Below are 144,179 nucleotides of genomic sequence, written 5' to 3' on the forward strand. Positions count from 1 at the left end.
CATTTCACATTTCAAAATGAAGATGCTCTAGCAAATAATCCCTCTGACTGGGAAGGATGTTTTTTAGCATCTTTAGACGGTATCCAGTGATAATATTGCAGGAAATAATAAAGAATGAATTTACAAATAAATAATAGAGCAGGTAAAAAATACCTAACAGCAGAAAGCATATCCAAATAAAGAAAAGAAAATGTAATGATAGGAGCGGGTTTTAGGTTTAAAAAATAAATAAACAGATTTAGGTTAAAATTGGGATAGAGGGGAGAGAAACTAGGACAGTTTCGGAGTAGGAGATGTAGGTCCTCCCCCAAAATTAGGTATTTTTACCAATGTGCACTGTAAAAGGCATTTTGATATTTGTTCTTGCAATATTTTTTGCACTCTGTAATTGCACATCTCTGTTACTTCTGCAATCAAATCACAGTGAACCCTTTAGATTTGGCAGGAAGCGGCCTATTGATCTCCATACAATGGAACTATCAGAAATCCTGACGTTTTACAGTGGGGAATCTCCATTTCCAATAATGAACTTTTGCCTTTGGCCTTCAGTCAGTGCTAAGGATATTTACAAAGGTATTTGCCCCAGTGGTTGGTCTCATTCATGAACAATTCATTGTGGTGTTCCCTTACATGAAAGGCTGCATAAAGAGTGGCATTGGTCTACCTGCACCAAAGGTCAGTGAAATTGAGTATTCCTGACTAACAGATTCCTGATAAACTAGTAGAAATCCCAAATGATGCCATGTCAAGGCTTCATTTATCAGAGTGAGATTCTGCATGTACATTGGCATGATTTTCCGACATATTGCCAGATCGATACAGCTCCAGGAATCCCAGTACTCCATGCCACAACAAATAGAAGCATTGTCGAGATGATGCAGAGGGTACAAAAACACATTGGGTCTGGTTTAAAAAAAGATTTTCAATGGGGTTGCACCACTTTAAAATGCTTTTGTAAATCTGGCCCATGGCTTCTTGTGTCTTTACAGGCACATGGGCAAGACTTCCTCACAGGCCATTATGGGTACACCTGTATGTCACCTATATGACAATTGGATACCATCGTCAGAACATGCAAGAGCATGATTTCTGTGAACCCAGAGGCGATGAAGGTGCTTCAGTGATGGTTAGTAACAGTGAATTTATAGAAGGGTATGACCCTCTGCATGCCACACTCTGGGTGACACCAATTCCCCAGGTTGTGAAGTAATGCTTGTAAACACAGAGATTCATGACCGCTGTCTTAAGTGGCATTGCCCCTACAACATTGCTCCCACAACATTAACAAACAAGACATTCTTATTAAGTCAGACAAGCAGGGGACAGTGCCCCACATCGTTCACCAAGGAGAAACTGACTCAAGTGGAAAGGTAGATGGAGAACTGGGCAGTAGAACACCAGAAGAGTACCTTGGCATCCCATATTTGGGGACTGGACAATCAGAGAGCAGATCACCTCAGCATAGTGTTTCCCTCACCTGGGTCACTGACTCTCCCCAAGGTTCTGTTCCAGAAGATTTGTATACCCATTTCTGAACTTGTTCACCTTCATAGACAATACAGTGCTAGATAGGTTCTGTTCCAGCCTACCAGATCTCCGTGCTTGGCAAATGCATTCTCTATCATGAGGTAGCTAGAAAAGCTTCAGTATGCCTTCTCTCCCTTTAACCTGTACCGAAGGGTGGTAGGGAATTTGAAGGAGGAAGACACTCCATCATCATGCATGCTCCCTTTTGGCCCAGGTGATTCTGGTTTGATTTAGTAGTGCAGATGGCAGAAGCATCTCAACTGATTGTGTCCTCATCGCCATCCGAGGAACCTCTAGGGGTTCCAATAGATTACAATCAGTTACAGCTATGGATAGCAGTATGGAAATTGACAAAAATGTTCCGATTCCCCAGGGCCTGTCAAATCAGGTGGTGTAGTTAGTACAACAGTACAAAAGAAAAGACCTTCTATGTGTGTATTCCACACAAAGGGGATTGTTCAGGGTCTAGTGTATGTAAAATGACCCACTACCATTTTCCAGTCCAATCGCTATGGTTTTACAGTTTCTAGAGGACAGGTTTTGATTGCGGTTGCAGGTTCTACTATAAGGAGCCAATGGGCTGCCATAAAAGCATCCGTTGCCCTTTGAGTTGGAATGGTGGGCCTCCATTGTGGGTGTTCAGGTTGTTTAAAAAGGAAAATGTGTCCTGTACACATGTAGTAAGCCACTGCCCCTTTGGGATCTCACCCTAATTCTGTGAGCATTACAGTCACTCCCCTCTGATTCCATGGAAGACACTGATCAGAAATTCCCTCCTTCAAGAACCTTTTCCTAGTAAAAACCAAAGTGCTAGTCCTAAACCAGTCCCTGTCTTCCATATAAATGCTTCTTCAGCTTTCCATCTCTTCAAGGGTGTCTTACTGCCTACATTCCATCCTTCCATATCCTCTATTGAGAAACAGCACCTTCCGTTTTTGGGTGTAAGAAGGACAGTATGATTTATCTGCAATGAACATCGACCTTTTGTAAATCTGGTAGCCTGTTTGAGACGTTCGTCCCTTCCGGTCTCAGTAGAAAGATCACGCTTGCTTCACTAAGTAGATAGATCAGGGTTGCCATCTCATCTGCTTACTCTACTAGTGGCAGACCTCTTTGATCCCCTAAGACTATTGTAACATCCTCGGCATAATTTTAAGGGGTGCTCTTACCAGATGTTTTGCAGGGCAGCTGCATGGCCAGGTGCTCACATATTCACATCCCACTGCCATCTGGCTGTACTGGATAATAATGATACCAATTTGGCAGGAGTGTTCTTAACTCTGCAAACAAGTTCAATTGACGCATCCTTGTAATAAAACGCAGCTGTTGCATTGACTATGAGTGCTACCCAGTTTGTCTGAGAGTCAAAGCCTTTGTGGGTGTATTGGCTTCTTTATGTATGGTCATTTCCGGTACCCCTATTCCAGCTCCCGTTTATCACAGTCCTTACATCCCGCACGCACCACCCCCTTAGACCTCATTGGAGGGGGAGGAGTAAGCATCTTAATAGGACTCCTGTTCTGCTCAATAAGGGGAGGAGTTTGACCTTGAATCGCTTGTTTGGTTTTTAGAATGCTCCACTTTTCCACCTCTGCATTTCCTTTTGTATTGCCATCGCTCTAAAGCTGCTGTCAGCCCAGACGTGACTGGTACATATATATATGTTATGTTTTTTTTGTAAATGTAAAGACAAGAATTAAATAACACATGTTCAAATAATTTGAGTCTCTGTCATTTCATTGTATGCCCAAATTAGCCCCTTCTGTGACTCTACTGTGGTTTTCACCCAAGAATCAAAGCATGGTGAAAGGCGGTGGCTAAAAAGAGTCGGAGAGAGCAGCACGCATCTTTTATCTCCAGAGATTTCCAGAGCAAAGTCTCTGAACAAGTTGAAAAACACTTCTTTGCCAGTACAAGATTGATATTGTTAAAAAATGTTTAACAATCAAAGATAGCTTTCGTCCCGCCATTGGGACTTAGCAAAAACCCTCTATAAGCAAAATGTATGAACATTGTTTGATGATTTTTCTATAATGAACGTGACTATTATTGTCACTATTGTTTTGTAACTAGGATACTTGCATGCTTTATGGTGTTTGGAAATTAAAATGTACGATTCATGTACGAGTGCACAATGCATACTTTAGACAACAAACAGTTTGCATTTCATTTTTAGTTTTGGCTATTAAGTGACACTGAAAGCGCTACCTATAAAGTCGAAAATATTGTCATTAATATAAGAGCTTTAACATGAGAGCTTGGAACAGAGGCTTTGGATGCAGGTTTGTTATAATGCATTTTAATGCAGGTTGGCATATGATGATGGATAAATGGTAGTTTGACTATGTGTCCCACTCATTTAACACCCATTGTTAAGTGAAATGTATAGGAATTTCCTCCCATTCCCACCCATTTACTTCCAGCCACACCTCCTTTTGCACTCTTTGGCTCAATTTCTACTGTGTGGTGAATTTGTCAGCCATTTGTTTTTCCAAAATGGCGGCTGCCATGTTTTAATGTTATAAAAATGTTATTTGACTTGATTGATGATTTTAAAAATATTTACAGCATCTTTCAAGTCATGTGACACATTTTACATTATTTTTTATTAAAAATAAACCAGGTAGTGCAATAGTATGTTTTGGTTTAAAATGGTACTGACAATGTACATCTAGTGATTTGTGTGGTGCTGGTGTAGTGTTTTTGATGTAAGCAGCGTCTGATTGGCTGTTTAGTTGGTGATGTCATTAGGATGTGATTGGCTGTGCAGTGTCTGTTTATTTCTCCAATTAAGCCATTTAGTTTTAGTAAGCCAGCTGTGTGTTTTGAATGGTTAACATTTCATGAGAGAGGTAAAGCTGTGTTTTGCTGTTTAATTGATGTTTGGCCTGACATTACATTAGTTAAGCGCTTGTCCACACGCGCTCTGCTCCAGGAAGGCTTTGGCATATGGCCCCTCTGTCCATGGTCTGCCTGCACAGGCTGCGGTGGCTTGCAGCTTTCCCTTTGCTCCTTGAAAGAATGCCCACCCTCCCCTCCTTCAGGATGCCCAGGCATGCCCTTCACCTGTGTGGTCAAACCCCTTTCCATCCCATGACATTCTGAACAAAAAAGAGCTCCCCCTTCCTTGTGTTCAAGGATCCCCTCCGTTCAGTGTTACCAGGGCGGGGTCAGCATATTTGCCGGCGGCGGGTTAACAACATTAATCCGCCACTGGCATATTTCCAACGTTAGTGAAACTAATTTTGAGCCGGTGGCGGTTTTGCTTCTCTAATGCCACCGCCAGCTTGGAGTTTGTTTAACTAACGTTAGAAATATGTTGGCGGCAGATTCATGTTGTTAACCCAGCGCCGGCACATATTTTTAATGTTATTATAAGGCCTGTGTGTCTATTGCCATCCTTATGACATTGTCTAAAGGCTCTGCCCCATTGGGACCCCATCTCTGGGATAGTTTACCTGACCATAACAAGGGAGAGTGCTTGAATCTGCCTGCCCTGTAGAATCTGTGCATCTCATCCAGGGCCACTGTGCTTATCCCACTCCAGTGCAAAGCATTTAGGGGAAGCTTTTGCACGCGGTTGATCCAGATGAGAACCAACATTCATCAATATACAAGCGCAGGATGGTTTAAACATCGGAACCATGTGAAAGCTAGTCCTCTGCCAGACCGAGCTAAATTGCATTCCCCTTGCCCCCCTTCCATCGTTGCATTCTGCTTTTATGTTGGGTTGTGGAAGGATGTGTCCTACTAGGGCAGTTTGTAGGATAGGGAGCTGCTTAGCCAGGTGTAGTTTGCCTTGTCAGGCCCGGTGCATAGACTCGCCACTGTGTAGAAGCATTGTTTACTAGAGCTGCCCTTCATGTGTAGAGCGCTGGCTTTCTTTCCTATCACAGTTCTCCTCTGTGGGGCCTTCTTATTCTCCGCACACTGTCGCCCTCAGGCAAAATCACGCTGAATCCACCAAATGGAAACATTAGATTTTTCAGGAATACCAGTGATTTTTTTGCTTGTTGTTGCTCCATTTATTGATGTTCAGGAATGTAGCGTTGGCAAGAATCTGGAAACGCTTCATTTCCATACATTTTAAATGGCTATTGCTATAGATAGATACGGGCACACTATTGCGTGTGCCAACCCACTGCTGCCATATCCGCGTCTCAACAGCACAGCCGAGAAACTGCTGCTCGGTCTCGCTGTTGAATTTGAATGAGACAGGATAGTAGTTTGTTTTCTTTCCATGACGTCATGCACAAAGACGACTGCAAGACTATGCTGTTGAGGGTTTTCTTATGCCACCCTCCTCCCATTAGGGCATGGTCAGAGACAGTGCCACGCCCACCTCTCAATGGCAGTGGGTTTAGGGAGGCAGAGAGAACCAGGGTTGGGCTAAGTCATAAAATTGTCTCGGGCACCAATGAAAAGGTGGCCCACAGTTGCAAATGGCAATTCATTCGTTTTGTGACAGGCTGTTTTAATATGCGTAACTATGGCACTGGAGTACAGGTAGGGTGACATGGCATATGAGGGACACAAAGCTTGAAGGTGTTTGGTTATTTACCCACCCGCTGACTGCTCATGGCCATGCTAATCCCTATGGCTGTTCTCACCCACTTCCTGCTCCCTCCCCACCGAAACCCATCTTCCTTGGATCTTTTTGAGCTACCTTTTTCAAGGCTTACCATCAAACCTTTTGCTCAAAGTGCCTGCCAGTGTTTTTCTAAAGCAGTCTACTGAGAGTTAATGACTTAATTGGAGATGCAAATGAGCTATCAGTGTAATAAACTCTCTTCACCTGGTCTGCCTTCCGCCACTCCATTTATAAGCACAATGCTTGCACTTCACTGAAGTCTGGTTAAAAACAAACCTTGACAAAGCCAACAGTTTTGACTTGTGTATTAGTATTAAACATTTGCCAGGCACTGCTATTATATGCCAAGGTACTAGTACCATTTTGCAGCTAGTACTATTGATGGCGACTTAAAAGTAGCAAAAGTTTAATTGGCATTGCCTGGCAAATGCATTTCCTATGCCCATACAATAGCCAAAACTATTTGGCATTGCCAATGCTTGTTTATTTTTATTTTGTTGATTCTATGGCCACTGTACCTGCAAATGCAAAGGTTTTTGGGGACCTAGATCCTGTGCTTTTGATCTGCTGTCTCTGTTAAAAGAGGTTGATCTCTCTTTCAGCTTTTTGCTGCGGGTAAGGCATCTGGCCATGGTCCGTATGTCTGTGTTTATCATATTTTTCAATATGTATAAACTAAAATCACGTTCACATCTTCGCTACACTGGACCATGCCCTATAATTCTTCTGACCAAACTAGGTGATTGCATGATATGTTTTCCATTGCTTCAGATGTTTACCTACAGTCTTTGTTTTGGATGGCTGCCCACAGTCTTGCCTCCTGGCTTTCGTCTTTGTTCCTGGAAATCAAATTCCTAGAGTTAGCATTTGCTAAAGCCAGCATCCCCATGGGAGGCATGTAATAAACTGTTCTTGCGGGGGGTGCGGAAGCGAAAGTCCACACTGATTCCGTGCATCTAGATTTCTTTTTACGTCTGGCTGTCGAGAGAATGCTCGTTTTACACAGACTTAATGCTGTCGAGATGAATAAAAGAGCCTTGTTGAGAACATCAGTGACAGGAGCAAGCACAGTCATCAAAGATGGCTGCCAGACAATATTCCCATAACCTGGGTTCTTCCACACCTACGTGACTTTCGTGGTGCCACCCTCCTAACCTTTCCCTTTTCTTTCCACAATTCGCTGCCTGCGACCACACAAATGCCACCCAATCCACCTCATTCGGCTTCACCCGGGTTGAGTGCAAATGGCCTGCAGACCCAGGCTATGCAGGGGGGCTTGCCGCCAGTGGCATCGGGAATGTACAGTCCCACTCCATGTTTGTCCCAGTGCCTGTAATGAACTTTGTGTTGCCTGCTGAAGAGTTTGGGGAATTGCATGGTGAGAGAGCACTTCTTGCAGGAGCTGCACATCGGCAGTAGGAGCTCATCTCTTACCCTGATGAGACCCATCTCATGTGGAAGTGGTAAGCATCCATTTACTACATTAAGTAAGCAACCTTGTGTTTTTATCCCTAATTTTCCTTAGCATTTCCAGTGTTTTTTTGTAGAGCTGGATGAACGTGAGCCCCACCAAATCCCGTGAGTTGGACCAAACTTCAAATGCAGGGTTGGGTTGAGCAGTGAGTTCTCTCAAGATTAATTGGCACACCCAAACTGGACTCAAACTTGCATGCAAGCTCTGCGGGCCAGTGCGACTTGCTGAACCTCTGGGGGAGATTTGGATTCCTCTAGGGACGTTTGGCGGCCATTCAGAAGGCCCAGCTCCTTCCACTTTCCCTGTGGGTTGTTTGGCTGTTAGAGTCAGGAACAGGGCTTATCCACACTGGCGCAAAGCAGGACAGCTCGTGCTTTAGCTGTTTCCGACCAATTCCGTGCCTTTCAGACAATTCATTCCTTGTTTGTGACATTTTCGTTTTGTATTCTTCCAGTTTTTTTCAAGTCCCTTAATTGTTCACTCCCCTTTGTGAAGCCCTTTGATACCCACTTTCTCTTGGCCTTTCTCCCAACACAAAAAAAGTCAAAATAAAAAGAACATTTAAACCATTTTTGAAAACCTTGCTAAATGTTTTCCCTAAGTGCCACCTCCCCTTCAAAAGTAGCTTTTTCTCTTTTTTTATTGAATTATAATTGGTTATTTATAATGTGCTTAATACCCATTGGTTTCTTAGAGCAGACCCGGGGATCGAACCTGTGTTGCTCCTCATTGTCTTGCTTCCAAGGCGAGTGCGTTGCCCTGAGCTATCCTCCCACCCTCTTCAGCACTCCATTTCCTGCTCTTTTTAATGGAGTTTCTGTAGAAGGGAGTAAAACAGGCCGTAGGCTTTCTTTGGGAGCATTTCAACTTTGGACAAGGATGTGAATGTTGCAAAAGATATCATTAAGAGAGTAGGCACAGCTCATCAAGATCCAGATTGACACACCACCCGAGAATGTAGATGTGAGAGACTTTGGCACACGGGCCATGTATCTACGAACCAAAGATGCTACTCCGCGCACGTCAGAGAATACCACAGAGCCAATGCAAATTGGAGGCATACGATCACTGTTAACAAAAGCCGAAAGAGACAAGAGAAGGCAACAGCAGTTATGTTTGTACTGCGGACAATCGGCGCACTTCTTAAAACTCTGTCCAACAAAACCTCCCAAGCGAATTGTAGGAGCTACAGAAAAGGATGAGAGTAAGGAGTCGGAAAACTGCCTAACTCGACAAAAGTAGAGGTCAGTTTGTCGAGTGAGAAGAATGAGCCACCAACCTCATATTTTGCAATACCAGTAATCCTAATCAATCACCAACAACCTTCTAGGATGCATTCCGTTGAAGCTTACATAGACAGCGGGGCAGTTGGGAATTAAATTGATCAAGATCTGGCCACATGGATGGGGCTTCCCTTAAGTTTGAAGCCAAACACAAAAAAAGTGACCGCAGTAGATGGGACTCAAATTGCTTTTGGACCAGTAACCCGATGTACGGCAGGAATAATCCTGCTGTGGGGTAAGCAAATGTGATGAGCAAAAGGATTTCCTCAATTTTTCATGGGGGCTGTGGTATGTGAGGAAAGATACAACAGGAGAAAACGTACAAATACCACTAGCTACCCACCTCTAACACACCAAAGGAAGGCTACTTGTCAAAAATTAACCTCACAGTAGGAATTTCATAGGATTATATCTCCCACCATAGACAGAGTGATGTATTTAGCATATTTTAATCATTATATCAAACACAACATAATAAAATGACATAAAAAACCTATTTCCAGCGTTCGTCATTTGTGGAAACAAAAATGAGCGAGAAAAGCAAACACCAAGACATTTGCAGTATACAATTTGCCTGATGTTAGTAATGGTGTGTTCTGATCGCATTTCAATTATACAACAACATGGTATAATAGCGTCAACACTTAAATATGTTTCTGGGGAGAAGGACAACACTGTTGCAGTTTAAAGCTCATCAGTCAAGTCCCAAGCCCCGTCTTCAGGACGCGATAGGTTAAAGAAACAAGTTACACTGACAACATGGCGCCTATGTGTCAGTGTAAGGACCTAAAAAGATAAATGAAAATGTTTTACTCAAACTGATAAAAACTGTGATGATGGTGTGTATATGCATACCAAACAAGTAGCCAAGTTGCTAACCTTACAATAATTTCTTGTGGTGTGATGGGCAAAACGATTGAGTGAATCAATTTAATTGAGGCGGCAGACCAGTCCGTTTTAGGAATTCAGGCTGTAAATCAATACGTGAATTATTTAGGTTTCTGTTGAAACAAGTAACATATTGAGCCAACAATAGTCGCATTTAGATATATAAATGAATCATATTTATCATTTAATGTATAAGGCAAGGATTTTAGTTTCAAGTCTTGCAGAGGAATATCAATAGTGAACCGAGTTTCTATGATATTACGGACACTACATGTCCCATAATGCATCATGGAATCTACAAACAATGCAAAAAGCCTTTCAATTTCACGTGGTTTCACATGCTTTTCGTTTCTTTCAAGCATATAAATGGCAATGAGTAACACTTACTTGGCCATGATGATCCCAAAGGCTATCTTGTATTAGTATATATTGGATTAGTTATTTTGAACCACTCGCGTATGCCGCGTGTCAGTGAATAGCTCTGTGTGGGGGGCAGAGACACCAGAGAGTGCCATTAGACTCTCTGTTCGTTTTAAGACAGCAGCCGAATGTGGCATAAAGTACAAAACTGGCTTACCTGTCGTGTGCACGCTCGCCTTCACAGAATCGCTTTACACTGTGGTTTCAATAGTGAAATGCCGGTATCAGCGACTTGATTTTTGTTTCAAGTCCTGCAGAGGAATATCAGTAGTGAACCGAGTTTCTATGGTATTCCGGGCACTACATGTCCCATAATGCATCATGGAATCTAAAAACAATGCAAAAAAGCCTTTCAGTTTCACGTGGTTTCACATGGTTTTCGTTTCTTTCAGGCATATAAATGGCAGAGAGTAACACTTACTTGGTCATCATGATCCCAAAATCTGTCTTGTATTAATATATCTTGGGTTAGTTATTTTGAACCGCTCGTGTGTGCCGCGTGTCAGCGAATAGCTCTGTGTGGGGGGCAAAGACACCAGAGAGTGCAATTAGACTCTCTGTTCGTTTTTAGGCAGCAGCCAAATATGGCATGAAGTATAAAACAGGCTTAGCTATTGTGTGCACGCTCGCCTTCACAGAATCGCTTTCCACCGTGGTTTCAGTGGTGAAATACCGGTATAAGCAAAATGTCATTCATTGACATCAACAGAGGACTACCAAGTCCAATCCTTCAGTGTATGTAATAGAGGAAGGACTTTCCTCAATGTAAGATAAGGATCGGCCATGTTTGAGTGTGTAGAGGTCCTGAAAAAATATACTTAACACTAGAATAGAACATGATCTGATTGCTAGTTTTTAGTATGGAGGTATGTATTATATATCAAATGCATTTTTTCATCTAGAACGTATTTGTGCACATAATGGTTGTGCATTATATGGCAATTTTTCAGCAAAGCACCACCCTCCAACAGACATGATGGACAGATATGGCAAAGAAATCATATTTCATTAACCCCTCAATGGTTATCTGAGCCATTAGTGGATAAACAAATTCCACTCTACGGCAATATTAAGGCCGGACTGGACTGTATTAAGATTGTAGATCCATTTTTGCTCCATTTTTTTAAGGAACAGATCCCTGTTCCCTCCTCGTGGGTGAGCTTTAGATGTTTCAATAACAAACCAAAACATGTCTTCACATGTGTGTTTTGCTTCTATTTAATGGGCCACCAATGGTTTATCAGGAGTACCATTACGAATGGCTGAGCGATGTTCTACGATTCGTAATTTGACTGACCTAATAGTTTTACCTATGTAGAATAACCCACAAGGGCATTTTATCCCATAGATCACCCATTTGGTCAAGCAATTCGAGAAAGATCGGTATTTCCACAGCCTGTCATGCAGGTCAATCTGTTTTAAATTCTTGGTCAAATGGCAAACTGAACAATGTCCGCATGCATAGTGTCCACTGACTGGTGGCAGTACCCATAGTGTGGATTGAGTGGGTGTCTCAGTGTTGTTAATAGGGTAGGTGTGTACTAATTTGTCCCGCAGATTTGGCATCCGTTTGAAGGCAAATCTTGGACAATTAGGTTGAAAATCATCGGTGTGAATGATTTTCCAGTTTTTTAGTATCACCCTTCTTAGGTCATTACTCAAGGGCGAGAAAGATGAGACTCATGTAATTCTATCATCTTGTGGTTTTTTGTGTTTCTGAAGGATCACTTCGCGATTTGCGTTACGTGCTCTCTTCATAGATCTCTTGATTATTTTCCTAGGATATTATCTCTGTTTTAGTTTTTCACTCAAAAACTGGCTATTGGTTTTAAAGTCAGCCATTTCACTACAATTCCAGTCGGATTTCTAAGGAATTGTCCATAGGGCTAATTATCCCATAGACTGGTCGTGTGGAAGCTGCTGAAAAGTAAAAGCATATTCTTGTCTGTGGGTTTTTTGAATAGTGTGGTACCCAGTTGGTTTTCCTTTTTAAAGATTTTCAGATCAAGAAAGGCTATATTGTCAGTGCTTGATGACATGGTGAATTTGATGGTTGGAGTTTGGCTGTTAAGCCATATTAAAAAGAGATCTAGTTGGTCCTGGCTTCCGTGCCAGAGCATGAAGACATCGTCTATATAGCGATGCCATGAACTGATGTGTTCATGGAAAGGATTAGTCGCCGTGTAGATGAAGTTAGATTCGTAGTGATCATGTATAAATTTACTAAGTCCGGTGCAAATGTAGCACCCATTGACGTCCCTTGCCTTTGTTGGTAAAAGGTTTGATTACACAAGAAAAAGTTTTTTGTAAGTGCCAGCCTCACACATTCGATGATAAAGTTGGATGGCACTGTACGGTCAGCTCTTGTCTCTAGATATTGATGTAATACTTCAAAGCAGTGGTCCTGGGGGATGTTATTATATAACGATTCTACATCAAGGGTAACCAAGATCTCATCAGCCCCTAGGTGTCGACTGGCAATGATGTGTATCATAGCTGTAGTGTCTTGCACATATGATTTCATCTTAGCCACAAACGGTCTCAGGAAAGAGTCTGCATACATGGAAAAAGGCTCCAACAATGAGCCTATAGCTGAGACAATAGGGCGACCAGGTGGATGAATCGCATTCTTATGTATTTTGGGTAATAAGTAAAAAGCCGGGGTGGTCGGATTGGGTCTAGTCAGGAACATCAGCTCATCTTTACAGATCCACTTTTGATCGTGTGCATGTTTCATAAGGCTCAAGATTTCCTCAGTCAATCCCGTAGTAGGGTTGCCCACAAGTTTCCGATAACATAATTGGTTGCCCAACTGTTTTTTGATTTCCAGATTATATGCGTTCACATCCCACAGTACGATACCCCCCCCTTTGTCAGCGGGTTTCACTACAAAGGAGATGTTATTTTTGAGATTTTTTAAAGCTCTTCGCTCTGCTTGGGTTAGATTATCTTTTTGTTGGTTTTTGTTTTTAAATAGATAATTCAATTCTCTTATTATTTTGTTTTCGAAAGTGGGAATCTCTGGAGATATCATAGCTGGTGTTGGTGTAAAGGACGAAGGACATTTAAGTCCTGATATATTATCATCTGGAATGAGCCCCTCTTTTGGATTGCGGAAAGAATACTTGAGCCTTATCAATCTGAAGAAATGTCTCATCTGTGCCTCAGTAGTGAATTTATCTGCAACTTTAGTTGGAACAAAAGATAGTCCCTTACTTAAGACACTAGTTTCTGTCTCAGTGAGGCAGTGAGAACTAAGGTTAAAGATCGGGATTACCAGTTGCTCTGTGGCGGTTGCCACTGTCTGGTTGGCATTGTGCGATTGCCCCATTGTCTGTTCTTCCCACGTTTCCCTTGTCCCTGAAAAAACTGTGGAATCAGAGTCACTGCTGTTAGATGAGTTAGAGAAAGTGATACATTTGTTTCCACGATTTCTACTATTGGGTGGACCCCTCCCTCCCACTTGGTTGGCATTTTGTTGTTGAAAAAAAGTTGGGTTCAGATAGGGATAGGTGGACTCTTCCTTGTAGTTAAGTATATCTTTTTTTAGCTTCCAAATCTTTTTGTCCAAGGTAAATGTTTTACATTTTTTCATTTCGTCCTCTATGTTCTCCAATAATACTTTTATTTCTGGAATGGCAGTTTCATTGTTAATCTTTTTCTCTAAAGCCTCCAAGTCTTCTTTTTGTTTCTTTGACTCCTCCTCGGCTGTCTCAATGACTAATATCACAAAATCTCTGGAGCATTTATTTGCTACTCCACTAAAGGTGCCCATAAATTTCGGATGATCTAAAAAGATGCGAGGGATATTTTTGACTTGAAGACCCTCTGGAATCACTCCGGCCCTTAGGTATTCAACCATAAATTGGCCGTGTGATTCAGTGCGTATCAGCTTTTTTTTCTTTTGGGTCTGGAGATCAAGATCATTTGTGTTTTTTGGAGCTGTTACATCTGTTGTGGGTCCTGGGAGTGGACCTAAGATTGAAGGTAATTCCAAACATCTTTTGTATAAGTCATCGGAAAATGATATATAGTTAACTTTTTCCATGATATGAATTATGCTCAACAGACCAAAAGGGTCGTCCTGAAAGGGGTAAGCAAATGTGATGAGCAAAAGGATTTCCTCAATTTTTCATGGGGGCTGTGGTATGTGAGGAAAGATACAACAGGAGAAAACGTACATATACCACTAGCTACCCACCTCTAACACAGCGAAGGAAGGCAACTTGTCAAAAATTAACCTCACAGTAGGAATTTCATAGGATTATATCTCCCACCATAGACAGAGTGATGTATTTAGCATATTTTAATCATTATATCAAACACAACACAATAAAATGACATAAAAAACCTATGTCCAGCGTTCGTCATTTGTGGAAACAAAAATGTGCGAGAAAAGCAAACACCAAGACATTTGCAGTATACAATTTGCGTGATGTTAGTAATGGTGTGTTTTGATCACATTTCAATTATACAACAACATGGTATAATAGCGTCAACACTTAAATATGTTTCTGGGGAGAAGGACAACACTGTTGCAGTTTAAAGCTCATCAGTCAAGTCCCAAGCCCCGTCTTCAGGACGCGATAGGTTAAAGAAACAAGTTACACTGACAACATGGCGCCTATGTGTCAGTGTAAGGACCTAAAAAGATAAATGAAAATGTTTTACTCAAACTGATAAAAACTGTGATGATGGTGTGTATATGCATACCAACCAAGTAGCCAAGTTGCTAACCTTACAATAATTTCTTGTGGTGTGATGGGCAAAACGATTGCGTGAATCAATTTAATTGAGGCGGCAGACCAGTCCGTCTTAGGAATTCAGGCTGTAAATCACTACGTGAATTATTTAGGTTTCTGTTGAAACAAGTAACATATTGAGCCAACAATAGTCGCATTTAGATATATGAATGAATCATATTTATCATTTAATGTATAAGGCAAGGATTTTAGTTTCAAGTCCTGCAGAGGAATATCAATAGTGAACCGAGTTTCTATGATATTACAGACACTACATGTCCCATAATGCATCATGGAATCTACAAACAATGCAAAAAGCCTTTCAATTTCACGTGGTTTCACATGCTTTTCGTTTCTTTCAAGCATATAAATGAGTAACACTTTCTTGGCCATGATGATCCCAAAGGCTATCTTGTATTAGTATATATTGGATTAGTTATTTTGAACCACTCGCGTATGCCGCGTGTCAGTGAATAGCTCTGTGTGGGGGGCAGAGACACCAGAGAGTGCAATTAGACTCTCTGTTCGTTTTAATACAGCAGCCGAATGTGGCATAAAGTACAAAACAGGCTTACCTATCGTGTGCACGCTCGCCTTCACAGAATCGCTTTACACCGTGGTTTCAATAGTGAAATGCCGGTATCAGTATCTTGATTTTTGTTTCAAGTCCTGCAGAGGAATATCAGTAGTGAACCGAGTTTCTATGCTATTGCGGGCACTACATGTCCCATAATGCATCATGGAATCTACAAACAATGCAAAAAAGCCTTTCAGTTTCACGTGGTTTCACATGGTTTTCATTTCTTTCAGGCATATAAATGGCAGAGAGTAACACTTACTTGGTCATCATGATCCCAAAATCTGTCTTGTATTAATATATCTTGGGTTAGGTATTTTGAACCGCTTGCGTGTGCCGCGTGTCAGCGAATAGCTCTGTGTTGGGGGCAAAGACACCAGAGAGTGCAATTAGACTCTGTGTTCGTTTTTAGGCAGCAGCCAAATATGGCATGAAGTATAAAACAGGCTTACCTATCGTGTGCACGCTCGCCTTCACAGAATCGCTTTCCACCGTGGTTTCATTGGTGAAATACCAGTATAAGCAAAATGTCATTTATTGACAGCAACAGAGGACTACCAAGTCCAATCCTTCAGTGTATGTAATAGAGGAAGGACTTTCCTCAATGTAACATACGGATCGGCTATTTTTGAGTGTGTAGAGGTCCTGAAAAAATATACTTAACACTAGAATAGAACATGATCTGATTGCTAGTTCTTAGTATGGAGGTATGTATTATATATCAAATGCATTTTTTAATCTAGAACGTATTTGTGCACATAATGGTTGTGCATTATATGGCAATTTTTCAGCAAAGCACCACCTTCCAACAGACATGATGGACAGATATGGCAAAGAAATCATATTTCATTAACCCCTCAATGGTTATCTCAGCCATTAGTGGATAAACAAATTCCACTCTACGGCAGTATTATGGCCGGACTGGACTGTATTAAGATTGTAGATCCATTTTTGCTCCATTTTTTTAAGGAACAGATCCCTGTTCCCTCCCCGTGGGTGAGCTTTAGATGTTTCAATAACAAACCAAAACATGTCTTCACATGTGTGTTTTGCTTCTAGATAATGGGCCAACAATAGTTTATCAGGAGTACCATTACGAATGGCTGAGCGATGTTCTACGATTCGTAATTTGACTGACCTAATAGTTTTACCTATGCAGATTAACCCACAAGGGCATTTTATCCCATAGATCACCCATTTGGTCAAGCAATTCGAGAAAGATCGGTATTTCCACAGCCTGTCATACAGGTCAATCTGTTTTAAATTCTTGGTCAAATGGCAAACTGATTAATGTCCGCATGCATAGTGTCCACTGACTGGTGGCAGTCCCCATAGTGTGGATTGAGTGGGTGTCTCAGTGTTGTTAATAGGGTAGGTGTGTACTAATTTGTCCCGCAGATTTGGCATCCGTTTGAAGGCAAATCTTGGACAATTAGGTTGAAAATCATCGGTGTGAATGATTTTCCAGTTTTTTAGTATCACCCTTCTTAGGTCATTACTCAAGGGCGAGAAAGATGAGACGCATGTAATTCTATCATCTTGTGGTTTTTTGTGTTTCTGAAGGATCACTTCGCGATTTGCGTTACGTGCTCTCTTCATAGATCTCTTGATTATTTTCCTAGGATATTGTCTCTGTTTTAGTTTTTCACTCAAAAACTGGCTATTGGTTTTAAAGTCAGCCATTTCACTACAATTCCGTCGGATTCTAAGGAATTGTCCATAGGGCAAATTATCCCGTAGAGTGGACGGGTGGAAGCTGCTGAAAAGTAAATGCGTATTCTTGTCTGTGGGTTTTTTGAATAGTGTGGTACCCAGTTGGCTTTCCTTTTTAAATATTTTCAGATCAAGAAAGGCTATATTGTCAGTGCTTGATGACATGGTGAATTTGATGGTTGGAGTTTGGCTGCTAAGCCATATTAAAAAGAGATCTAGTTGGTCCTGGCTTCCGTGCCAGAGCATGAAGACATCGTCTATATAGCGATGCCATGAACTGATGTGTTCATGGAAAGGATTAGTCGCTGTGTAGATGAAGTTAGAGTCGTAGTGATCCATGTATAAATTTGCTAAGTCCTGTGCAAATGTAGCACCCATTGACGTCCCTTGCCTTTGTTGGTAAAAGGTTTGATTACACAAGAAAACGTTTTTTGTAAGTGCCAGCCTCACACATTCGATGATAAAGTTGGATGGCACTGTACGGTCAGCTCTTGTCTCTAGATATTGATGTAATACTTCAATGCAGTGGTCCTGGGGATGTTAGTATATAACGATTCTACATCAAGGGTAACCAAGATGTCATCGGCCCCTGGGTGTAGACTGGCAATGATGTGTATCATAGCTGTAGTGTCTTGCACATATGATTTCATCTTAGCCACAAATGGTCTCAGGAAAGAGTCTGCATAAATGGAAAGAGGCTTCAACAATGAGCCTATAGCTGAAACAATAGGGCGACCAGGTGGATGAATCGCATTCTTATGTATTTTGGGCAATAAGTAAAAAGCCGGGGTGGTCGGATTGGGTCTAGTCAGGAACATTAGCTCATCTTTACAGATCCACTTTTGATTGTGTGCATGTTTCATAAGGCTCAAGATTTCCTCAGTCAATCCCGTAGTAGGGTTGCCCACAAGTTTCGGATAACATAATTGGTTGCCCAACTGTTTTTTGATTTCCAGATTATATGCGTTCACATCCCACAGTACGATACCCCCCCTTTGTCAGCGGGTTTCACTACAAAGGAGGTGTTATTTTCGAGATTTTTTAAAGCTCTTCGCTCTGCTTGTGTTAGATTATCTTTTTGTTGGTTTTTGTTTTTAAAGAGATAATTCAATTCTCTTATTATTTTGTTTTCGAAAGTGAAAATCTCTGGAGAGATCATAGCTAGTGTTGGTGTAAAGGATGAAGGACATTTAAGTCCTGATATATTATCATCTGGAATGAGCCCCTCTTTTGGATTGCGGAAAAAATACTTGAGCCTTATCAATCTGAAGAAATTTCTCATCTGTGTCTCAGTAGTGAATTTATCTGCAACTTTAGTTGGAACAAAAGATAGTCCCTTACTTAAGACACTAGTTTCTGTCTCAGTGAGGCAGTGAGAACTAAGGTTAAAGATCGGGATTACCAGTTGCTCTGTGGCGGTTGCCACTGTCTGGTTGGCATCGTGCGATTGCCCCATTGTCTGTTCTTCCCACGTTTCCCTTGTGCCTGAAAAAACTGTGGTTGGGCACCTCTTTGCACCAGGCCCCCGCTGCTGGTGGAGGGTTGTGCTGTAGAGGAATCAGAGTCACTGCTGTTAGATGAGTTAGAGAAAGTGACAAATTTGTTTCCACGATTTCTATTATTGGGTGGACCCCTCCCTCCCACTTGGTTGGCATTTTGTTGTTGAAAAAAAGTTGGGTTCAGATAGGGATAGGTGGACTCTTCCTTGTAGTTAAGTATATCTTTTTTTAGCTTCCAAATCTGTTTGTCCAAGGTAAATGTTTTAAATTCTTTCATTTTGTCCTCTATTTTCTCCAATAATACTTTTATTTCTGGAATGGCAGATTCATCGTTAATCTTTTTCTCTAAAGCCTCCAAGTCTTCTTTTTGTTTCTTTGACTCCTCCTCGGCTGTCTCAATGACTAATATCACAAAATCTCTGGAGCATTTATTTGCTACCCCACTAAAGGTGCCCATAAATTTCGGATTATCTAAAAAGACGCAAGGGATGTTTTTGACTTGAAGACCCTCTGGAATCACTCCGGCCCTTAGGTATTCAACCATAAGTTGGCCGTGTGATTCAGTGCGTATCAGCTTTTTTTTCTTTTGGGTCTGGAGATCAAGATCATTTGTGTTTTTTGGAGCTGTTACTGCTGTTGTGGGTCCTAAGATTGAAGGTAATTCCAAACATCTTTTGTATAAGTCATCGGAAAATGATATATAATTAATACTACCTGGTCAGAGTCAAAAAGGGAGATGAATGGAAAACGGCCTTTCATACTAAATATGGGTTGTTTGAGTACCAGGTAATGCCTTTCGAGCTGTGCAATGTCCCGGCAGCGTTCCAATATTTTATGAGCGACGTCCTCAGGGAGCTGATCGATGTTTGCGCCCTGGTCTACATAGATGACATCCTAGTGTATTCAACCTCAGAACAAGACCATGTTAAGCATGTCCGTGCTGTCCTTGCTAAACTGCGCCAACATCGACTATACGCAAAACTTGAAAAATGTTCTTTCTATGTAACCGAAGTTGAATTTCTTCGTTTCGTTCTTAGTCCGAAGGGCATTCGAATGGATGTACACAAAGTGGATGCCATTCTAAAATGGCCCTCCACGACCTCAGTAAAAGGGATCCAGAGTATGCTGGGTTTTGCGAATTTCTACCATCGATTCATCCCAGACTTTTCTCAGATTGTGCATCCAATCACGTTACTTCTACGAAAAAACTATAAAAAATTCATATGGTCAGAAATGCTGAAAAGGTCTTCCAAAAACTAAAGGAAAAATTCACCTCAGCCCCGGTCCTACGACATCCTCGTCCAGATGTACCTTACATCATGGAAACAGATGCTTCCAGTATGGCGATGGGGGCGGTTCTTTCTCAAAAAGACCCTAAAACTGGCCAATTGCACCCTATGGCCTTCTGGTCACGAAAATGTACACCTCCTGAACTCAATTATGCCATTACCGATAAGGAACTGATTGCTATAAAATCTGCCTTCAAGGCATGGCAGCATTACCTCTTAGGGGCCAGGCATACGATCACTGTAATTACGGACCATCGGAACTTACAATATTTAAAAACAGCAATTACGATGGGCCCTTTTCTTCACCCAATATGATTATATAATCACTTATCGGCCAGGCGTAAGAAATGGGAAAGCTGACGCGCATGGGCATCGATGAAAGAGAATATGCAACTCCAGATCCAGATCCAGTGGCCATTATACCTGAGGACAAGCTTTTAGGCCTCACCACAGCTTTAATACAAACTGAACTTAGAAATGCGATCCAACAGGAAATAACCCCAAGTAAGTTACTGAAATGGCATACCAAAGGAAAACAATACGTTGTCAAAAATCAACTGCCATATTTTGGCAAATGCCTGTACGTGCCTAAGACCGAGCTACAACAAGAAATCATTTCAGAATATCATGACTCTTTGATGGAAGGTCATCCCGGAATTGCCAAAACCTTAGCCAAAGTAAAATGCAATTATTGGTGGCCCACTTGGCATCAAGACGTCATCCGATACATTCAGTCATGTGGAGTGTGTGCACAAAACAAGTCATTGAAGCAAAGACCAGCTGGCCTCCTGCAACCATTATAAATACCTCTGGCACCATGGCACACACTCTCTCTTGATTTCATTACTGATTTACCTCCCAGCCGAGGGTTCAATACCATTTTAGTTGTAGTGGACCTATTTTCTAAAATTGCACACTTTATCCCTTTTAAAGGCCTTCCAGATGCTTCCCAGCTAGCAAAGGTGTTTTTAGAAAACATTGTCAAACTACATGGATTCCCTTCAGTCCTGGGGTCTGATCGAGGGAGCCAATTTGTATCAAATTCTGGAAAAAGTGCTGCGCTATAGCTCACATCGACATATGGCTGTCCACCAGCCATCACCCCCAAACGGATGGTCAAACAGAGAGTACCAACCAGACTCTCGAACAATACCTGCGATGCATGCTGCATCAAGTTGAGGGAACCTGGAGAGATCTATTATGGATAGCCGAATATGCTTATAACAATTCTGTACATTCCAGTACTGGGCAAACACCCTTGTTCACCCTCTACGGCAGACATCCACATACTCCCGAACTTGACAGCCCTCCCAGCCTCGAAATACCAGCTGTAAAGACGCTTCATGCAAACATCACTCAGGCCTTTAAAAGGGCAACAGAACAATTAATCCAAGCCAAAAGTAAGCAAAAAAGGTTTGCAGACCAACATCAAAAAAAGGCTCCTGACTATCAGATAGGAGAAAAAGTTTGGCTAGCAACAAAATACATACCACTAAAGGGAACCCAAACTTTTCATCCTCACTATTTGGGGCCTTATCCTGTTCAAGCCATCATCAACCCGGCAGCAGTTAAACTAACATTGCCAGCTAATATGCAAATTCATCCAGTGTTCCACATCTCACTGCTAAAACCAGTACAACCCAGTACACGAGTTAAACCACCACCTGAACCCATCATGATCGATGGAGAACCCGAATATGAAGTGAAAGAAATCCTAGACTCCAAATATACCAGATCCAAACTATACTATCTAGTTGATTGGAAGGGTTATGGCCCTCAAGACAGATCATGGGAACCTAGTGAGAACATTCATGCACCACATCTAATTAGAACGTTTCATCTGAACTTTCCAGACAAGCCTGGACCAGGCAGGAGAATCACCTTAGGAGGGGCCTTGGGGGGGAGTGCTGTCACAGCCCGTGACCCAGAACCCCACTGGGATGGTCACATGCCAGGTAGGGTTACGGCTCGGGGTTCATTTGGGGCCCCAAGGGCCTTGCATTTTCACTGGGGACTCTCCTGGAGTCAGTCCTGGCGCCAGGCTCATATTTGGAATGGGACTTGAAGGGACTACTTTTTATGTGGAGGCCTGCAACCAACATGGAGGCCCCCACACAGTCTAGTCCCTAAGAACCAGACTGTGCGGTGCAGTGTTTTAGGGTGTGGTAGCCCGGACTACTTTACCTGGACTACTTTACAGGGTAGGCAATGTAAACTACACCCAAACTAAAGAACATGCTTCATGTTATTCTGCAGCCAGCAGCGTAACGCTCACCGTGTTCAGAGACCAGCACCCGGTGTGCCTGGAATCGCAGACCTGCAGAGGAGACAAAAGAACATCATTAGCAGTTCCAGCTTACCTGCAGTCTTCCTGTAACGCTCACCTGATTCCCGTAGAGGCGCCGGTCTTGACTGGGCGTATACCGTATCTTCAAAGGTGATGTGTAACACACGGCTGGCTCTTTGGGCTGGACCTCTGTGCACTGTATGTCTGGCTCGAAGGGTAGGATGTCTGCAGATAGAAAATGTGGGATTAATGAACTGGGTTATTGAATGTCTCTCTCTTCTTCCCTTTCTCTTCTCCTGTAGAACCCCAAAGGTTAACGCTCTCACCTTAGGTAAGTGAACGCCGTGCTCTCCATCTGCCTCGAGGCAGGGTGCTGTAACCAGTTTCTTCACTGGATAAGGGGAGCAGGCCTCTTGACTTCAGAGGACTGCTGTCCGTCGTTTACTGCACGAACGGTAAGTTTCGAGTAATTCTAATGTCTTTAAAGTCTTTAGTAAAGATGTCTCTTGTTTTGCAGGGTTCCGGCGATGGCGGATGGTGGGCTGAAGTGAGTTGAAGATGGAGCCCGTGTGATGAATAGAAGCGCCTGGAAGCACGTAAGTAAGCGCTTGTTGCCTGCTTCACGATGCGCTGTAACTGTCTTTTTATTTTGCAGGTACAAGTTCGGGGCGGCTGCAGGGTGCCGGAATACCCACTAGGTTAGATGTGGAAAGGAGTAATGGCACGTGAGTATTAAAGTTCCCCAATGTCTTTAAACGCACCTTGTTTTGTCTTTCAGATGCGGGATGCAGCGCCGAAGGCCTCCGGAGCGTGCGAAGAGTTGGTAAGCTTTTGTCTTTCAGATGCCGGAATGCAGTGTGAAGACCTCCGGAGCGCACGAAGAGTAGGTAAGCCTTTGTCTTTCAGATGCCGGAATGCAGCGCGAGGCGTTGGTGACAGCCGATGGACCAGGCAAGTGAAGAGCTGTCACTGAAGACCGTAATGCTAACCTGTTCTTTCTTGTCTTTATAGGTGTTGCTGAAGACTGGATTCAGAATGGTAAGCCTTTTTCCTTAGGCCCAGGATCAGATGCATAAGACACGATGAGCGTTCTGCTGCTGAGGATGCAGAATAACGCAAAGCAAGATTCATCCATCGGGTGTGGTTTAAATAGCCTCCTGTAGTGCTTAGGTGTCTCCTTCCACAGCCACGCCTAGGTAAGAAAAGAGTTCCTGCTTTCCAGAAGAGTTCCAGTGTTCTGAATCTAGGGAGTGGCTCCTGCCCCACCCAACAGGAAAAGTAGTTCCAAACAGAAGAGGATCAGAGACTCAACTGGCAGGCAAGTAAGCAGCATGGTCTGCTGCAGGTAAGTCCACCCAAGCATTATGAGCCCGGCGCTTCCAGCGCTGGGACTGGGCATATTTATGAGCCTGGTGCCACTGGCGCCAGGACTGGGTCCAAAAGGTCCCAATTGGGACTGGTTGGCACTCGGAACCTGGTTTATGGATCTGCTTCCAAGGGAGTTGGGAAAACCCTGACCTTTTGGAAGCAGAGATCATGACACTTCCATCCTTCGATCCAGCTGCTCGCTGTCTTCCATCCTGTTGGCAGCATCTTCAGGACATTGCGCTCGCACCGGAACGAAGCACCTGGGGAGGAGAGAGGAAGGGACAACGTTAAACAGGTTACTCACGGCAATCTCAGCAGCAACCAAAATCTCCTCACCTGGCTGGGCATATCTTGGCCGGTTCCGCTCCGGAAATCACTGCACGCCCAGAAAGACCATCGTAACCTGAAAAGGAATAAAGAATACAGGTTAGCCCAAAAAGACATTAGCGCGCCGCACTTCGCGCTGAACCTACCTTTCTTCATACGCTCCGCGTCCATAAATCCCAGCAGGAGCCAAACCCAAGCAGCACACCCAGCGAACCTCTGCATACTTAAGGGGGAAATAATCAGGGAAAGACATTAATAGCCCGAAAGAAAGCAAAGGCCCTCAAAGACTACTATACTCGAATTTACCTCTTTAAAGACACTTGAATGGGTTGGCATCAGTGAAGTTAACTTGGTCGCTTCAACACGCAGAAACTTTGCGCCCCTGCGCAGAAAGCAGGACAGAGAGCACGCCAGACATCATAACAAGTTGAGGAGGGGGGCCTTCAGGTCGAGTCCAAGGTTCTGGTTGGAGGAAACGAAATCTGAACCTAAGCCCAGTCCTCCTGTGTTTTCGGGCCCACGTGCCATAGAAGACATCATCCCGAATTGAGTACATCTGGGGGGAAATCCGGCAACCAGGGCATACAGGCATCCCCATGGATATCAGGTGAGCGTAACACTTATGCAGCTGACTGTGAAATAATATTTACAACATTACTGCTCACATGGACCCCTCTTGAGATAAGCCTGGCTGCTCATCCACACTACCAACCTGTGTTGTTCAGACTTATACCAAAAGCTAGGTTCCGATTGCCAGGAGGTCAAGGTATCTGTAGTGCACTCAAAGGATACTGCATACATCTTACCTAACACAGTGCGAGCTGCTGTTGGCTCCCTTCCGGTGAAGAAAAAGAATAGGGAACTGCCATATCAATTCAGCATGGCCGTTCTTCACTCTCTGCCTGTAAGATTGACGCGGGAAAGGTATGCACAGTCTGCTAAATGAATGTGAGGCATGGCAAGAACAGGGAACATTATGCTTTGAACATGACTGCAATGTGTAAACACATACAGCATTGTCATGAAGCAACCAATCAGACCCTCGTGGCATCCACCTCCACCTCTGCTGCTCTTCAGTGGTATAGAGAACGCACCTAGTAGCACATTTCAGGATGCTGATTATTTCACATCATGTTGTCAGGCGTGTTGGCCGCAGCCAGAATCTGCAGATAAGTCTGCAGAGACATCAGCTGCACCTATCAGGCTTGCGATGGCCCCCTATGCCCTGTGGTGGAAAGGGTGGCTATGCCTTCATTTGCAGGCAACTAGAGAGATCTCCTTTTCCAGCATGGATGCAAACTGTGCATACTTTAGTGGCCGTGGTCAGCTGGGGACAGTTCGAGGACAGTGCAGTTCAAGATACTGTAGAGGTTAATCTTTGTGCTCGTTACACCAACGTCCCCCAGTAAAGTAAGCAATGGAGGGAAAGGGTGAAAGCTGAAAAGGGGAACGGAATCAGCTGTCATATATAGGGAAAACCCAGGGAGATATTTGCGATTTCAGCTGTTCTGTAGCAGGGAGACACAGAGAAATGTTTGGCTTTGCAGTCTTTGAACAGCATGGAGACCCAGAGGAAGGTGTGCAGTTGAAGCTATTGCTTAGCAGCGAGACCCAGAGACATGGTTGACTTTACAACCTTTGAAGAGCATGGAGACCCAGAGGAACATGTACAGTTGAAGCTATTGCTTAGCAGTGAGACCCTGAGACATGTTTGTGGTTGCAGCTATTGTGCAGCAGTGAGAGCCAGAGAATGGTTTACAGTTTTAGTTATTGCGTAGCAGTGATACCCAGAGAACTATATGCAGTTGTAGTTATTCATGTAATAGGAAGATCCAGATACATATTTCCAGTTGTACCATTTGGATTGCATCAAGACGCACCAAAATAATCAACAATGCACGTGTTAGTCGTGGCTCCCATATGGGATGGTGAGCCCGAAAATGGTAATGTTATTAGCTCTCATTTAGCTGGGAGGGTCTGACACATTCTCATGTTTGCAGCTGCGTAGCAAGGGGAACCTAATCAATACTCAGATGTGCTTCAGACCTCTGGGAAGGGCAATATTCTCTATGCATTACAGTAGCGTTAAAATAGCGGCACAGGACTCATCAACAGCAGCAGTACACATTCCAATGGCATCTCATTAACTGAGTCTTCACAAGTCAGTCACTAAAACTATATGAATCCCAATTACAAGCACTGCCAAGAAACTCCTTGCCGCTTCTTTGTGACTTGAAGCAGACAACACAATCTTCATCATAGGAACTGGTGTGTTGGCAAAGGCTATTTGAATTGCCATAGTCTGGGGCAGTGCATGTTCAATTTCCTTCAATTTAAAGATTCCATTCAATATATATGTGAATTTATGATACTGGCAATAATTATAAGCTATTCACGGGTTAATAATACTAAATTATCTACAATATATAATTGAACAAAAAATACAAAATAAGACATTATTTATTTATTTTATTGGTGAGTTATGCAGTGCTTAATGGCAGACCTCTCCTGCTCCTAAGCACCTGACTGTCAATCGAGCTAATGCTCATTTGTTTCCTCAAGGTGAGCATGTTGCCTCTGAGCTGTCTTCCCTCCATTTACAAGCGATAACATATCAATAATTTCAGGACAATAACAATATTAGTTGTTGCATACATATATAAATCTGAGTTTAAAGACAGACAAAATGAGATCCACAAAAGGAACCACAAAAAAATCACATGATATCATTTTGAAATGGAATCGGAACATCAGATTTTAACTCTAAGCAGCTGAATCCAAACCATTATAATTACTAAACATTTGATAAAACCCACTTCATACAAGTATTCAGAATAATCACACTTGAAGTTCAAGGAAGGCTTGGGAACATTTGAATCATGTAATAACAGTGGATTTCATTTATTATGATATATATGTAGTAGCTACGAATTATGGTAATCGTGTGTACAGATTTAGAAAAACAACTATCTGTTTTGTGACTTGAGCAGATCTACTTCTACCTAGCTTCTGCAGACATATTTTCGCAGTGTTTCTAGTTTAAATTAATAATCTGAAAGGCAACTATCAGAAAGTTGAATAATCTAGGAGATCCACCGTGGACCCACTAGAAGGTTTGTTAATGATGAAGGTGTGGAAAAACAAAAGACATTTGGAAGGATTGACCAACCCTTCTCCCACAACACAGAACCATGTTGGCAATCCAATAGCATATGACATAAAGATGCATTTGAAGAATGGCAAGACCAGCAAGAGTCATGAAAGTTGTCAATAAGACTGTGTTACATTTTCTGGAGTAAATAAATGTCTGTGCATAATCCAGAATAATACTTTAGTCAAGTTAGTAGCAATAACTATGTTTAAAGTCTTCAAACAACTCTTCCCGAAATTTCAAAATGTAATTGACTGTAACAATTATATTATTACCATATTATTATGGGAACAATTTCACAACCGGTTGCATAACCCTAATGCTTTTGGTGCACAAACTTGGTCTGATAATTTAAGCGACTTCAGAGTTATGGGTTGCAAAGATATATGGCCGAAGAATAGCTCACATAATTTGGGACTATAACTGGGAGTGTGAATTACAAAAAACATACCTAAATACTAATGGGATAAAATACGTTAAACACAGAAAATTCCATTACCATGCCATTTGTGCCAGAATAAAGGATGGCCATCAACACAAATCTTCCATTAATGTATAAAATCATCAAGAGTACCTACAACACAAATGAAATGTACCTGCATTTGCAAGCCATTACATTCAAATGTATACATTGATACTTTTTGAACACTGGCCAGAAACACATTTGAAAAATATCCCTTACATTAAATGGAACAGCCAATGTCTCCATGATTAAGCTAAGTAATTACTACATTTACCGGCAAAGAGTATACTGAATTCATTGAATAAGAGTAATAGTTAAATAAACTCTGAAAAATCCACTCCCCCTTTAAATTTAGAAATGTTCTGGTTTGTGAGGGTATTATTACTTGGCGTTCTATTCTTCCAGAGATACCTGGAAAGTGTGACGTATCTAGTGAAACATTTAAAATGGCAAGAGTACATAAAACAATCGAAATGAGTATCTTTTCAAATAAATTAAGTCTACCACACCAAGGTAAGAATAACGGAGATCATTTTCCAGTGTAGTCAATACAGATATTCATATCATGTTGATCTGAAAAATTGTTGAAATATCTTTGCCAATTTGTTGACCAAAATATTTAGGGTGCCTCTACAAGATTGGAGGTAACGGGAAAGAAACAGGAGATCATGTCAGGAACCAGAAAACTCTCCTTGCCGAGGCCTGTCTGGAGAAGTGTAACCTTATAACTCATTTTCGGAACACAGATTCTGTAAATAACATTTGGTCTCACACCTTGGTTGTTGTGATGATTTTCATTTAGATTTAAAGCATATATACATATTTACTGATGAGTATAACACAGAACACCAATTTTTACACATAGAGCAATGTAGATTGCAAAACAAACATCAGCAAGTTAAATTCCGTACAGTAAAGTACAAAGAGTCAACACAATACATATTCTACTTTCCAGTTCAAGCACGACAGGGGTCATCTTACATAAATGAGTGCAATGGGTACATATAATTTTCAAAAATTGCACACAGTGACACTTTTTATAATACTGTCACTACAGAGTTATTGTCTACACCACAGTGTGTTGGCCTTTTGTAGAGGCTAGAATGTAGCCATGTTCTTGTAGAGGCCTTCGTCAGGACAAGGGAGACTGTGACGTCTAGGTGTTCGGTGGATGCTGTGGAAAGTGAATGGAGCATAGTGAGGGGTTGGCGCTATAGGGGATGAATTGCATAATTCGTCTGATATAATCACTATACAGTCAATGTACTAATTAGAAAACGTCCAACTGTTTGAAGGACGAGGCTTACCGTGTGGAAAAAGGACTGGGCCACAGGCAAGAGAGTGTCAGTCTGGAAAATCAGATGTCACTTAATGTGAGGCTTTTATCACTGTGTGCCTATTTGTGAAAAAACAAAATGGCTTTATGAATTGCCAGACATAAAATGGGAGGCATTTGGAATGGCAATTAAAGTCAAAGAACCGCTTACCTGAGTATAGGCAGCGTTCGTAAGCCAAGACCTCCAGAGGAAAATGGGTCCGGCTGCAGTTGCATGACATTTTCAATGGGCACATATTTATGCCACACTGTCAGGTGGCGCAACCTGCAATAATGGGCAGAGTAGGACAGGCCACCTGCGGGACAGTGGTGTCAGTATAGCTAAACTGCAAAGTCGAATTACCTGCATACTGCATGGGAGGGATGTGCCCCGCCTCGCATGCAGTGGTTGTAAGTCAGAGGACAGAATCCTCCTGGTGCCGGTGAAAAAACGTGTCCGATCTGCCTGCCAGCGCGCAGTGCGTGGTGTGACATGTAATGACAGATGTGCTCAGCTGATGCTTAGGCAGAAGGCACGAAGATTAGTGCAATCAATATCAAATGCCGATCAAAACTGCAGCTAGGCTGACAGCGTTCTGGCGAGGTGGATGCCATTACTTTGGCCACCGATGTTTAAGTAGCGGAAACAGCAGAAAGAATGGTATATATGCTTCCAGTAATGGAATTGGAGAGTGCCAATAAATAACACGCAGTCCTGGACCCTGTTGACAAAAAGTAATGGGGTAAAATCAGAATGTTAGTACGGTTACCATGGTAACGAAATTGCCGATCGCGCAGACCTTTGATAGATGTAGGTGGCACAGTGACACTGCAGTGTCTAGATAGATAAAATATATGAGGTGCAAGGTCCCAAATGCCGAGATGCTTGAAAAATCTAAATGGGTGTGTCACTGCATGGCCACATAATGACGTGGTGTTACTGCAGTGACACATTTAGTGTAAGCTGGTAAAGGAGGCTGGCCAAAAGTGTGTGTAAGGCAACTGGGTAACTAAGTCAAAACATGGTGTCTGGCAAAGGCCAAAGGGCATAGGGGCTAGAATTTGTAAGGGTGCACATCGCCTCAAAGGACACACTGATGTGTCTAAGGTGGGCATGACATTCAGATGTGCGCGGTATGTCAAATATGAATGCTCTGGACGAGATGCCAGTTTTTTTTTGATGTTATAAACACGACAACGCCATCCACTTACCATCATAGACAAGGTCAATGTAGTATCATATACTGACGATTATTTTAAAAAGCTTTTGGGAACAACATCAACCCTTGGCAATGAAGAAGGAGTGATGACCAGGGGCCTCTCAGAAGACCAGCTGGAGATCTTGAATCAAAAAAGAAGAAACTAATATGAACTGAAATGCATGGTAAATTCATGCTCGGGTACCTCAAGGCGGGCATAATCCCAAAAGGTTTACAGGTAAGGAACATCCCGAGGGTCTTCACTGATAGCCCAAAGTTTACCAAAAATTTCAGCGGCGTGGGAAACAAGTGCAGCAGAGACTGGTTGATCTTGGTAATAGATATCGCCGAAGAGGAATGTAAAAAACAAGGTTCTGATTTAGTAGAAGTTTCTGGACGATAAGTCGATTCAGGAAGCAAAGGACAAATTAGAGAAGCTTGAGATTGAAATTGATTAATTAAAAAAAAACTTCAGAATTATTCGGAAGAGAAAACATACCCATACTTGGGAAGTACCTACTATACAGACATACAACTCAGACAAGGATACAACCGTAGAAACAGGGGTGTGACCTTCTCCGGAAAATCGTCAAGTAGTGGAAGTGGAAGTGATCCAAGTCTAGCGGGGTCGTCTGGGCAACTACAACCACCTCAGCCTGCTTGTTTTCATAGGGAGGGGCAGAGTGGCAGACCCAAGAGGAGACCAACGCCAACAGGACAACAAATGTGCACACACCAATGGTACCAGAACCAGGGGCCCCCAACCGGATACCCCGTCTTCAACCTATCACAACGTCTGATATCAACATCTGAATTAAGGCTATCAGAGAAGGGGCTGTCTTTTGTGCCAGCTACCAAGGCTTGACCTTTCGACATGGAACTGGAACTGAGAATGTTCTTCAGGAACATCCGCCTTAAATACATTTTTGAAGATTTCTTACCTGCCGATGCGGATGCTCCACTAGGCAGAGAAAGACAAACCAAACGAGATAACGTGACCGGACTGAAAAATAAGTCCTCCTTTTTTCCTCCACCGCACACTACATTGTGCGAGATAGAAGCATTTGAAAAAATAGTCACCAAGATGATTATGGCCGGTTTCTCCAAAGAGAACTACTACCAGGACAATTTGGACCATGAAGAAAGGATTGCCCTTAGGTCTCTACAGAATGACAACTCTATTACCATAAAACCGGCGGATAAAGGCGGGGGCATCGTCATTATGAATACCACTGAATGCCTACGTTTACTCAATGATCAGTGATCAAGGTGCCTACAGGCCTACAGGCCTCTGAACCATGACCCTACAAAGGACCTACAGGACAAGATCAAAAGCATGACACAACATGATCTCGAAGAGGGGTGGATTTGCGAGGACGAGCAACTATTCCTGAACAAGGCACATCCTCGAACACCAACTTTTTACATTTTACCCAAAATAAACAAAAATGCCAGTAAGCCCCCAGGAAGACCCATTGTCTCCGCATGTGATTCACTCCTCGAACCACTATCAATATACACAGACTTCTTTCTGAAACCCTTTGTTGCCCGCATGCCATCCTGCTTGAAGGACACTACAAGTACAATCATCATACTCAATGATGTCGAAGTAAGACAGGAAAGTTTACTCGCCACCATGGACGTTGAAGCACTATACACCGTTGAAGCACGATACATGTCGATACCACAAAGAGAAGTTCTGGAGGCAATTTGAAAAGAACTCAACCAGAGAATTTACATCAACTACACCCCCACAGAGTTTATTCGGGAATGCACTAGCATGGCCAGGCAGAAAATGTTTTCCTGTTCGGCAGCCAAAGATATAATCAAACAAAGGGGGTCAGCATGGTGGAACTTTTGCCCCCGACATTGCCGAACTTTTTATGGCTCAGTACGAAATGGACAACATATTTTCCACTGAGAATCCATTCCTATCAGAGATTAGTATTTGGAAACGATACATAGACGATGTGATTCTGATCTGGAATGGGACATTGAGCAAATTATTATGCTTTCATAAGTGGATGAACCAACGCAGTCCACACATTAAGTTCACCATCCAATGGGACCATCATAAGATTGATTTTCTGTATCTATCATATTTACCGAACAGGAGATTGACTGAAGACAGAACTGTACCGTAAGCCCACGGATCGTAATAGTCTGCTGCACTTTCAAAGCTAGCATCCACATGGCCTCAAATATAATCTCCCGTACGGCCAAGTTTTGCAAATCCGGAGGCACTGCACAGAGCCTGAAAAATTTAAAAAACATATTGAAGATCTGCAGACCAGATTAACACAAAGAGGATACCCACGAAAAGCCATCAGAGACGCTAAGAAGAGATTGCCCCACACCCCCAGACAGGTATGTTTAGAAACCAGGCCGAAAAATGAGCTTGATCGTTTAGTGTTTGTTACCACATACAGTCCCCTTAGTGATTTGATACAGAAGACCATAACAAAAAAAACTGCCATCTCGTCAAGAACAGAGGATCGTTGAACAAAATACCTTGTTTTGTTTTCAAGAAAAATAAGAATCTGAGAGAATCATTGGTTCATAATTTTCTTGAACCGGTCAAGCACACCAACACCTTGTAGAATCTACCCCCTGCCACAGGCCACTACAAATGTGGACACAGTAACTATGATGAGGAAGAGCATGAGGGACTGGGATAAGGAAGAGCATTGGGGGATTGCAACAAGAAAGAGCATGAGGGACTTGGAAAAGGAAGCATGGGAGGAACTATGGTGAGGAAGAGCATGAGGGACTGGGTTGAGGAAGAGCATGGGGGGAACTATGATGAAGATATGAAATACTGGGGGCTGGGATAAGAAAGAGCATTGTGGATTAAACCAAAGGAGGGCTTGACGGTCTGGGACAAGGAAACACATGAGGAACAGTGATGAAGAAGAACATAATGGAATAACTTGAGTAGCAGTATGAGGGCCCAGAAAAAGGAAAAGCAATAAAGATTTCAACACAGAAAAGCAGGGGAAAGGATAATGAGGGACTGGAACAAGGAAAAGCACGAGGGGCTGGAACAAAGGAGAGCATGAGGGACTGGTATGAGAAGGAGCATGAGGGATTGGGATGAGAAAGAGCATGAAGGACTGTGCTAAGGAAAAGTATCAGGGAATGTGATGAGGGATGTGGAACAGCATGATGTACTCAGACTAGGAAGAGAATTTAGGACTGCAATGAAGAAAAGCATGAGGGACTGGCATGAAGGACATGGATGAGGAAGAACATGGGGCAGTAGGACAAGTGGGAATGATGAGGACAAGGAAGGGCCTGAGGGACCTGGACAAGGAAGAGTATGAGGGACTGCAATGAGAAAGCATATGTGCATTAGAGTCAACACGGTAAAGCATAAGGAACTGTGATGAAGAAGAGCATGAAAGACTGCGATAAGGAAGAACTTGAGGCACTATGATGGAGTACAGAATGGGGGAATGTGAAGAGGTAGACCATGATTGACTGCAACCAAACAGAACATTGGGGACTACAATAATGAGGCGCATGAGGGAGTGGGACAAGAAACAGCCAGCTGCACTACGATGAGGAAAAGCTGGATGGAGTTTGCAGTGGGAGGAGGAAGAGCATGAGGGACTGGGATGAGGAAGAGCATGAGGGATTAGGACATGGAAGAGTAGGTGGGACTGTGATGAGGAAGAGCTAGAGGCACTAGGATGACAGAAGGAAGGCACTTATATAATTTTATTGGCTTTCATGCTCATACTTATTTTCTTCAGGACTTTCACAGGAATAGTCGAGAGGTTTTGTAGTCCGGAAATCAAAAAGATACATCCAATCATAAACCACTTAATCGTTTATGCAAGACATAATGATGTACCACATTAAGAAACACCCGACTAATAGTTTATGGTTATTTAAAACAAAATCCACACATTTTATAGTACATGTCATCAAGTTCTTAAAATATTGCTGTTTTTATCGGCTGAAAAATCTGCTTCGTGCATCTCTTTCAACAATGCTTTGCCCCCAATCTATCGGAGACCCTACACCCTTTGGCGATCCAGATGTTTTAGTCTACAATTCCCATGTGCCCCAGCCAGCATGGTCTATGATGAGCGATCATGGAAGCCGTAGTCCAAAGCATCTGGAGAGCCACAGTTGCAGACCCATGCCCTAGCCATACACAACCTCTTATCATGCTGTTTCTCATTTCACCCGTGAGTGGCTCCTTGCCCTTGACTGGTGCCCAGGTGTGCTGTGCGTTCATGTGCTACCCACAGGTGTTGTGCAAATGTAAGGAAATGGTGACATAGTTGTCCATTGAAGCAGATAGCTGGTTAGATGGCCATCGCTTTATGTGATGGCTGCCTTAATCTATGCAGCAGTTTTGGAGCAAGGTTTTGAGGCTGCTTTTCATCAATCAATAGGGTAAATGCTGCTTATTTTGAGTGACCCAGATCAATTGATTTCAGTGCTTGATATCCCTAGTGGTATCACGTTTTTAAAATGTTATATGTGTACACTTTTGGATAATTGGAACAGAAAGCCATTATCTCAGTATGTACCTGTAGTCAGCATGCCCACTTCTTTGTTGGAGCCAGGATTTGGTGGGTGGGCCTAGTATCTGTAAAAGAGGAGGGATACTGTATACTATGTACAGTGATTACTGAACAGCATGTTTTAGCCAGTCCGTTTCCTGTAAAACAACTGTGCTGTATTGTGATAATGCCCACTTCCCACTATCATTTTAAAGCAGACGCTAATACATACATCCATTTGCATCTGCACCCATTCCAAAAGGACAACTACTGTATAGCTCACATACCAGATAGCAGTAGCAATATGATGTTTGCAAAAACATCCTACTGTATTGGCCATGTGTCTGAGCCAGCTCTCCCTGCCTCCATGCAGGGTCGGATTGGCCCCTCTGGCTTTCGCCCCGGGGCCGGGCCGAAATCCTCCCTGGGGAGTGCGGTCGGTTTTTGGCCATGCCTGGGCCGTTTTGGAAAAAAGAAATTTGAAAAAATTAAATAAATTTGCATTTTTTTTTCTTTTCCAAAAGCCTTTCATCCTTCTGAGGTCGATAAATGAGTACCAACACAGGTTGGGTGAAATTGTATGCATATTTGTTCTATAAAAAAGAGCTTAAGCGTAAGTGCTATACAATAACATATTATAATTTGACCTTGGATGTCTGCTTGGATTCAGTGTAATTTGGTAATATGGACCTACGCACTGATATTAATGATACATATGGTGATCCATTCTTGTATGAAATGTATATCACATTAGTGAAATCATAACCATATTTTTTGTAGTGTACTTAGGAACAATGCCATTTGATGCCACTTCCTGTCTTGTCAAGGGGTGAAAGGTTGTGTTTCATCGCTGCCCGGGATATCACTTTGGGGTGGGGGTCAAATGACATCACTTCCGGTGAAGTCATCAGAGATCAAGGGTTGTGAGACGAGGGGTGGGCCACAATTCTGAGGCGAGGTGTGGGCCAATTTGTTTTGGGTGAGCGGGCCAATTTCTTGTCCCAGTCCGACCCTGCCTCCATGTGCATTCAATTTGAAATCCTCCACAATATAGCCAGCCTCCAACTTCCAGGACCACACCTTTCTGAGCTCACACCCAATCTCCCTGAAACATTGTTCTCTTTCCAAGATGTCCCAATCTTAAACTTGGGGGAGAGGAAGCTGCACTCATTGTGTGATTTTCTTTTTTTTTGTGATTTTGTAAAGTGTGAGCTAGGCCCCATCAGCGACTGTTCACATTACAAATATCACTACAAATATAAGTACATCATCGAAAATGGCAGAATATCAATAAAACATAAATGAGGACAGCTGTCAACTAGAATGGATTCATCTGGCATTTCATAATGCTTTTTATAACAGGAACATTAAAAGAATGTAAGACAATACTAGAGTACAGTAGCCACTTCCAATTAATGACACTGTACTGTGTGCTGCAACAGATGCTTTAGAGCAGGCATTGATGCTCAGAGCACTCCGATAGCAGCATTGGTTATTACAGCAAGAGCAGCTGCTGTACAGGGTGGGTTTCTACCATCAGTTGAAAGATTTATCTCAGGGGCTCATATTGGTAGCTAAAGCATTGCCACGTGCCAGAAAGGAATTTGTCATAAATTGGACAAGCAACATTGGAACAAGTAGTTTTACAAAGGTAGCGGGCGCCCCTCTCTCGCAAGAACAGACATGATAACCTGTTCAGTGGTTATTAACCACTTGAGAGTTCGCAGCCACTGCTTTTACTCACTGTGCCTTTCACAGATGGGAAATATCCATTTGCATATCAGTCTTTGTCCTGCCCAGGGGCAGTCCAGCACCGAAATACAATGGCAATTCCAATCTGAACGAGAGTACCACCAGCAACCCCATACACGTGTTTCACCCTTGTTGGGGATCATCAGTGAGGTGAAGCTGATGCCTCTCTAAGCACAGTGAGAGGGAGACCACGTCTGGTTGCCCCCAGGAGACCTAGGGTTACCAATCCCAGGTTCCTTAACAAATAGTTTTACAAAGGTAGCGGGCGCCCCTCTCTCGCAAGAACAGACATGATAACCTGTTCAGTGGTTATTAACCACTTGAGAGTTCGCAGCCACTGCTTTTACTCACTGTGCTTTTCACAGATGGGAAATATCCATTTGCATATCAGTCTTTGTCCTGCAGTCCAGCACCGAAATACAATGGCAATTCCATTCTGAACGAGAGTACCACCAGCAACCCCATACACGTGTTTCACCCTTGTTGGGGATCATCAGTGAGGTGAAGCTGATGCCTCTCTAAGCACAGTGAGAGGGAGACCACGTCTGGTTGCCCCCAGGAGACCTAGGGTTACCAATCCCAGGTTCCTTAACAAATAGTTTTACAAAGGTAGCGGGCGCCCCTCTCTCGCAAGAACAGACATGATAACCTGTTCAGTGGTTATTAACCACTTGAGAGTTCGCAGCCACTGCTTTTACTCACTGTGCCTTTCACAGATGGGAAATATCCATTTGCATATCACTCTTTGTCCTGCCCAGGGGCAGTCCAGCACCGAAATACAATGGCAATTCCAATCTGAACGAGAGTACCACCAGCAACCCCATACACGTGTTTCACCCTTGTTGGGGATCATCAGTGAGGTGAAGCTGATGCCTCTCTAAGCACAGTGAGAGGGAGACCACGTCTGGTTGCCCCCAGGAGACCTAGGGTTACCAATCCCAGGTTCCTTAACAAATAGTTTTACAAAGGTAGCGGGCGCCCCTCTCTCGCAAGAACAGACATGATAACCTGTTCAGTGGTTATTAACCACTTGAGAGTTCGCAGCCACTGCTTTTACTCACTGTGCCTTTCACAGATGGGAAATATCCATTTGCATATCAGTCTTTGTCCTGCCCAGGGGCAGTCCAGCACCGAAATACAATGGCAATTCCAATCTGAACGAGAGTACCACCAGCAACCCCATACACGTGTTTCACCCTTGTTGGGGATCATCAGTGAGGTGAAGCTGATGCCTCTCTAAGCACAGTGAGAGGGAGACCACGTCTGGTTGCCCCCAGGAGACCTAGGGTTACCAATCCCAGGTTCCTTAACAAATAGTTTTACAAAGGTAGCGGGCGCCCCTCTCTCGCAAGAACAGACATGATAACCTGTTCAGTGGTTATTAACCACTTGAGAGTTCGCAGCCACTGCTTTTACTCACTGTGCCTTTCACAGATGGGAAATATCCATTTGCATATCAGTCTTTGTCCTGCCCAGGGGCAGTCCAGCACCGAAATACAATGGCAATTCCAATCTGAACGAGAGTACCACCAGCAACCCCATACACGTGTTTCACCCTTGTTGGGGATCATCAGTGAGGTGAAGCTGATGCCTCTCTAAGCACAGTGAGAGGGAGACCACGTCTGGTTGCCCCCAGGAGACCTAGGGTTACCAATCCCAGGTTCCTTAACAAATAGTTTTACAAAGGTAGCGGGCGCCCCTCTCTCGCAAGAACAGACATGATAACCTGTTCAGTGGCTGCGAACTCTCAAGTGGTTAATAACCACTGAACAGGTTATCATGTCTGTTCTTGCGAGAGAGGGGCGCCCGCTATCTTTGTAAAACTATTTTTTAAAGAACCTGGGATTGGTAACCCTAGGTCTCCTGGGGGCAACCAGACGTGGTCTCCCTCTCACTGTGCTTAGAGAGGCATCAGCTTCACCTCACTGATGATCCCCAACAAGGGTGAAACACGTGTATGGGGTTGCTGGTGGTACTCTCGTTCAGATTGGAATTGCCATTGTATTTCGGTGCTGGACTGCCCCTGGGCAGGACAAAGACTGATATGCAAATGGATATTTCCCATCTGTGAAAGGCACAGTGAGTAAAAGCAGTGGCTGCGAACTCTCAAGTGGTTAATAACCACTGAACAGGTTATCATGTCTGTTCTTGCGAGAGAGGGCCGCCCGCTATCTTTGTAAAACTATTTTTTAAGGAACCTGGGATTGGTAACCCTAGGTCTCCTGGGGGCAACCAGACATGGTCTCCCTCTCACTGTGCTTAGAGAGGCATCAGCTTCACCTCACTGATGATCCCCAACAAGGGTGAAACACGTGTATGGGGTTGCTGGTGGTACTCTCGTTCAGATTGGAATTGCCGTTGTATTTCGGTGCTGGACTGCCCCTGGGCAGGACAAAGACTGATATGCAAATGGATATTTCCCATCTGTGAAAGGCACAGTGAGTAAAAGCAGTGGCTGCGAACTCTCAAGTGGTTAATAACCACTGAACAGGTTATCATGTCTGTTCTTGCGAGAGAGGGGCGCCCGCTATCTTTGTAAAACTATTTTTTAAGGAACCTGGGATTGGTAACCCTAGGTCTCCTGGGGGCAACCAGACGTGGTCTCCCTCTCACTGTGCTTAGAGAGGCATCAGCTTCACCTCACTGATGATCCCCAACAAGGGTGAAACACGTGTATGGGGTTGCTGGTGGTACTCTCGTTCAGATTGGAATTGCCATTGTATTTCGGTGCTGGACTGCCCCTGGGCAGGACAAAGACTGATATGCAAATGGATATTTCCCATCTGTGAAAGGCACAGTGAGTAAAAGCAGTGGCTGCGAACTCTCAAGTGGTTAATAACCACTGAACAGGTTATCATGTCTGTTCTTGCGAGAGAGGGGCGCCCGCTATCTTTGTAAAACTATTTTTTAAGGAACCTGGGATTGGTAACCCTAGGTCTCCTGGGGGCAACCAGACGTGGTCTCCCTCTCACTGTGCTTAGAGAGGCATCAGCTTCACCTCACTGATGATCCCCAACAAGGGTGAAACACGTGTATGGGGTTGCTGGTGGTACTCTCGTTCAGATTGGAATTGCCATTGTATTTCGGTGCTGGACTGCCCCTGGGCAGGACAAAGACTGATATGCAAATGGATATTTCCCATCTGTGAAAGGCACAGTGAGTAAAAGCAGTGGCTGCGAACTCTCAAGTGGTTAATAACCACTGAACAGGTTATCATGTCTGTTCTTGCGAGAGAGGGGCGCCCGCTATCTTTGTAAAACTATTTTTTAAGGAACCTGGGATTGGTAACCCTAGGTCTCCTGGGGGCAACCAGACGTGGTCTCCCTCTCACTGTGCTTAGAGAGGCATCAGCTTCACCTCACTGATGATCCCCAACAAGGGTGAAACACGTGTATGGGGTTGCTGGTGGTACTCTCGTTCAGATTGGAATTGCCATTGTATTTCGGTGCTGGACTGCCCCTGGGCAGGACAAAGACTGATATGCAAATGGATATTTCCCATCTGTGAAAGGCACAGTGAGTAAAAGCAGTGGCTGCGAACTCTCAAGTGGTTAATAACCACTGAACAGGTTATCATGTCTGTTCTTGCAAGAGAGGGGCGCCCGCTATCTTTGTAAAACTATTTTTTAAGGAACCTGGGATTGGTAACCCTAGGTCTCCTGGGGGCAACCAGACGTGGTCTCCCTCTCACTGTGCTTAGAGAGGCATCAGCTTCACCTCACTGATGATCCCCAACAAGGGTGAAACACGTGTATGGGGTTGCTGGTGGTACTCTCGTTCAGATTGGAATTGCCATTGTATTTCGGTGCTGGACTACCCCTGGGCAGGACAAAGACTGATATGCAAATGGATATTTCCCATCTGTGAAAGGCACAGTGAGTAAAAGCAGTGGCTGCGAACTCTCAAGTGGTTAATAACCACTGAACAGGTTATCATGTCTGTTCTTGCGAGAGAGGGGCGCCCGCTATCTTTGTAAAACTATTTTTTATGGAACCTGGGATTGGTAACCCTAGGTCTCCTGGGGGCAACCAGACGTGGTCTCCCTCTCACTGTGCTTAGAGAGGCATCAGCTTCACCTCACTGATGATCCCCAACAAGGGTGAAACACGTGTATGGGGTTGCTGGTGGTACTCTCGTTCAGATTGGAATTGCCATTGTATTTCGGTGCTGGACTGCCCCTGGGCAGGACAAAGACTGATATGCAAATGGATATTTCCCATCTGTGAAAGGCACAGTGAGTAAAAGCAGTGGCTGCGAACTCTCAAGTGGTTAATAACCACTGAACAGGTTATCATGTCTGTTCTTGCGAGAGAGGGGCGCCCGCTATCTTTGTAAAACATTGGAACAAGAGCAATAAATGCCTAAAGTAGGAGGTGAGAAATCATGTGATAGTATTAGCCATCTATGACTACTGGATGGGGGTTTCAATTGCAATTAATGTCCTTACAGTAATCCTCACAGGCCATCACTGCCACTTCTCTACTTAGAGCTAGCACTGAAGAACTCCCATCACCACCACAAAGCAGACTACCTAACAGCCACAGTCTTCCTGCTACAGTATCATACTTTAGGCTCTAGGTTCATTCAATAGAATGTGATGCGTTACTCAGTACACTAGCTGCCCATCAACCTTCTCAGCTATATTCATGGAGAATATCGCATACGTCGCCAGAGCTCAGCCAACTCAGAGCTCACCTCTCAACTCACTCATCTAAGTGTTGGTGTTCCACAAGACTTTGTCTTGGGTTCTCTCCTCTTTACACTCTACACCTCTGTTGGGCACTAATTTCCTCCTTTGTGTTCTCATGCCAACCCTTCATGGGCAACACCCAAATCTTCTCATATTTCCTGAACTCTCCACTGATCGCTCTATCAACATGTCCAACTGTCTCTTTGCCATTAAATATCGGATGGCTTCACACTCTCTGATGTTACACTCCACCAAAACAGAGGCGCTCTTCTTCCCTGCCAAATACTCTCACTCATTTCTTCCTCTGTCTATCCAGTTCACACCTAAGACTCTCCCCAACTCTTCTTCAGATAGAAACCTCTGTGTCATCTATGACCCTTCTCTCACCCCTTCTCTCACACCTTCTCTATATTCATCTCCAAATCTGCAACTGCAGCTCAACTTAACCTCCTAAAAATTAGGAAATTCAAGCACCTCCTTCCTCTCAACACCACCAAGCATATCTTAACCACATGTGACTTCTCTAAATTGAACTACTGTGTCAGCATCCTCTTTGGTCTCCAGATCAATGCTTTCTATCCTCTCAACAAGATCATTAACTTCACTACCAAGACTCTCTTAGAGCTACCTCACTGGATAAACTCCTGGAAAAGCTGGCCATCTCCCAGCTTAATCTTCACACTGAAACTGTTGGATGTCTCCATGACCATCAGTCTGGCTTCACAGTGGCCAGAAGCATGGAAACTGCTCACCTGAACATCCGTGAAGACCTGCTCTCCAACCTCGATTCCAACACCCCCTGTGTCCTCATATTACTTGCTCTCCCTTCTGCCTTTGACACTGTCAACCATGCCATCCTGCTCAACCGTCTCCGTGATAAGCTGGGTATCATCGATCAGGCCCTGGCTTGGCTGACCTCTTTCTTCTCTGATCGACCCTCCCAGGTCCAACTTGGGTGTTTCATCTCCTCTATCTCTATCTCTACCTGTGGTGTTCCCCAGGTGTCTAACCTCTCTCCCTGGCTGTTCAATTTAGCACTTCTTGCCCACTGCATTGCCGCTCTCTGCCCCAACTTTCAGTGCTATGGCTATGCGGATGACACTAAACTCATTTTCAGGCTCCCTTACGCTACCTCTTCTCCCTCTCTCATCTCTGACTGTCTGTCTGCTATCCGGGAGTGGTGTGCCACCAAATTAATGCCAGTAAGACTGAGAGTCTCCTCATCGGCACACCTGCTCCCTCCTTTCCTGTCACTCTCTGGCCGGCCTCTCTCGGCCCTCTTCCTGCTCCCACCTGTGAGGCTAAAAACCGTGTGGTCATCTTTGACTCCACACTCTCCTTCCCTCCTTACCTCTCTGACATCTCTAAGAAGTCACACTAACAGCTGCACCTCCTCAGAGATATTCTTCCTTTCCTCTCCTTCCCCCAGAAGCTCACTGTCTCCAGAGCTATGGTTCTCTCTAGGATGGACTACTGCAACAGCCTCTTTCTAAGTCTGCCTGCTTCTACTCTCTGCCCTCTGCAACTCATCCAGAACAGGACTGCGAGACTTGTCCTTGGCCTCAAGCCCTGTGATCGTATCTCTCCTGGACTGAAATCTCTGCATGGGCTCCCAGTGGCTGCAAGGATTACGTTCAAAACCCTCTGCATTGTCCACAAGGCCTTCTGGGACCTGGAGCCACAATACCTTCAACTCTCTCTTCCTAAATATCTTCCTTCTCAAGCTCTTCACTCATCCGCCTCCAACTCCCTCAGGGTCAGGCACTTCTCCAAGCAATGAGTTGGTGGTAGATCTCTCTCTTCGGCTGGGGCCTCCCTCTGGAATAGCCTACCTGCCTCCCTGAAACTTGAGGAGAACCACATCCAGTTCCAGAAGCACCTAAAGACCTTCCTCTGTGCGTCTGCTTTCTCTCCTTCTCTCCCCTGCTGAACTCCTGACTGAAACTGCACTGATCACCTGGCTACCCTCTGATCTCAGCCCAGGTCCCCTCCCCCACCAGTTGCACACCTGCACTGCCTCCCGGGAAACTCCTGCACTTGGGGGCTGTTTCTGTACCCCTACAGCCCCCACCAGCTCTCGACACTGGGGCTACACTTACCCTTGCACTTGCCACTACCTGGCCGCGCTTTTACCTATCATTTTACTATTTTATTTATTCTCTACAGTTGATCCTATGCCCTGCCCCGCCCTCTGGCCCCCGCATGTACCCCCTCCACCTACCCCTGCACTTGCGCGATCTCAATGTCACCTGGCCTAGTAAGATTGTTGTTTTTGTCTTCCCTATGTTCCCCCTTCCTTGCCTCATCGTGCCTTGAAACACTTGTGTATAGGCGTGTTATAAATGCCTTATCATATCATATCACTTCATACCTACTTCCTCGTACCGTCACCAGGCTGGATGGCTGATGATGCAAAACAGGGCCATATTTAAATTTCCTCAACTAGTTCACAAATCTATCCCGGCAAGGCACCACTTTATCTGTCCTCCTCTATCCAACTCTACAAGCCTTCTCGTAATCTCTGCTCTGCCTCCTCGACTACACTTGTGACACCTCACCCTCTGTGTGCTGCCTCCTGCTGTTTCTCTCTTCTTCCTCCACTTGCATGGAATTCTCTTCCCCCCAGACAGCCAAAACAAGGATTTGTTCACAACCAAACTAAAAGCCTACCTCATTTCCTCCAAATTACGCTATTAACCTACCTCTCAGCTGCCTTCTAGCTAACAATTTCCCCTCACCTGTATTGTGCCTCTTTCCAAAACTTTCTCTGCCTCCATTCTAGCACTTCATCCATCATGGTCACATCCCGAGCACAGCTGGCCATACTGCCTACTACTCTTAAAGTGTCTAATGTTGGTTGTCCTTTATCCATGTATGTCCATCCATGTATTATCCCCGGTGACTGTTCCATTTGCTCTCCTCAAACCCACCCCATTGTAAGAAGCTCATTGGACCAAATCTGATTTCTTACATACTGTATGTTCTTTTGTGATCAAAAGAGCATTGTTCCTCCTTGTATATAAATATATATAAATAAATAGTGCTCTATTGTGTAATTACATGATGTAGACACTTCCGTCCAAGCGTTGTGTTGAGCATAGGTTACCCATTTTAGTGGCAAATATACAGTTAATTCTTGCTGTCCCATCAATGTCCGACCTTTGGACAATATGTGAACATTAAAAGCGTTTTTGCCTGCAGTAGTGAAGGTCAGAGAACATAGTGTGCCACATGTGAGGCGTGTAAAATACGCGTGACATCGGTCAGTACAAGGTCAGGCACAACTCCCGTCGCTACTGATTACAGTAGATATCAGTTGGGGACACTGAAGCTCTTTGTTTCCAATGTATCATCACAAACATATCCCCGATATGAGTGAAATACCATAATTCAGAACCAAATCATTAGTGGCGGGGCCAAATCCAACGGGTTTCCTTTACAAATAACACTAGAACAGTGACACTGAAGTGCACTGCCCAGGCAATTGATTGCAATCTCATCAATATCAGGAAAAGACAAAGCAACTTTCAACTTCATATTCTAGACATATAAATATTCATAGCTTTAATATGGCAAGTAATGCTTCCACAAGAGCTCAGAATGAATACCTGCAATCCTTCCACCCATGGATAGATACAGTAACGTATTTCCCACACAAACTGAATTGTATGAAAATACTGCCACTGCTGATTACTCCCTGCAATATGATGCTTGTAAAAGTGTCACCATACATTATTTACTTTTGTTTATACTTTTGCTCCAAATAATGACTTTCAGGACAATAGAGTATAGAGTTTGGTTACTTTTCTGAAAACGTTGGCGTGTCATTGCCTACCTGTGGCTCATAAGTCACCTGCAATGACCCGTGTGCATGGGCGTAATTATAGGGGGGACAGGAAGACAAGTCCACCCCAACTTTGTTGCAATGCCTTTTTGCCCTCCCCATCTTTTGGTGGGAGGGTGGGGGTTTCGCATTGTGGCCACCACTTTCATTGATCATGTAATTGGACAGTGCAGGCCTGGCTGAGGTGCCCAGCCAGGCTCGTGCTGTCTCATTACATAATGCTGAACTGAGCTCAGCTGCGTGTGTGTATGTTTGTTGGAGGGCTGGGCTGCAGGCTGACCCTAGTGAGGGGTCACTTTTGGGCAATCACATTTGGGGCAGGGGAGTATCCAGCATTGCAAGAGTGGGAGGTGAGGTGAGCCACAAAATGCAGTGTGTGTAACAGTCTCATTCACACAACCAAGTTGCCCTCCCGTGCCCCAATCTATTATTTTGGTAACATTAGTGGCATATTGCATTTTTACACATAAAAAAATAAAACTGCAGGATCATTGCAGATGCAGCAAACTCATCTATTAGAGCTCTGTCCAGGCGCTCAGGGGCAAAATGCATGGAAACCTCCTAATTTGCATATGAATTGTACCAACAGAAGTGACTTCACAGAAAAAGGACATTGTCAGGAGCATCATCAGTGTTCGATACGTGGAAGCACAATGGTAGTGACTTTAGAATAAGTTGCCATGAGTAAGCCAAGTGGAAAATACATTTGTGGTGCAAAATACCTAAAACGCACTATTGTTATATATTGTGCAACTCTATAGTCATTATGGTTTTTTATTATAATAGCATGATATATTAACATAAGCTTTGAAGTGAATCAGAATCACGTACAGAACTTCAGATAAGACACAATGGGCCTCATTATGACCCTGGCGGTATGGGTTTAACGGGGCCGGTAGAGCTGCTGGCCCCATTAAACCCCTACCGCCTCATTACGAGGCCCGCTCGCAGGACCCGTTCTGGACGCCTGGTTTTACCAGACGTCCTTAGCGGGTCCCGCGAGCGGCCCAGCATGCTAACAACGGGCCCATCATTAGCATGCTCCCCATTCCCATTGAGCCTTATGGGGGCTCAAATGGGAATGGGGATGGTCCGGGTTCCCTCAATGGGGAAATACTGGGCGCTCTCCTAGGTCGGAATGGCCCAGTATTTCCCCATTCAGGGAACCTGGACCAGAGTTTGGGGGTAGCCATGCCCTTACTAAGGGCATGGCTACCTCCAAACTCGTAATGAGGCCCTGTTATGACCCTGCTAGTTGGAAACAACAGTGGCGGTAAACCCACCACCACTGTTGTTTCCGGACCAGCAGATTACGAATTCTGCAGGCGGGTGGTGTCACTCCCGCCAGGTCTGACCTGGCGGGAGTAACGCCACTCACCTGCCGGCGGAAATGGAAATACTGGCTCCGTCATAGACGGAACCGGTGTTACCATGGTCCTCATTCCCATAGAATCCTATGGGACTCTATAGGAATGGGGAACAACACAGTTACCTCATCCGGAATTACCGGCACCCAGGATTGTAATACCCTGGTGTTTCCGGGAGGTCCGGAGGCAGTAAATGTTAACAGGTCCGGCGGCTACCTGCCGGCGTTTCTGGCACGGTTGCCACCTGACTCGTAATGAGGCCCAATGTGATTAAATGAACTGCTCAGGATCACACATTTTGGTTAAATGGTGAAACTGGGATGTGGACAATTTAAGCAACTGTGCACATCTTCCCAGGTTTAGTTGATATAGATATGTATTAAGGTTTTGCTTTACATTTCATGTGCTTACATACATCAGAGTAATTTTAGGGGGGACAGGGGTGTTTGTCGCCCCCAACTTTCATGGCACATCATTTTGTCCCCATTCATTTGGCTGGGGCACCTTTTCTTCAGATGTCATGTCCCCCCCAACATTTTCAGCAAAGTTACTCCACTGCTTACATAATTATTCACAACAGTCCCTTGGAAGCAAACCACACTACATAATAAGCTAGCCTTTAATAGTAAACTAATTGTACTCCATATACATAGTCATAGAATTATGTTGAGGAATGAGAGTATGGCTTTAGTTTTATTCTCCACATCCTGCATGCAAAGTCACAATAGTATCATGCAGATTAACGTGAGCCTAACAAATCCCCCTTGGTTTTTAAAACCATCGGCATTATTTAATAAAGCATGCAACATTATGTACCCTTCTCACTTCTGATCACTTTCTCCCATACTAATTTCTAAAGGGACAAAAGTCCCTGCTAATAGTTACCCCCTCCCTCCCATCAGTGCCTAATGGCTCACAGTGTAATGCTTTGTTGATACAGAGAAAAGTGAGGACCCTCTGCTTCCCGGTGCTCCTTGGGACATTGTCTTGGCAGCTGGACACCTCTACCAGCTGGAAAGGGTAAGGTGTCCTGCTGCCAGCACAATAAGCATGCTGAGCAGGAATTGCTCTGCACACATTGTCCTGCCAGTGGGACAAATTTCCCGTTGGGTGCCGAACAGGAGTGGTGTCCCACTGACAGGTTCCATGTGTTAAAATCGTGACAAAAATGGCTGTGGACACAAAATATTGCGACATAAAGGCTGTGGTGTTGCCGCGGCAATCCATGTAAAGGATGAGGGGGACACCCCGCAACCCCTGGACCCATTATACCATTAAACGGGAGCGCGGGACACCCCGCAACCCCTGCTCTCCTTAAATGGTATAATGGGATACACCTTTACCGGGTCAACCACAGCATTTTTGCCGCGATATTTTGCACAGGCGATATTTTTGCCGCAATGTTACCACTGCATACCCACTGACAAATATCCCGGTCCAATCTCCCATTCAGTACGCTAGTGCCTGGGACCATTTGAGCACAGGAAAATATACCTTAATTTTAATGAGTCCGAATGGTGCAAGTAATTAATGAAATCAGAATAAGCAACCTAATGTGCTGTTTAAAATCGTGCCGGCATCCATTTAGTATTATGTCTATATGCTTGTTTGAGAGGCAATAATCAAACACCAGATCCCTTCAGCCTGCTTTCAGCACCTCTTTAGGTAGAGGAGGTGCAGGCTTTTTTACTGTTGTGAATGCAGTGAATTCTAAGGACCAACTGTGGTGGTATAAGTTTCAGAAGACTAATGTGTCTTTAGAATTGAATTTTAAAGATACGCCACCAGTCTTATGAAAGTTATAACAGAGCGTTGGCATTGGACTCTTTTGGTGTAGTAGTTTAGTGTTATCCCTCCGAGCCACCTTCTGCCATTCCTCCACCCTTTCTTTGAGTTTTCATGTCCCCCCCAACATTTTCAGCAAAGTTACTCCACTGCCCGTGTGGGTGTGTCTCGACCTTAAAAAGCTGTACTGCATTAACTTTCCCTTAAAAACATCACTCCTTTCTCTATTTTGACACAAAGGAATCACTCAAAATTAACACTTTCAGTTTCTACGTCAGGCACACTCACAAAATCTCAAGGCAATTGGGGTTGGACAAACCGCAACTAGGTTGCCCAATCCCCTCAAAAAGCACACAGGCCCGAAGCCAAAGACATCAGCGTCTGAAATGCCAGCCAAGATCGCCCACAATAACCGGGTTCTCAGCATAGAACTCAGTACATTTGAAGTGTACTGTATGGAAAAGTACTGTATTAATTCCGCCCCAGCTGGAGGGGGCGTACATGGCCAGCAACAGCCTGCCAGACCGAGCATAGGCAGGCACGAGTGAAGCGAGGGCCTCGGCGAGGGCTGCAGGCCATTACCGGCCATGTATGCCCCCAGCTTGGGCGTGATAGCTATTTGCACTCTGGGGTTTGCACAGGGTGCAAATAGTTTATTTTGTTTCCTCTCGGGAGATGGGCTCCATGCTATTGCACAAGCCCGAATTACAGAAGAAAAAAAAGATGGCTGCCACCATAGGAAAAGGCACTTAGTCCCTTTTCCATGTCCATGGTGGCAGCGGGCAGGAGAAGCGCCGGGACTGGAGCACAAAGATCCAGCCCAGCAGGTAAGTGGAGGGAGGCAGGGGGAAGAAAAGGGTTCTAATGTCATGAGGGCAAGGGGGGACAGACACTCCCTGTTGCCTCCCCACAATCAAGATGGCCTCACCGGGGAAAGGGTCATGGGTGGCTGGAAAGAGTGAATGGTATACACTGTATTTCTGGCCCACTCTTCCAGCCACTTGATTGACTGAGTGCCCTTCCCCGGGTGCAAATGTAAAGTATCTCTCTCTCTCTCTCTCTCTCTCTCTCTCTCTCTCTCTCTCTCTCTCTCTCTCTCTCTCTTTCTCTCTCTCTCACTCTCTCTCTCTCTCTTTCTTTTTCTCTCTGTATCTCTCTCTTTCTTTCCCTCTGTCTCTCTCTCTCTCTCAGTGGGGAAAGCATCTTTTGGTAGCGGGGGCAGATAGTCCCTGAAGGGGCACCAAGATTTCTAATCAATTCATGGGTAAGGCCTAAATATGTGGCGAATGTTTTCAGTGGAGGATCCAAAATGTTTCCTCAAATTAGCGCAAGTGACCAAGTGTACTGAGGGAACCCAAAAGACTTAAAGGGAAACTTGGTGGTGGGGGCTTTCCCCCATCGAGAATGTTTTTAAAATAATTAGCTGAAATTATGCATTTTGCAGGACAATTATTTACAGTAAGGAGGTAAAAAGTGGTACATTATACTGCACACTTTCTGAAAGACAAGACAGTTTGCAATAGGTTTTGTAGGGTAACTCCAATCCAACAATGCAATAGATGCAAGTCACCAAAGGTGAACAGGAGCATTTTCCAACACATTTTCATGATGCCTTTGCCAACAATATATGCAATTATAAAAAAAAAAAATTCACACTGGCTGTACCAATATATTTCCATTCTGGCTACACCAATAAATGCCAGAATTCTTTTATAAGACATATGGAACATTATTTGGCATTTTCCAATTACTTAAGGTTTAGGCGCAGCATTTATATTTTTGCTGATGTACAAACGAACTTAAATAAAGTTGTACAAAAAATAAAAAAGAACATACTCATGTTTGCTTTGCACATAACATCACAGAGTGATATGAGACTTTTATGAGTAACAACCTGGCCGTTCAAAAGGTCCTCCCTGCCAAGCAAAGTATGTCTGAAGCTGGGTGAGTATGATAACCTAAAAATACAAGGTTTTACGATGAGATCTACGCGACAGGAACCCGTGGGTTTTACTTTTGTTATCTATTCTATCATACAGGTTGTACACATTGCAAAGACACACCAGACAGGTTTTGAGGTTAGTGTTGAGTGAAATTTGTTGAAAATGAGTTCAGTTTTTTAAATATAATGTTTGTACAGTAAAAGTTCTATATACTACTAGCTATTACATTTAAGAATTCTTACCTGTTATGTATTATAGGTTTACAGATTAACTTGTTTTGGTTGTTTCACTGAACTGAGATGAACAAACAGCTCTAAGCCCTGATGATGGATTTTATATATGAAACTCGTCTGCAATCTTGTTAACCAAATTGGAGTTGATTGGTTATAGGAAAAAGAACATTGTGAAAACCTAACTAATTACTTTTGTTCTATGTTGTGGAGAAATGGTTGCTACCTTTCTCTGGATTTGTAAAGAGTTCCATGAGCAAAAGTGAACACACAATTATAATTTTGTATCTAAGATTTATATTGACTGAGGGTGGGCTAACCAAATCAACAATACATTTCAGTTTGCTTCTAGCAGAAAAATCTTCTTTCTTTGATATGTATGTCTGATAATTATTTAAATTTGGCTTTGTTGACATACACATATGAATATGTAAATTTTATAGTAGGACATCAATCAGTCCACAGAGAGTGGAATTGGGTTACCTGTTGGCGACAACAGGTTTGGTGGAACTAGTGTTGTGTTGAGTCTCCATAGGCCCCGAGGCTATACCTTCTTGCACCAGAAGTTATACTTAACACTTAACCTTCTAAAATGACGTAATTCTTAATATACTGTGAACTTTACTTGTACCTGTAGTGCCCCTGCCCCTCACTTCTTTTGGATTTACTGCTTTGCACATAATGCCACATAATGCCAGCAATCATGCTATAAGAAAACAAGTCCACATTGGCTCTGCCAATGCATGGCAGTATTGACAAATATTTCTGTTGACTTTGCATTTAAAAATGAATGCCACAGTAAGAAAACATGTACCAACTGGCTACACAATGCAGTCCAGTCTAGTAATACCACTTATCATGTTTGCTTTATTCTTGATGTATCTTGATGCCCAAAATAATATACCATGCCACAGTCAGAAAAAGCTAGACTGGCTGTACCAAAATGCCAGTCTAGCCAAGTAATAACACCCATAATATATAAATGTGTGTGAGTTGAATTCATTAGCAGGCTCATAAGGGGGTGGCAAGTGTGGTTTTCGACAGATTAAACTTTGAGAATGAGGTGTAACGTCAACCTGGGCAATTTAGCAACTATCCAAAACTTACATCTAATCCTTTTTGCAGAATTTCAAAAGTATTTAGGACCCTTCTGCAGAAGAGTCTCGATGATAAGCTCATTACCCAAGATGATTATTGCTACATCTGGTGTTGGTGCCCAGTTATACCATCCATTTACATGTTGCCTACGGTGCATAGCGGTGGTGTCCCTTCACTGAGGTGGCCTAATATTTATTCTGTAGGCAGCTTTTGTGAGAAGTCATCCGCATATCTATCTTTTTTTCCTACAACCATTGGTTGTCAAATTGCCTTCTTATGTGAAAAACCCAAAGATATTTAGCAACAAATATTGGATTGTCCTGTTCAGCACTCCAACATGTTGGTCAGTTTAGATGTGACAGTCCTGTATACATCTTTTGCCCAGGAAGATGCACTTAGGTCTATAAGGCACTATCTTACCCGACATTCTTTGTTATATTATCAACATTAGAATTCCTTTCTCCTATTCATCACCAATTTTATCCTCCATAACGATATACATGTCTACGAGATAGTTTCTTCGAACACCCAAGGGGGCCTTCAATGGGAGCCAAGTTTGACCCTTCGTATAGCAATTTTGCTCTGGGTTAGGTCATGTGTAGAGTGAAAATTGCCAGGCTTCGTCAATATATTTTGGGATGGCATCACAATACTGATGAAGTCCATTTAATTAGGTCAATGGATGAGTTCAGCCTTAGTGAATGTGTAAATGCCCTGAATATAATTACTATGACGATAGTGCTTGCTATGAACTTCTTCATTCGATGAGATTACCAATAAAAACATGGGGGAGCCCTTAAGGCTTTATGTACAGAAAGTTTAGTTTAACAATTCTATTTGCCGATGATGGGTGAGAACATCCTCAATCTACTATTCATTTATTTCCCATGGGAGAGTTTCTGTGATACAGATGCAGTTGAGGTACCATCTAGAACTATGACGTCCTAATTTTGAGCTTGGGTTTTTGTAGACGACACATTGAAGTAGCTTATAATAGAGGAAGTACTACAGAACTGTCTTGTCTTTTACAGCAAAAGATGTTAGGTTCAGTACCACCTAGCCAAACCCACGATCAGTACCAGGCTAGGTTCATCACTACGTATTCTTCTGATCATCTTTAAACACAAACGATTTTTCTGAAGATTTGGCATTTGTCATACCAAGACGATGATCTTGAATGTTCTGAAAACCCCTATGATCACTTTTATGAGACTCCCTAACTTGCTCATAAATTATGCTTCAATTTCCACTGTTTGAAAGATAACCTCCGGGGCAGATTGTGGTTAGGTACTACAGTGAAAGGTTTTTTACATGTGCCGTCAAGGTATGCAATCATGCAGTTTATGTCAATCTTCCGCTTTTTGAAGGCCGCACATAAAAAAGACTCATTTATTTTGGTTGTTTATGTGCGGCCCTCAAAAAGCCAAAATTGCATGTTTCATCCCCCTTTCCTATTTTCTCCGCCACACCCCCCGCTGCCTCCTCTTGCCACAGGCAGACACACTCAGTCACCCACCATATTCACATGCAAACACGCAACCAGTTACATTTAACCCTTCCCACTTCACAAACACCCACCATATTCACATGCAAACACGCAACCGGTTACATTTACCCCTTCCCACTTCACAAACATTCCTTTTAGGCACATTGGGCCTCATTCCGAGTACAGCGCTAACCAATGGCGCTATTAACGCCTTGGTTGACGCCATACCCGGACCGGCAGCGCCTTGGTGGATGGCGGAATTACCGCCCCATTCCAAGGTTGGTGGGACGGTAATTCCCCATTCACCAGGGCTCTTCCCCATTCCCAAATGAGCCCCCATAGGGCTCAATGGGAATGGGGAAGATGCAAATAACGGTGACCGTTCATTACGGTCACCGTTATTGGCTTGGAGGCCCCTTTGCGCCCTCGACTTTAACACCTGCTCGAAGCAGGCGTTAAGGGCGAGGGCGCAAAGGGAACTCGGAGTATGGCGGTAAGGGATTACCGCCACCGGTCTCGTTACCGGTGGCCGCTATCCCTTACCGCCATAGTCGGAATGAGGCCCAATTCACACCAAGATACACACACACACTCACCTCTGTCTCCCGCGACTCCTCCTCTCGGGCTCGCCGTGCCTGTGAGCCCCTGTGCTCACTCATGTGCATCCCAGAGGCTGACAGTCCAATTTAGAAAGACTGCTCGGAGCACATGTTAACCGTATGTTGGGGCATAATGCATGGGATAAAATGAAGCAGAATATAGTTTGCAATTCAATGTTTGTGATCTATATCCTTTAATGTCCACGCAATCAACAGTTTCTGGATTTTACTGTTCGGCCTGTAAATGCCCAAACGCTAAAGCATATCAGGACAAAAAAACACAGGAATTCTGCTTTCCGAGTAGCAATGCATTTTAATGAGTGTTATAAGGATTCCCTTGCAGCCTTAGGTCCTACCCTACTGAAAAGATCATTGCTCATATTAAAGATGGCAATATAGAACTTAAGGAGGGACAGGTAGAGTACCGTTTCATAATTAGATGCCCTAGCAATAGTCCTTTTGGTTCAAACCATGAGGAAGAAATTCATTGTTTTCTGAGAGACTTGTACATTGCCATGTATTAACATCTAAGAAGCCATATATAATACGACTTAATTTGAAAATGTTTACACTGCATGCATTTCATGAGCTTGCCTATTTCAGGCTTAGTTTCTGAGTGCTCCACAGCTCTGTGGGTCCATGTTTGTGCATATGTGTTGCTAAGCACGAACATGTGGTTCTTTTTAACACATACTTAGGTAATTTAAACGATACGTCACAATCAGCGTGAGGGGAAGCACAGTGGCTACCATGCACAATGAGTACTTGTTACAGCTTTGGCTACTGTTTTAATCAGCATGTAATAAACCTGTAATATTTTCCACTCGTGGACAATCTTATGGTCTAATTGCTTCGATGTTCTCCTTTTTACTCGTTGTGGCGGGTCCCTCCTGGAAGTTGGATCTGGCTTCAGTTGTAAGAAGTGTAGACAGACATATGTCAATCACAGGGCCGGCGAAAGTGATCGTGTAATTATGGGTAAAAGATGAGTTGGACTCCCTTATTGGACGAGTTCTTTTAGAGATGCTTATAACGCTTTTTTGGGGGGGCGGTTAGAGTGTCTCCACAAACCTGCCTTAACCATAATATTTCATATAGTGCGAATTTTGCTCTCATCTACAGCTAGAACATTTGGATGGATGTGTGTGTAATGTTACCATGAACGAGAGTCTGGTCATGAAAGCATGCCTTCACTTGTTTGATAACAATCAGTCCAGCTTTTAAAAAAATAAATCTGGCTAAAAGAGAATAAACTCATTGTAGGGATATCTGGGTTCATCTGGGCTCACCACAGATGCAAAGGGCCGTTTGTATGGGCCTGCTTGGCCAATTTGCATATGTGGTCCCAGAAAAAGTCGGTACATTTTTGTAAGGGTCAGCTACATAGGCTAGTTTCAAATGATATGTGGAGATTATTAGATTATCTGGACAATTGGAGGGTTGGCCAAAGTGGATGGCCTTGCAAGCAAAGCAGTTTCTTGTCAGAGTGATTCTGTCATTCAGAGAAATCCAGCAGAACGTGAAACATATCAGGGCCAGGAGATCCATTCCTTTAGCTCCTTTAACGACCTATTGGTGTGTGTTTAGGACACGTTTGACGAGAAGTGGATGAGTTTTGGGAAGTGCAGCAAGACATTTTGGCATCTGCCCTATTAATGTGTGAAAGAACAGGATCTTGATAGGTTTTCTGCATTCTTCAGGTGGGATGAGTGGTTTGACTTTACGGACGAGATAAAGGTTGTTGATAGCTTCATGTGATAACAGGGTATCATTGATGGGTCCTTAACATTTGCTAGTAAAGAAATGTGTCAAGCAATGCCAGTGGAGAGAGCGTTCCCAGCCCCCACTGAATAGTTGGCATAAAGGAATGCATTTGAAGAAGAAAACATTTTTTCTGATGATATAAGAATATAAAGGCCAGACTGCCACTCTTCCGTGATGCCCCAATACTTCTTACTTTTACTTGCCTCATTTGCAGATTTTTCACTAATGTTCCCCAATCCCAGGGCACATCAAATATACAACTGTGCTTCTAAGTTCCTCAGCTTGTGGGTGGGCCAGGTGTCCTGTTTAGCCCATGAAAATGGCCTTACATAACTGGCTGTTAGTGCACTTCTTTTGATGGGCAGCATTTATCATTTTCAGAGAGACCTGTATTCTGGTACATTAACCTGTCTTCTAAAATAAAGTTGGGCATGACGTGTCCACATATGGTCATGGCACTGTGTCCACATATGGTCATGGCACTGCCAGTTCTGGCAGTCCCAAGGAGAGCATAGCTCATAATTAGAATGGAAGTCTGGGATTCACAAAGTCCACATCTTGTGAGTTTTCCGGGGGACAACCCCTTGAAAGTCAGGGTGCACAGTGTTTGGAAGAATATGCAAAGTCCACATCTTGTGAGTTTTCCGGGGGACAACCCCTTGAAAGTCAGGGTGCACAGTGTTTGGAAGAATATGCACCATTCAGGTTAACGGGCACACCGCAGCTGACGTCTTTCTTGGCAAATACCAGATCGTTTTACATATCTCAGAAGCCCTATCACTGACATGCGTGATCCATATGCGACGCATCCACCCATGCATCTCACGGCAGACCCCGGAGGAAGGAGTCGGATAAGAAGCCCCCGTAGAAGAGGAACGCTGTTCCACAACAGTTACTGTGTTCTTCCTGAGTCACTCTCCTCCCTACTGTTTCTGTTTGTTCCCATCTATGTTTCTCTTCCCCATTTGTGTCCTCTTCCCCAACACCCTGCTTTTTATATTGCTTGATTTACCTGTTACCTCACCTGCCTGCTTCATGGACTGCCTCTCGGAATGCAAACTATGGATGAGAAGTGACTGACCCTCTGTTGCTGACCTGCCTGTTATTTCTGACAGTTTTGCATGTGGATTTTAGCTTCTTTGTTTTTGGATATCTAGAGACTGGTATTGAACCAGTGGGACTACTTGTGGATGTATTTCCCGGCACATAGATGCTGTTCCCCTGTATCTGTGCCCTTGTGCCACTGAAGTAGATTCCTGCAGATTCTTTATTTTCTTTGTTTTTAGGATCCTTGCGCTGCTCAGGGTTTGTACCTTCCCTGACCAGGACTTCCTCCAGTCTTTCAACATTGGTACAGTGTAAGGCGCGAATGACATACACCTGTGACACCTTTTTTATTTGGTTCATGCCCTTTTAGTTTTCTAGTCTATCTGACAGCGGGTTTTGGGTTCGCTGCAGACACCCCATTAGTGGCCTGTTCATCACAGTGACCGGCCGAAAGTTTAAATATATTCAAACATTGTATTAACTGATACCAGTTGCCCATAAATTTAGAGATGCTACTCCAATGCTTGGCAAATGGATCGTCCTCCCTGATAGAGTTTCATTCGGTCCTCTAGCTCCAACTCTCTGCAGGTCAGATGTTACTCCAAGCAGAGACTGGGAGGTAGATCCCTCTCCTCGGCAGGAACCTCCCTCTGAGATGGGCCCTGCGCCCTTCAGACTTGAGCCGGATATCCTTATTTTATTATGATTTATTTATTATTTATTATGCACAACCAAATCGGCCCAGGGGCCTAAGGCAGCAGATCATTAAGAAAGGCTAATCCGAGAGAGAGAGGGGTGAGATACCTGATTATCTGAAGAGATGCGTCTTAAGTTTGTTTTTAAATTCTTTGAGTTCCTTAAGTTCCAGAAACTCCTCAAGACTTTCTTTTTTTCCTCCTCCTTCGCCCTTCCCCTCCCATGCTAATGTCCGTCTACAGCTGAGACTAGTGCCTGAACCCTTATGAGTCTTACCGAGGCCAGCCCCCCCCCCCTTTTGACCAGTCTCCCCAAGCACTTGTTTTTGGGTACCCCTCCTGGGCTAATCTGAATCTGGTCCACCCTGTCCACCACACTTATTTTTCCATCTCACCTTTACTCCGGCACCTGCCTTTGTGGCTCCCCTCAGCACTTGCATAGCCTGCTGGGCTCCCCACGTCTGCACTTCTCTCTCTCCCCCTCTCACCATCCCAGCCCTTCCCCTACCTTCACGCCCCCCTGCACTATCTTGTCTCTGCACTTGCACTGTGAGAATGTCACAAGGCCTATTACGACCATTACTTTTGTTTTTTCCCATGCCCTCCCACCCCCTTTTTTGTTTTGTGCCACCTGGAACCACTTGTGTATAGGCCCAATACAAATGTCTAATAAATAAAATAAAATTAAAATAAAACATTTGAAATTCAAAGTAGTCTCTCACTCATAAGGAAAAGCTCTGCTGGAGGGTGCAACTCTTCAAGAGACTTCTAGCGGTGACGCTCTGCCTGGTCCTTGAAATAAGTGGCCTTCCAGTCTGCCGAGTGAGGCCCAAACTGGTGCTTGCTTCCTTACTCTCTGAGAGACCAGCATTGAGGAAATTCACAAAACCTTCAACCCTTAGGAATTCTTTATTGTCATGGTCACTGTGATTAATTAATTTGCAAAGAGGTGAGGTAATACACACCCAGATGCGTGGGGACTGTTATTTCAAAGCCTGACAACAGGTTCAAGTCAACAAGGGTCTCAGGACCCATGCAGATATAGATCTTTGCTCCTGGTTCACAAATGTAGCCACAGAAAGGCACCACTGTATTTATCCTCATTTATCCAACTCTTCAAGCCCTCTCGTAATCTCTGCTCTGCCTCCTTGACTACCTTTGTGGCACCTCTGTGCTTCCACTCACTCCCGCTCTTTCTCTCTTCTTCCTCCGAATGCATGGAATTCTCTTCCCTGGACATCTGAAAAACAGTCCACAAAGTTTTGTTCAAAACCAAACTAAAAGTCTACATCCTTGCCGCCGAGTTACCCTCTTAACCTACCTCTCATCTTCCTAAAAGCTCAAATTTTTCCCTCACCTCTAACCTGTCCCTCACTTTCTACTGCCTCGACTCTCGTCTTTCATCCATCATGGTCACACCTACCTGCTCTTAAAAATGGCTAATGTTGGTTATCCTTAATCTATGTATGTCCTCCGGTGTATTGTCCCCAGTGACTGTTCCATTTACTCCCCCACACAACCTGGTCACCCCATTGTAAGAAGCTCACTGATTCCCATCAAATCTTATTTCTTATCTATTGTACGTTATTTTGTGATCAAAAGAGCTTTGTTCCTCCCTGTATGAATAAATAAATTCAATAAATGTTCCCATCTCTTCAGAAATACAACCTTCAGTGGTATCTGGAGCCACCTCCAAGAGGCATCCAGTCAGCATGTGTGCGCCCATATCCTAACACCTCTGATGCCACGGCGATGGTTACTGCACTACACTGAGCGCATCTGAGTGATCATCTAGAGGGAGTCCCTGTGATGCATCTATCATCAGAAGGAAGGCTCGGCCACACCTGCCTGTAACTTCATCACTCTGCTACCACCTAGGCATCAATAACTCCTGTCATCGCTGGAATACAAGCCCACAGGACCAGTAGACTGATTATTACACCCATTCACATACCTTTTTAGGTGATCTCAGAGACAGTTCATGAAGATATGCTGCACTAGACAAATTATGCTTTTGAAGCCATCCCCCCATTACACTGTGGCCCGATTTGATGTGTTATGGTCAAACAGGCAGCCCTAGTGCCAGTCTTCTTGTGGTGCCATACAGCTGTCTAGAATTCCCCTTATGTAGGACGGCACCAGTTCATCATCAAATGACTATCCCATGCCAGCTCTGCTGAACATGGTGGCCCTTTTTGTTATTGTGTAATAAATACTTAATTCAGAAACCCTACGGTTTCTGTACAAAAAACAATCACTTGCAATATAGATATATTTTGAAGCATCCTTAGATTATTTAAAAAAGCTCCTGTGCGGCTTTCTATTTTAATAAGCGATAACAGTGATAGCTTATACTTAAAGTTCAAAGGTCTCAAATGTGTTCACGAGGAATTCCCCAACTACAACACATTCATTTCATCAAAAACCTTTTGCAAATTAATGTTTGGAAAGGACACGTATCACGACGATTTAAAAAATATATACCTTTTAATAGATTTCATGGACCAGAAATATGACACCTCATTTCTAGAATCATGAAGTTTATAGGCCAACATGTGTTTCACTTCTAACTCAGAGCTTCCTCAGGGTGTATAAAGGTATGACACGTTATCTATACATTTTGGTTGAAATCATTACATTCCATATTGAATATCACTAAATCATGTATAACCAAGAAAGATAATGATTTGTATTGAGATTTTCATAAAATAATTGTAAATAAAAGAAAATATAATACAAATAGTAGGTACTTTCATGATGCCATCCCATTAGAGCATGAGTCCATATCGTAACTTGTCATTAGTCATAAATGAATAAGAAACAATGTACCACACAAATTAAATATAAGTGTAAGGAACAATGGAAAAATAAAAATATGGTAAACAATGAAAAAAGAAAAAAAGAAAGAAATGTATTCGTCTAAATCAAGATTAGTGGTATTAACATTATTCATAGTAGCATTGTGCTTCTAGTTATAATACTAGTATAAGTGACATTCATATTGTGCAAAGCTCCCATTGGGTTGCCTCTAGAATTACTGTATTTACCTGAGCATGTGGTGTCTATTGGTGACACAGTACTCAATTGATGGATCCCTTAATCTATAATAGACCCCATTCATGTATTACTGTTGTGTTAGTCATGCAATTGCTACTGTAAGTATTTGGTTAATGAGTATAGGAAATGTGCTAACATGCACCCTTTGTCCTATAATTGGGCCTCATTACGAGTCTGCCGGTCCGGAAACAACGGTGGCGGTAAATCTGCCACCACTGTTGTTTCCGGACCAGCTGATTCCGAGTTCTGCAGGCAAGAGGTGTCACTCCCGCCAGGTCTGACCTGGTGGGAGTAACGCCCCCTGCCTGCAGGCGGAAATGGAAACACCGGCTCTGTCATAGATGAACCAGCGTTTCCATTGTCCTCATCCTCATGGAGTTCCATGGGACTCCTTGGGAATGAGGATTTACGGAATTCTGTCTCCAGAATTACCGGGTCACCGGGGTTGTAATGCCCCAGTGATTCCGGGAATCACGGAGGCGGAATGGTATTTCGGGTCCAAACGCAGCCTGACAGTGTTTCCGGGTACGGCTACGGCCGAAGTCGTAATGATTGTCTCTTTTGATTAGTGTTCCAACCTCCTCAGTATTAGCCAAGGTATATCATTGTTCCTCATTGGTTGTTTGCACTCTCTGTGACTAATGTTGCCAAATTTGGCAACCGTTAATCTCTAATGGTGTACAGTTATTCAGGGTCTCTCAAGTTAATTATCTTATTTAATGGATCATACATTATGTAAAGATACCTTACCTTTAGTGTTTTTAAATTATTTAATCAAAGTCGTTGAGTATGTACTGGTTTCCTCTGAATCCATTAACGTTAAATTCTGTAAATATATCACTCTTTCAATGTTGTAGTGAATCATGGATAGCTGTTGTTGCACTCTAATGAAAATTCATATCATACGTAAGGCTCCCGGTTTTATGGTATTTTATTTTTTTACATTTCGATCAGTATGCATCCATATTTAATTTATTGTCAATTTATTGATAGTGCTTGAATGCTTGTTATGTGACACACAGAAAGTAGGACTACTGAAGATCAAGGAAAATACCTTTCCCTCTATAATGCAACTGGATTTATATTTTCTACAAAAAATAAATAGTACACACATGTAACTGGACACATCCAAATAAAATGCATTGTTATTCACACCTTTACAACAAATGACAACCCTTTAAAACAGATAGCATTTGATGTTTTTCTCTCGTTTTGTTAAGCTCATGGAACTGGACAGCAACAGATCAACTCAGTCTCCAACGTTTTCCCCTTTGCACTCATATGATATGATATGATACAATAGCATGTGATAAGTCATTTATAATGTGCCTGCACACAAGTGTTTCTATGAACACACATCCACACCCACACAGAGACGAACAGACACACACCAAAACGCATATTTGCTAAAAAATAAACACTCACATAATGTCATACAAATTGGACGTGCACAGCAAGACAAACTCCACTGTCCATTCAAAAAAGCTACGAAACCTCATCAAACGGGTCATACTATGTAGAACGTAGAGATTTCTGCGGCCATTTAAATTTCTTTAGAGGAAAATAGCCTAATTCATGTGCAATTTGCATGCTAGGAGTTGCACAACTATTGGTGTGCTATGGATGACTGGCACCAAACAGAGAAAGACAAGAGGCCTACTTTTCAGGGGGGGTTTTCAGTTTATATAAATAAATACTGACAGAAACCAGAGTAATTTATGCCTGTATCTATGTGTAAAATCAGTAAAAATGGCAACTAGAGAGCCTTAATTATATGTCACAGAAATAAAATCCAATTCATGTCCCATTTGTAGGTCCATTTTAAGGTGCCTGAAGAAGTTTGTAAATATGTCCATCAGAAACTATTTAAATTTCGTCATGTAATAATTTTGTATTTAATTTAGCTTGTTATACTGTTGATGTATGGTAGACACTTTTTGATATAAAGGAAGTAAGTCAAAGTAACCTATATAGTTACTCAATCGGGTCAATCTGCAGATTCATTCTCCATGTGCTGCGTGTGTTGAGTGTAGCTTTAAATGCCTAACAATTAATTAGATTTTGTAGGCAATGAGATGTGAACTGCGGGTTAGGGTGGGTTTCATTTCAATAGATACTATTGTTTTTGATGTTTCTGTGAATTTGTATATAATTTTGTAAATATGTTATTGCTTTTTAAAATTGATGTCTTCTTTCTCTACATTGAAAAATAAAGTTTCAAAAAAAAAAAAAAGTTAGTGTCCTGTCATTACCATAGCAATCTTTTACATAAGGCGTTGTCTGCGAATTTGTGACTACGTATTGTGTTTAAGTCAAGTTGGTTTGATGAGATGTTCATTACACGGATTGTACAAAAACCGGAAAATATATTCCAGTCAAAATGAAATGTTACGTGAGATTATAGACTTTACAATGCAAAACAACTACTTTGTTTTCAATTGACAAATGTACCACCAAATAAAAAGAATTGCAATATAGGCCAAAAAAGTGCCATCCCTGGCCAACCTCTTTATGGGGGATTATGAAAAAAGCATGCATTTAGAACCGATAATCCTCACAAAACATACTATGTTGGTTCAGATTCATAGACAGCATTTTTCTCATCTGGAAGGATTCACAAATAGAATTGTTTGTTTTTGTTTTCAATAAACATTTCTATGGCATTACCTTGATCTGTTAACACTGTCAGACAAACTAGCATTTTTAGATCTGGACATTTTTGATTTTTTTTAAGGCTAACAGATTGGATATGAGCATGTATTGAAAAACAATAGAGATTAACTCCACTCTTCATCCATCAAGATGTCGCTATCCAAGTGCTATCAAGAACATTCCAGTAGGTGCTATTATGCATATTAAAATAAACTGTAGTGATCCTAGAGAATACGGAGCAGAAGATTAAATGATTAAAGAAAGATTCAGAGAAAGGGCTTCAATTTAAAAAGGGTCTATAAAGGTGAGAAAAAACTCACAATATGGATAGAACAAAACTCATTAATTCTGACCTTCCAACAATCTTTGAAAATCATGTTATAATCAACTTCGGAACCCAATTTATTTTCTTCTTTTAACAAGCAGATTTAAAAAAGAAATTAAAAATACAATATTTCACAATATATTGGGGCAACACCTTTAATAATATATTAAAGAGCACCAACCATTAAACACGCTGCCTGCCGAGTCATTTAGAATCATTGCACAAAAAGCCAACACCATGGCTTTAGAAAAATTTCAAAGGATTCTACAAATATGGAGATTGTAATTTATGTAAACAGGCTATGTACATCAATAGTTACATTCTGGGAATTACTTAGTTCATTACATGTAAAGTTAATATGTTGTAAATATAATCTAATATTTATGTGGCAAAGTGTACTTCAGAAGTACAAAGGGAGAATTAAAGAAAATAATCTATGAACACCTACACACGATAAGAATGGCAGACACAAGATACCCTCTTTCACTTCAATTGCAGGAACAACATGCACAGGCCAAGGAGGGTGACATTCGCTTTGCAAGTGTGGAGAGAATCAGGTCCAATGAAAGAGGAGGTAACAAGGAATTTGTCCTGTATCAAAAGGGAGTGAGACTAATATTCTATATGAACAATATCAGGGAAGGATTAAATATTGAACATGAATTGAAGGTATTTCTGTAACTTGGGCACCAGCTCTCCTTATACTATGACAGTTTATATTTGTAAACATATACTATATGTCAGCTTTGCCGAAGACATCTTATACGAAGACTCTATCATTTGTGACTAACATATAAGTTTATCCTGGACAGACTCTCCATTCGCTGATCAGCAACATAATTGTTGCAAGAATATTACTTTGGCAATTACATAAACTAATTAGCTTATAACCCCCTTTGCATGGAGATGCTTTACTTTCAAAATACAAATTGGGTAGCTAAAAATATTTTGAGGAACCCTCATTACTAAAAATCTAAGTTTGCCGATATGTATGCGTTTTCAGGAAGTCCTGAACTAGCATTTTGTTTTAATGAGCATCGCATCAATCTAAAATGGGTGAGACGTACCATATCGACATACAGGTTCTTCCTTAATGTAATGCACTAGCAATCCATCCAATGAACATCTCATCATTCCACTTACACATATGAAGACAGCAACATTATGTAACGGGTTGTTATAGCAATGATAGGGCGCCATCTTAATTGGTAGGCATCCAAAGCTATGCACAGCACACACAGCACATGGGAATTGAACCTACAATCTGATCGAGTAAGTAGTTAGATTACTTTGGATTACTTCCTTGTTTAGCAAAGACGTATCTACTAATAAATCAACAGTACAATAAGCTAAATAATAGACAACTAAATTTCAATTTTTTTGATTTTTTTCTGATGGACATCCTTATAAGCTTCTCCACAGAACCTAAGAAATGGACCAATAATTAAGAACAAGTGAGAAAGTAAGTGGATTTTACTTCATGCGACGCAATAAAGGATTTTTCATTAGGCTGTAACAGCTATTCATGATTCAGTACTAAATTGCAAAATATATATTTACAGATATTAACTTTAATGGGCACAAAGAATACAGATCCAGTAAATACTCAAACAGTTGATTAAATTTGATTAAACAATTTAAAAATACTAAAAGTAAGGAATCATTACAGTAAGGTAGGACCCACTAAATAAGACAAATAACTTGTAAGACCTTGAAAAACTGTTCCATTGTTAGATATTAACTATTGCTAAATGTGCTGGCATTATTTACAAAGAGAGCAATAAGCTATCAGGAACAATGCTATACTTTGGCTAAGACTGAGTATGTCACAACATTAATGAAAAGAGACCATTATAGGATGGTCGTGGGGGGGTGTTACTACATTTCCCTATGTATTGTTTACCAAATACAGGAACAACATTCTTTCTAAAACAACAATAATAAATGAATAGGTTATATTATAGTGCAGGAGGTCTATCAATTGAATAATGCACCTCAAACAGATGCCATGTGGACATGTCTATACATCTATTCTATAGCCAAACTAACAGGAGCTTTGATCACTATGAATGTCACTAATCGTGGTAATATAACTTTAAACAACATGCTACTATGTATGATATTAATACCACAAATCTAGATTTGATGTGTTTTACTCTTTTTCCTTTTTTTCCCATATGTTTATTTTTCCTTTGTTCCTTGCACTCATTTTTAATTTGTGTGGTGCATTGTTTCTTCTTTCTCTGTGAAGAAAGGCACTCTACTGAATTGAATGATGCCTTAATGGGAAGAAATGCTGAATGCAATTACTATTTTTAATATATTTTCTTTTATTTACAGGTACTTTATGAATGCCTCACTCCAAATCATTAGCTTTCTTGGTGATGCATTATTTGGTGATATTCGATCTGGAATGTGATGATTTTAACCAAAATGGATACAAACTATGCCATGACCTTTACAGTCCCTGAGGAAGATCTGCATTAGGAGTGAATCATGTGTTGGCCTGTAAGCTTTATGATTCTAGAAATGAGGTGTCATATTTCTGGTCCATTAAATCTATATAAAAAATGTATCTTCTTCCAGTCATCATGATATATATATAACTTCCCAAAATGAATGTGAAAAATGTTTTTGATAAAATCAATGAGTTGTAGGTAGCACAATGCTCATGAACACCATTTGAGAGTTTTAACCTTTATGGAAAGGCACACTGGGGTAATAGTGTCATTTATGGGGATTGCTGACAACTAAACTAAGGCTAACTAAACTAAACAAATAATCTAGTTTCTACAGCTAGGACTGCAGGTGTAGTGACTGCGCTTCCAACTGGCTGCAATAGTACGCTGTCATCATGCTCACATAAGGCGTGAGCGACAACAGAATGAACAGTGCATGTAGAGAGAGAACCACTGTGGTCGGCCATACCCCCTTCCATATTATATCCCTCATCTAACTTCTCTCTGTAATTATAAATCTAAGTGCATGTCTCAAAGCAAGGGCTAAGGTGTTGTTTGTATACGATTCAAACCAACACAATGCTGGTGAGCATGGATTGAAAAATACATCACCCCAGCAGCATTCCTTACCAATATCGGAGAAACCTCACGTACAGTTCCTTGGAACCCATGGTGCACCATGTTTCAGAATTATGTGGAGACGGCCGATGAGAGGCATGTTAATCAGAGAACTAGGTGCAGACATATTTTTTTAGGTGGTATTTGAACCCAATCTAGGTAAGAATTCACTAAAGAGTTTGTTGTGAGCCTCAGTAAATCTGCTATAAAAAGTGACTTTACAGATCAATCAGAAAGCGTGGTTCATGATATGGTAATAGTTCATGGTAGAAACACAAAATAAAAGAAAAATGAATGCAAGGAAAATAAATGTGCGCATTGATGCTATAGTTATTGAACCATCGAAAAAAGAAGTGACAATAAGGAGGAATTTTTGACCCAGCGTTTGCAGGTCCTACAAATCTCTGCAGCCCAACTGGCTGTGGGCCTGCCTAAATTTGCTCACACCTCTCTTTCATTGGTTCCCTGCGGATGCTAGATTTAATCATTCGGTCTGTGTGCCTGATTCACTGGACATGTTATGGTTTAAAAGCAATGTTTCTCCAGGAAAAGGTCATTAAATATGCCCCGTCCTGACATTTACGCTCGGCTGACCTACTGCTTCTTCAAGTCTCTCGTGTGTCCAGATGCAGAACTGGTGGTTGGGCATTCTCAATAGTGGCTGCACTTCTTTGGAATGCCATGTCGTGCTAGCTTTCTTTCCATCTGCTTGTTTTCTGATTAACTTTGTTCCTCCAGTGCCAAGATAACCTTGGGTCTTTCCTGCGCTTACTAATATTCTCTTTAACTCAACTAACTAACATTTAACTAAGGAAGGACACCGAGAAAAGTGCATAACAGAGTGACGCAGACTAAATATAACATCCAGTAAAGTGACATCCAATAAAACGCATGTGAGGAATTTGACCACCTGCATGGTGGGTGTGCGCACGCCTAGGCTTTTAGACGGGCTAATCCACACACATTATCCTATGCTCACACCACTACAAATGCATAGATATGTGTACTCTGAGTGGACACAGCCTACAGGCACAGTCCACCCTGTCATATTTAGTTGAAATGTGGCAGGCTGGAGTACACAATGTCATCTCCAGGAAGAGGGAGGACCAAGCTTCCCCTGCCATGGGCAGCATGATTAACTAAGGCTCCATGGATCCACACTGCTTTTTTGTTAGGCCCTGCAGCTAGTGGCAGTAATTACATGCCAATAGAGGGTACTTCAAACAAGCCCAGATGGTGCCTGGCTGCAGAGGTTAACAAAGGAGACAGGAAACCCAACAACCTTTCAGGTGTAACTGTGTCAATCTGAAGCCAGCTCCCGCCCTCATTATCAATGACATTGAACTGTCATGCCTGGGACAGCTGTTTACAGTAGGTCACCCTCCTATGGGGACCCCCATTCATAAGGTACGAGAATGTGGTTTGCAGGAGCCAGAGAGTTTGGTCTTGCTGCAACTTCAAGGGAGACCTGCTGCTATAACAGGAACCACACATTGAGGACCATTAACAAGGGAGAGGGCCTCATTATGAGACAGGAGGTAGCTGTGCTGGTGAAACTGGCAAGACTGGCGCCGGTATCATTTTTTTCCCGCCGCCCACGAATGGGCAATTACTGGGTCATTACGGCCCGCCGGACCCAGTAATTTCCCATTCACGGGTGCCGAAATAAAATGCTCCCCATTCACATTTGAGGGGAGGTTGGATGCACCAGCACCATTCATGAATGGTACCGGTGCATCCGACATGCTCTGCTTGCGGGTGCCGGTACAGCCACCAGGTCAGACCTGGCATGTGGGAAGGCACCCGAGAGCACAACTTGTAGTTTGCCAGTCCAGTAACAATGGTACCAGCAAGCTTACTGGTACTGTTGTTACCGGACCGGCAAACTTAGAATGAGGCCCAGACTGAAAACAACCGACAGGAAGATGGGTGGCACATAGTGTCACAAGTGAGTGAGATCAGAGCTCTTGCTGCTGAAAGAAGGATTCTTTCATTTTAGTTCTGGGGCGCACCTTGCTGCAGTTTTACCCCTTTCCCTTTCCTGTTGCAAATCACTCTGGTTAGGACCTCACGCATACAGAAGATTGTTGGTAGGGACCCCAGGATTGGTTCATTAAAGTAGGCTTAGCCTACACCAATCACTGTGGCCCACTTGGCTTTAAAAGAGGACAAAGCCCCTCCTTTGGCAGATCATCTGAAGACTTCACCAAAAGTAAGAAAGAAGAACTGAACCTTGGACCCTGGCAGAAGGTGTAGCCTGCCTTATATCTTCCAGAAGTTAAGGAAGGCTAGGATATCCAAAGAGGGGAGCAAGATCCCTCCCCTAAAGATCTGCAAGTGAACAGAGGGAGATACAGAACCCAGAGGACCTTCGAGCCGCTTGAGAACCAGTACCCTGCCAGCGCACAGCGTGCCCTGCTAGACTCTGCCGCAAGCTACCGGGACAGGGAGTGTCAGAAGGTCTCTGAACCTAAAACCAAGGTCAAGCCAGCTGCCAGCAACACACTCCACTACTGTGGGCTGTCTGCCTTAAAGGTAGACCAAGCCCATTGAAGAAGCTGGTAGAAGCGCCTCAACGAGCATCTACTAATGTCCACCTTGAAGGACATTTTCGAGCCAGTCGAGTACCTCGATCCGCAACCAACGGCAACGATGACCATTGTGAAGCCACCATCACTTAAAGACATCTGAGAGGCAGATCAGCACTGAGACAACGATTCTGGACCCTGAGCCGTCAGCTGTTCAACCAGCTTTGCTGGCCGAACCGCTGTGCTGCCTGATACTTGCAGCAACTCCCGTCTCAAACTCTGTCACAGAAGCCTGCAAAGCCCCATGAAGCTGACTCAACCCTGTTGAGCACCAACAACATCTACAGCACAAGGTACATGGACATCTTGGCTGTCTGGTCCTTCCCAGAAGGCCCCTAGAGACATTTTAAGACCCACTGCTTCCACTGTGCTAAAACCAAGAAACCTTAACAAACTGTTGTGGTTATTTACCATACCAACTCCCCTCCTATCAGTATCCAGAGTGCATGCTTTTTCCTTCTTTGAAACTGTCTGTCCTCTGCATTCCTTTACAGGATGGGTTGCATTGCGTAGTGTTGTTAGACTGTCTGTTGTGATTGATAAAGAAGTTATGTTTCATACAACCTTGACTGGACACTCCTTTTATCATTGTGTAATAATCATATTTTCGCTGTGTTGCACCTAACTAATGATCAACCACCTTTCGGAGATAAGCCTGCCGTTCCGTCCATGTTACCAAAATTGGACAAGAAGGTTTAGAATTTGCTTGTTATTCCAATCTGTTCAGATACCTTGTGGTGTAGTAGAGGTGTGGGGCTGATTGATGGTTTAGAAACCGATATTCACCCCTGGACCACTAGTACCTCGCAAGTTGATACGTCACAACGCACATAGTGGATCCATGTCCCAAGTCCCAGGGTCAGAAAAGCATGCAAAGTGGATGCTATAGTTGTAACAGCTAAACACAAATGGTAAATGACAACAGATCGCCTGCCAGAGACAAACAGCATGTAAATAAAGAACAAACAGAGAAGGCATTCAAGATAGCCAAGGCCCCATGTCTCCCACAAACCTATATTACACACATACATAACAGTGGATGCCTGTGCATATGGGGCAGGGGCCACTCTGGTGCAAAAACACAAAAGGTGAAGAAAGAGTAGTGACGCCCAAGGCCAAAGCATTTTCCACAGCTGAATCCCATTATACTGTAATAAAAAAGAGGTCTTGGTTTGCACATGCAGAATATTCAGTGTTCTCACCAACCCCAAACCATTGGTACACATCTTGAATCCTGGAGCTCCAAGGCAACCATGCTGACTCGAGCACATCTGGTAGATACATTGTAGTAATTCTCTTTTAAAGTTAAACACAAGCCAGCATATAAAAATCATGGTGACTGCCTCCTGAAACTTCCACCCAATCTGACAAAACAGAAATGTTCTTAAAAGTCGCATAGTGACCACTTTATAGGATGTCCTCAGAGAAACCGAAAGCTCACAGAAGGAAGTGAGAGAAGATGGAACCGGGGGTTGAGGGGCCGGGGGGGACAGGTAGTATTCATCATCCCTTACAACCCTACAATAAATGCTCAGATGAAATCAGAACAGAACCCAAAGTAATACTAAGAAACGATTAAATGGTACCACCATATGGAATGGAATGAGAACCACGACAATGGAATTAGCTCATGTCCGACACTTGAGAGACAGTCTAAGAGAAGAGCATGGGAAGTGTATTGGTTGGCAGCAATGAAGAGATAAAGTGAAGAAAGTATACACCAGTGTGATTCATGTAATTGCGCTGATAAAAGTCTCAAGGCAAGCAACCTTCATAACCAGTCAATGTCTCGACAGTGTCTAAATAGGTAGGAATGGACTTTATCAGACTAATGGAATCCATTTTGTGGTGAAAATCAAAACAATAACAAATATGTAGGCTAGGAGCAATGTTCATAAGGGAAGTATACCCAGATAGTAGCAACAGCCAATGGCGTCCAGCTAAAATCAGATAAAATGGAGAGATATCTACATGACTGTAAAATTACCCAAATCAAAGCTGCTCTCTGCCATTCGGAACCCAAAGGCCAGTTGGAAAGGGTGAATATATTCATAAAAGGGAATTTACAACTTGCTGTCATGGTGGTTCAACGAAAAAACAAGCTTGTATGACATCAGCAGCATCCCATCGACTCACACCAAATGCAGTTAAAGCATTGAGCCAATTCCATATGATGAGAGAGAGCAGAACATGTATCAGTCTCATGCACATGTTGTCACCCAAAACCCACGTGGGAAGACATGTCAGTATGGTTGTGAGGAATTCGACCATCCACCTGGTGGCCATGCCTCGCCTGGGCTTTTTGAAATGTTTAATTAAATGGAATGATTGTAGACCAATCTCAGGAAAATGTGTGGGGCTAATCCACACACATTTTCCTATGCACACACCATGACAAACACATAGACCCCTGTATTCTGGGTGGACACAGCCAACAGGCACAGTCCACCCTGTCATAATTTGTTGGAATGTGTAACAGGAGTACATTATGTCATCTCCAGGAAGGGAGAGGACCAAGATTCCCCAGCCCATAGCCAGATTGATTAACTAACAAAAGCTCCATCAATCCACCGTGCTCTTTTGTTAGGCCCGGCAGCTTGTAACAGCAATTGACATACCATTTAGATGGTACTTCAAACACCCCCACATGGGGCATGGCTGCAGAGGCTAACAAAGGAGACAGGAAACCCAACAAACTTTCCATTGTAACTGTGTCAACCTGAAGCCAGCTCCCGCCCTCATTATCAATGTCTGTGAGCTGTCATGTTTGGGTCTGTGTGCTTGCAGTAGGCCACCCCAGTGAGGGGACCACAATCATAAGGTAAAATAATGTGGTTTGCAGGAGCCATAGAGTCTGGTCTCGCCCCAACTTCAAGGAAGATATGCAGCTTTAATCAGGAACCAAAGAGAGATCCATCAGCCAGAGAGACTATTTGATCAACAACAGACAGGAAGATTGGTGGGACTTACTATCACACCTTTTCACCCCTTCACCTTTCTTGTTGCAAATCACTCTGGTTATTAACACATGCCTAAAGGAGATTGTTGGTAGGGACCCCCAGGATTGGTTCATTAAGTTAGGTGTAACCAATCACTGTGCCCCACTTGGCTTTAAAAGAGGGCAGAGCCCCTCTTTTGGCAGATCATCTGAAGACTTCAAAAGAAGTAGGAAAGAAGAACTCATCCATGGACCCTGGCAGAAGTTGCAGTCTGCCTTACAGCTTCCACCAGTGAAGGAAGGCCATGACATCCAAAGAGGGAAGCAAGATATCTCCCCTTAACATCTACCATTGAACAGAGGGACATAAAGAACTCAGAGGACCCTCCAGCTGCTCCAGAACATGTACAACAGCCAGCACACCGCGCGCCCTGCTAGGCTCTGCAGCAAGCTCCCTGGACAGGGAGTGCCAGAAGGTTTCTGAACCTTCACTCAAGGACAAGGCAGATGCCTGCAACACACTCCTCAGCTTTGGGTGGGCTTCCACCTTAAAGGACGACACAAGCCAATTGAAGAAGCTGCGACAAGTGCCTCGACAAGCATCTACAGCCGTCTGCCTTAAAGGACTTTTTCAAGTCAGTCAAGATCCTCGATCCGCAACCGACTGCAATGCTGACTATTGTCAAGCTGCAATTGCTGAAAGAAACCCGAGATGTCTCGCCTACAGCTTCAGAACCGCCGATCAGCAATAAGACCTGACCCCAAGCCCCCTTGTTGGCCAGCCTGCGGCCATTTGTCCAGCTTCGCTCACCGAACCGTCGAGCCACCTGATACCCACAGCAATTCCCGTATCGAACTATGTCACAGAAGCCTGCAAAGCACCCTGAAGCCAACTCAACCCTGTTGAGCACCAAGAACATCTACAGCACAAGGTTTATTATGTTTATGTCCCCCTGGTCCTTCCCAGAAGGCCCCTTTAGACATTTTGAGACCCATTGCTCCACTTGTGCTAAAGCCAATAAACCTTAACAAACTGTTGTGGTTTTTAACCATACCGACTACCCTTCGGTCAGTATCCAGAGTGCATCCCCTTTCCTTCTTTGAAACTTGTCTGTCCTGTTGTTAGACTGTGTGCTGTGATTAATAAAGTCGATATTTTTAATACAACCTTGACAGGACACTCCTTTTATCATTTGGTAATAATTGTATTTTTGCTGTGTTGCAACTAACCATTGATCCACAACCTTTTGGAAATAAGCCTGTCGTTCCGTCCAAGTTATCAAAATTGGACAAGGAGGTTTATAATGTGCTTGTTATTCCAATCTGTTCTGATCCCTTCTGGTGTATTAGAGGTGTAGGGCTGATTGATGGTTTAGAAACCGATATTCACCCCTGGACCACTGGTACCCCGGAAGTTGATTTGTCACAATGGCAGACATGCCTGTGTCGAGAAACATTAAAAAACCAGGAAAGAGAGATATGATGGAGAAATAAAATTGGACTGCTTCCAAGACAAACAGGCGGTCTGGTCAAGGTTTGCCTAGCTGAAAAAAGACAGAGAAACATAATCTAAATTAAGACCTTATAGTGAAGGTGACACTGGTGGGGAAGAAAGAGAGAATCATTATGGAGGATGTGAACAAATTGAATGCTGAAGGAGTTCCAGTGTTTCAAAACAACATTAGAGCAAGAAGAAAAAGAAGACCCCCGGAAAAAAGACAGATTCCTACAGGATGCCTGCGGGCTTTGGCGCCTTATAAATCAGATTAACATAACATAACAGGAGAATAATGGAGGAGAGATGAGTGAAATGTATGAGGAAGGAGAATGAAACTGTTTTTATTAAATAAGACAACTATTTGGCGTCATGTTCATCTCCGGCCAAATACTTGGCGAATTCAGTATTCGGCCATGTCATAAATATGATATTAGGTACACCCTCAGCATATCTGCCAGCATGATATTTTCATCCTGCGGCAAATGCTTCAGATTCCAGGGAATCTGCCTGCTTTTTACACTAGCTGAAAGCAAACCGATCCCACAGAAGTCCATTTTGAATGCTCCAAGTCCTGACCTTTTCCTCTCTCGCAGATCTCAGCATTTGAAACAGGGAGGCTTGACCATTTAACAGGAAGGCTGTTCACGTGCGTCTCGACGCACACAGCTGCTCGCTAACTACTACCTGCCTGCGTGGATTTGTTCTGATTTGTACGATTAGCCTGTACATTATCAGCATTCTCGCGGATCTATTTTTACAAGCATTGAGCAGTGGTTAAACTGAATCGCACAATATTGCACTTCACGGCTGCTAATGAGGGCACGCAGCTGGCCTCTGGGGGCCCTCGAGGGGATGAAAACATGGCAGTGGGAGGATCGATAGTAACAAGCTCCCAGTGGCGTCAGCCCATGGCGCTCGAACAGTCCAGCACTCTAGGGACCAGGCCGCTAAGCTGCAGCGGCTGCTCTCATTGGCGGGGGCAGCTTTTGGTAGGGGGAGGAGGGGCGGGGCAGAAGGGCTTCCAAGAGGGCACCTCCATTTGAAGTAACTCGGTGTCAGTGGTGGCTTCTGATTTTGTTTTTCCCAGTAAAGATACATGAATATTTCCCCTTAAATTATTTCAAGTGACCAAGCCTTGTGGGTGAGCTGGGACCATAATGTGTGAGGGGGGCTTTGAGTATGGTGGGGTGGGGGGAAGGGAATTCTCCCTGAGAAATGTTATAAGATGATTTGTTGAAATTGTGAATTTTACAGCATCATTTTCGGGGAAAATGTCTAAAAAGTGATGCAATTTACAATCGTTTCTGTAGCAACACCACACGGCAACATTTTACAACACAATTTTATGATCACTATGCCTACAATATATATATATACACTCAGCATTGTGGCTGTGAAACATTTTCAGAATACTGTGACTACAATATTTATTTAAATAAGGAGGAACAATGCTCTTTTGATCACAAAAGAACGTACAATAGATAAGAAATCGGATTTTACAAGGAGCAGTGAGCTTCTTACAATGGGGTGAGTTTGAGGGACGTTCCGACAAGGTTGTGAAGGGGAGTAAATGCAACAGTTACCAGGGACAATACATAAGTGGACATACATAGATTAAGGACAAGCAACATTGGACATTTTTAAGTGCAGGTAGGCATTGCGTCCAGCTGTGCCCGGGACATGTCCATGATGGGTGAAGTGCTAGAATGGAGGCAGAGGAAGTGAAAGACAGACCCAGGTTAGAGGCGAGGGAAAAATGTTAGCAAGCAGCAGATGAGAAATACGTTAAGAGGTTAGCTCGAGGGTGAGGAGGTAGGCTTTTAATTTGGTTTCAAACAAATCCATGTGAACTGTTTCTCGGATGGCCGGGAGAAGAGATTCCATACAAGTGGAGCAAGAAGAGGGAAAGAGCGGAAGTGAGAGGAACCACAGGGAGGGCGTGGAGCCACAAGGGTAGTCGTGGAGGCAACACAGAGATTACGAGAAGGCTTGAAAAGTTGGATAGAGGAGGATAGACACAGTGGTGCCTTAACGTGGATAGATTTGTTAACCAGGAGAAGAAATTTAAATCTGGCCCTGTTTTGCATCATCAGCCATCCAGCCTGGTGACGGTATGAGGAAGTAGGTGTGAATTGGGGAAGTTCAAAGAGAGTCTTTGTAGCAAAGTTAATGATCTTGTTGAGAGGACAGAAAGCACAGTTGAGGAGACCAAAGAGAATACTGGCACAGTAGTCCAGTTTAGAGAAGACAAGAGTGGTTAAGAGATGCTTAGTGGTTTTGAAAGGAAGGAGGTGCCTGATTTTCCTAATATTTAGGAGGTGAGGCGACCTGCTGTTCCAGTTTTGGAGATGAACCTCCAAACATCAGAGAGTGCAAAGCCATCCAATATTTAATGGCAAAGAGACAGTTGGACATTTTGAAAGAGAGAGCATAGAAGAGTTCAGGAAATGAGAAGAAGATTTGGGTGTCATCCACAAAGACTTGGTACCAGAAGTCCCAAGAGCTGAAGTGTAGGATGTAAAGAGGAGTGGACCCAAGACATAGCCTTGTGGAACACCAATAGTTAGAGGAGTGAGACAGAGAAATGCGAAATGCAAGGTAGGATTCAATCCAGGCCATGGCTTGATCGCAAATCCCAAGAAGAAAGAAAGTATTAGGGAGATCAGAATGATCAACAGTGTGAAAGGAAGCAGACAGGTCAAGGAGAATTAGGATAGAGGATAGGTTTGAGTGCTTAGCAGAGGCGATGAAGTTGGCACATTCATGAGAACAGTTTCTGTGGAGTGACAGGAGCAAAAACCTGCCTGTAGTGGATCTCAAAGGTTGTGGATGTGTAAGAAATTGGTTAAACGGTTAAACACAACCCTTTCGAGCACTTTAGAATAGTGCGGAAGGAGAGACACTGAGCGAAGGTTTGCTGGTAGGTTCGGTCAGCCCTTGCTCTTGTCACGACCATCACCCAAAACCCCCTCTGGAAAACCCATTGGCCAGGTGGAGTCAGGACTCTGGCCTCTAGAGCCTGGCATCCTCTTCAAAAGCCCTCATGGGGCCAGTCCTGGCGCCTATGGCGCCAGGCTCTTACACCATGAAAAACAATGTGCTTGGGAACTACTTTATTGTATTGTCAGCCAACATGGAGGCATCCACATAGCTTGGTTCCTAAGAACCAAGCTATGCGGTCTAGTGTTTTGGGTATGGTAGCCTAGGGACTACTTTACCTGGACTATTTTGTTGGGGCTATTTAAACCACACCCGAGCAAGACAACAAGCTTCGCGTTACTTTGCAGCTTGCAACGTGACGCTCACCGTGTCCAGCTATTCCCTCGAACCTCGGAGAAGCAGAACCTGCAAGGAGACTAAAGGAACATCATTAGCAGCAGCACCTTACCTGCAGTCTTCATCTTTAAACACTCGCAGCGACTGAGAACAGCTTCCTCAAATCCGCACGCCTCCCGGACAGAACATTAAAGAAAGCAGTAGAGACATTTACAAATTACGAACTGCTCAAAAGGCTTACCTGGCTGGTCGCCTCTCGGCAGGCACCACTCCGGACATTCCACTCGCGCTGAAGAACACTGCGACATACAAGGAAGGAAAACACAGGTTAGCAAAGGCAAGACTTTGCAGCGCTGCGCACAGCGCTTACGGCATCATAGCGCTCTTTATGCGCCATCATTTACCAGTGGGGCTCAACCATAGCCAGTTCGCCGCGCTGAAGCTCTGCATACCTAAGGGAGAACAAAGAGACATTTTAAACAAAGAAAGACATGCAGGATAGCAACAAAACTAAAGAACAGCCAGAAGACCTACCTGAACAATATCAAACGGGCCGGCGTCAGTGAAGTAACTGGACCGCACTCGCTCATGAAAGACAACGCGCCCCTGCAAAGAAGGCAGGACGGAGAGAACGCCTAATTCTACCACAAGGTGAGGAGAGGGCACCAAAGGAACTGAAATCATACGGGGGTGGAGGGAGGATACTTACCCAGTCGGTCAGGCTTGAACACAGCCCTCCTGTATTTTCAGGCAGAACCTTCCCCGCAGACCAAATCAGGGCAAAGCTGAGAAGCATACCAGCGTGTAACCCGGCTGTGTGGCATCCCTGTGGATACCAGATGAGCGTAACAGCTCTTTTAGGAGAGGGATGACCGCAGCTGTTTTGAAAAAAGAGGCAAAGCATGCAGAGTCGAAGGACAGGTTGAAGAGTTCAGCGAGGTGAGTGGCCACTATAGTGGCAATAGGCTTAACTAGCAGAGGAGCAAGAGGGTCTGAGGGGCACAAGAGGGCTTAGCCTTCAGAAATAGAGATAGCACTTTGTCAGTATTAGTGTGACTAAAGTGGGTTATGGGGGCAGAGGATGATGGTAGAGTAGGTGCAGTGTAAAATATAGGAGGAGGGAGTATGTTAGAGTGGAGTTAATAGTCATAGACTTAGGAGGAGTGAAGAATGAAATTAGGGTGCCCTGTAGCCGGTGAGGATGGTTGGAGTGAGAGTCAATGAGGGTTAAGTAGAATTCTCTTTTAGCTCTATTAAGAGTGGTCTTGGGAGAGTTCAGGGCAGCAAGTCAGAGTTGCAGGTCCTCATGTGAGTGGGTACGCCTCCATTTGCGCAGCAGACGACACATGTCTGTGCGGAGAGAGTATATGAATGGGGGGACCCATGGTTGAGGATGCTGAGACTCAGGGGTGAAAGTAAGCAATGAGAAGTGAGAGGAGAATGAGTCATATAGTAGGTATTGTAAGTCGAGAAGGCAGTTGATGGAAGAGGTATCGGGTGTGCAGGAGGAGAGTGAGAACTGTAGGTCAGAGAGAAAGGGGGGAATGGCAGAAGGTTTACATTTCCTTTTAGTAATAGGTGAATCAAGTGGTGAGGAAGACCAGAGGGTGGAGAGGAGATGGTTGTGGTAACAACTGAGTGATCACATATGGATGGTGTGACAGTAGTATTAGTGGCCGAGAGAGAGGTGGAGATGAGTAAGAGATCTAAAGAGTTACCTCCTCTGTGGGTAAGTAAATTATGGATAGAGTGGAGAGTGTGGTCACTCAAAAAAGACTGAAGTTCAGATTTCTGAGAAGTTGTTGGAGAGGTAAGGTTAAAGTCACCTGTGAGAATGAGGTGGTGTTTAGTGGAAAGAGAATCAAGATGTTGCCCAAGGTCATCAAAGATTGGTCCAGTGGGAGCAGAAGGGCGATGGATGGGAATGATGTGAACTGAGGGAGGCAGAGCAATAGCAGAGATGGTGAATTCAAAAGAGGTAGAGGAGGACGTGATTGGGGTTTTCTAGGCATTAAGGCGGGAAGAGAGTAGGTGTCCAACGCCTCCACCTCTGCCAGTCAGTCGAGAGGATTGAAAGCAGGAGAGATTGGAGCCATGTAGGGCTGCCAGAGTGGCAGTGTCAGATGAGGAAATCCAGATGGCAGTAATAGCAAGAAAGTGTAAGGGAGGAGAGCTCGAATGAAAGTAGTCAGTGATCAAGGAAGTGTTGTTGCATTCCCTGTATGGCCCTGGGGTGTAGGCACTGTGGACCTCGAAGTACACCACGAGCAATCCGCTCCCCCAACAACATCAAGCGGCAAATCCCACATATTACAAGCACTCACGGCAAGCCAAGACATGCCGTGTGATGATCTGCCACATAGATGCTGTGGGCAGCGTGGCATGCCAGCCACCTATTTTAATGACTACTGCCTCATCAGGATTTTGCAAGATTGAGCTAAGAAATGCCACCAATATATGGGGTAAGCACCTACAATGCCACCTAAAAATGGCAGACACGCCGCATTTGCAGAGGCACCTGAAGCGCCTGGGCAATCTGACCCACCTCCGAACAGCACCAATTGGCCAGCCTTGCCTCTTATCTCGGATGTCGAGGGAAGCCGGCAGGCGATACAGGCCCCATACAAAGGCCCACTATCACGGCCTGCGCAGTCATTCCCTCTCTGGCCCTATCACGCCATTGTTGGCAAGATCCACTTACACCCTGCAAGGAATGTTCATTTTGCTCAAACCACCCAACCTGTACAGGTTTGTAATGCAGCACCCCTCCCACATTCAACCAGAATTGAGCCCACTCAGTTCCTACCCTCTGGTCTCCTCCACAACGCCATGCTCAAAATGCATGCAGCTCTGTGTATGAAGACAAACAGGACCCCCCTTCAAACAAAATCCCCACCACCCTCAACCCACTTGCTCATCTCAAACCAATATCTCTCTGAGCACCCTTACTCCCTGAGCAACAGAATCTCAGGGGCGCCTACCTTCCTGTTAGTGGTGTTCCTGTTTTGTGGGATAGCAGTCTATTCTCTCTTCCTCGTGGAGGTAAGGAGGGTGTGGAAGATTTGAATGCTTTGACCATGATGCCAGATACAGTATGTGATGCCTCAATGACTATAATGCCAGATGCAGTATGTGATGCCCCAATCACCATGATGCCAGTTATAGTATGCAATGCCCCCCTGACTAGGATGCCATGTTCTCCATATGATGCCCCCTGATAATACTGTCTAACCCAGGAACTAGACCCACACCTGCAACAGCACACATCGCCCAATCCCAGAGGCTAACAACCAAATGCAAAACTGAACCATCGCACACAACACCTTCTTGCCCTCTAGAAGCAGCACTAACCAATGCCAGATCCCTGACTGCACAGGCTCTAGATATCACAGACCCCATCATCACACACAACCTCAACCTACTCGCTATATCAGAAACCTGGCTTCACCCAGCTTCAGGTCCTGCCCTAACTCTAGCCATGCCACCCAACTACACTATATTTAGGAAAGACAGATCACTCTCCAAAGGAGGAGGGGTGTCCCTAATTGCCAAAGACTCGCTTGTCATTATAGAGATTAACAATGCCACAACCACCTCCAGTGAAATACTCTCCCTCAAAGTCCCTCAAAGTCGTCTCTCCCACACCTCAACACTAACCATCCACATAGTATACTGTGCACCCGGCCCCATCTCCACCTTTGAGGAAGACATCCTACAGATCCCAGCCTCCAAGTCCAACCCCACCTCACAAATGCTTCTCCTTTTAGAGGTGGATTTAGGCGGAGCCATCAGATAGAGTAAAACCAATCAGAATGGTGGCCCATATAGATCACATATGTATATGATACAATTAACCCAATCCCACCTTCCAGTAGGGTTTACTAAATTAGATTTACAAAAAAAGTTGTAACATCAGAAGTGACGTATTTTTGCCTTTTAAACCGTTTTCCCCATAATGACGTTAGAGAGCTTTGAGACTTGTGTGCTTCCATTTTTGGGAGCAGGATTTCCCAGCCTACCAGGTCTGCTCAAGGCTGGGATTTTGGGCCCTCTATTACATAATGGTAGCAGAATTGTATGCGTTCCAGGACCCCCGGATGATCGACTCGGACTCGTCGCGAGCCTGAGCACTGCGTATTAACTTGTGGAGACCAGAGTATCACGCATGAACCTTGAGACGGTCTCCAGGAGCCCCATTAGTTAACATCATGCCCTGATCCCCCCAGAGGTGCCTTGCAGGGCGAAGGTGTGCGACCCATTGTGGTAGTCGTGATACCAACATAATAGAAAGAACCCCTTTTAGGTAGGGACTTTTTAGGAATATTACTTTCACATGTGATGTCATCAGTGATGTCATCAATGATATTTGTGATGTCATCTTTGATGTCCTGGGTGTTAGTCTTAGCAGTGCACGTAGATGGTGTGAGTTATGGTTGCTTAGCTTACTATAATAGGGAAATGTGCAGTGGTGTTTGGTTGCACTGTGAAGTATAACATTCCTTTAGTGACATTTTTTTACTGATTGTACATATATATGTATGGCAGGGAAGGGAAAGAAAGGGGCTAAACAAGTGATGTCGTCATTGATGTCAGCATTGACATTTGAGATGACATCTTTCATGGTCTGGGTGTTAGTGGTCGCAGTGCACAGGGGTGGTGGCATGGTTGGGGGCTTAGTTTACCATAACTGGCGAATTTCAGGGGTTTTTCGGTTTTAATTTGAAGCATGAAGGGGAGGTGGAAAGTTTTTTTTAGTGAAGTGTACAGGGTTTTGTTAGGGCAACTTAACCATAACGTCTCCTCAACACATTTTTTTTTCTAGTGAATTTCACTGGTTTTTGGGAGGGCAACTTAACCATAACGTCCCCTTAACAAAGTGTTTTTTGTAGGGAATTGTGTAGATGTTTGGAAGGTGGAAGGTAAACATGAAATTGTGGCAATCAAGATGATGAGCATAATATGCACTGAAATCATGTGATTTTGAGAGATATGTAGTATAATCTACGTACTTGACATACATTTAACATGGAACATACAGAACCCCCTCCCTATTGCTATTGGAAAGGTACGGACTGAGCGCCTGTTTGCGGACAGGGTTGAACAGGATCAACATTACCGAAAGAGGCGCGGGGTAGCAGAAAATGTACTATTGTCTTACACAAAAAGTGTGCAATGTAGAAGAAGGACATAAATATATTATAAGTAGTATTAAGTAAATATGGAAACCTGAAGCTGGGAAAAGAAAACAACAAATGTAATAAGCATGTAGAATGACGTGGATGGTACCCTAAAAAAAAGGATCCCTCCAGCATAATCACTTCACAGAAACTCGGCAGCCTGGAACGACAGTGGACGGACGCAGGAGGACGAAGGGAGATTTCTGCAAAAGAGTGAGTGCAGATAATTATTTTTATATGCGTGAGGTTTTCTTTTGATATGTGGTGCATAAATAATTTCTTTCTGTTGTTTTGACTCAGAAATGGCTAGTACTTTGGAGTGGCTGGAGGAGTATTTCCTGCATGGGGAAATGTCTGAAGACAGCGACAATAATGGTACACATTGTTCTGCATATGCAAAATAGTGACCAGTATTTTAGAGGCATTGAATTTATGTATTCTTTTTTAAGAGACCAGGAAAAAAAAGTCGAAAGAATAACAAACGAGACAGAAGAAGACAGGATAAAGAGGATAGAGAAGAAAATGGACATATTGAATGCCAATTTTCAAAGTTTACAGGAGTTTGTGGAGGACTGTGTGAAAGGGAAAGTTCGTTATCATTGCCCCACCTGCACCTGCACTGCTTCTCCATTCCTTAGTGAACCATCCCCAAACCTTGAACAGGAAAATAGACGTTTTGACGAAATATCCATCCCTTCTTCCCCTCACAAATCTTCCCCACATAACCAGCCCGTGTTGAATCCTAATTCCCCCATATTTGTTTCAGTGTCTGCTTCCCCTGCTACTTCTTTCTACTGATGTGTGTGTGTTTGAAATGTTTTTGTACAGTAGTTGTAGAGAAAAAGTTTGTGTGTAGAATTTTTTTTAAAAAGACGTAAAATGTTCGTGAACAGCGTCCCTGTTCGACCTATCCGCAAGGAATGGAATGTGGGTGCTGTGTAATGTCAAGTAAGACGGATGTGATGTGTGACTGCACCATCTGTTGAAATTGTGCGTGTATAAACAGAAAGGGGTGTCCAAAGGATATACTACCTCGGCGTACCGCTTGGAAACGAGATAATACGTAGAACACACCAGATGTCCGGAATGGGTGTAAATGAGGAAAATGGGAGTGTGTGAAGGACAGTATAGCAGTCCGTATCGGGCGCAGCCAAAATGGTGCCGTCCGTAGAACAGGTACGGTTGCCGGCAAGTTCGTAGGCAAACAAAATGGAGTTGTCCTAAGGACACAGGAACTGTCCGTACAGTGAACATAGCATGCGTGCACATGCCATGCGCAGTAGAAACGTAAGTATTGCAAACATTGCGCCTTTACCTAACTGTCCGTCTCACTTGTGTCGCACTTTGAAGTAGTTTGAGAACCCGAACACTGTCCGTAGGACACTTGTGCGCATGCGCATGTTTGATTGTTTGCATTTGCTGTCCAGGGGACTTTCGTTACGGGGGCGGATGTGTTGAGGACATCATCTTGTGACCGCACCTACGCTGAGCGTGGGAACTAGTTCAAGCGGTTTGTGTGCTTCCGCAACAATAAAAATGAATGAACTTGTCGACACAAGGCAAAGTATTGTAGAGGGTGAAAATGTAATTTCACACATCCCAAACAATAGGCCACCTCAGGAGTTTCTGTGTAAAATGTGTGTACTGCTTTGTAGGGATGAAGACGGTCATGAGGCACACCCCTGCACCCCCACAAAAGGCCACACCCAAGAGCGCATCTTCATTGTCCTTCTAGCTATAGCAGATTGAGGTGTGTTGCCTTTACTGCTGTAGTGACCAAAAGGAAACTAATCGGTATGGCTTCCATGGCTGCTGTTGGGTTATTAGCTTCTGCACCACCCCCAAACCCGCCACCATCACCACCTCACCAAGGGCCTGCAGAGAGATAAATGGGTGAGGATGTAGAGATTGAGGAAGAAGAGGAGGAAGAGAATGAAGTGGAGGAACTCCGCACTAGGAGCACTCGGCGGGAGTCGTGGGTGTGGCGGTTGTTTTCCATTTATGGGAACGTACCAAAAGCACTTGTGAACCTGGTGAAATGTAATCAGTGCGATGTGGTGTTGAGTCACGGGAGATTTGGAGCGTACAGTTTTGGAACGACAACCATGAAGCGATACCTCACTTCGTTCCACACTGCAGACATTCGCAAGGTGGTGCAATGTGAAGAGCGTAGTCGTTTGAGTTCCTCCACAGCATGCTCGGAATCCGATCCTCCCACCACAAGAGACACTCCTGTGGGGGAGCGCCTCCCTCCAGCTGCTTCACGAGCCATTCGCAATGCCGTGGACCCTTACCTTTCAAAGGTGACAGTAGTGTGCATGTATTGTGATGCAGTAGTCTGCAGGGGGGAGAGTTTTCGAAGTGCTTTTGAGGCTGCAGTCACCGAGCACCAGAAGATTTGCTCCTTACCTAAATAAAGATCACCCTTAATATTTGTCTGTTCAGTGCCCTTTCTTATCCCCGTGGCTGGTGTCCCTTCCGAACCCTCCTTTCACCTCTTCTCCTAGTGTGTCGAGTGCTGTTAATGAATGAACGTAAAAACAACAAAAATGACAGAAAAGGCTCTTTTCAGAGCTGCCTTTCTCAGTCTAACAATAGAACTATGAAGTGAAGGCTGTAGACCCCTGCAGAGTTCAGTAAATGTTTGCAGACAGTAATAGAGGGGAAAAAGGGAGGGTGCAAGCGGAGCAAACACAATAAAGTGTACGTTGGGAGTAAGTGGCGGCTCTGAAAAGAGCCTTTTGGTGGTGTATTGTGTGGGTCAAAAACAGTAGATTGGGGAAAACGGATTGTCAGATAGGTTAGTGTGATTGCAAAAGAGGGTGCAATGCATTTTGTAAATTGGGAAGAAACATCTGATTGGCAGCATATGTGAGGTGGACTCCATCTCTGCGGAAAATGAAACTGCTACGAAACAAAATGTTTTCAATGTGGAAAGAGGACATGGCAACATCTCTTAAAAAGGCACACACAGCCTTATTCACATTGCGTCTCGCTTTCTCCATTTGTGGACCAAATGCAGAAGAACGCAACCATATTTGTCTTTGGGCAATACGGGAAAAAAGTATTCGACAATTTGGAAACATGTCCATGAGCTTCGCGAGTCCTTCCTTCATGGAAAATTGCAAAGAAATTCCAGATACATGGCCTAAAATTTTTCCTCCACAATGAATGATCAGTATATCTGGAGGACGCTGTGTCTGTAAAGTAACACAAAGAGGTAACAAGTCCTGCCATCTCATGCCATGCACGCCATGCCAGTGCACTTCCGCATGTGGAAATCCGAGATTTGTAGATAAACTGCAGCTTTTTGCATGCACCTTCAACCAATGTATCCATGAGTCTCCCACAATCCAGATAATCTGTTTTCGAGCATGGAAAGCCATGGCTGTGTGGTGTACTGTGAGGTAGAAGACGGTCTTACTAAAGTACGTCGGCCAGAACACACCTACTGAACTTTATGGACCAATCCCTAACTCCGCTCATTCTCATTTACTTGCGGTTCCACCCTTCAATCCCCGGTGGTGATATGTGCTGGCTGCTAACTACTGCCATGTTCACAGACATGTACAGGATCAGAGCGTGACGACGGTACATTAAAGTACTATTCCCCTTTTTCCCCTTTAAGGTAGGCTCTGAAAAGAGCCGTTTTTTTTTTTTGGCCACATATCGTACAGACATGTGGTATTTATGTATTTTATTTTATTTTTTGTCCTTGCTTTACTCTTGCAAACATTACAGAACCTTCTCTAAAGCAAGCCTTATGTTCCAAAAGAACATCGTATTTCCCAAGGAGGATAGCGCAACACCATCTCCTTCAAAGTAATGCGCATTGCTTGGTGCAATGTTTTCGTGGCTGCAAAAAAACATACCAATGCGTAGCATGAATGCACGCATGCCGCGATTGATGATGCACCTCCCGATGCTTTGATCTGGACAGAAAACAGAAGTGTTGTTCCATTGTACTCTCGGGAGTAAAGCAGAAAATATTACTTTCAATGTTGGGAAGATGGTCATGAGTGCTTCAACCAACTGTGCCAAATCTGCCAACAAAGTACGTGAAGTCAGGTATCCCAAGTGGCAAGCACTGTAGTGCAAAATTACCACATGAGGAGTGGTCATTCTACGCATGTCTCTGCAAACTTGCAGAATTGTCGCAGCATTGGCATCAGTGTCAGCGCTCCACATCACCTCCACTCCTCGCACATCGAAATGGTGTGCCACATGCCTACTCTCAGCATAGTGTTGTAAGCCTTGCACAAAAATGTCTCCAAGCAGCAAAACCCTGACCCGCTCAACCTCTGCCATTTTCAGTGTGCGCACCGTCTTTCGACATCTGATTGGCTGATGCCTACATTCGTCTTTCCATACAGGATTTGCTGTAGAAACCCGTATGTGACACGCCCTACCAGCGGACAAGCGTTGCCTACATGCGGCACGTAACTCTTACCTAGTCCTTCCACCCTTTCTACAGCGGTACCAAAGCGAGTCCCTCACTGGACACAACTAAGCAGGCGCACAATCATCCACCAATCACATAGAACATCGCTAATTTTAACTCTGTCATCAACATTGCGCACTTAAAAATTACTGTCGATGAGTCTTAATGGAAATCGCATACCATTGCAAAGCACCTACTTCACAAGCTACTGTGCAAGGATTGTGAATTTCTACGTACAGCTCCATGCATGTCCACATGCATCAGTATAGAGTACAGGTATGTACATTTTAATCAGAGTAAATGTGGAATCCTTATGATTTAAAATAGACAAAATAATGCTGGTAAATTTCCATAGGGAACACATAACAACGCTCCCCCTTTTAAAGTGCAAGATTGGCGATTTGTCAATAATAAATCACACGACTGCTTACTGTCTTCTGCATAACCTGTACATACGTTGCAAGCATGCCTATTGAGGCATAGCTCTCAACCATTTTTGTCTTAAAGGTGGAAATCAGCTGATTTTGTTTTTCGCGGGTGAGACGCCCATTGGAATGAATGGCCGTGCAGGAGGCTTGGCGGGTGAGTCTGCCCTTTACAAGGCGGGTGACACCCACCAAAAGCGTGTGAGTTGAGAAGTATAATTTAGGGCAGACCTCAATTTTGTATGTGAAATTGTCGGAGTTCAGTACTCTGTACTGCCTACACTAATACTACTTGCAATGTGATCATATGAGAATAGTAGGTCCTCCCGATTGTAGTGCTGACATGTCCTTCGGAGGGTCTCCCGATTTTTGGACATCGTGCTTTTCATTAACAAGTACAAAATGTTTGCCCATCTAGTACTTTGCCCTATCGCTTACAAACCTCTCTCCTGTGCATACTACACTTTGTAAAGAACAAGGCATTTGCAAACCCTTAAAAAATGAGTTATTTTGAAGGACTTTCAAGTACCATATTGAAAGTAGTATGCAAAGACTGCACAGAGAGAAGTGAAATGTGCATGTGGACTGGGTTGAAATATGAAAGTTGAATCCTCCGACGAAAGAAGTACAAGTAAAGTCTGCAGTATCATGACCGCTGCAAACACACAACGTAATTGATATTGTTTTTTTTAATTCACAGTGAAGACTACTCTCCTGAGAATCAACAGCATCTACACTGCAGACGACATATCCGAAGAAACCTGGTCATCTTGCACAAAAAAGTAAGTACAGTACAACCTTCATATTGTAACTACTCCTTAAAGAGGCTCCGTGGGTTATTTGTTTATTTTGGGCACCAAAGCAAGCATTCATTTGTAAACCATTCTACCTACAAATATCCATTTATTGAACAAAGAATAACAGGTCGAATGGCTGACAAATCCCTGTGTGTTTGGTACTGAAATAACATATGAAATCCTTAGAAGGTTAGATTGTGAAAATAAGTTGCGGTAGCAAGATTTTGGCATTTCGGTTATTAATAATGGTTCTCGTCACAAGTAGGGCACTTTGTACTCTCATCTAAAGCACATTGTCATAGTATACAAACAGTAAAGTAGCCTTACCAAATGATAGTTAGAGGTCACTGTACTTTGACACACCATGCCAAAGAGCTTCCCCATCACACTTATGCACACATGCACACAGCACACATACATTGGACAACAGACAAAAGTATACTTTTTTTTCTCAACAGACACCAAAGAATGCCTACCAAAAAGCAGCTCTGTAGAAAGGAACACAGAATGAGAGCAAATAAAAATAAAGGTGCCCAATGTAAGCATCCACCTGTTGTAGAGTTAGTGGAGAATCTTGATACAAACCACCTAATGCAGTTGGGTAACATAATAAAAGAAGTCTCAACTACCGAAACTCTACCTCCTCCATCAAAAAGTGTCACAAAACACAGAAATGTTGTCAAAAAAACGGCTGCCAGTATAACTAACAATGTTCCTAATAATCCTGATAGTGTAAGAAGAACCCATAGTAAAAAAAGTATTTTAGCAAAAATGTTTTGTCACAGAGTCCTTCAGAATCTACTAAGAAGAAGACCAAAATCATCCTCACCCCTTAAAACGTACCGTAGAAAGTTAATTCTACAAGCACTCGTGAACAGTGAAATCCTTCTCAAAAGGAAGTTGTTCATATTAGTGTTAAATAGGATGAAAGCACTAACAAAACTAAGTACCAAACTACAAATGAAACTCAGCAATAAACGGAATGTGAACAAAAATAATTTTTTGCATGTTTGTGGTGGTGAATGGAGTCACACAACAACCACAGAGCCATATTTTAATGAAGAAGCATACAAACAAAATCAAACAAACACAATTGCCATCCATAGCAGTGGACGAGGGTATGAGAAAATCAATACTACCATCATGGAACAAGAAACACTGCTTACAAAACTATCTTCTGAAAACTCAGAATTACCTCTCAATTCAGCAGAACCACACCGTCCAGTATACAAATGGCTGTGCACATCAATGTGTGTCATTCCAAACAAAGGTTTCAAATCTTTACGTCAGTTCCTCAATCAATATGTAAAAGGTAAAGACAAAAGTAAAATGAAAGTGCTACAAAATACGTATATTTGTGTAGTGCGGAAAGACACAGGACTAAAATGACATTAATTAGCCTGCATTTCTGGGCCTATTCACAAAAGTATCTTCCATGATATCAAAAGAATATCAGTACATCATTCCAAAGTAAGAAATTTAGTGTATAAAATATACTATGCAAAAAGTCCAGCTTCAGAATTAGGCAATTTAAATACCACTCTTCTGCATGGTACACCCAAATACTTACAAGAGGAAATGGACCGTATTCAGAAAAAGTATTTTTGAAGTGAGAGCCACGTAGAAAATGCAAGAGTTTTAGAGCATATTAGCGACAAATCTGCACATAGCAACCTTCTATTACACACATACAGAAAAGAAATACTAAAATTTAAAAGGTCATCGGCTGAAGTACCAAACCATGTGTGTGTATGTTGCCGCAGAACGGTTTACAAAAGGAACACAAAAAATGTGGACATAGCATACAAAATAGAAAACAATGAAGACTCTAAATGGTTTGAATTAGCTTTGTACGTTTTAGCTGAAAGCAAATATGAAATAACTGAACGCCTAATATTTTGCAGTTACTGTACTACAAAATTAGACAACAACCACACTCCTTCACGTGCAATTACAAATAATTTGGAATTGCTTCCATTACCAAAAATCCTGCAACAGCTCAATTTGTATGAGAGCATAATAATTCAAACAGTTCACCCATTTCGAGCAATTATACGCCTTCATCTAAAAACAGCAAATTTACCTTCCTCTGAATTGGTGAAAGGCATTCGTGGCAAAATAATTTACTTGCCATCAGATCTAATGGAAAATGTGCACACTCTAGGAGTGGAACGTTCAATAGAGAATTCTTTAATAGTCTTGGTAAATGGAGTACCAACAAAGGACATAAAATTGCAATATCTAAAAGACAACAATGAGTACTACAAGGAAATAAATATTGATGAAAGCTTAAGGCAAACAACTGAAATAATTCAAGAGCCATCAGAAACTGGACAATTTGAACTTCTGGATCCAGCTACAGTATCCACTCTTTTGGACCAATACACAATTCATCCATTGCATTCCAATGAAAGCATAGATGATGCACTAGAAACTTACCAAATGCGACAAACCAAAGGATCACCAATGAGTATTTGGGAAAAAAGTATAGAAGCACGTGCTTTTCCACTGCTATTTCCTACTGGCAAAGGTGGGAGATACGATGATAGACCCACTCAGATTGGGGCATCAGAATATCGCTCATTATGAATGTATTCGCAAGATCCCAGATTTACACAAAATGTGGAATACGTATTGTACCTACTCTATGAAAGTGAATTAGCAACACTATGTTATGGAGTTGCACACATTCTTAAATCTGGAACGCACTTTTAAAATATGTCAGCTATGCAGTTAATACAAAAAGTACAAGAAAAAGATGAGGTTTTACAATCAAGTATAACAAATTTGCTTGCAAACATGCGTGGTACAAAGGAATACTGGTTTAGATGGTACTGAGACGTGCGTTGCATGATCAGAAACCTTGGACCACCGACTTGATTTGTTACGCTAAGTTGTGCAGAATATACATGGGAAGATTTGCATCAGTTCCTACGCATAGCAAACAGCAACAAAAACAACATAGATATATTAACACCTGGAGAACTTTGCTCTCTAGATCCAGTTAAAATCTCAAGATATTTCCATCATCGTTTCATTGCAATACTACACTTTATTTGCAATAAAACTGTCCCTCCCCTTGGAGAAGTGCAACACTTCTTTTGGAGAAAAGAATATCAAGCGAGAGGAGCACCACATATTCACATGCTGTTATGGATCAAAGGTGCACCGAAATTTGGGCATGACAGTGATAGCACTGTTTTGCAGTTTATCCAAAAATATGTCACATGTGAAATCCCTTCACAACAGACACATAGTGAGCCGCATGGGCAAATTTTACAATTTCAAAGACACAAATGTGGCAAATATTGTCACCGTAAATACAAAAACAAAGATAAATACTACACCAAATGCCGCTTTGGTTTCCCTAGACCAGTTACATAAACAGGTGAAGTAAACAACTTCATGTCTTCAGTTCGACATAGTGTTAAAGGTAAATCACCTAAAAACATGTATTACATAAAAAGAAGGGAAGAATCAAAATATATCAATGATTACAATGCAATCATTGCCCTATTATGGAATGCAAACATAAATGTGCAGTACATTGCAGACAATTCGACTGCTGTTGCACGATATGTTACCTACTTAACAAAAGCAGAGCTTCAAGACCTCTGGGATGACCTAACATCAGACAAAACATTATCACAGAAATTGTACAGCCTAGGCATAAAAATGCTCTCTCGTAGAGAATGTGGGGCCTATGAAGCAGCAGATCGTTTAACAGGCACTGCTATGTATGGAAAATCAGACAACATAGTATGGCTCAGTCTAGGTCCTCCAAAATCTAGAAAAAGAGTGCCAAAATCATATGAGGACATAGAAACAATTGCCAGAAATGATCCCAACAGCCAAGACATTCTAAAAAACAATTTACTATACGCATACTATCTGAACAGGAGTACCACTCTGGAAAGCATGTGTCTATACCATATAGATCAAAACTTTGCATAGAAAAATAATGTAAAACCCGATGAAAGCAAACGTAGATATAGAGTGACCAATTGTGAAGGGAGCTTAGTAAAACTTAACAAACAAAGCTTAATTAATCACGTGAAATTGTCACTAAAAACTCCTCAACAGAAAGAACTATATTACATGTCTCTCTTACAACTTTTCAAACCATGGAGAAAAGAGGAAGACATACTAGATAATTTTGAGTGCTATGAAGATGCTTTCAAAGGAAATGAAAGCACTAACACCGATGTGAACTTTACGCAGTACAAAACAATGTTATACAATGAGCAGCAACAGGAAGAAGAAATTCAGGCCCAACTAGATAAAGACTCTTCCGACAGTAGTCAACCTTCTGTAACAGGAAACAAAGAACCATTAGGACAACCACTAATAGCAAATGAGGCTGAAGTTGCTATGGCAGAAGTAGAAAACACCATGTATCAGTATCAAGAAGATACAGAAGACTTAACTGTACAACAGGCAAAACTTAACAACGATCAGCGCACCATTTTTGAAGACATAACAAAACAAATTGTGCATGGCGTACAACACAAAAATAAAGAATGTACCTGCCAAAATTACAAACCTATACTGTTGTACGTCAGTGGTGAAGCTGGATCAGGGAAAACATTCTTAATCAAAATTATCAGCAAGTTCCTTCAACAATTGACAAACAACAAACTGTCAGCTGTTGTAACAGCCCCCACCGGTTTAGCTGCCTACAACATAGGTGGTGTGACTTTATACCGATTACTACTGCTTCCAGTAGAGCATCAAAATAAATTAGACTACTACAAACTTTCTGCAGAAGCTGCAATGGAATTGCGTAGAGTATTTAAACAAATGAAAATGCTACTAATAGATGAAGTGAGCATGGTCTCCAATCTAATGTTGGCTTTGATTCATCTCAGATTGCAAGAAGTACTTAAAAGTAATAACAAAGAACTCTTTGCAGGGAAACACATTATCGTTTTCAGAGATCTTCTACAATTGACACCAGTGAAAGGTGAACCGATTTTTAAAACCTTAGGCCACAAACTCTGCCGGAAAACTGTTGGTAGCATAGGTAATGTTAACCTTTGGCAACATTTCCAATACAGAGAATTAACTGAGAACATGCGGCAATCTGCAGATCTTATTATGCCAACATCTTAAAAAGTATTAGAGTTGGTGTATTAATGTGAGGAATAAGGGCTGGAAGCGCACGGGAGTAACACGTTTTGTCTCTTAAACCTCTTAAGGCAAGTATGGAGGCAAGACTACAATTCCCAGCAAGCCATGGGAGGTTTGTAGTTCAGGCCACAGCCACGGGCGTATTTCACGTGCGCGTTGCCAGCTACAGTGATTACGAGCAGCATAAAGGGCAACGGCGCATGAATCAGGTGTGGCTTATTAATGATCTGGTTGCGGTTGGTGTGAGGAGCAAGTCGGCGTAGCACTGCAGAGCCATGGACCGCGAAGCTCTGTCCCTTTGATTACAAAGCTGCAATGAAGCTCCGCTCCATGGACCATTGAAGCCGCCAGCGTTCGCTCGCACAGTGCAGAGCAGGCGGACCGGCTGCGGCTCAGGGCGTGCTACCAATACTCCGAGGTGTCCCGCGGGGCCCTCGGAGATCAGATAAGTGCTGAAGCCATTGCGGGGTGGGGGCTCATTATGTACATGCTTTCACTCGCATTGGACTTGTGCTTGGCAATCACGGAAGGTCTGAGTTGGTTGCTAACAGTTGGTTTGTTAATATGATGCGAGGACTTCACGGAATGCTTATGTGGGCATAATCTCCATCGAGTACTATTCACTCTGGGTCACAAGAGTACCCGCTCTATTCGCTTGCCTGTTTAAACTTCAAAGACATGAATTTACGTGTTTATGTATTGTAGCAAGCTTGCCCTACGGGCCATGTGTTTTGTCCTTCATTTATGGGGAAATTTCCCTTGTCCTCTGTTCATCCCGCTTGCTACTACATGTGAATGCTTGGTTCTATGTGTTTGTTCTGAAGTCAAGTGCATACGTATTAAGGTGTGTCTTGGGTTATGCTACAGTGTGTTCAGGTATTAGGAAACAGGTACCAGATAGGAAGGGTTTTTCCCCAGTGCTTCCCCTACCTATCTAACTTAGGTTTGCCCTGACCCTTTTTCCAGTTTTCCTAACTTCCCCCACCCCATCCACAACCTCTCCCTAACTCCTCTTCCCCCCATTGGCTGCCACGTGGTGTCCTGTGTATTACTTCAGGCACCTGTGCCAACCACGGTGGGAGGGTCGAATTCATTCGGCTTCTGTGGTTCGGGGGAGAGTGTCGAGTCCTCTCCTCCATCATTGTAAGTGTGTTCTGACAATTATCGCTAGAAGCACAAGCTGTATTGAAAAAGCGGCATATACATGCACTTTATGGCAATAATTCATGTGCAACTGATGTTATGGAACAAATAGTGCACAAAAATGCCAATTGTATGGCCTTAATGCCAACTCTTGCAAGCTGTTTCAAATTCAATGAAACAATGTTAAAGAAAGAAATGCAAGCAATAATAGAAATTAGCGCCACAGACAAACTAGACGTACATGATTTGACAGTACCCATGTGTGAGCAAGCCACAACAAGACTAAATAGTTTAGAAAATTGAATCTCCAACACAGCTAGGTTGGAAAAAATATTGAAATTATCATTAAATTGTAGAGTAATGCTTAAACGTAACCTTGACGTAGAGCAAGGGCTAGTTAATGGAGCACAGGGCACAGTTGTTGGCTTTCAATCATACCCATGTGATAGCAACATTCAGTTTGTAAATATTTGCTTTGATAAAGTTTCAGAAGTGAAAAGGATAGAGCCTTCAATGGCTCGATTTCTTCTCTTCAAATACATGTATGTACGTAGAGAGCAATTTTCTCTAAATCTTGCATATGCAATTACCATTCATAAATCCTAAGGTCTTACCCTAGAGAAAGCATTGATAGATATAGGAAAGACAGTGTTTAAGGAAGGCATGAGCTATGTAGCATTATCACGCTTACGTACACTTGACGGTCTATTGCTAATAAACTTTGATTCAAGTAAAGTCAAAGCCGATATTCCTTGCATTCTAGAATACAATAGATTGTGATCACTGTACACCCCTCATCTGAAACAATACCCTGTTCCAGATAAAGTGAAACGTGGTAGAAGAAAAGTAAATGAAACAAAAATTGCTGAGAATGCAACAGGAAATTCCGCAAAAAAAAGAAAAGAAGCTAAAGTTTCATCAATTGCCGCAAACATAGAAGAACCTATTAGGAAATGTAAACCAGGCACGTCGGCAAAGAAGCAACAGAAAAACCGAAAAATGCGCTCAGATACAGAACTTGCTGGCCCATTCAAATTTACAAAAGAAAGTGGGGTAAGTTGCTATGCAAATGTAGCAATGAACATTCTATTTCAATTGCCACCAATTTTTAACAATATTTACCTGCACAGCACAGACCAATTGTGTTTGCAAATGTTAGTGCTGCATAGAAATGCAACAAGCAATCGTGACAACACATACAGTGTTCATGGAGTAAGGGACCAATTGGACGACTGTGCTGGAATAGTGAGATTCACTATGAACTCACAAGAAGATCCACAAGAATTTCTAATGTACATAGTATTAGTATTGGAAAACAAAAGCATACCTGTAAATGAAATCTTCCAAATTTCGTACATGTGGAAACATACATGCACTCTCTGTAACAAAGTGATACAGGAAGAAATCCCAAATGAGTGATTTGTGTATTTTTCCATACCAAATTGTGAGAGCATTCCATTTCAGCAACTTGTACAAAATGCAAACCATGGCAGATTATGTAGTATTTGCAATTCTGACAATTGCTGTACCTTACTGATACAATCACATAGTGCCTACATAATACTTATGCTTCCACGTTATAATGCAGATGGCACCAAGAACAACTTCAAACTGACTGGATTCACACACGGTCAAGTGTCACTTAGAAAGAAAACCTTTACAACAGTAGGAATAATCTACCATGCAGGAGCTACAACCAATGCAGGTCACTACACTGCATACATTAAAACGAATTCTGGATGGTTTGAATGTAATGATAGCACCATTACTCTAAAGCAGAGGTTGCCAGCTAACCTAACAAATGCGTATTTAATGTTCTTGAAGACAAAATGTACGAAATAATGTGTCCTTCAAAATTGTCAACAAAGTATGTCAAAGACTACAAACAGTTAGAATACGCCCACAGGTATCTAACTACCCAACAGGATGGAAGAATGACACAAATAAATGATTATCACAGATCGTTGGAAACAAATGCACAGGCAGAATACGCCTATACGTGCCTAACTGTTTTTAAAAATCGGCATGAAGGCAACAAAGAAAACATTAATGGGAAAGATAAAGGAAACAGGATATGTCAACGACACAAATGAATGACTATCACAAATCTGTAGGAACAAATGCACAATTAGAATACACCTACTGGTATCTAACTACCCAACAGGATGGAAGAATGACACAAATAAATGATTATCACAGATCGTTGGAAACAAATGCACAGGTAGAATATGCCTATAGGTATCTAACTGTTGTTAAAAATTGCCAGGAAGGCAACAAAGAAAACATTAATTGGGAAAGATGAAGGAAACAGGAGATGAAGGAAAAAGGATGTAACAACGACACAAATGAATGAGTATCAAAAATCTGTAGGAACAAATGCACAGGTATCTAACTCTTCTTAAAAATGGGCAGGAAGGCAACAAACATAGCATTGATCAGAAAAATGAAGAAAACACTGAAAGGAAAAAATGAAGTACTTAGTTCCATAAGAAATGAAGGGTGTTTTTAATCCGACAAGGATTTTTTTCCCCAGACCCAAGGATTAGAAAAGCAAACACAGAAACTGAGCACAATGCACAGTACACTGGTTTGTAAACTAAAAATGAGGGTCTAAAAAAAATGTTAACTGTCTATTATGCAGTGTGGTAAATTTGGAAAAACTGCAAACACTAACACACCTTTTTATTTCATCACAGAAATGGAAAAAGTGATACTTCCGCCAAGTACAATAACCAATTTAAAAAAAGTTTATGGATTTTGAACAAAGTAAGGAGTAAGTATATTGGCAGGCATTTTCTACACATGGGAATCTACTCATCTAATCTATGGTACTAATATGCAGCAGTGCCTGTAGGCTTCCCTTTCATCTGCGGTGAGTAACCTACCACCTACGCCTTACAACCAAGTTTCAAAGAGTACAGTTCCAGAACCATCGCTGCATATGTAAAACATGGTCCTTGTAAATTAGCTGCTTATAAATTTAATTTTCGGACTATCGTCTACAGGCATGAAGTGAAGACACTAGGGCATCAACACAACAACCACAATCCTCCACACCCATATTAACTTGTAACTCCCCTGCTTATGACTTCAGTCTTGCGTGCATGGGCTTTAGCCATGCACCCAAGAGTGCAGGGTCTCCCCACAACCACCTCGGTGATGTGTGGTAGTGGGGGTTATTCTATAGGTGTGTTATCCTTCAGTACCTCTGCCCAGAGGCTTCCCTCCTAGGTGTATGTCTGTAGATCTTACATTGGATGGGTGCAGTGTCTTCCAAGTCTAGTACTTACCACTTTGTTCTGGGTTGCATGGCCTTTGGCCATGCACCCAAGACTGCACGCACTCCCCACAATTTGCCAATCAAAACGCAACACTATGGGTGTGTGCATGGGTGGCACATGTGGCGGTGGTTGTGGCCAGGGCCTACAGTCTTGTAAGTAATGCCTTCGGCCTTCAGCCGACGGCCATGCATCCAAGACTCTTGGCCCTGGCCACAACCACCGTATCATGTGCCACCCATGGTGGCATACTAATGACTATAATGATAGCCATTAGAAAAAATAATGCATTCATGGCATGTTGTCAATTACAATGTTCCCTAACACCACACGTGTCCTTACAAATCTAACAACTCCCCTGTGCACTGCACGGGCTGAAATACTGGCCTTATTGGACCCCTCATTTTCTGTGTGTACAAGGAGGCCACAGGACATACGTCATTAAGTAGGTATAAGTGTATTAGAGCAGGATCTCCCCACAACCACCTCTTTGTTCTTGGGTGCATGGCCTTTGGCCATGCACCCAACACTGCACGCACTCCCCACAACTTGCCAATGAAAATACAACACAAGGGGTGTATGCATGGGTGCCACATGCAGCGGTGGTTGTGGCCAGGGCCTACAGTCTTGGAAGTAAGGCCTTCGGCCTTCGGCCGACGGCCATGCATCAAAGACTCTAGGCCCTGGCCACAACCACCATAGCATGTGCCAACCATGGCAGCGTACTAATGAATATAATAATAGCCATTGGAAACAGTAATGTATTCGCAGCATGTTGGCAATTTCAATGTTCCCTAACACCACACGTGTCCTTACAAATGTAACAGCTCCCCCATGCAGTGCACAGGCTCAAATACTGCCCTTATTGGACGCCTCCTTTTCTGTGCATACAAGGAGGCCATAGAACATACGTCATTAAGTAGGTATAAGTATACTGTGCGTACAAGATGTCCATACACATTACATCATGATGAGCGACCCCCAGAACAAGTGCATTAATCACCCATATGTTAAGACTGTAGCCCCTGGCCACAACCACCGTAGCATGTGCCACCCATGGCGGCGTACTAATGAATATAGTAATAGCCATTGGGAAAAATAATGCGTTCACGGCATGTTGTCAATTTCAATGTTGCCTACCTATACCTGTGTGCTTTCAACAGTTACAAATTTCCTGCCCACTACATGGACTGAAGTGCTATCGTTATTACCCCCCACATTTACTGTACGTACAAGCTGTCCATAGAAATTACATCATGACAGCCAAAGAACAAATGCATAGATCACCCATTTCTTACTGTCTGAACCTCTCCCAATGCTCTGTGACACAGCAAAATAGGTAATGAAAAAAGCATGTGTACGGTGCTTGTTGCTCCGCTTTCCGCGGATCCAAGATGTCGGGTGCATCCAAACCATCTGACGCAGAACACGTCTCGCAGCAGCCAATGGGCAGAGACGTTGCGTGTACGCGGTCATGACGGCAGCCCCTTAGCCAATCGGTTTCTTGTTCCGCAAACGAACAGGGAAGTGTGACCGCAGAGCGAACATAGATATCATCAGTTATGTCATCAGTGATGTCATCAATGACATTTGTGATGTCATCTTTGATGTCCTGGGTGTTAGGCTTAGCAATGCACGTAGGTGGTGCGAGTTATGGTTGCTTAGCTTAACATTATTGGGGAATGTGCAGTGTTTTTTGGTTTCAATGCGAAGTGTAACATCCCTTTAACAAAGTTTTTTTACTGAATGGACATATATATGTATGGCAGAGAATGAAAACAAAGGGGCTAAACATGTGATGTCGTCAGTGATGTCATCAATGACATTTGTGATGCCATCGTTTATGTTCTGGGTGTTAGTGTTAGCAGTGCACAGTGGTGATGGCAGGTATGGTGGTTTAGTTTACCATAACTGGCGAATTTCAGGGGTTTTTCTGTTTTAATTGGAACTATAATGGGGAGATGGAAACGTTTTTTTTAGTGAAGTGCACAGGTTTTTGGTAGGGCAACTTAACCATAACGTCCCCTTAACAATGTTTTTTTTGTGGTGAATTTTACAGGTTTTTGGGAGGGCAACTTAACCATAACGTCCCCTTAACAAAGTTTTTTTTGTACTGAATTGTACAGGTTTTTGGAAGGGGAACTTAATCATAACATTGTGTTAATGAAGTTGATGTGCTGAATATACACTGTCATCATATGATTTTGGGAGATATGTAGTGTAATGGACGTACTTGATATACATGTAACATACACCATACAGAACCCCCTCCCTATTGATATTAGAAAGGGACAGACTGAGCGCCTGTTTGCGGACGAGGGCGGACAAGGTCAATAGTACCCAAAGAGGCAGGGGGCATCTGAAAATGTACTATTTTCTTACACAAAAAATGTTCAACGTAGAAAAAGGACACAAAGGCATTATAAGTATTAATAAATAAATATAGAAACCTAAATGTGTGAAATGGAAACGACGCATTTAATAACCATGTAGAATGAAATGGATGGTACCATAAAAAAAAGGATGCCTCCATCGTAATTACTCCACAGAAACTCTGCAGTCTAGACTGACAGTGGACGCACGGGTAGGACGAAGCGAAATAACATCAAAATAGTAAGTGAAGTTCATATTTTTATATGTGTGTGTACTTTTTTGGAATGTGGTGCAGAAATAATAATGCCTTTTTGTTGTTTTGACACAGAAATGACGAGTACTTTGGAGTGGTTGGGAGAGTACTTTCCGCATGGGGAAATGTCGGAAGATAGCGATAACAATGGTACACAGCACTCTGCGTATGCAAAATAATGGCCATTATTTTATGGACATTTAATAAATATATACTTATTTTTTACAGACCAGGAAAGAAAAGAAGAAAGGGCAACAAATGACACAGAAGAAGACAGGCTGAAAAGGATTGAACTGAAAATGGAGACACTGAATGAGAATTTTAAAAGTTTAAGGGAATTTGTGGAGGACTGTGTGAGAGGAAAAGTAAGTTACCACTGTCCCACCTGTACCTGCCCCCCTTCTCCATTCCCTAGTGAACCATCCCCAAACCTTCAAGTAGAAAATAGACGTTTTGACAAAACATCCATCCCTTCTTCCCCTCACAAATCTTCCCCTCATAACCAGCCGTGTTGAATCCTAATTCCCCTATATTTGTGTCAGTATCTGCTTCCCCCGGTATTTCTTTGGAATGAAGTGTGTGTGCGTGTTTGGAATGTTTTTGTATAGTAGTTGTAGTTAAAGAGTTTGAGTAATACAATTATTTTAAAAAAGACTTCAAATGTTCGCGAACAGCGCGCCTGTTCGACCTATCAGTAAGGAATGGAATGTGGATTTTGTAATGGTACTACACCTACCCGTGCTAATGTGAACTAAGATGGAATTGATGTTTGACAGCACCATCTGTGCAAGTTGTGCGTAAAGAAACAGAAAGCGGCGTCCTAAGGACATTATACCTCGCCGTACCGCTTACAAACGACATAAAACATGTTCGTAGATTACACCAGATGTCCGGGATGTCTGTAAATGAGGAAAATGGGAGCGTGTTAAGGACAATATACCTGTCCGTATCGTCCGCAGCCTAGATTGTACCATCATAGAACAGGCGCAGTGGCCGGCATGTTCGTAGCCAAACAAAATGGAGTTGTCCTATAGACACTGGACCTGTCCGTACAGTGAGCATATGCGTAGTACAACCATAAGTACAGTGAACATCGCACCTGTCCCTAACTGTCCGTCTCACTTGTGTCGCACTTTTAATTAGTTTGAGAACCTGAACACTGTCTGTAGGACACTTCCGCGCATGCGCACGTTTGTTACTCTGCATTTGCTGTCCAGCGGACACCCATTTCTGTCGCGGAGGTGTTCAGGACGTCATCATGTGACCGCACCCACGCTGAGGGTGTGGACTAATTTGTGCAGTTTGTGTGCTTCCGCAACAGTACAAAAGAACTTATACACACATGGCAAATTATTGTACAGTATAAAAATAACATTTCACATATCGCAGACAATAGCTTACCTGTAGACATGGTGTGTAACATTTTTGGAACGCTTTTCACTGATGAAGATGGTGATGAGGAGCATCCCTCCACCCCTATAAATGGCCACATCCCCGAACGCATCTTCATTGTGCTTTTGGCTATAGCAGATTGAGTTGTGCTGCCTTTACTGCTGTAGTGACCAATAGGACAATGAATTGTTATGGCATCCATGGCTACATTAGCCTCAGCAACACCCCCAAACCCTCCACCACCACCACCTCCCCAAGGGCCTGCAGAGGGATATAGGGGTGAGGATGATCGAGGAAGAGGAGGAAGAAGAGAATGAGTTGGAGGAACTGTGCACTACAAGCACTCGCCGGGAGTCATGGGTGTGGCGGTTGTTTTCCGTTTGTGGGAATGTACCAAAAGCACGTGCGAACCGGGTCAGGTGTAACCAGTGCCAGTTGGTGCTGAGTCGAGAGAGACCTGGTGTGTACAGCTTTGGTACTACAACCATGAAGCACCACCTAACTTCGTTCCACAGTTTAGACGTTCGCAAGGTGGTACCATGTGAAGAACATAGTAGATTAAGTTCCTCCACAGCATCCTCTGTGTCTGATCCTCTCACCACAAGAGACACTCCTGTGGGAGAGCACCTCCCTTCAGCTGCCTCACAAGCCATTCAAAATGCTATTGACCCTTTTCTTTCAAAGGTGACAATAGTGTGTATGTATTGTGACGCAATACTCTGCAGGGGGGAGAGTTTTTGAAGTGCTTTTTAGGCTACAGTCACAGAGCATCAGAATAACTGCTTCCTACCCAAGTAAAGATCACCATATAGCTTTCTATCTCCACCTGCCCCTTCTTATCCCTGTGGTTGGTGTCCCTTCCTTACCCTCCTTTGCCCTCCTCTTCTAGTGTGTCGTGTGGCCAAAAGCAGTAAAGTGGAAAACAATAAAAATATAAAACAAATGGCTCTTTTCAGAGCCGCCTTTCTCAGTTTAACAGTAGAATTAGCAAGTGACCATTGTAGGCCCCCGTGCATTTTTGAAAAAGTCTGCGGACAGTCGTAGGACACAGAAATGGAGGGTGCATGCGGAGTAAAACCAATGGACTTTACGCTGCGAGTAAGTGGTGGCTCTGAAAAGAGCCTTTGGTGGTGTTGTGTCTGCTTCAAAAACTGTACATTGGGAAAAATGGAATAGCAAATAGGTTAAGGTGATTCCAAAAAAGGGCGCTATGCATTTTGTATATTGTGAAGAAAAATTTGGTTGCCAGCATATGTGAGATGGACGCCATCTCGGTGAAAAATGAAAGAGCTCCGAAACAAAATGTTTTCATTGGGGAATGAGGATATGTCAACATCTCTTAGAAAAGCACAAACAGTCTTATTCACATTGCGTCTCGCTTTCTCCATTTGTGGACCAAATGCAGAAGAATGCAGCCATATTTGTCTTTGTGCAATACAGGAAACAAGTCCCTGATCTGTGCAAGTCCTTCCTTCATTGCAAATTGCAAAGAAATTCCAGACACATGGCCTAAACTGTTGCCTGCGCAATGAACGATAAGTATATCAGGATGACGCTCTGTCAGTAAAGTAACACAGAGAGGTACCAAGTCCAGCCATCTCATTCCACGCACGCCATGCCAGTGCACTTCCGCATGAGGCAATCCAAGATCTGTAGATAGACGGCAACCTTCTGCATGCACCTTCAACCAATGTATCCATGAGTCTCCAGATAATCTGTTTTCGAGCACACAGAGCCATAGTTGAGTGGTCTCCTGTCAGGGAGAGGACGGTCTCACTAAATATCTCCGTTCAGAACACACCTACTGAACTGTGTTGACCAATCCCTAGCTGCACTGATTCTCATTTGCATGTGTCTCCACCCCAGAATCCCCTTTGGTAATATGCACTGCCTGCAATCTACCGCCATGTCCGCGGACAAGTACATGATCAGAGCGTGACGACTGTACAGTTAAGTAATAATCCCCTTTCACCCTTGAAGGTGGGCTCTGAAAAGAGCAGTTTATTTTTTTTGGGCAGATGCCTTACAGACACCTGTTATTTTGTGGATTTTTTTAAATTTTCTGTTCTTACTTTCCTCCTACAACATTACAGAAGGTTCTCTAAAGCAAGCCGTACATTCCAAAAGAACATGGCATTTCCCAAAGAAGACAGTGCAACTCCATCTGCTGAAAAATAAGGCGCATTACTGGGATCAATGTTGTTGTGGTGGCAGAAAAACATGCCAGCTTGTAACATGAAAGCATGCATGCCGCGATTGATGTTACACCTCCCAATACTTTGATCTGGACAGAAAACAGACCTGTTGTCCCATTTTCCTTTAGGGAGTAAACCAGAAAAAATAACTTTCGCAGTTGGAAAGATGTTCATGAGTGCTTGAACCAACTCTTTTAAATCTTCCAACAAAGTATGTGAACCACGCACCCCAAATGGCAAGCACCGTAGTGCAAAAGTACCACATTAGGAGAGGTCATTGTACGCATTTGTCTGCAAACTTGCAGAATTGACGCAACATCGCCATCACCCTCAGCACTCCACACCACCTCCACTCCTCTCACATCGAAATGGTGTGTCACATGCCTACTCTCGGCATAGTGCTGTAAGCCATGGACAAAAATATCTCCAAGGACCAAAACCCTGACCCTCTCCACCTCTGCCATCTTCAGTATACGCACCGTCTATCGACACATAAGAGCGATGTGAACGTTTGATTGGCTAATGCCTACAGTCCCCTTTGCATGCTGGATTTGCTGTAGAAACCTGTATGTGACACGCCCTACCCGCGGACAAGCGTTGTCTACGTGCGGCACTTAACTCTTACCCAGTCCTTCTACCCTTTCCACATCAGTCACAAATCCATTCCCTCATTGGAAACAACTAAGCAGTCACACAACCATCCACCAATCACATTAAACATCACTAAATCTAACTCCATCAGCAACATTGCGCACTTCAAATTTACTATCGATGACTCTGAATGGAAGTCGCATGTCGTTGCAAAGTACCTACCTCACAAACGACTGTGCAAGTGTCGCAGATTTCTACGTACACCTCCATGCATGCGTATAGAGTACAGGTATGCATATTTTAATCAGAGAAGATGTGCAACCCTTATGATTTCATTTAAAGAAATTAATGTCGCCAAATCTGCATAGGCAATACATACCAACGCTTCCCATTTTAAGTGCAAGATGTCCGATTTTTCATTGGCAAACCGCACTATGTCTTATTGTCTCCTGCATAACCTATACATATGTTACAGGCATGCCTATTTACCGCGAAACTCGAGTTTACATTACAAAATGTCTGAGTTGTGTACTGTGTACGGCCTACAGTAAAACTACTTGCAATGCGATCGTATGGGAAAAATAAGCACTCCCGATTGCTGTGGTGACATCTGCCTCTGAGGGTCTCCCGATTTTTCGGCATCATACTTATAATTTGAAAGTAGAAAATGTTTTCACATCTAATATTATGTCCTATCGCTTACAGAGCTCTTTCGTATAGATAAAATAGCTTTAAAAAAACAAGGCATTTTCATAACCTTAAAATTGTTCTCATTTCTGAAGGACTTGCAAGTAACATACTGCAAAAAACATACAAAGACAGCACATAGTGAAGTGAAATGCACACATGCACTGTGTTGCAATACGAAAGGAGAATACTCTGACAAATGATGCACAATTAACGTGTACAGTGTCATCAATGCTTTAAACACACAAAGTGAATACTTTTTTTTTTCTCAATCGCAGTGAAGACTACTCTCCTGGGAAGCAACAGCATCTACACTGCCAACGACATATCCGAAGAAACCTGGTCTTTTTTAAAAAAAAGTAAGTACAGTACTACCTTTATATTCTAACTGTTCCTCAATGAGGGTGCGTGGGTTCTTTGTTAACTTTGGGCACCAAAGCAAACATTGATTTCTGCACCATTCTACTCACAAATCCCCATTTGTAAAACAAAGAATAACAGGCAGAATGGCTCACAAATCCCTGTGTGTTTGGGACTCATATATATGTAATCATTAGAATGTTAGTACTAGGAAAGAAATAGCTGTTTCAATGTTATGCATTTCGTTTACAAATAATGCTTCTTGTCACCAATAGGCCACTTTGTACTGTCATCTGAAGCACATTGTAGTGCTATATAAATAGAAAAATAGACTTCCCAAATCATTGTAAGAGTCCAATGCACATTCACACTCCACGACAAACAGCTTCACCATCAAAATCATGCATGCATGCACACAACACACATACATTGTACAACAGACCAAAGCATGCCTTCTTTTTTCAACAGATACCAAAGAATGCCTACCAAAAAGCAAGTCCGTAGAAAGGAACGCAGAATTAGAGCAAATAAAAAGAAAAGTGTCCAATCTAAGCATCCATCTGTAGTACAGTTTGTAGAGAACGTAGGACCAAACCAGCTAATACAGTCGTTTAGCAGAACAAAGGAAGCGTCAACTACTGAAACTTTACCTCCTCCATCAAAATGTGCCAAACAATCGGCTACCAGTACAGCTAGCAGTGCTCCTAATAATCCTGATATGTTAACAAGAACCCACAGTAGAAAAAGTATTTTAGCAAAAATGTTTCGCCACAGAGTCCTTCAGAATCTAATAAGAAGCAGTCCTAAATCATCCTCAACCCTTAAAACCTACCGCAGAAAAATAATCCTACAAGCTCTCGTGGACAGTGCAATCCTTCTCAAAAGGAAGTTGTTCATTTTAGTGTTAAGTAGGATGAAAGCACTAACAAAACTAAGTATCAAACTACAAAAGAAACTCAGCAATAAATGGAATGTGAACAAAAATAATTTCTTAAATGTTTGTGGAGGTGAATGGAGTCACACTACAACCACAGAACCATATTTTAATGAAGAAGCAACAAAATCAAACAAACACAATTGCCATCCATAGCAGTGGACGAGGGTATGAAAAAAATCAATACTACCATCATGGAACAAGAAACACTGCTTACTAAAGTATCCCCTGAAAACTCAGAATTACCTCTCGATTCGACAGAACCACACCGTCCAGTATACAAATGGCCATGCACTTCAATGTGTGCCATTCCAAACAAATCTTTCAAATCTTTACGTCAGTTCCTCAATCAGTATGTAAAAGGAAAAGACAAAAGTAAAATGAAAGTGCTGCAAAATATGGATATGTGTCCAGTACGCAAATACACAGGACTACTAGGACATTCATTAGCCTGCATTTCTGGGCCTATTTGCAAAAGCACCTTCCATGATATCAAAAGGATATCAGTACATCATTCAAATGTAAGAAATCTAGTGTATAAAATATACTATGAAAAAGTCCAGCTTCAGAATTAGGCAATTTAAATAATACTCTTCTGCATGGTACACCCAAATACTTACAAGAAGAAATTGACCGTATTCAGAGAAAATATTTTGGAAGTGAAAGCCAGTTACAAAATGCAATAGTTGTAGAACATAGAAGCAACAATTCTGCATATAGCAACCTTCTATTACACACATACAGAAAAGAAATACTAAAATTTAAACGGGCATCGGCTGAAGTACCAAACCATGTGTGTGGGTGTTGCCGCCGAACGTTTTACAAAAGGAACACAAAAAATATAGACATAGCATACAAAATAGAAAACAATAAAGATTCTAAATGGTTTGAATTAGCTGTCTACCTTTTAGCAGAAAACAAATATGAACTGAACGCCTAATATGTTGCAGTTACTGCACTACAAAATTAGACAACAACCACACTCCTTCACATGCTATTACAAATAATTTGGACTTGTTCCCACTACCAAAAATCCTGCAACAACTCAATTTGTATGAGAGCATCATAATTCAAACAGTTCACCCATTTCAAGCAATTATACGTCTTCATCCAAAAACAGCAAAATGACCTTCCTCTGAATTGGTGAAAGGCATTTGTGGCAAAGTAGTTTATTTGCCATTAGATCTAACCGAAAATGTACACAATCTAGGAGTGCAACGTTCAATAGAGCATTCTTTAATAGTCTTGGTAAATGGTGTACCAACAAAAGACAAAATAATTTGCCAACAACTCGTGGACTTAAATTAAGTTAGACAAGCATTGCAATATCTAAAAGACAATAATGAGTACTACAAGGAAATTAATATTGAAGAAAACTTAAGGGAAACAACTGAAATAATTCAAGAGCCATCAGAAACTGGACAGTTTGAACTTCTGGATCCTGCTACAGTATCCACTGTTTTGGACCAGTACACAATTCATCCATTGTATTCCAATTAAAGCCTAGATGATGCACTAGAAACTTACCAAACGAGACAAACCAAAGGTTCACCAATGAGTATATGGGAAAAAAGTATAGAAGCACATGCTTTTCCACTGCTATTTCCTACTGGCAAAGGTGGAAGATACGATTATAGACCCACTCAGATTGGGGCATCAGAATACCGCTCACTACGAATGTATTCGCAAGATCCTAGATTTAGACAAAATGTGGAATACATATTCCACCTACTCTATGAAAGTGAATTAGCAATGCTATGTTATGGAGTTGCACACATTTGAAATCTGGAACCCACTTTCAAAACATGTCAGCTACGCAGTTAATACAAAAAGTACAGGAATCTGTTTGCAAACATGCATGGTACAAAGGAATACTGGTTCCGACGGCACGGAGAAGTGTGTTGTATGATCAGAAACCTTGGACCACCGACTTGATTTGTTACACTAAGTTGTGCAGAATATGCATGGGAAGATTTAAATGAGTTCCTACGCATAGCAAACAGCAATAAAAACAACATAGATATATTAACACCTCTAGATCCAGTGAATGTGTCAAGATATTTCCCTCATAGTTTCATTGCCATGCTACACTTTATTTGCAATAAAACTGTTCCTCCCCTTGGAGAAGTGCAACACTTGTTTTGGAGCAAAGAATATCAAGCGAGAGGAGCACCACATATTCACATGCTGTTATGGATCAAAGGTGCACCTAAATTTGGTCACAACACGGATAGCACTGTTTTGCAGTTTATCCAAAAATATGTCATTTCAAAGACACAAATGTGGCAAATATTGTCGCCGCAAATACAAAAACAAAGGTAAATACTACATCAAATCCCGCTTTGGTTTCCCTAGGCCAGTTACAGAAACAGGTGAAGTAAACAACTTCATGTCTTCAGTTTGACATAGTGTTAAAGATAAATCACCTAATAACACATTTTACATAAAAAGAACAGAAGAATCAAAATATATCAATGATTACAATGCAATCATTGCCCTCTTATGGAATGCAAACATAGATGTGCAGTACATTGCAGACAATTCTACTACTGTTGCACAATATGTTACAGCCTACTTAACAAAAGCAGAAATAACAGAGCTTCAAGAACTCTGGGATGACCTAGCATCAGACAAAACACTATCACAGAAATTGTACAGCCTAGGCATAAAAATGCTCTCGCATAGAGAATGTTGCACCTGTGAAGCAGCAGATCGTTTAACCGGTATTGCTTTGTATGGAAAATCAGACAACATAGTATGGCTAAGTCGTGGTCCTGCTAAACCTAGGAAAAGAGTGCTGAAATCATATGAGAACATAGAAACAATTGCCAGAAATGATCCCAACAACCAAGACATTCTAAAAAACAATTTACTGGACACATACTATCCGAACAGAAGTAGCACTTTGGAAAGCATGTGTCTATACCACATAGCTCAAAACTTTGCATACAAAAATAATATAAAACCCGATGAAAGCAAACATAGATATAAAGTGACCGTAGTGAAACTTACCAAACGAAGCTTAATTAATCATGTAAAAATGTCATTAAAAACTCCTCAACAGAAAGAACTATATTGCATGTCTCTGTTACAACTTTTTAAACCATGGAGAAAAGAGGAAGACATATTAGATAACTATGACTGTTATGTAGATGCTTTCAAAGCAAATGAAAGCACTATTGTAATGATTCCTGCCCCTCATGTCCCCAGCCCTCCAAGATGTCAGGCTGGAGCCAGGCCACAATCATCAACATAGCCCTCAAGGGCCTCTCCATCCCTCCAAAGACCCACTTAGAGTAGGACTTGGCGCTTGTGGCACCAGACTCACTCACTTCCATAGGATAACATTGGGGATTGGACTTCTAGTGCATTGATGGGGACAAGATGGATGGCCCCACATATTTCAGTTCCTAGAACTGCATGTGCAGTCTAGTCTTTTGGGTGTGGTCCAGCCAGAGACACCTGGGATACCCAGAGACTATTTAAGCCATGCCCAGGCTGAGAAACATGCTTTGTGTTTTCTGCACCTGCAGCGTGACACTCACCGTGTTCGGATCGGTCTCCAGTAGGCCTGCATCTTTCTTCTGCGCCCTGCTCCTGCAAGAACAAGAACACTGTTAGGAACAGCCTTACCTTGCGACCCTTCTGCCCATCATTCATCGTTCCTTCTGTTCTGCGGGCATCTATGGCGGTGTCATTTCCATCCCGGCATGCCGCTTCATATGGAAAAGGGAAAAGAACAGAAAAAGGCGTTAGTAAGCATTCAGCAAATCTTCGCTTCTTTTTAAAGACTGTACGAGCTTCAAACGCTTAACTGAATCCCAGCCGCTCTGGGGGAACTCTTTCTCCGGAACTTCTCATCCATCTGCAAGAGGGAAAAGACACTCCAGGTTAGCGTGGAAACATCTAGAGGTGCCGCATACCGCGCTTACTAACAGCATTTCTTCTTCATAACCGGCATCCACGCTGAAAACGTTGCGGCACCTAAAAGACACAGAAAAATAACTCAGTTCAATACAAATACGAAAGGGTCGCATCGCGCATCGCGCTCTCACTCACCTTCAGCGCTACTCATCTCAGCAGCACGTCGCCATCCCCGGACGCCGCTCATCATCTAAGGAAGGAAAGGAACAAAGTTAGATAACTGTTCAAAAGACTCATTATACTTACCTGTCGGACTCTTGCCAGTGAAGTAACTAGGCAGCAACGAGCCCGCATCAATCAACGCGCCCCTGCACTGCAAGCAGGATGGAGAGCACACTTTCCAAGAAAACAAGGTGAGCTGTGGATCAAAGGGAAGGGTTGCACCCCGGGGAAGAAGGGGTTCAAGCACACAGCGACAATAGGGAGTTAAACTCTACCAATCCTGTGTTTCAGGCCCAATCTCCTGTTGAGTAGACTCCAGGGAAGGGTTCGAGGTCAGAACAGGCTGAGTGGCGTCCCCGTGGATACCAGGTGAGCGTTACAGCTATCACCGGTGTAAACTTTCTGCAGTACAAAACAATGTTACACAATGAGCTGCAACAGGAAGAAGAACTTCAGGCCCAACTAGATAAGGACTCTTCCGACAGTACTCAACCTTCTGTAACAGGAAGTCAAGAACCACTAGGACAACCACTAATAGCAAATGAGGCAGAAGTAGCGATGGCAGAAGTAGAAAACACCATGTATCAGTATCAAGAAGATACAGAAGACTTAACTGTACAACAAGCAAAACTTAACAAAGATCAGCGCATCATTTTTGAAGATGTAACAAAACAAATTGTACATGGTGTACAACATGAAAATAAAGAATGTAACTGCCAAAATTACAAACCTATACTGCTGTACATGAGTGGTGAAGCTGGATCAGGAAAAACATTCTTGATCAAAATCATCAGCAAGTTTCTTCAACAAAAACTGTCAGCTGTTGTAACGGCGCCACAGGTTTAGCTATCTACAACATAGGCGGTGTCACTTTACACCGATTACTACTGCTTCCAGTAGAGCATCAAAATAAATTAGACTATTACAAACTTTCTGCAGAAGCTGCAATGGAAGTACGCAGAGTATTGAAACAAATGAGAATGCTACTAACAGATTAAGTGAGCATGGTCTCCAACCTAGAGGGGCGTGGCCAGCACGCATGCCGTGAGGACAGGCATCCACAGAGCTCCGTCCGTGATCCTAAGTTAAATGAATAACTATCGCTAATTCCAAGCCTGCAAAGCGAGGCAAAAACAGAATATTGCAGGGGAACCGATTGCCGGCACTCGACAGCAATCCTGGGCGGAATGGAAGAGCAGACGCCAGAAAACGAGAAGCCGGAAGCCGAGCCCCTAGGACTCCAAGATGGCGGCGCCCACTGCGGAGCAGACTAAATCAGCCTCGGCCCCCTGGGCCATCCTACAGATCACCGCAGCTGGGGGCGCCGCTGCGGATGAGCCAGCCGCCTGCTCCACCGACCGCATCCCGGCCCAAGCGGGCAGACGCTTGAGAGTGGAGAACCGCAGCCGGGGACCGCTGCAGCCGCGGCCCGAGGAGAGACTGGTGCACGGGCATAGCCTGGAAGGAGATCCGCCCGCTGAGGACCGAGGAACAGGAGACGAGGAGCTGCCCCGACTGCAAGCAGGTGAGACCGGGCAGGCGCACGGCTGAGCGGAATCACGGGGGCGCAACAGAAGGCGGCGAGCCCCCATATATAACGCGGAACACGGGACCGGGATCCCTCCACATCCCTCCTTTATGGGACCACTCGAACTCGCCTCACACGACCTCCCAGCACCTGAGATTGGGAGGAAGGCCTGCTTTATCTTGGCCCCTGGACAGTGGGAAGGCGCCGGGGCCTGCACCTAACAAAGCAGCCCACGCGCACAATAATAAACGCACCACCGCAATGACTGAAGGCACAGGAGCGGCCTGGGGACCCCCCTGAGGGACTGCACTGAAAGCGGCTGAAGACCGTCAGCCCGCCTGAAGCCCGGTGCCCCCCCAAACATGCATTGGTCACTACGGGCAGGCAAATGGCCCCTCCAAGAGGACGGCAGCAACAGGACAATCAAGGAGCAACTGTTAATGCATGACACAAGGTCATAGGGATACCCTTCACTGGAACAAGCCTCAAGTAAACACAAGGCACCAGTAGTTGGGGCACCGAGAGAGACAAGGCCCGCCCAACACCAACTCGAAGACCAGCTTGAAAAACACCCTATCAGCACAAACCAACGGGCAAGAAAGTGAGGCAGAGAAGCCCGCATTACAAGCTAAGAAGCTGGTCACTGGCCAGATAGGGAACCCGGCCCAGGGATCCCACCAAGCAACACCAGATCTACAGCACTAACTAACGGCAGTAAATAAGGGCCACATAACCTGTGGATCAAGACCTGGAACAGGCCACCGAAGGGCCCTGGGGAGGGAGATGTCACCCCCCAAGGACAAACTGAAACTGGTCACGATGGACTCTTTAACGATGGCCAAACCCCAGAGACAACCACAACAGGCCCAGGAAACCTCGGGGGAACCCCCACAACAGGAAGAGGATCTTAAACATGCGCAATTCCTACAGGCAATATCGGCCCTCCGTACATCGGTGGAAGGGAAGATAGAGGAGGTGAAATCGGACATACAACTCATGCGTCAGGATGCTCGCAACCTCACTGAAAGGGTCACGACGGCAGAAAATACACTACAGGACACTGTGGACGGTACCCAGTAATTGAAAACGAAAGTACAAGAACTTGAGCAAAAGGTGGCGAGGCTGGAGGCACGCTCAGAAGATGCTGAGGGTCGAGCCCGCCGAAATAATATTCGCATATTAGGAGTTCCCGAGGACTTGGAGGGCCCAGACCCGACCGAGTTCATTGAGACACTGCTACTACAAGAGATAGGCCCAGGGAATCTTTCCCAGGGGTTCTCCGTGGAGAGAGCCCACAGATCCCTTCAGAAACGCCCACCGCCAGGCTCACACCCACGACCAATTATAGCCAAAATTCTGAATTTCCGTGATCGTGAAACCATACTACGATATTCAAGAGAAGGAGGAGAAATCAAACGGAAGGATTCGACAATAGTCATATACCCGGACTATACACCCACTGTGCAACGAGCAAGGAACTCCTTCATTCCAATAAAAGCACAATTACGGAAACGCAACCTAAAATACATGCTGCTATACCCGTCACGCCTCAAGGTCCTACACAAAGGCAGAGCGATATTCCAGGAGAGTCCCGCCGCAGCAAATTTGTGGCTGGAACATAACAACCTGGCTGATGGCAAAGATGACACACCGAGAACAGAAATGGGATGACAACCTACCCGCCGTAACAAGAAAAACAGGGAGACCTCCCCAAGCAAGGGCACCAAAGCGGACAATGAAACTACAGCGGAATTCTACTGAGACGAAAGCTGGATCGGACGAGAGCTTGAAGGATCACACGAGCACAAAGAAGCAACCCACCCCTACGGAAACAGTGTGGGCAATCTACCTACACGCATCCTGATCCGGAAGGCTAGAAGTGGCCTGGAAGGCTCAAGAACCCCTGAGCGTTGCAAGTTGGAAGCAACTGCTGGGGGCAGTTTAAAGTTGCACTGTTTGCAGTTTCCATTCAAAAGAATGGACGTTACTACTGTTGGTAAGTCTCCGAAAGAGGAAAGAGGGAGAGGAGGGGATGAGCTGAGGGAGGGGGAAACCCACACCCTGACCCATACAGGGAAGGAATCATCAACACCAGTACCAGGCTCATGGACACAAAGAAGGGGAGAACAGAACGACCACCATACCCGCTTTAAACCACCATAACCTCAACGGCAATTAAAATATTGACATGGAATGTGCGAGGTCTGGGGACATATATACGCAGAAACAGAATCAAGACTTACCTGCATAGAAAAAGGGTGATGATAGCGCTATTACAGGAGACCCATTGCACGGCGGACTCACTGGCCAAACTCCAAACACACTGGGGAGGGCAGGGATTTGGCACAACATACTCCAAATATGCCAGAGGAGTGTACACCTGGATACACCCACAGCTCCCCTTTCGTCTGACTAAATCAGAAGTAGACCCGGAGGGAAGGTTTGTAATGATAAGGGGGCACATAGAGCACACAGAAATATGCATAATGAACTCCTATTTCCCTAACAACAATATACCGGCCCACCTGGACTCACTATATCCCAAAATTGTGCAACATAGAGATAACCTGCTCATATGGGGGGGCGATCTTAACTGTGTATGTGATCCGGCACTAGACAGATCCATTCCCCACCCGAAGGGCCCATCAGCAGCGACGATGGCACTGACCTCAATGATAGACAGGTTGGACCTGGCAGACGCATGGCGGGAAGCACACCCAACACCAAGAGGATACTCATACTACTCGTCCCCACATACGCTATACACGAGATTGGATCACATCCTCATAGGCAGGGAACATTTGCCCCAAGTGGAAGGAGCGCAATATTTGGGAAGAACCATATCTGATCACTCCCCACTCTTGGTAACATGGAACCACAAAGGCCCTAGACCCCCGATTCCCAGGTGGAAAATGCTGGCGGAAGCTCTCAAAGACCCAGATTTTAGGGAGGAATTACAAGACTCCATAAACAGCTACATAGAAATTAATGTGGGAAGCGTAGAGCATAGCAGCACGGTGTGGGATGCCCTGAAAACAGTGATAAGGGGGGAAATCATTGCGAAGGCAGGGGGAATCAAAAGACAGCTCAGGAGGGAAAGGGATCAGCTGGAGAAGGAGATAGAAAAATTGGAAACAGCGCCCACAGGGGCTCGCAATAGGGAAACGGAACTTGGGAAACTCAGGGAGGAAAATGATATGGCGTGGAGTAGACTAGTAAAGCTCGACTACGCGGCCAAAACGAATAAAACACACACTGAGGCGGACAGACCGGGCAGGCTGCTGGCCTGGCTATGCCGAAGGGAACACCCCAGGCACCCTACCACCTCACTGCGAAATGAGGATGGGAACATACATCACATGTAGCAGAACATAAACAACACCTTTAAACGCTTCTATGCACAACTCTATTCACATGAGGAACAAGTCCCTCCAGGACAGATCACTGACACTCTGGATGAGATAGGGCTCCATAAGATGTCCCCCGAACAAGCTCTGATACTAGACGCTGCAATCACGCTCGAAGACATAACAGAGGCCATCAGGTCCCTGGCCACAAGCAAGGCGCCTGGAACGGAGGGTCTGCCCTCAGAGTTTTACAAAGCATATGAGCCATCCCTTACACCTCTGCTACATAAAGTATACCAAGAGGCATACGAGAGGGGAGTACTGCCCGAAAGCATGAGGGAAACACTAGTGGTCCCGATCCTCAAGCCAAACAAGCCGGCAGATCTATGTGATTCCTACCGCCCATTGGCAATGTTAAACTATGATGCGAAAATCTTAACTACAATACTAGCCAAGCGACTGTCCAGAATAATAGGGGACATAATACACACCGACCAGAGCGGCTTCATACCAGGCCGAACTACATCAATGAATCTGCGCAGGCTACAACACATCATAGCGCAAACTAATGAAGACGGGAGCTCATATGCACTAATGTCCCTAGATGCCATAAAGGCGTTTGACTCCATCTATTGGGAGTGGCTCGAGGCCGTGCTCAAGGGATTCGGCTTCGGACCCGGGTTTATTAGATGGGTTCAGATACTATACACCAGACCAAGAGCTAGAGTGAAGTCCGGGAAATATGTATCAGAAGCCTGGGACATACAAAGAGGGACCAGACAATTCTGCCCGTTATCCCCAATGCTGTACATATTGGGGCTGAAACCTATAGCGATCTATTTTAGGAAGCAGTTCTTTGACGCTGGTATAAGGCTAGGAGGGGTAGACCACATTATCTCGCTTTACGCAGATGACGTCCTCATATATGTTAGAGATCCACAACTAAACGTGCCCACCATGCTAGAAGTCCTGGATAACTACTCCAAAGTATCCGGTATCCAATTCAGCAAGTCAAAATCCTACATGTTCCCCCTGGCAGCCCAGAAACTCGCAGACATAGGGGCACTTCCGATGGTAGGGATTAAATGGCAAACCACCACATTCAGATACCTAGGCATCCAGATAATGCACACCCCCACACTAATGCATGAACACAACACAAAGGCAGCACTCCCGGCCCTGCGCAGGTCCATGAGCTTTTGGTCACGACTCCCCCTGTCAATGATGGGGAGGGCCTCAATAGTCAAAATGATTGTATTACCGCGATTCCTATATGGGTTCCAAAACGTACACTATTATATCAAAAAAACCTTTTTCCGACTGCTGGAGTCACTAATAAAGGAGTTCATACGGGGAGAAAACAGGCACAAAATAGCGCTGTCGACACTAACCCTGCCATACGCACAGGGCGGCATTCAGCTTCCTAATTTAGAAAAATATTACTTAGCAGCCCAACTTAGCTTTGTATCTAAATGGTTTTCTGACAAACCTACCGATGAAAATCCCCTGCAACAGACCATGAGTCTCCCGCTCCACCTGAAAGAACTGGTCTGGGTACCCTCCGAGCTGCTTGGAAGAGCACCCCACATAGTCACCCTGGGGAGGGACATATGGCGCAGAGCGAGAACACTCACCCACACGCAGAAGGCTTACGCACCAGAAATCCCACTGCTTGCAGATCTATACACAACGGCCACCGACCTGAACCAAATCATATCATGGGAAAGGGAGGGGGTGTACACTTGGGGAGACCTATACGAGGAAGGCACCTTCAGCGAATTTGCCATGCTACAGGACAAAGAAGGCATTCACCTGGGACAGTTCCTCTGGTACCAGAAGGTCCGTGCCGCGGCACGAAGCAAATGGGAAACATGGCCGGAAGAACCGGACACTGAATCACTATTAACCTTGCTATACAACATGGGAGAGGGATGCAGACCAATATCCCAAATATACAGACACCTGAGTGATATACCTAACCGCCGAAGCATGGAGATGAAAAGCAAATGGGAAATAGATATAGGCAGAGAATTGACAGAGGGGGAGTGGAACAGAGCGCTCATATTTCCCAAAGAGGTGTCAAGAAACCACCGATTTCGGCAAATACAGATGAATGTACTGCATCGAACTTACCTAACTCTGAAACGGATAGCCAAATTTAGCAGACAAACGCAGTCAAACTGTACCTGGTGCACGAGGGAAGAAGCAGATCTAATCCATATGATGTTGGAATGCCCCAAAACGAAGACACTGTGGGCAAAAGTGAAACAGACATGCGAGAAAACAGGCATGACCAAATACAAATGGTTGCCCGAGGAGTGTTTGTTGGGAACCTATCCCAGATTAGCCAAGTTAAAGCACACAGTCAGACTTATGGACATAGCGTGCATATTGGCCAAACGAACTATAGCCATGTCCTGGAAAAAAACAGCTGGACCACAATATAAAGCATGGCAAGGAGAGACAGAACGATGGTTGCTGGCCCTGACTAAGGCCTGGGAAGAAAGTGTGGCCAGATCTACAGACGAGTCCAGCAGAGCCCTCGAGGCATGGAAAGAACTCACTAGGCACATGCTTCTCCCCACCGACGACAAGCCACCCTGAGCCAATGGCCCGAAACGAACATACCTGCAAGTCAGGCAAGGAGACCCAATGGGACCCAAAAGAGACACTATGAGCCCCGGGAAAGCACCCCCCCACACACCCCATGAGCAACCTGATCGACCTTTTCCATTCTCCCCTCCCCCCTGGTACGAGGGAAGCTGAAACATGCGAAAACACCAAGGAGACAGTTGTTGTTGTTTGTTAAAGTTAAAAGTAAAATGTATTGCATTTGAGCATGACTAAGGCACAATGTGGAAGATATGTAACCGCTATTATTGAAAATGCCAATAAACAAATTTTAAAATAAATGGTCTCCAACCTAATGTTGGCTTTGATTCGCCTCAGATTGCAGGAAGTACTTAAAAATAACAACGAAGAACTCTTTGCAGGGAAGCACATTATTGTTTTCGGAGATCTTCTACAATTGACACCAGTGAAAGGTGAACCCATTTTTGAAATCTTAGGCCACAAACTGTGCCGTAAAACTGTTGGCAGCATAGGAAATGTCAACCTGTGGCAACATTTCCAATAGAGAGAATTAACAGAGAACATGCCGCAATCTGCAGATCTCACTTATGCCAACATCTTGAAAAGTATTAGAGTTGGTGTACAATCGCAAGAAGCACAAGTAGTATTGAAAAACTGGAACATTCATGCACTTTATGGCGCTAATGCATGTGCAACTGATGTTATGGAACAATTAGCGCACAAAAATGTCCATTGTATGGCCTTAATGCCAACTCTTGCAAGCTGTTTCAAATTCAATGAAACAATGTTAAAGAAAGAATTGCAACCAATAATAGAAATTAGCACCACAGACAAACTAGACGTACATGGTTTGACAGTACCCATGTGTGAGCAAGCCACAACAAGACTAAGTAGTTTAGAAAATTAAATCTCCAACACAGCAGGGTTGGAAAAAATATTAAAATTATCCTTAAATTGTAGAGTAATGCTTAAACGTAACCTTGACGTCGAGCAAGGGCTAGTTAATGGAGCACTGTGTACAGTTGTTGGCTTTCAATCATACCCACGTGATAGCAATATTCAGTTTGTCAATATTCGCTTTGATAAACTTTCAGAAGTGAAAAGGATAGGGCGCTCAATAGCTCGATTCCTTCTCTCCAAAGAATGTATGTATGTAGAGAGCAATTTTCTCTAACTCTTGCATATGCAGTTACCATTCATAAATCCCAAGGTCTTACCCTAGACAAAGCATTGATAGATATAGGAAACACAGTCTTTAAAGAAGTCATGAGCTACGTAGCATTATCACGCTTACGTACACTTGACGGTCTATTGCTAATGAACTTTGATGCAAGTAATGTCAAAGCTAATATTACTTGCATTGTAGAATACAATAGACTGCGTTCACTGTACACCCCCCATCTGAAACAATATCCTGTTCCAGATAAAGTAAAACGTGGTAAAAGAAAACTAAATCAAACAGAAATGCAACAGAATCGAACAGCAAATCCCTCAAAGAAAACAAAAGAAGCTAAAACTTCATCAATTACCACAAACAAAGAAGAACCTATTAGGGAATGTGAACCTGGTACGTCTTCAAAGAAGGAACAGAAACTCCGAAAAATGCACTCAGATGCAGAACTAGCTGGTCCATTCAAATTTCAAATTTGCAAATGAAACTGCGGTAAATTGCTATGCAAATGTAGCAATGTTGCCACCCATTGTTAACAATATTTACTTACACAGTACAGACCAATTGTGTTTGCAAATGTTAGTGCTTGATAGAAACGCAACAATCCTGACAATGCGTACAGTGTGCATGGAATAAGGCAAGAATTGGACCACTGTGCAAGAATGGTGAGATTCACTATAAACTCACAAGAAGATCCACAAGAATTTCTAATGTACTTACTAGTAGTATTGGAAATCAAAAGCATACCTGTAAATGAAATATTCCAGATATCGCACATGTGGAAACATACATGCACTCTCTGTAGCAATGTGATACAGGAACAAATCCCAAATGAGCGATTTGTGTATGTTTACATACCCAATTGTGAATCTATTCCATTTCAGCAACTTGTACAGAATGCAAACCATGGCAGATTATGTACTATTTGCAATTCAGACAATAGCTCCACTTTACTGCTACAATCACATAGTGCCTACATAATACTTATGCTTCTATGTTATAATGCAGATGTTACTAAAAACAACTGCAAACTGACTGGATTCACACACGGTCAAGTGTCACTTGGAAAGAAAACCTTTACAACAATAGGTATTATCTACCATGCAGGAGCTACAACCAATGCAGGTCACTACACAGCATACATTAAAAAGAAATGTGGAACGTTCGAATGTAATGATAGCACCATTACTCTAAAGCAGAGATTGCCAGCTAATCTTACAAATGCGTATTTAATCATCTTAAAGCCAAAATTTAATAAATAATGTGTACTTCAAGATTACCAAATAATTATGTGAAAGACTACAAACAGTTAGAATACGCCTACAGGTATCTAACTGCCCAAGAGGATATAACAACGACACAAATAAATGAATATCACAGATCTGTAAGAACAAATGCACAGTTAGAATACGCCTACAGGTATCTAACTGTTGTTAAAAATCGGCAGCAAGGCAACAAGCATACCATTAATCAGAAGAAGAAGGAAGCACTCAAAGGAAACAAGGAAGTAGTTAGTACCATAGCAAATAACGTTTTTTTTTAATCTGACAAGGATTTTTTTCCCCAGACCCAAGGATTAGAAAAGCAGACACAGAAACTGAGTGGAATGCACAGTACACTGGTTTGTAAACTAAATATGAGGGTCAAAAAAATAAAGTTAACTATCTATTATGCAATGTAGTAAGTTTTCATAAAATACAAAAACTAACATACCTTTTTCTTTTATCACAGAAATTAACAAAGGATACTTCTGCCAAGTACTAAAGGCATTTTAAACATATATGGATTCTGAACAAAGTAAGGTGTAAGTATATTAGCTGTCATTTTGTACACATGCGAACCCACACGTCAAATCTATGGCAGCAATATGCTGCTGTGGCTGTAGGCTGGCCCTTGCATCTTGGTTGTGTAACCTACCACCTACGCCTTACGACCAAGGTACAAAGAGTATAGTTCCTACCCACAAACATCACTGCATATCAAAACCATGGTCCTTGTAAATTAACTACTTTTAAGTTAACTTTTGGGACAATCGTCTGCAGCCATGCAGCCAAGACGCTAGGACGTGTACACAACTACCGCATTACACCACACCCATATTCACTTATAACCCCACTGATTACGACTTCAGTCTAAGATGCATGGCCTTTGGACATGCAGGCAACACTCTGGGTCCAGGCAGAAACACCACAGCATATTGGAACCATTGTGCCTTGTAATTTCACTACGTACAAAGTTGGTTTTGGGAGCATAGCCTTCGGCCATGCTCCCAAAACTCTATGCCCTCCCCACAACCATCTTAAAGATGTTGCATAGTATAAGTGTACCTATAGCTGTGATATGCTGCAGTAGTTTGTAGCCACAGGCTACAGACGTGAGTGTGAGGCCATAGATTTATCAATGAATGGGTATACAGTATATAAAATCCATAGGTGCCTACAACTGCAGTGCGTATTACTTTGTTCAAATACTCTACATCCTGGCCACTACTACCACACCATATGACAGCCATTGGGGCATATAACAACACTACGTACAAATGTGCTTTTTGGGGCATGGCCTTCGGCCATGCACCCATAACTTCAGCCCCTCCCCACAGCCGCCTGAGTGATGCACTACCACACCATATCACACCCATTGTGCCTTGTAAGTACACTATATATAACTGTGCTGTTGGGTGCATGGCCTATGGCCATGCACGCATGACTGCAGAACCTCCCCACAGCCACATGAGTGATGTTCAATACTAGGGGTGTCTCTGTAGCTGTGAAATGCTGCAGTGATTGTGGGCAGGGCCTAAAATCTTAGGTGTATCTCCATACATTTCAATATATGGATGTGAAGTGGCTTATAACTCCAGTGCTTAGAAGTTTCTTCTTGGGTGCATGGAATTTGGCCATGCAGCCTAGACTGTACACACTCCCCACAACCATATGATCAATAATGAATACTAGAGGTATACCCATTGCTGTGACATGCTGCGGTGGCTGTGTCCAGGGCCTACAGTCTTGTAAGTATGGCGTCCGGCCTACGGCCATGCACCCAAGACTGTAGACCCTGGCTACAATCACTGAAGCATATTACACCCATGGTTGCGTAAAAATCAGTAGCACACCCATAAAAGGAAACATTGTAAATGTAGCATGTACTGCATTTGTACCCAAAACTCTGGGAGCTGGCCACACCTGCCAGATGGGTTTGAAGTATAAATTTGATAAGCTGCAGTGGTTGTGTGCAGTGTCTACATGCTTGGGTGTATGGCATACAGCCTGCAACCATGCACCCAAAAGTATACATCTTGGCCACAACCACCGCACTAGATAAAACCCATGTTGGCTTGTAAGTGAAGAGGTTATAACTTTGTTCTTACACCCAAGAGTGTACACACTCCCCAGAACCAGGCAATCGATACGCAATACTACAAGTGTATTCATGGGTGTGACATGCTGCGGTGGTTGTGGCTAGGGCCTACAGTCTTGGAGGTAAGGCCTTCGGCCTTCGGCCGACGGCCATGCATTCAAGACTCTAGGCCCTGGCCACAACCACCATAGCATGTCACACCCGTGGCTCTGTACTAATGAATACAATACCCGTAGGAAAAGTAATGCAATTACGGCATGTTGTCAATTTCAATGGTCGCCAACACCACGCGTGTCCTTACAACAGTTACAAGTTGCCTTTGCACTGCATGGACTGAAATACTACCGTTATTGGACCCCTCATTATCTGTGGGTACAAAGTGGCCATAGAAAATACATCATGAAGACCGACTGCCAGAACAAATGCATTGATCACCCATGTCTTACTGTCTGAACCTTTCCCAATGCTCTATGACATAGCAAAAGAGTTTTATAAATATAGCATGTTTGTGCTGGTTGTCGCTCCGCTATCGGCGGATCCAAGATGTCGGGTGCATCCAAATAATCTGACGCAGAACACGGCTCGCTGCAGCCAATCGGCAGAGACGTCGTGTGTCCACGGTCATGACGCCAGACCCTTAGCCAATCGTTTTCTTGTCCGGGGAGCGAACAGGGAAGTGTGACCGCGGAGTGGACATAGATATCACTAATTTTTTAAGACCTACTTTTTGGTCATTTTAAAGAAAAGTATTGCACGGATTGTCACCAAATTTACCAAAGCACACTTTCGGGACCAAGCCCCTGCCCCAAATTTGGTGAAAATCCGTCGAGCGGTTTGGCCTTAGCCGTGCGTAAAGTTTTTCCCCCATTCAGTCTATGGGAAAAAAAGACGTTTTGGGACCCCCCTTATAACTTTTCCCCCCATGGACTAATCCTCACCAAACTTTGCAGAGTAGCCCATATACTGTTTTGCAAAGTTTGGTGTAGATTCGTCCGGGGGGAGCGAAGTTATAAGCCGCCCAAAAAGTGCTCTTCCTATGGAAACAGCAACTTAACCATAACTACACGGCCACTATTGTGGCCGTGTAATATATATTACAGTGGTGCAAAAAATCCCAAAATACAACTCCGCGTGTGCCAACGATCTTTCGCATAGTGATATAATATATAAAAGTGGTTTCGTTTCATAAATTTCATCCTTATCTTCTCTTACGTTTTAGCAACACTCCTTCAAGAGAAGTCTTTCATCACAATTTCTGTCTGTCAAGGTCAAAACACAATACAACCTTATAGTCCGCTTCGTGAGCCTCTCCGGGGCCCGAGAAAAAAATGGAAGCAGCTGACCTTCCCTGTGAACGAGCATAAATTCTTACTTTGCAACATTCTGTGTAAAGCCGTGAGAAGTTGGTTTTTGCACGCCATGTTTGTATATTTTTTGCGTGATATTAAAACAAGTTTGTTTAAAGGACGTTATGGTTTTAAGTACAGCCGAAAGACCCCTGAAAATCGCAAGTTATGGTAAGCTATGAAAAATAACTCGCGCCACCACCGTGCACTGCTAAGACTAACACCCAGGACATCAAAGATGACATCGCAAATGTCATTGATGAAATCACTGATGACATCACATGTGTATGTACTTTACATGGAATGTGTGTACTAGGGATTTTTATTATAATGTTGCGAAAAAGTGTCAAGGATATTGCAATAAATATCATACCGTTATTAGTGCTTTGAACGATGCATTGATATAAATAGCATTGTATTATGGGATTCTATCTAGTATACTGAGCTACTAATGGAGAAACATAGCATTGTGTGCAGAGTACAAGATGAAAGTATAATATTTGTAATGTTAATATGTTGAATAAAGAAATGATAATTGTCCTGAAATGTTTGAAAATTCACAAAATGGGGGTGTTCTGAGGACGTTATTCGTATTGTGTGATTGCTTAGCTGTATGCAATGAGGGAATGGCACAGAGAGTAAAGTGGACGCCGTCCGAGGACACCGCGGCTGTTCGTGGACAGGGCGTGCTACATCCGGGTTTTTCCAGGAAATCCAACATGGAAAGAAGACTGTACGGATCAGCCAATCAGATGTCGAAGTTGTGGATTTGTGTTGAAAGAGACTGTGTGTGGTGAAGATGGCAGAAGTGGAGAAAGTCAGGGTGTTGGTGCTCGGAGATATGTTTGTGCATGGTTTACAGCAGTACGCTGAATGCAGGCATGTTGCAAAGAACTTTGATGTGAAAGGAGTGGAGGTGGTGTGGAGCACTGTGCCTGATTGCAATGTACAGGGAATTGTACAAGTTTGTGAGGATATGGCCACGATGAACAGTCCGCATGTGGTAGTTTTGCACTATGGTGCTTTCCATTTGGGCAACGTCAGTGCCCCTACTTTGTTGGCTGATTTGGAACGCTTGGTTCAAGCCGTAATGAAGATCCTTCCAAATGCGAAAGTAATTTTTTCTGGATTACTAGCTAGGGCAATATGGGACAATAGTTCAGTTTTTTGTCCTCAGCAAAACATTGCTCGCTGTGTCATCAACCGAGGCATGTGTGCCTTCATGCTTAGAGCTGGTATCTTCTTCTGTAACAATGAGAATATTGATGCCAGTAATGCTGTTAATTTTAAAGAAGATGGCGTTTCTTTATCTTTTACAGGAAATGCCTTTCTATTTTGGAATGTAAGGGTTGCTTTGGAGAAGGTTATGTAAAGATGTTAGGAATAAAGTAAGCAAAAAAACAAGAAAAAAAATACAAAATAACAGGTGTCTGTCAAGCATCTGTAAAAAAACAAAACAACGGCTCTTTTCAGAGCCAACTTCAAAGGGGAAATGGGGCACAATATTTAAATTTACATTCACCACGCTCAGATTTTCGATGTGTCCGCGGACACCGCGGCTGTTCGTGGACAGGGCGTGCTACATCCGGGTTCTTCCAGGAAATCCAACATGGAAAGAAGACTGTACGGATCAGCCAATCAGATGTCGAGGTTGTGGATTTGTGTTGAAAGAGACTGTGTGTGGTGAAGATTGCAGAAGTGGAGAAAGTCAGGGTGTTGGTGCTCAGAGATATGTTTGTGCATGGTTTACAGCAGTACGCTGAATGCAGGCATGTTGCAAAGAATTTTGATGTGAAAGGAGTGGAGGTGGTGTGGAGCACTGTGCCTGATTGCAATGTACAGGGAATTGTACAAGTTTGTGAGGATATGGCCACGATGAACAGTCCGCATGTGGTAGTTTTGCACTATGGTGCTTTCCATTTGGGCAACGTCAGTGCCCCTACTTTGTTGGCTGATTTGGAACGCTTGGTTCAAGCCGTAATGAAGATCCTTCCAAATGTGAAAGTAATTTTTTCTGGATTACTACCTAGGGCAATATGGGACAATAGTTCAGTTTTTTGTCCTCAGCAAAACATTGCTAGGTGTGTCATCAACCGAGGCATGTGTGCCTTCATGCTTAGAGCTGGTATGTTCTTCTGTAACAATGAGAATATTGATGCCAGTAATGCTGTTAATTTTAAAGAAGATGGCATTTCTTTATCTTTTACGGGAAATGCCTTTCTATTTTGGAATGTAAGGGTTGCTTTGGAGAAGGTTATGTAAAGATTTTAGGAGTAAAGTAAGAAAAAAAAAACAAGAAAAAAAATACAAAATAACAGGTGTCTGTCAAGCATCTGTAAAAAAAAAACAACGGCTCTTTTCAGAGCCAACTTCAAAGGGGAAATGGGGCACAATATTTAAATTTACATTCACCACGCTCAGTTTTTCGATGTGTTCACGGACACCGCGGCTGTTCGTGGACAGGGCGTGCTACATCCGGGTTTTTCCAGGAAATCCAACATGGAAAGAAGACTGTACGGATCAGCCAATCAGATGTCAAGGTTGTGGATTTGTGTTGAAAGAGACTGTGTGTGGTGAAGATGGCAGAAGTGGAGAAAGTCAGGGTGTTGGTGCTCGGAGATATGTTTGTGCATGGTTTACAGCAGTACGCTGAATGCAGGCATGTTGCAAAGAACTTTGATGTGAAAGGAGTGGAGGTGGTGTGGAGCACTGTGCCTGATTGCAATGTACAGGGAATTGTACAAGTTTGTAAGGATATGGCCACGATGAACAGTCCGCATGTGGTAGTTTTGCACTATGGTGCTTTCCATATGGGCAACGTCAGTGCCCCTACTTTGTTGGCTGATTTGGAACACTTGGTTCAAGCTGTAATGAAGATCCTTCCAAATGCGAAAGTAATTTTTTCTGGATTACTACCTAGGGCAATATGGGACAATAGTTGAGTTTTTTGTCCTCAGCAAAACATTGCTAGGTGTGTCATCAACCGAGGCATGTGTGCCTTCATGCTTAGAGCTGGTATCTTCTTCTTTAACAATGAGAATATTGATGCCAGTAATGCTGTTAATTTTAAAGAAGATGGCATTTCTTTATCTTTTACGGGAAATGCCTTTCTATTTTGGAATGTAAGGGTTGCTTTGGAGAAGGTTATGTAAAGATTTTAGGAGTAAAGTAAGAAAGAAAAACAAGAAAAAAATACAAAATAACAGGTGTCTGTCAAGCATCTGTAAAAAAAAAAAACAACGGCTCTTTTCAGAGCCAACTTCAAAGGGGAAATGGGGCACAATATTTAAATTTACATTTACCACGCTCAGATTTTCGATGTGTCCGTGGACATGGCGGTAGTCCGCGGACATGAAAATCACTACGATGGGGTTAGTATGTTCTATGTTACATGTATATGAAGTCAGGGATATTATGGTTAAGTTGTGCTACTAAAAACCTATGAAATTCAGTGAAAAAACTTTGTTAAAGGGACGTTATGGTTAAGTTGCGCTACTAAAAAGCTATGAAATTCAGTAAAAAAAACTTTGTTAAAGGGACGTTATGGTTAAGTTGCGCTACTAAAAACCTATGAAATTCAGTGAAAAAACTTTGTTAAAGGGACGTTATGGTTCAAAGTAAAACCGAAAAACCCCTGAAATTCGGCAGTTATGGTAAGATAAGCAACTATAACTCGCGCCGCCACCGTGCACTGCTAAGACTAACACCCAGGACATCAAAGATGACATCACAAATGTCATTGATGACATCACTGATGACATCACATGTCTGGCTCCCTCTTTTTTCCTTTACTGATATATCTAGGCCAGTTACAATCAGGAACTAAAAATTCACTATACTATAATACAAAGTACTATGTTTGTAGACTTATACTACAAATATGTTCTTACAGTAATTCACTTAGGGTCCACTCAAAGCATATGAACCATATACAAGGGAGAAAACACAGACTTGGAAGACAACAATGCTTTCTATGTATGAAGATGATTAGTACGGTTATCAACACTGTGTTATATTTCTGTTGTTTTTTTATTACTGTACTTTCCCTGAATATGCTCATATTTGTACACATTGCACGTACACTACTTTCATTAGGGTCTAGTCACAATATGTGATAGTTATACATAGGGAAGTAGTAGCTTTGAAGCAGAGCAATCATTTCTGTACATGAAGATAATCAGTTACGTTATGAAAATTGTCGGGTAATACTGCTGTTTTTTTGTTTACTTCACTTTCCCTGTATATGCTCTATTTGTATGTGTTATTGTCTGTTTGTGTTTGGTGTGCAGTAATGCAATAATGTAGTAATTGGGTTTTATTAGCTATCTATTACATGTTTCACATTATGCAAAACTCTAATAAAAAAGCAGTTATCATTTCAGTATTCAACATGGTAGATTATGAATATTGCACCTTCATCATTTATGCTGCACACACTGCTTATGTTTCTGCATGAATAGCTTAGTATACTGGATAGAACTTCATAATAGAATGCTATGTATATCAACACATTCCTTAATGCACTAATTAGCTCATGATTTTTATTCCAATGATCCTTGACACTTTTTTGTCAATATTACAATAAGAATCCCTTCTACAGAGTTTTCATGAAAAGTAAATGCACATGTGATGTCATCAGTGATGTCATCAATGACATTTGTGATGTCATCTTTGATGTTCTGGGTGTTAGTCTTAGCAGTGCACGGTGGCGGCGCGAGTTATGGTTGCTTATCTTACCATAACTGCCGAATTTCAGGGGTATTTCGGTTTTACTTTGAAACATAACGTCCCTTTAACAAAGTTTTTTCACTGAATTTCATAGGTTTTTAGTAGCGCAACTTAACCATAACGTCCCTTTAACAAAGTTTTTTTTACTGAATATATATATACATATATATGCAAGTGATTGCTGGTCAGTGGTACGGAGTGAAATTATCCTAGCGCACAGAAAAAATGAGTGTGTGTTAAAATTGGTTTATATCATAGGCTGCAAGGAGGTTCTGGTGTTGACTTAGAAGGCAGAGTTGTGAAACATAGACACTGTTCTGTGGTGTGGGTCCACATGGCTGTTGGTGAAGCCGAGATGCTTGGAAGAGAATATAGAAAAGTGACGAAAGTGAAGTAAAACATTCTTGAAAAGAAAGATTGTAAACAGAGTGTGGAGGTACTATATTTGAAGAGGTTGAGAGTAAGTATTGGCAGTCAAGAGTGTGACATGCCATTATGGGAGGACACACTGCCCTTATGCACCTTTGCAAGTCCCTGCGAGATACAAGGATCAAATCCAAACGCATCACGCACAGTGGGTCCGAGCAACAGCAGATAAGATGTTTTTGCCTTGACCCTACGAGGGTACCCTTTTTTTAAAATCAGTGCTGCAACACATGACCACATTTGTACATGCGGGATATAAGGGATAAAAGTTGCAGAAAAGATTAGCTACCCTAGAGTTGTGGAAAACTTTCAGAGACAAGGTGGAAGATTCACCCCCGAAGGAGTGGATGCTTAATCATCATCAAGGGGAGGACACAACACCTTTGGCTCCTCCTCCTCGTCTCCAGAGCATTGATCTGCTGATCGAGGGACAGGGAATTTATCCATTAAAAGAAGTAAAAGCAGCCACTGATACATTAACCCATATATGCGCCACCCGCTTACAGTAGTGAGGACGCTGTATATGGAGCTAAGTTAAACCGCCAAAACCCAGTATCTATGCACAAAGAATATAGTGAGTGCTGCGAATTACAGGCGAGATTGATAGAGCTTGAAGAGGGGATGCAAAGACAGAAGGATAAATCATATGAAAATGAAGGGACAGTAACCGCAACAAATGAGTGGGTGGGAGGACAAATAACACTTAAGTTGAACGGGAAGAATACAGACGAGCCAAAAGACAGTGATGGGGGAGCTAAAAGGAGACAGGAAAAGGAGGAAGCAGAAGAGAGACAGATGAGGAAGTTGTAGGAGGAAGAGAAAGAATGAGGGAAGTAGAAGAAAGACAAAGCATTGAACAAACAATGAAAAGGAGCAGAGACGTCAGGAACAGATGAGAGAAGAAACTGGATGAAATCGAGCAGGCGAAAGAGAGGGAAAAGGTGAGGAGACAAAAGGAAGAAAGAGAAACAAAGGGAAGCAGAAGAGAAACAAGTTAGGGAAATAATAAAGGAAAGAGAAAGAAAGACAGAGCAGAGTAGAGAAATACAGCAAAGAGAAGTTGAAAAGATTGCAGCAGAGCGTGAACGTCTAAGGAAAGAGAGGAACGAAGAACATGAGGGAGTGAGAGAAAAGAGCCTTGAAAGATGCTTTAAGGAAATGGAGGAGATAATGAAAAACAATTCTCCTCCAGGCAAAAAGGAGGGAGCAGCGGGGCAGAGTGAGGCAGAGTGTTTGACGTGGGCAAGCTGAACAGTCTGGGTCCTGAATCTATCACTGCTGGTCATATCTATTGCTGGGAGCAGTCTTTGTAGCTGTCGGTGCGGAGGACCATTGGACTGCATCCCCTCTGAGTCCTCTTTCTACTGCTACTACTGCCTCCTTCATAACGTCCTCCTGGGAGCGGAGCGATGCGGAGTGAGGCAGAGTGTTTGGTGTCCGGCGGGTGGCGTGGAGGCAGAAACCTGTGGATTCCTCTGCTGTTTGGACACATTTGTATTTCCAGCATTCCGCTCCCCGCACTTAGTGAGCAGGTAAAATAAAGAAGTTTACAGTGTTGCGGGAATAGCGCTCTATGGAGAAAAAAACGGACTGCATTTAAACCAACAACCACGTTGAAGTTGCATTATGATTATGCCCCTTATTTACACAAGGTGGTTGTTAACTTGCTATTACCCATCTTTCCAGGACGAGTGCTGGCCTCCCGCCCACGTAGCCAGCATTAGTGATAACTTTTCTGAAATACAAGGCGGAAGTATTCCGCAACTTCATGAGGTTGGGTAACGGAGCTTACCATCAAACTTAACTCCTCCCGCAAGCACAGAAGTATTGGGGGGGCGGAGGGGCCTCCTTCGACAGGACACACTGTGGCTAATGTGTAGGAGCCGGCGTCTCTTAAATTCCTGTCGAAATCAGCTCCGCAGTACAGACCTTGTACCGTGGTCGAGAGTGGAGTTCTAAGGCTCTAAATAAAGCAACTCATAACAGTAGTGGTCACTACTTGAGCTGCAGTATACTAACTGGGGTCGGAAGAAATAAGGTTTGAACACACCCTCTTATAAGATCCTATAAGATCGAGTGAAACCTTGAACGGGGCCAAGCTTTGGCGCAGTCACTGGACATTAGGTTGGTAGTTAAAAGTGTGTCAGTGAAATTAAACTGCGTAGTACAATGCTTATGGATTCAACAAGGGTCCCTGAATGGGATGGGTCATACCTGATCCCCACTAATTCACTGGGGTCCTCGACGGTGGTACTAATACAACCCTGGTTCCTCATAATACAGCTGTAGTGTCCCAGGCTCAAATACATGCACAAGCCTCCGTCCCCATCTCAGAGGAAAGGAGGCCCGAAGTGGAAATACACTTGTCGGGAATGCATCATTGGAAACGAGGGCTGGAATACACAGTTACAACTCACAAAATCCAGAAGAAGATAAAAGATCACTTCGAGAAAAAAAGAAATAAAAGCATGAATAATGCAGAGGGAGATAAAGAGCTAACCTGGAGCTCCCACCCTGCAGCCCAGGTGCCATTGGAAGACGTGAAAAGTCAATCTAGAGAAGGCGAGAGCAATATTTGCAGTTGTTGGCCCTAAAGGGGTTTCTTTATCTCCTCAACAGGCCTCCACGTTAAAACCAGTGGAGAGTATGATTATTTCAAGTCCTAGTACCCCGCGTGAAGTCTGTCGCGAGGAAGCAGAAACTTTACTAACGAATGGGAATACATTAACAGCATTGAACTTTGTGCTGAACTCTCTAGTTTCTGTGTTCGAGCTCCTCAAGGCAGAAGTGCAGTCTCATACGGCCATACTTTTGGAACTCACAAAAGAGACTGCAAACTGCGAATCAGCAGTAGTGCGTCGTGGGTCGGTATGCAATTCCACTATCGTTCCAACAATGAGGGAGGTTAGGTTGGAATTGACTAAGCAAGGACTGGATATTTCATCATTGCAAGGCACCTTAAGTTAAAAAAAAAGGAGGAAGAATCTGTGACACAGCTGCTGAAAGAAATTTTGGATCATCTGCACTCCAAAACAGCCCCCCAGTAAAAGAGACAGATTTGAAGAATGACTCACACTTGATATTTGATGATACTCCACTATCTCAATCAAAATGGAAGAGTTTAGGAGGTTAGCCAATGTGATTGAAGGCTCTATAGAAGATACCTCTACCACCCCTCACATTCAAGGGGCAGGCTTACATCATTTTTGCTAGGGTTTCATCCATGGGGCTCCAAAAGTGAAAACGTTGGTTTCTCATGTAGCGCGTAGGCCCCTGTGAGCCTATTCTAGAGATCTGAGGGAGGAAACCAAGGAAGAGGAGAGAGGGGAGCGGGAAAAGGGAAGTGAAAGAGAGAAACACGGGAGGATAGGAACAGTGTCAACATCAAGTTATGCGTGTAGATGTCTGGCATAGTGTTTGGAGCTGCCTCCAGGCTGCTTCAATGCGCTATAGGACGCACAGAGTAGACATTAGCTGCCGAAACTCGTAGGTGGTGATGATTCATTTTTTTGAGAGCTGAAAGAACTCTGTGCTCTTGCTCAAGAAGATGGAGAGCAATCCTGTGAGGATCCCAGACCCTTGAACATCCACTGGTGGTACAAAGGCTTTTGGAGGAGGGTGTGGGGGGGACTGTTGTGAAGATGCAGACGGAGACAGGTAAGTTCAAAGATAGGGTTTATTAAAGGTATTAAAAGGGGAAAAGACCCCCAGCAATAACAGAGGCTCCCTTCCTCCCAGTTTCTTCTCCAACTGACAACAATGGAATATCAACAAGAAATATAACAAGCAACATTCTATTACATCATATGGAATATGGTGCATCTGAGGGCTCTCTCTGTATGCATATAATACACACTACTCAAGGAAAGCATCCCAACACACCTTCCCCTTTTTAAAAAAAATGTAATACAACATTAAATTAGTTAGCAGTACCTTTCTCCATCTCATGCCCGCTCACACATACCCTCTCTTCACCGTGGCAATTCTGTCTTTATTCCACACTTGCCCTCTGGCCACGTGCACCTCAGTTGTTGTGGTCAAGTGTGCGTAGTGTAGAACACAAATATTGGAGAGGTAGCGCCTCTGTTGTAGTGGAAGTGTATGTAGTATTAACCACAAGTGTTGGCGAGGTAGCGCCTCTGTTGTGGTGGTCAAGTGTGCGTAGTGTAGAGCATAAAGGTTAGAGAGGTAGCGCCTCTGATAGTATTAAGTGAGTGTGGTGCACTACAGTGGTTAATGTACTGAGAGGTAGCGCCTTTGTTAGCATTGAGTAGTGTGATGCACTACAGGGACAATTTGTTTCAGAGTAATCATCAATCTGTAAGGGTCAGAAGAGAAATGCTCTATTTCATTCGTAGGTGAAGGTGACTGACAGGGGACGACCTCTATGTTATCTAAAAGTGGAAGTGTTGGAAGCGTTCGCGGTGATGAGTTAAGTTGTGTTTTTATGTTGTTTTTCTAAGATTTTGGATCTATCTTGTTTGCTTTATGCGAACACTGTGTTTAGTGTTTTGACTATTCTGAAATTGCCATCGTTTGGGTGCGTGGCCAACCAGTGAATATGAAGATGGATTTTGGGGACGAATAGCCAGCGTCTTCAAATTAGGGGGAGGGTTTTCACTATCGTGATCTGGTTGTTTAGGTCAGTTTGGCTGAGTGTATTGTTGTGAGTTGGTGAATTTAGCAAGTGATTTTGGGTTTAACATAGGAGTGTGCTGTCTCTATGCTGTTACGTTCTTTTTAGAGACAAAGTAAGTATATGGTGGTTGTGTATTTAATTAAAGGAAGAAGATGTATTATGATGTTGTCTTTGTGCTGGCTGTGCTCTGTGATGTCATCCGGAATGTTGATGTTTCAAGGTTGGAACGTTTAGGGTGAAGGTTCCTGATTAAGGCAGTTAGATACTCTGTGTTGGGATGCTTTCCTTGAGTAGTGTGTATTATATGCATACAGAGAGAGCCCTCAGATGCACCATGTTCCATATGATGTAATAGAATGTTGCTTGTTATGTTTCTTGTTGATGTTCCATTGTTGTCAGTTGGAGAAGAAACTGGGAGGAAGGGAGCCTCTGTTATTGCTGGGGGTCTTTTCCCCTTTTAATACCATTGTTGTGAAGATGCAGACGGAGACAGGTAAATTCAAAGATAGGGTTTATTAAAGGTATTAAAAGGGGAAAAGACCCCCAGCAATAACAGAGACTCCCTTCCTTCCAGTTTCTTCTCCAACTGACAACAATGGAACATCAACAAGAAACATAACAAGCAACATTCTATTACATCATATGAAACATGGTGCATCTGAGGGCTCTGTCTGTATGCATATAATACACACTACTCAAGGAAAGCATCCCAACACATTGTCCCCTTTTTTAAAAAAAAAATGTAATACAACATTAAATTAATTAGCAGTACCTTTCTCCATCTCATGCCCGCTCACACATACCCTCTCTTCACCATGGCAATTCTGTCTTTATTCCACACTTGCCCTCTGGCCACGCGCACCGCGCCTTTCATGACTTCCACAACCCTGACTGGATCAGAGTAAAGGGAATAACCTTTCCTCTTAACAACCCCCTTCTTTATCTTGACCCAATCCCCATGCTCCACATGTAATTCTTTCCTTCCTCTCCTCAAATTCTCACGCATGACCCACTCTGTCTTTTTCTTCACTAGTGACTTCCTCACCTCATCAACAACCAGATCCGTCTCCCTACTCCTACCAAGCCATGGTGGACACGCCAGGGAATACGGTTTTCGACCCCTCATGAGCTCAAAAGGGCACAGACCAGTTGTGGAATGTGGCGCCATCCTCAACGCCCACATCCTATTTTGTATCGTGGCCAACTTATCAAAACCACACTCCTCTCCCATGCGAACACTCTCCATCACACACCTGTTCATCCTTTCAACCACTCCGTTTGTCTCCAGATGGTACAATGAAGTTCTTTTGTGGGCAACTCCACACTTCCTTAAATAATTCGAAAAGCTTCCTCCCACAAACTGAGGGCCATTATCCGTCAGCAAGCTTTCAGGGAGACCCTCATTGGCAAATACTTCCTGCATTGTTTTGATCATACTTTCACCCGTGATATCTCTCACAATTCTAAGGTTTACCCATCTGGAGAACAAAACCACAACTAAAACAATGAACTTCCCACATCCATACCCTAACTCCACAGGACCTAGAATATCCATGGCGAGTTCACTCCATATCCTAGATGGGAGACCCACATCCAGTAGTGGTTGTTTCTTGGCCACAACTCCCTTCCCACTCTTGATACACTTCTGACAATTAGCTAAACATTTCTCAACCTCTTTATCAAATCCCGGCCACCAATAATCTGCTCTTAAAACTCCCTTGGTTTTGGTAACTCCAATGTGACCACTATGTGCTAGATCTATCACCTTTCTCCGCAAACCAACCGGAACCACTGCCCTTCCCCATCTGAACAAAATGTCATTGTTAACAGATAGCTCATCTTTCACTTCCCAATATGGCTTTACCTCCTCCGCCAGTTCCAACTTATTGGGCCATGATGTGCATAAAACATACGGAATTACTCTGTTAATAGCATCATCTCTTTCATCTCATCAAACCTCATAATCATAACAATTGGGGACGAGGATGGTCCAAGGTATGGTGAAGGAGGACCTTGATGTGGACACCAAGTGAAGCAAAAGTAAGCAGGTACCTGTGTGATGTCATGTGAGAGAGGAGGAAAGACTCTGCTGCGGGGGGTGCAGGCAAGGGGATAAAAAGTGACTGTTGGAAGTGAGGGAGAGCCCACTGCCCCCCATGGACTGGTCAGTGCCCACCACCCAGGGCTGGAAGGGACAGCCTGTCAGAGGAGAGCTCTGGGAAGAAGGGAGAGTGCTCTGTTGGAGGCCAGGAGTCATTAGAGGCTGTCCAAGAGTCTGGAGAAATGGAAAGCACCCAGGGCTGTTTGAGTCAGCCACCCAGTACTGCTTTAGCCTGCCCCTAGGGCTGTTGGAGGCGGCCACCCAGGGGTGTCAGAAGCATCCTGCCCCATAGAGCTTGGGGCAAGGATGGCCTGTTGGGCCATTGAGGCCAGGCTATCTTTGCTGCTCCCGGCGTCGGCATGAATATGGGTGGCCCTGCGATGCCTGGTAAGGCTGCCATGCCTCAATGTGCGCAGACACAGTAGGCACAACTTTATTTGCACAAAGTTTACACACTGTCCCACTATAGCACACACGTACACGGTATGCGCTTTCTCTCAAGTTCCTCTTTATGTTTCAGCAGGCTTTTGTGGATCAAGTGCTTCCCTTCCTGTTCCCCCTGTACCTCTCACATAAGGCTAGTGGTGGTTGATGTCTCAAAATTACTTTACAAATGCCAATGTCCTTAGCCAGACAAAACATGTGCCTCCACTTGCATATACACCACGAGAAACGTAGTGCATTGCCAAACATGCACTCTGTGCCTATGAATTGGCTTTGCAAAGCGTAAAATCCTTAGGTTCAGTTTGGCCCGTGCCTCTATTAGGTGGCAACGGTGGGAGGCGTCGCTCCTTCAGTGCAACTCTTCACGCCCCTAATAGGCGATTTACGGCAGTCAGCGTCCTCGTCTTCGGCTTCTCCTCTTCCCTCGCGAAGCGGATGATCAGCGGATTCTCAGTTTTCAGGGTCCCGACAGGCACACAACGATGTTAGGACATGCGCTGCACGGGAACGGCGTAAATAAGGTAAGAACACTTACTTGTGAGAGAGTCCATTTCTGAGTCCAAATAGTGGCCGCTCGACGCACGGGAGGGCGGAGCGGCCCACTGAACTTGTGGACTCCAAACGCTGAACACTGTACTGTCATCTCCCTCGGCAAACTGCTCAGGGCCCCGCAGGATCGTGCAGCAAGCTTCTGGCGGCAGGCCGCTCGATGCCGGGTGACGGCGGAGAGGCCCGCTGGGAGTAGCGTGGGGCAGCTGCTCCAGGCCCCTCTTTCCTCTTCGTTCACCTGGAGTCGCCGCTTCACGGCGGCGGGGGGCACCGCGGAGCTTGACAACGGCGCTGCTCCTTGCACTATTTGGGCCACTCGATGCCGGACCTTGGCGGAGCGGCCCGCGGCAACAATGCGGGGCAGCTCCTCGCTCTGACCATCACTTCAACGCCAGGGGAAAGCGGAGCGGCTTGACACTCTCTGCTGGGGTTCTCCTGTCTCCAATATCCTTAGCATCCCATCCTCGTCGCCATTGTTGTGAAGATGCAGACGGAGACAGGTAAGTTCAAAGATAGGGTTTATTAAAGGTATTAAAAGGGAAAAAGACCCCCAGCAATAACAGAGGCTCCCTTCCTCCCAGTTTCTTCTCCAAATGACAACAATGGAACATCAACAAGAAACATAACAAGCAACATTCTATTACATCATATGGAACATGGTGCATCTGAGGGCTCTCTCTGTATGCATATAATACACACTACTCAAGGAAAGCATCCCAACAGGAACGGCCACGGCCACCTACTGCAGTGGAACACCAAAAGCATGTATACTCAAAATGACCACCCTCCTCACACTTCTCCACCTTGGCAGGCACACATGCTGCCTCCACAATCCTTTGCTTCACCATTTTCTTCACAATTACCCAATATGCAGTCGTCCTACTTGCCAGGCCTGCTGAGTGCTTTCTAACTGAACCCTAGCAGCCACTGCCCCACGGTGCCAGCAATGCAGCCACAGCCCCACGGTGCCAGCAATGCAGCCACAGCCCCATGGTGCCAGCAATGCAGCCACTGCCCCACGGTGCCAGCAATGCAGCCACAGCCCCACGGTGCCAGCAATGCGGCCACTGCTCCAAGGTGCCTGCAATGCAGCCACTGCCCCACGGTGCCAGCAATGCAGCCACAGCCCCACGGTGCCAGCAATGTAGCCACAGCCCCACGGTGCCAGCAATGCGGCCACTGCTCCTTTGAATTATGTAGCAACAACATTCGCACTCTAAACAGCAATGCTGCTTGTGTCTCTGCACACCTAAACAATTGACCTTTTTCACTAGGGTGTGCACTGGAAGAAATGAGAAGATGCAGAGCATTTTACAGCTGACATGGCTGCCTTTCGGATTTCCCATCCGACGAAGACAGAATTCACCCATTGAATTCCACAATTTCTAGAGAGTCCTTCGCTTTATTCTCCTTATTAGGTGAGATTCCTCAATGCATCTGAATCCCACCCAGAACACCTGTGAAGGTCTTTCCTCTGGCCTCACCCTGCTCGGACGTGGCCCACCTTAGCTCTAGCTGTGTGGGTGAGGTGGGTCATACCCCGAAAGGGTATTGACATGTGAATGCTTTGGGCCCATTTGGCCAGGGCTTCAATGGCATCCAATTTCTGGGGCCAGATGGGAGCTGATTCCCATGTGTGCCAACTGGTCTAACCAGCAGGTCTTTGATACCTTTTACTGCAAGCCTTTTATGCCCGCTGCAATGGTTGTGGCAACGAGGCTTTGAACGTTGCGTAATAGGAAGCCTCCCTGCCATGCCTTGGATGGTGGTGCCTCAAAGCATCGCCCCTCCCAAGAGAACTTAACAAATAGTTCCTTTTGTGAAGAAGTCATGCAGTATCAGGAATATATTCAAAGTAGAAGCTATATGAATGAGTTGGTTACATCATCAGCCAATAAAGCAACATTTATACAAATGTAGCTATTTTTCATAATATAATATCAAGGTACCCATTTAGTTCATGGTCAATCCATATTGCCCTTTGCCAAATATGATCGCCTCTAAGCTCTAGCGATTGATTTATTTATGAATATGATACCTTTAGATGTAACTATAGCTACACCAGTGATTATGCAAACATGTGTCCAACTGCCAATTTATGTTTCCAATAATTGAGACCAGTGCAGCTCTTCTAGACCACCAGGAAAATTAAACAAAAACAACCCAAACAGAAAATGCACTTACCTTCGGGACGGCCAATCCAGAACCCACAGACATGAACTTGGTCACTGTACAAACCACAACACCATTGTTTTTCTATGGTCTCAGGAGGATAGCTCAGGGGCAACGCGCTTGTCTTGGAAGCAAGATGACGCGGAGCAACAAAGGTTCGATCCCCGGGTCAGTGTGTAGAAACCTCTGGGTATTAAGCGGAATATAAATAACCAATTACAATTACAATGGTTGGCCCACACCAAGAAGGGTGTGTGGCTTGAAGCACTATATGAAAACCTTGTTCTTTGGAACTCCACTCGGGTGGGGCAAACAGGGTCAGAATGGCCAGGAATAGCAGACTAATCAGAGGATAGGGAATGGGCTAAATAATCTCTAGGAAGCAGGGTGTTGTGGGTTGTTCGTGTGAGTTCAGAGAAGGAGGAGGTGATAGACCAAGACACCAGCAGGAGGAAGCAGTGGATTGTGGAGGCGAGTTTTGGTGCAGATGAAGCATTGGAGAGTGAGTGCAAAGGGTGCTGCATTGTGAGTGTGCACGAAAGACTGGCAAGTGTGATTAGAAGATGTAGTGTAGGGAGTGAATGTGAAGTGCATGTGCGAATGAAAGGAGGGTGTCTAAGTAGACAGTGGGGTAGAGTAGTAGTAGTGTGAAGGAAGGAGTAGTAGTGTGGAGGTGAGGAGGGAGAAGTAGTATAGTGCAGAGAGTAATAACATCAAAGGATGGAGGTAAGGCTCAGACAGAATGAAAGAGATCAGAGGGACAGAGGAGGAAGACATAAGGGACAGAACAAGTGGAGGTGGGTGGAGTTGGAAGTAGGAGACTAGTTAGAGTGAAATATCAGAAAGTAAGAGGGGGAGGAGTGTGTGGGCTTGATAGGAGGAATACCGAATCAAGCAGACTGTCTGAAAGGCACAACTCATTATCTATTCTTAGTCAAGTAACCACTGGATTGTTTAGGGTCAGTCTAGAAAGTCCCAGAGGGCAGTTAGACCGATAAGGCATTTGGACCTTAGATTTACATCTTTAGCATAGGTCATAAAATGTAGGCAGTAGGAGTCATTATTCTGGATTTACTTACTTGGGAAGTAGGTACCTGGGCTAGGGAGGATTGGTGATTTCTAGATGAGAGAGGAGGGACGACCCCTGGGGTCTTGAACAATCTTGTAATAAAAACTGATGAACCGTCTCTGAGGCTCAGAGTTTCCCGTGAGCCATCTGTGACACATACAATGAACTACAAGGATAACCAGTTCCTGAAGGGCATTCTAAAGTAGTGTAGGAGGATCACCCCACTTGGATGATGGGACAGGAAGGCTTTCTAATAAACATATCTGCATGGAAGCTAAGACAGGTACCTTTCTTCTCCCGTTTAAGACATGCATCACAAGTCTATCTGTCCTTTGGCTTCATTCACACACAAATGTACAATGTGGGTGTTCAAAGTGTGGGCATGACCTTTTTGTATGCAATTAAAATATTTTTTCCAGTATATAAACAGTACGTATACATCAGATGTCTCTCTTTGGGGCTTTCGGCATATCTTGCCACGAGCACCGCGGATGGACTGTTTTGGCAAGATTGATGCATTGCTACTCGTGGTTAATTGCATTAGTTCACAGACGTAGCAAATGGTTGTGTTTGTCCTGGTGAAGGCATAATCACAAGAATACTTGATTTGTCAGCTAGGCCAAAACACAGCTCACTTATTCCTTTTTTTGTACAGTACAATGAAGATTACCCCTGCTAACTGCGCAGGGAGTATTAATTCTATTAAAGACTAGGAGTAATCTTCATTCTATGACAAGACTGGAGGCAAGCATTATGCTTGTTCAAAGCTTCCCAGCACCGTGACCCCTAAACTCTTGGTCGGCTTGAAATATAACTCTTTAAATGTTCGATCATTCGTCCAATCTGCTGCTAGCATAATAACTCTAAGGGATACCCCTGTCTTAAAGGCTTTAGATGCCATAGCTCCCCGTACTGAATGTGCTCCATACTTTCCCACATCTATTCCTGCCCCCTGCATGATTTCTTTCACCCATCTGGCAATAGTAGCTGTGGATACACCCTGAAAAGGCCTTCTGCGCGCTATAAGCAGTTGCGTGGTATTCGCTGTCCTATGTTCCGCCGTCCTGCTTTCATATTCTTTGATGCAGCTTGCTACACACCATTTAGGTGTGCTCGTAAAATATGGATAGTGTACTGAGGAAGTACCCGTCTTAGTCCTCTGCACTATTGTGAATGTTACGCCCTCTGGTCCAAATTATCTCCTATCTACTTCCAATGCTCTGACGTCTGATACCAGTTTGCACGAAACCAGACATAAAAGCATTGCCAATTTCCCCGACAATTGTTTCAGGGATAAATATCTATTTCCGGGCCAGCCCTCCAATAGCTTAAGGACATCTCGAACGTCCCAAACCGTCTTATATCACGGTTCTGGAGATGCTTTAAATTTGGCTCCTCCTATGAGTCTGACCACTGCTGGGTGTTCTCCTGCTGGGACTCCCTCTATCGGCAGATGACCTGCTGATATTGCGGATCTGTAGAGTCCTATAGTGCGAAATACTTTACCGTCTTCTAATAACAGTGCCAAAAAATTCAGAATCATCACTGCAAGTGCAGAAATTGGATGAACACCTCTCCCCTTGCACCAGCCAGACCACTTGGCCCAAGCCGCGTCATAGCTCCTTCTCGTAGACGGAGCCCAGGATTCTGGGATGAGCTGAGCAGCCTCCTGCGAAATGCCCGGCAGCGCCCACCATCTCCGGATATCCTGCACGCGATGAGCGGGAGAGTCTCCCTAACTCTCAGAGGATGATATGACCCAGCTGGGTCCGTGAGCAAGTTCTCCCCTTCTGGGAGTATTCTCAGTTGATCTACTGCTAGCTCCATAAGCATTGGGAACCACACTTGAGACTTCCACAGTGGTGCTACCATCAACAGCTCTGCTTTCTCCCTCCGGCACTTTGCCAGTACTCTGCTCAGCATCAGAAAAGGGGGAAAAGCGTAGTGAGGACCTCTGCTCCATTCCTGAAGGAATGCGTCTGTCCCCCGAGCTCGTGGGTCTAGCCTCCAGCTGAAGTAAGCTGCTGTTTGGGCGTTCAACCGGGATGCGAAGAGGTCTATGTATATCAGAACCCATTTCTCGTTCATCCTCTGAAATACTGCTGGATCCAGTCTCCAATCGCTGGAATCTGTGAGGTAGCACGAGTTCCAATCCGCTACTACATTCAGTGTCCCTGGGAGGTACTCTGCTGTGACTGATGTCTCTGATTGCAGGCAAAACTGCCTGAAATCCTTTGCTAGCTCGGCTAGCTTTCTGGATTTGGTACCCCCTAGATGGTTTATATATTGTACTGCTGATATGTTGTCCATCTTCAATAGGACACACAATCTCATCTTCCCTTTCGTGAAGGCTCTGATCGCAAACGATCCTGCTAGTGGCTCGAGGCAGTTTATGTGGAGTCAAAGCTCCTCCTCGCTCCATTTCCCTCCTGTCTGTAGGTCTCTGCACCTTGCACCCCAGCCCAGCTGGCTGGCGTCGGATTCTATGACTAAATCTGGACGGTCTCCGAAAATGGCTCGCCCATTCCAGGCGTCCATATTCCTCAACCACCATTCCAGCTCTGTCTCGGATTCTGGATCCAATGGTACCGATGGCGATACCTCAAGCCTTGTTGCAGCTGTCTGATCTTTAGCCTTTGCAGTGCCCAATAGTGCAAGGGCCCTGGAAATATGGCTTGAATGGAAGCTGCCAAAAGCCCCACTATTCTTGCCAGAGTCCTGAGAGAAAATACTTCTCTTGCTAGACACCCTCTCAGTTCTCTCTTGATATCGCGGATCTTACGCACCGGAAGCTCCAGCATCTCCTTCCTGGTATCCAATACGAAGCCTAGGAAATCCAGTCCCTCTGCTGGTTCCGTATCTGACTTTTCTATGTTCATTAGGAATCCTAAGGATGCTAGTAACTTCTGGACCCATCTCGTCTGATATCTGAGAGTCTCTCAGTCTTCGGCTAGTAGCAGAAGATCATCTAGATAGATGATTAATCTTATCCCTTTCTCTCTTATTGCTGCTGCCACTGGTTTCATCAGCTTGGTGAAGGCCCAGGGAGCCTGCTTAGGGCATGATCTTGAATCGCCAAAGCCGTCCTTTCCAACGAAAAGCCAGGAAAGTCCTGAACTCTTCTGCTACTGGGATAGTCAGGTAAGCATCCTTCAGATCCAGCCTTGTCAGCCAATCTTTTTCTCTGAGCGAGTCTCTGAGCTGGTGGATGCCTTCCATCTTCAAATGTCAGTAGACCACTCAGCTGTTCAGCTCCTTTAGATTTATCACTGGTCGGACTTTCTCCTTTCTGTGCACTAAGAACATATTGCTTATGAAACTGGGGTCTCCCAGACACTTCTCTATGGTGTTCTTCTTCGCCAGTTGTAACAGCTTGTGGTCTACCAGTCTCTGATCTGCGCACTCTAGACGCTGCTGGTGTGGCCTGCGTTCTTGCACGGGGTGCTCTATGAATTCCGGGTGGAGACCTAGGACCGTTTGCATCACCCAGGCATCTCTAGAAAGCGTGCGCCAGTTTTCCCAGCACATACCAGTTCTCCCCCCCACTGGAGGGTAATGCGCCGCTCTCACCTTGTGTGAATCCTTGACCACGGCCGGCTCCTCTCCCTCTGCGTCCTCTCTGGAATTGCCCTCTGGTCGGGAAGAAGTAGTACTGCTGTCTATTCTCCCAGTATTGGGATCTGGGATTCTGGGGTCTTCGTTCTCCCTGGTTACGACCAGCCGAGCGACCCCTGTGGCGGCTGGTCCTGGCAAAAAGTTGGTTCGGGAAGATCTTACGAATCGAAACATGTGCTTTCTCCAGTGACGTGTAGGTGCCGACGAAGCGGCCCATCTCCTTGACGAAAGTTTCTCCGAAAAGGAATCCTTGTGCTGCCTCACCTGCCTCGTAAGAGGCTAGGTCACTGAGCTTTGTGTCGATCTTCAGCAATAGGCCTCTCCGGCGTTCCAAGGCGATGGCGCAGTTCGCATTACCTAAAAGGCATACTGCTCTCTGCGCCCAACCTGCGTCGGGGTCCACTTCTTCTCCCGTATCTCTAGCCCTTTCTGCTAGGTCCATGATTTTCCCTAGCAGGCCTGCCAGATCAAGTACCTTCTCCTGACAGCTCCGCCAAGATCTATCGATACCCTTACGGGGGTCCTTGCTGGACTTTGATAAGAAAGTGAGCATCTTGGGGTCCAATTCCGGTGTTTCGGCTACCTTACCCGGGAGGTCTGGTCTAGGACCCTACGCGCGAAGGTGCTGTCGGACTTCTTTGTCCAAAGCTTTTCTCAGTCTCTTGGTCATGTACTGGGCCACCCTTGGTGATGGTTGCCAGTCCGATGATCTCGGATTTTGGATGCTGTCCGGATCAAACATATCCTCTTCCACCTCCTCGAGGTGTTTCTCTTTGCGGATTCTCTTCCATCCACTGGGTCTTACTTCCTCCTCCTCCCTTAACTTGTCCTCATCCTGGGAGGGAGAGTCTCCTTCCTCTGGCTCCTCTTCCGAGTCTGGGTTCTCCTCTCCATCATCTTCTTCCCCTGGAGTGGGGGTCTTGAGGTCCGGCACTGTCTGACGCTGCAAATATGCTTCTTGGAGCTTTGCGAAGGCGTCGATGACCTCCGGGGCCTTTTCTTTTGCCCCTTCTAATGGGCCCTGGGGGTCGCAAGAGGCTTTCCTCTTTCAGGCCTTGGTACTCCCCTTAGACCCTGCTTCTGAGGGTTCTCTGGGCGTGCGCTCTGTCCGTGCGGTGCTGTCTATGGGCTGGTGGAGAATTGCTTCCAGGGACTCCAGCTTGTCTTGTAGGGGTTTCACCCCTAGAACCACTGCATCTATGAGTGAACTTCCCAGCACCTCCTTGAAGCTGGCAGCTAGGTCTAGCGACTGCTCCTCTTCACTCCACTCAAAATATGACATTCTGGGAGGGTGCTGTGTGCCTGTAATACCTGTCAATGTGTCTTAGCACACCCTTTCACTCTGTAGGTGCTTCTGATACCTTCAAATGTATCAGCTTGTGAATCTGATTACCAGATTCTTTATTCAATATCTTAATTCTATGACAAGACCGGGGGCGATCATTATGCTTATTCTTCTTTAATACTGCTTACAACACAGCTCTTCAAAT

Source organism: Ambystoma mexicanum, chromosome 2p, assembly GCF_040938575.1.
Source record: "Ambystoma mexicanum isolate Mex_15411 chromosome 2p, UKY_AmexF1_1, whole genome shotgun sequence".
NCBI classification, from domain to species: domain Eukaryota; kingdom Metazoa; phylum Chordata; class Amphibia; order Caudata; family Ambystomatidae; genus Ambystoma; species Ambystoma mexicanum.